This window comes from Mauremys mutica, chromosome 10 (genome assembly GCF_020497125.1).
Source record: "Mauremys mutica isolate MM-2020 ecotype Southern chromosome 10, ASM2049712v1, whole genome shotgun sequence".
NCBI classification, from domain to species: Eukaryota; Metazoa; Chordata; order Testudines; family Geoemydidae; genus Mauremys; species Mauremys mutica.
Window position 1 is genome coordinate 13,445,866 of NC_059081.1, and position 126,791 is coordinate 13,572,656.

The 126,791-nt window shown below is 45.2% G+C and overlaps 4 protein-coding genes and 1 non-coding gene across 12 annotated transcripts; 2 read left to right on the forward strand and 3 right to left on the reverse strand.

Annotated features, from left to right (window-relative positions):
* The first annotated feature begins 518 nt into the window (after window positions 1-518).
* On the forward strand, window positions 519-591 carry TRNAK-UUU. The gene has a single exon. It is a non-coding gene; the product is annotated as a tRNA-Lys (tRNA).
* Window positions 592-1,242: 651 nt separating this feature from the next.
* TMEM37 (transmembrane protein 37) lies at window positions 1,243-9,906 on the reverse strand. The gene is made up of 2 exons (XM_044978273.1): window positions 9,667-9,906; window positions 1,243-5,305 (listed from the first exon to the last, which is right to left on the reverse strand). The coding sequence occupies exons 1-2, from the start codon at window positions 9,685-9,687 to the stop codon at window positions 4,733-4,735; spliced, it is 594 nt and encodes a 197-aa protein (XP_044834208.1). The 5' UTR covers window positions 9,688-9,906; the 3' UTR covers window positions 1,243-4,732.
* A 12,554-nt stretch (window positions 9,907-22,460) lies between these two features.
* C10H2orf76 (chromosome 10 C2orf76 homolog) lies at window positions 22,461-56,028 on the forward strand. 3 transcript variants are annotated; one of them, XM_044978275.1, is made up of 6 exons: window positions 22,461-22,603; window positions 46,304-46,456; window positions 47,549-47,599; window positions 51,848-51,885; window positions 52,018-52,099; window positions 55,836-56,028. In XM_044978275.1, exons 2-6 carry the CDS (start codon window positions 46,324-46,326, stop codon window positions 55,910-55,912), a joined length of 381 nt encoding a protein of 126 aa, XP_044834210.1. In that variant the 5' UTR covers window positions 22,461-22,603; window positions 46,304-46,323; the 3' UTR covers window positions 55,913-56,028. The 3 variants fall into 3 exon arrangements, with proteins under 3 accessions (XP_044834210.1, XP_044834209.1, XP_044834211.1); XM_044978274.1 differs by lacking the exon at window positions 22,461-22,603 and adding an exon at window positions 39,263-39,352; XM_044978276.1 differs by lacking the exon at window positions 22,461-22,603 and adding an exon at window positions 40,003-40,148.
* Window positions 31,109-39,752, reverse strand: DBI (diazepam binding inhibitor, acyl-CoA binding protein). The gene is made up of 4 exons (XM_044978277.1): window positions 39,596-39,752; window positions 37,816-37,933; window positions 34,615-34,677; window positions 31,109-31,331 (listed from the first exon to the last, which is right to left on the reverse strand). Exons 1-4 carry the CDS (start codon window positions 39,602-39,604, stop codon window positions 31,258-31,260), a joined length of 264 nt encoding a protein of 87 aa, XP_044834212.1. The 5' UTR covers window positions 39,605-39,752; the 3' UTR covers window positions 31,109-31,257.
* Window positions 56,029-63,024: 6,996 nt separating the features above from the next.
* On the reverse strand, window positions 63,025-104,607 carry STEAP3 (STEAP3 metalloreductase). 6 transcript variants are annotated; one of them, XM_045032409.1, is made up of 5 exons: window positions 85,925-86,578; window positions 84,270-84,797; window positions 81,317-81,481; window positions 74,127-74,347; window positions 63,025-63,523 (listed from the first exon to the last, which is right to left on the reverse strand). In XM_045032409.1, exons 1-5 carry the CDS (start codon window positions 86,450-86,452, stop codon window positions 63,472-63,474), a joined length of 1,494 nt encoding a protein of 497 aa, XP_044888344.1. In that variant the 5' UTR covers window positions 86,453-86,578; the 3' UTR covers window positions 63,025-63,471. The 6 variants fall into 6 exon arrangements, with proteins under 6 accessions (XP_044888344.1, XP_044888349.1, XP_044888346.1 ...); XM_045032411.1 differs by lacking the exon at window positions 63,025-63,523 and adding an exon at window positions 104,536-104,607 and having other exon boundaries at window positions 68,925-74,347; window positions 85,925-86,409; XM_045032410.1 differs by lacking the exon at window positions 63,025-63,523 and adding an exon at window positions 89,867-89,913 and having other exon boundaries at window positions 68,925-74,347; window positions 85,925-86,409.
* Between the last annotated feature and the right edge of the window lie 22,184 nt (window positions 104,608-126,791).

Below are 126,791 nucleotides of genomic sequence, written 5' to 3' on the forward strand. Positions count from 1 at the left end.
CACTGTTAGGGCCCTGGGCTGGGAGACGGTGGAGACTTGTGTTGGTTTACTGTCCACTAAGCTAGGATGCTACACTGTTTGTTTGGTGCCCTGCCTTTGCCTGGGCCCCCTGAACTATTTTCTGCTCTACCCTGCCTCAGGTTTGGAGCCCTAGAGACTGCTAACTTCCCCCTTTTTTAAGACTTGTTCCGGGGGTGTGACAGCAAAGGGGCATGGCCTCCCTCAAATACTGACAGCAAGGGAGGGCCACACCCTCCTACATGCCTACAACCACATGTAAATTTTGTTGGTAGAACCAGGAGTCCTAACTCACAATCCTGGGACCTAGCCCCTAGCACCACAACCTCCAAATAAAACTTCTGGAACAGAGATCAGGTCATTCTTATATATGTCACTTAGTTGCCAGTATCCCAAACTCAAAGACCAATATAGAAATGGGAGGGGAGGCAACAACATTTGTAACGTGGTTGTCTAGTGAGGGCAAGGAGAAAGAATGAAAATACATGAAAGGACATAAAGCCTGGCTAGCTCAGTTGGTAGAACATCAGACTTTTAATCTGAGGATCCAGGGTTCAAGTCCCTGGTCAGGTGGTAAACTACTCTCCAAGATCTTTAAAAAAATCTGTCTTTCTGGAGTCCTCTTTGATGAGGAGATGGGATAGCTCAGTGGTTTGAACATTGGCCTGCCAAACCCAGGGTTGTGAGTCCAATCCTTGAGGGGGCCATTTAGGAATCTGCAGCAAAAATCTGTCTAGGGATTGGTCCTGCTCTGAGCAAGGCATTGGACTAGATGACCTCCTGAGGTCCCTTCCAAGTCCATGAATATAGAATTTTGTGGTAAAACAATATGTAATAGAAGGGAGGTGCATGCATGCATGTGTGTCTAGGTAGGGTCAAGGGTGTTGCCTCTAATCTACATGAAACACTGCAGACTGCATTTCCGCTCACAGAGAGCTGGCCTGACTGTGCAGGCTAAGGGGGACATGAGTAGTCTCCATATTAGATATTAAATGGGTGTAGGTTACAGCAGACCAGCTGGCCATATTTGAGTATAGATCAAGATGTAATGGCAATAGTTTCTCCAGCTGCCTTTCTGATCAGTTTTCTTTAGTGTGTGTGTCTTCATACACATGTGAGATTATGTATATATTTAAAGGGGTAGCGGTGGGGGGAATGAGGAATCCAGATAAAATCTATTCATAAGGTTGCATACAAACAAATTATAGTTGAACTGAATAGTCCTCTTATTTCAAAGTAGTTTATTTAACATCATCAACTCCAGGAATATTGACTTTCAACCTTTTTTTTTGGTCTTAGGCTTTAGAAAAGGTATAAACTACTGTATATACAGGCATTTATTAGATGCAACAGCCTAAGAAAAAGGAACAGTAGTATTAGCCTGTTCTACAGCATTTACTAACAAAATATACCTTATAATCACAATGTAATAAGCACAATAATTTGCTAGACAAAGCCAGCTACAGACAGAAACTGCACAATTCTTTCAGTAGAGGACTTTTTCAAAAAAGACTTTTCATTTATTCATAAAACTGTACAGGACCATCCTTAAGCACAAGCAACTGTTATGTGTCCCATGTGGACTCTAACTCATTCTCTGATTTTTCCTCTTTATATGTGACTAGTGAGGATATACAACTCATGGTCCACTTTCCCCTCCTCCTTCCAAAAGAAGCAGGACAGGAGCATCCTGGGTCTAATTCTTGCTAGTGTTAAGGGTGGCCTCAAAGTGCATACATCATTTATAGCCATTGTTTTGAAGTTACCAAGAAGGAATGTAATTTCATCAAGTGTTGTGTCTCCACAAAACCCTGGATACACTGGTCATGGATCTCATGCAAGTGCTCCATCACCGGTTCCTCCTGCTCAGAGGTACTCTGTGTTTGTATCCCAGTACCACATACTGAAACACTACTTAATGATGGCTTAAGGCACTCACTCCACAGACTGACACGGTTGATATAACCAATGTGCAACAATTTAGGGCTTGATCCTGCAAACGCTTGCTCATAAAAGTAGCCCTACTGAAATCAATGGGACTCTTCCCATGAGTTAAGTGGTTGCAGGTTCAGCTTCTAGTTACGTTAAACAAACTGCAATTCGGTGAAGCAAAAGCACCTTATTTAAACAAGAGAAAGAGCTAGGATCACAGTGCAGCATGTCATAGGCAGATCCAGGGGCATGTATCTAGTATTCCTTGTGCATCCCAAATTCCTACTGAAGGCAACAGGAGTTTTAGGTGCACAAGGAATGCAGGAATAGGCCCAATATTGCAAAAAGATAAAATTCAGTAGTTACTCTGGGTAACTTAGCTTAGTGCATTATCATATCAAAAAGACATACAAACGAGGGTGCTAGGGAACAATGGAAGTTTACCAGAACAAGACAAACATATCTAGATCTGGACTGAAAACTCACTCCCACCGTACTAATGAGGAACACAAAAAGGTTTAGGAGTTTATTCTGTGAAAGTTGATATCGCTTAAAAAGAAAATATTAGAATATTTCCTCATTAGAAAATGAGCGGTCAGTTTAAGAGCATTGTACAAGATTACAAAATATATGTAGTCAGTGCTTATAATTCTTGGCTTTACAGAACAGATTTGCACAAAGGACGACATTTATTCATGGCTCACATAAGTAGCATTCTCCCTCCAGTTCATTTATTCTACAAACTATACTGGTGTGTTTGCACTGGGTGGAAGAGTATGTTGAAGAAACTGGTGTAGTACAGGAGATTAAATGCCTTGCTCAAGAATTATTGATTCAATATAACTATGAAGAGGGAGCATGTTTAAATATTTGTCTTTATAGAAATAAAAAAAAAATCTTTCCAGAAAGACATAAAATAGATTTTATCAGATGCTGTGAAACACTTTCTAAATGTTTTAGTCCATCATCAATGGAGTGTTCTACTTTGAACAGGAAGGATATTGAAAAGAATTTGGAGCAATGCTCCAAGCACTAAATTCAGATGCTTGTATTCTGCTTCTGCCAGCCATGCAGGAACTTGACTAGACTGTCGACAGCTTGACTAATTTTACTACATCAACAACTTGCAGAGTTTTTAAAGCTGTAATGAACTTATGCATCTTTTTAATTAGAGATCTTAGGCCTGGCATTTTGGTCTCCATCACACCAGCAATTTCACTGGCTTCACTGGAGTGACTCCTGATTTACGCCAGCACTCAGTGAATGCAGAATCAGCCCCTCTGGTTACCTCATTTTTGGGGAAGTTTATTTTTTTATGTTTCCTGATTTTAAATCACAAGGGGAAATCATTCTGTCTAAATTGTCAGGTCTACAGATTTTCTTTCTCATCACAGAAGAGCCTCTACATGGCAAAGTGAATGAGTTTATTTCTCTAGCTACATGGGTGCAGTAATTCCCGTTGACTCACTGGGAATTATTGGTATTGTGTAACCAGAATAATTCTGACCGTCTATGGTAAAAGGCAGGGTGAAGGGTCACCATGGTGGAGTAAATCACATCAGCTAGCTTAACACTCTCAGACATGCTTGTCCTGGGAGCGAAGTGAAAGGAGAATGGACAAATGAATGATCAGAAATAGCAAGGCTGAACTTTAATTAACCCTATGGGCCAAAGTCGCCCCTGTGGGGATATCAGGGAGCCAGTTGGAGCTCCCTGATTCTGAGTCCGTCTGCACTGGCCTTTACTAAAGTATCCCATGAGCGCCTACACTAGAAGAGGCTGGAATAGGGTGGCTGGTGCAGGAGCAGGCACTGCTGGCTTTATGCCAGTGGCTAGTTCCCTTTTCCTCATGGAATTCTCTGCTGGTAGGGTGACCAGATGTCCCAATTTTATAGGGACAGTCCCGATTTTTGGGTCTTTTTCTTATATAGGCTCCTATTACCCCCCACCCCCGTCCTGATTTTTCACATCTGCTGTCTGCTCACCTTATCTGCTGGCCATGTATATCCACAATCCAGTCCCTCTGTGCTGCTAGGGGCTGGAGACAAAATGAGACTCTGGCCCTATATCCTAACCATAGTGGATGTACATACCCCAAACCTCTAATATATTATATATGGAAGGGATAGTTATAGGGGACACGAGTGACAGTTGGAAAACATGAGCTAATTAACATTGATTCAGACCTGTTTCACTCATGTCTTGTGAAGAGAATGATGGGGTGTGAAACCCTGATAAAGATTTTCAATATGCCACGCTAATAAATGTGACCAGACAAATAGTTTGTCCAATTTGAAATGAAGCTCCATCGGGCGGGCTGAACACGCTGGGCATGCATTCCTCCTCACGCTCTGTTCACATACTCAAGAAGAGCAACTGAAGATAGGGAGAGAAAAAGCAATACCAAACCCAAAAGCACCACACAGAGTGTTTGACCCCAGTACTTTAAAACAACTGATGTAGATTGCAATTTTCAGGTCTTCTATCCATAAAACACTTCAAATGCTTTTTTTAATTTTAAAACAAAATAGGAGTCTTTCCTTATTTTGTTATCTACTACTGCAGAAAATTTCATTTAAAACTAGAGCAGGTCTTAATTTTTCCCCTGCAGCCATCCGCAGTGAACTGTGGCTACATCCTATGAAATTCTCAGACTGTCTCAAACCTTTTCTCTTTGCAGATGACTTTAAAAACCTGATGTTCTTTCCCAATTTCATTTGACTGATTTTTCCAGTCTAACTGGCAAAGTTGATGACACAAAAGCAGAATACTCCCACCAGTTCTAGAATTTTCGTGCTCTGTTCCACGGGTATGTTATGTTGTTAATGTGAAGTCCGCTCATTCCATTAAGGAAGAAGAGGCAGGCAGCAATGAACTCACACCAAAAGGTCAGTGTGAAACCCAGGAAGGTAATGTAGTCCTTCAGGAGGATTAAAAAACTCAGGACTCCACTGGAGGACAGGAGAAATGAGAGAAGAATAAGGATTGATCCCATTGACCATTTTCGTCTGGAATTAGTGTCTTCACAGACTTGGGAGACCATCAGAAGTTCCAGGCCAAATATTGCCACAACCACAGCAAGAGACACCACACTTCTTGCAAGAATCATTCCAAAATTAATCCCTTCCACACTGGCCTGATTCAGATCAGTGACACATTTCAATATGGTGCTGTTGCCTACGGTGCAGAAGTGCCACAGTCCAAACAGCTGTCCTTTTGCAAAAAGCCAGTGGCCATCGCAAACTGAAACTGATGACAGGACAACTGCTATTGCCACGCACAAAATAATGAGGCTTCTGATGAACGTCTCAAAGAATGATTTCTTGGGTCTTCTGTGAGCAAGCAACCTCTGTGCCTTAAAAGAGATATTACAAAAGAAAACAAGTTACAAAATTCATCTGTTTTAGTTACTATTCAAGATATATTTAAGTCCTAGGAACAAAATGGAGAGGCTTTAGAAATAATGTGAATGCATGCTTAATAATAATAATAATTAATGCCCTAATCTCATGTTTGACTAAATAGATCCTGCAGTGTATATATATATATTTAAAATTAGAGAAGAAGAATGGTATTGTGGTTGAAGCAACGTATGGGACTCGTGCTGTGTGTTGACTTCCCTGCTTGACCGCAGCCTTGTGCAAGTCATTATTCTGCTTCACTTTGTCTGTCTTGTCCATTTAGGCCCCAATTCTGTGAATACTTATGCATGTGCTTAAATTTGCACATGTGAATGGTCCTGCTGACTTTAGCAGGACTCCTCACTACATACTCACTTATGGAAAGTTAAGCACATGCAGACGTGTTTTCAAGACCAGGACTTTAGATTTGGGCAGGGACTGTCTCTGACTGTGTATTTGTACAATGCCAAGAGCAATAGAGCCCTGTGGCCTTAAGACACTACTGTACTGAAAATAAAAACTTCCTTTACATTGGGAAATGTGTATTTCCCCCCACTCTCCTATCACTCAAAGATGGCCACACAGATTCTGCTCAAATTAAAAAAAAAAGTCACCCTTGGAACAGAAACCAAGCATGGAAAATTTCAGACCAAAAGATTGAAATTTCAGAAAGGCACTAGCCATGGAAAAGAGGAGGTTCCAGTGGAAATGACTACAACCTTAAAGATAACAATGCCTCCTATGCACCAGATGTAGGCTGAGATTGTCAAAGGAGCCTAAGGGGAGAATGGGGGCTGGGGTGCATTAACTCCTGCAGTCTCCATAGAAACCCAGCCTTCATGAATGTAAATACTCACTGGGCCTGATTCCTATCTCACTTACCCTGGTGAAAAACTGGTGTTACACCATCAATTTCAATGGTGTTCCTCTTGATATACAATTTGTGCTCGTGAAAAGAGACTCAGGCCTACTCGCTTCATGAAACAATTTGTAATATGCTTTTTCAGAGATTAAAAAGAGAGCTGCCATATAACTTTAGGATCATACTTTGACCTGCCTTATAACTACTGGAATCTGTAGAGTATTCTCCATTAGATCATCAGCCCAACACTGCACTCGGCGAAAGTCAATGGGAGTTTTGTCTGAATAAGGAGTGTGGGCCTGAACCCTCAAACTAGGGGGCAGCTTGTGATAGCCTTGTTCATTTTAACAGTCCCTTACAACCAGGAGTAATCCCACTGAAGTCAGTGGGACTACTAGTAAAGTAGGAGTAAAGCCAGGGAAGCAGCATCTGACCTGTGTTATTTAAATCCAGTTCTCTCAAAAATAAACCACAATTGTTAAAACAGCCCCATTTGTGTATGGTGAACAATCCTTTGTGCTCAGCCACTCCACAACTAGCCAGACAATGGGGCACAAGGTCACTAACAATCCTTATCCCTAGAGTGAGGCTAACACTGCTGATGGTGCTAGAACACAAACAGGAAACACATGATGCAGAGCAGTGTTTGGCGTATGAGCCAAAAGGAAAGTGGGGAAAAAATTGTTTGCCTAATGGAAACGGTAGGGATAGAAGTATACTGAACCTGCCAAGAGGGTTTTAAAAACAAGAGTTTTAAAAACAGTAATACATGAACACTAAAATGTTACTTATGAGACTCTAAAATCTTTAATCCTTTGAGTTGTTTTTAAAATTGTATGTGAGTGCTCAGTGTACTCAGTTTTTAGAGCCTATACGTTCACAGAATATTCTGTTCACGAGGAAACAATTTCTGATTTTGTTCCAATTATTGTACTGTACAAAGATATCCACAAGATATTGAGTCATAATGCTGGAACTTTGCACAGTCATGTATCATCCTACACAGTGCACCTATAGCCGTGTCAGTCCCAGGATACTAATCCTGTATTATCCTGGAATATAAAGGCAGAACTGACACTTCTTAGTCAGAGATCAGAGCCCGATTGTACTAGGAACAATACACACTCCTAAGAAAAAAGACAATCCCTGCCCCCAAAGATTACAGTCTTAAAGCCAGATTTTCAGGTGCTCAATATCCACAATTAGAGTCAGATTTTCAAGTGTTCAGCAGCTTCTACTGTCAGTCCCTTCCAAAAATACCATATTATATACTGCTAAACCGCATGCACATCATTGCTGACTAAGTCAGCATTAACTTACTCCAATCCCCTGTGCAAATAGCATTTGGGTGCCTGGGGCAAGTATGGCTATTTCAGTAACCTAGGGTTGCCTGTGTATCACTCAAGTGTGCTCAATAACAGCAAAGTAGCAAATTCTGACAGGGAATATTTTATAACACTACCCATGCCAATCTACTGCCTGTGAGTCAGTGAGAGCAGGTGCCTCCAAAGCCCAAATACACAGGCTGTTCTGTGCCTCCCTGCATTCTGCAGCTCTCCTCCCCCAGCACTTGCCCACTCTCCCCTTAGGTAGGTTTTCAACCATGCATTCCACGATAGCTAAAGACAAAATACACCCAGGCTGCATAAAACCTTGGACTCTGTATCTCCTACTCATGGGTCTTAAATCTCAGTAACTTTGCAGTGCAGTGACTTGCCCAAGGTCAGAGAAAGTCTGTGTCTGGACTAGAAATAGAACTCAGGTCTCCTGTTTTCCAGGCCTATGTGTTAACCCTAGCAGACCATTCTTCCTTTATATATGCTTGGAATACTTAATTTTCTGGGGTGGTGGTAAAGGTGGGCATGAGTTTGGCTTGTTACCAACTAATATTTGTCTGGTTTTATTCCCACCACATGCTACACTGATTAGGTCAATATATATTTTTAAAATACATGGAATTGTTTTAAAATAAATGAAATCTGGCTTTAATTGGATATCTCAGACTGACATATCTGGTGGTTCTGACATGGACGGGCTTAATAAGTAGAACTAAATCCCCAAATGACTAACTACTGCTAGCATCAATATGTATGTTCTCATACAACCAGCAAGCCTTCTTTCAGAGTGGTGCAGCACGGCATGTTGTAATGCACACCTGACACCATTTAGGGCTGTACAGACTGATTAGCTTGTCCAGTCAGCCTCCTTGCCACTGCAGGACTGAATCCTCCAGAATGTGTTCTACAGTTTGGTCCAGTCTTACTTTTATTATTATTTTTATAATTGGAGATTATCTCCTAGAACTGGAAGGGGCCTCGAAAGGTCATTGAGTCCAGCCCCCTGCTTTCACTAGCAGGACCAAGTACTGATTTTTGCCCCCAGATCCCTAAGTGGCCCCCTCTAGGATTTTTTCTCACAACCCTGGGTTTAGGAGGCCAATGCTCAAACCACTGAGCTATCTTCCCCCCTTGCCTCAGTTCTCAAATTTCTCAAATGAGGGGGCTTCCCTCACTTTCTTTGGGAGATTACAGTGTTCCACCGCTTAAGAGATCTCCTTGTCAGCGAGTTCTCACCAAGCCGAAACACCTCCTTTCACCATACTCCTACTTCATTTTGAAAATATCATCTTTCATATAAAGCGTCACAAGACGCTTACAGGAAGAGTCATACATATCAGGGATGGAGGACTTTGTAAACAACACACAATACTGTGGGGGTAGGGAAGGGAAATGGACCAACTTTGATTTATTAATTAGTATTAAGACTAATTGGATAGACAAGTCTCACACTATAGCCACTTGTTTATAAAATCTCTTGCTTTCTATAGAAGAGCAAACTCTTGTTGTTACAGTATGGTGCAAATCATTTTTCCAGACCTAGGCACTTCCCAGCCACATATTATACTAACAACCATGTACTAGTATGTCCTGCAGCCAGTAAAAAGTAAGGCTTAGTGTTAAATGATCATTGAGCGGATTTAAACTAAGACACGGAACAGTAAGAATACAGCTTTTGGGGACACTTTGCGGTCATTAAGAAATCTCTCCGAGGAAAGGTCAGAGTAGATTTAGAAGGCAATAGATCCCTTCCTAACCCCGGGCACTTTCCATTATTTGGGTGAGACGAATGCACTAATCCTCTGCTCTGGACAGAGCTCCTAGAGAAGCTCTCCTGTTTATTTCCAAAGGGACCTGGAAAGGTACATCTGGAGGAAGTTTTTTGGTGCACAAAGAAGACTACAGAGAGCAACAGGTAGCAAGAACTCAGCATAGCAGCAGCTGAGCTCGCAGGGTGATAAACATTTACGCCTCCAGCGGGAGAACAAAGGGGAAAAAAAACCACAGCAGGACCCCAGCGTCTCTGCATCAACACTGATTGCATCTGTCTAGTCAAAACAGCCGAGCTCTCCCCCCCGCCAGCCAGGCACTCGGGGCCCCGGTGTCCCCTCATTACCTGCACCGCTATGGCTGTCATGCTGGCTCCGGCTGCCTGCAGACCCGAGAGAAACTTTGCCTCGCCTCGCCTCGCCTCGCCTCGCCTCAGGTGCTGACAACAACAAGCTCTCTCGCTGCCCGCGCCCAGGTCAGGTCAGCGCTGGAGGGTCCCGGCCGGGGCAGCGCGGGGCAGCAGCCAGCCTGCCGGGGTCAGGGAAGCCGGGGGCTGCGGCAAGGCAGGGCTGGCTGCTGCCCTTTGAGTTTCCCCTTTGGCTGAGTCAGCAGCAGCGCAGCCCGGGGGAGGCGGCCGCAGCCACAGGGGCGGGAGGGAGGCGGAGGGTAGCGAAGCGCTCCGAGCGCAGCAACAAGCGACCGCGGGGCGCCGGGAAAGGGCGCGGGCGGCGGCAGGCAGCCGGGGGCAGAGGCGAGGGAGGCAAGCGGGGGATGGGGTGGAAGCAGAGGGAGCTGGACAGCAGCACCCGGAGTCCCTGTGGTCTCTCCCCTTTGTCCCTAGGGGATTTGGGGCCCGTGTCTGGGGTCTCCAGCCTGGGCAGGGCCAGAGGCCCTTCCTCCCTAGTCCACACCGGGGTGGGTCCTAAGGACCTCCTGGAGCTACGATTTGGGCCCCTGAGCGGCCCTGGCCAGTTCAGTGAGGAGCTCCAGAGCTGGTTAATTTTAAATGTGTGTTAATCTTAGAATCCTAGGGCCAGCTGGGACCTGGAGAGGTCACCTAGCCAGTGGTTCTCAAAGCCGGGCCGTCCGCCGCTTGTTCAGGAAAGCTCCTGGCGGGCTGGGCCGGTTTGGTTACCTGCTGCGTCCGCAGGTTCGGCCGATTGCGGCTCCCACTGGCTGCGGTTCGCCGCTGCAGGCCAATGGCTGTGGGAAGGCCGGCTCCAGGCCCCAGCACGCAAAGCGGACCAGCGGACCCTCCGCAGGCACGTCTGCAGGAGGTCCACCGGAGCCGCAGGACCGGCGACCGCCGGAGCGCCCCCCGCGGCGTGCCGCCGTGCTTGGGGCGGCAAAAGTGCTAGAGCCACCCCTGCATCCCTCGGCCTGCGCCGCTTCCCGCAGCCCCCATTGGCCTGGGTCAGCGAACCGCAGCCAGTGGGAGCCGCGATCGGCCAAACCTGTGGACGTGGCAGGTAAACAAACTGGCCTGGCCTGCCAGGGGCTTTCCCTGAACAAGCGGCGGACCAGCTTTGAGAGCCACTGGTCTAGTCCAGTCACTTGCACTCATGGCAGGACTAAGTATTATCCTAGACTATCCCTGACAGGTGTTTGTCTAACAGGCTCTTAAAAACCTCCAGTGACAGAGATTCCACCACCTCCATAGGCAATTTATTCCAGTGCTTAACTACCTGACAGGAAGTTTTTCCTAATGTCCAAACTAAACCTCCCTGGCTGCAATTTAAGCCCATTGCTTCTTGTCCTATCCTCAGAGATTAAGAAGAACAATTCTTCTCCCTCCTCCTTGTAACAACCTTTTACATACCTGAAAACTGTTGTTATGTCCCCTCTCAGGCTTCTCTTTTCCCAACTAAACAAAATTTTTTCAATCTTTTCTCATAGGTCATGTTTTCTAGACCTTTCATCATTTTTGTGGCTCTTCTCTGGACTTTCTCCAATTTGTCCACATCTTTCCTGAAATGTGGCACCCAGACCTGGACACAATACTCCAGTTGAGGCCTAATCAGCAAGGAGTAGAGCAGAAGAATTACTTCTCGTGTCCTACTTACAACACTCCTGCTGATACATCCCAGAATGATGTTTACTTTTTTTTGCAAGAGTGTTACACTGTTGACTCCTATTTAGCTTGTGGTCCACTATGACCCCCAGATCCCTTTCCACAGTACTCCTTCCTAGGCAGTATTTTCCCACTTTGTGTGTCCAACTGATTGTTCCTTCCTAAATGGAGTACTTTGCATTGGTCCTTATTGAATTTCATCCTATTTACTTCATACCATTTCTCCAGTTTGTCTAGATCATTTTGAATTTTAATCCTATCCTCCAAAGCACTTGCAACCCCTCCAAGCTTGGTATCGTCCGCGAACTTTATAAGTGTACTCTGTGCCATTATCTAAATAATTGATGAAGATATTGAATAGAACTGGATCCAGATTTGATCCCTGCTAGACCCCACACGTTATATCTTTCTAGCATGACTGTGAACCATTGATAACTACTCTCTCTACTCTCCAACCAGTTTTGCACTCACCTTATAGTAGCTCCACTTACGTTGCATTTCCCTAGTTTATTTATGAGAGAGTCCATGAGGGACAGTAACAAAATCTTTACTAAAGTCAAGATATACCATGTCTACCCCCCCCCCCCAGGCTTGTTACCCTGTCAAAGAAATCTATCAGGTTGGTTTGACATGATTTGTTCTTGACAAATCCATGTTGACTGTTACTTATTACCTTATGATCTTCTAGATGTTTGCAAATTGGTTGCTTAATTATTTGCTCCATTATCTTTCCGGGTACAGAAGTTAAACTGGCTGGTCTGTAATTCCCCAGGCTGTCCTTATTTCCCTTTATATAGTTTGGCACTATATTTGCCCTTTTCCAGTCTCCTGGAATCTCTCAGTCTTCCATGACTTTTCAAAGATAATCACTAATGGCTCAGATATCTCCTCAGTCAGTTCCTTGACAGGATTGGGGCCAAAACAAGTGGTTGTGTGGCTTGCGGTGGGTAAATCTGGCTTTTGTTAATGGTAAAAATCAAACAAAAGGACACAAAATGGGATGAAGCAAAATACAAAGCTTCTGGGAGCAGGGAAAACAATATTTCTCTGTGGTATTGCCAGCTTGTTTGATTTCTAGCACGAATTTTGCGGTGTTTGGTGTTTTTTGTAAAGCCCAGCTGCTGGAGGCGTGTGATGAGGTGAGAACTTACTTTTTAAAAAATGAAAGCGGAACTTTCCAGCCCACATGGTTGCAGAGAAAAGCTTGGAAACATGACCAGAGACAAGTGGAGGCTAACAAACCAAGAGGCAAATGGAAAGCTCCTCATATGAATATATATATTTTAAGAGCCTATGATGTTTAAGCCAATCTCATAATTTTCTGAAGCCTGACTCATGATTTTTGAACTCTTGGGGTTGGCGGTACTGTATACTCGCCTCAGAGAGTCACTGTGGGATCAATTAGATAATGTTCGTAAAGAGCTTTGAAGAAGAAAAGTGCTATAAAACGTGTGCTAGGTTTTATTAAAACCTTCATTTCTGTGCATATTATGCATCCTCTCCACTAAACAAATTTGGATTAGCTAAAATACTCATTTGTAGGAGCTCAAAGTCTCATGAAGAGATGGATGTGTAAGTGATTTACTTTTTTCCTTATGGAAAATCCTAACTTTACATCATTAAACATGTGCAAAAATAAATAACAAAGTACCCAGTTGATTGAATCTCAATAAAAGGACTCAACCCAAAAAAAAAAAAAAGCTAAAGAAATGAACAAATTCCCACCCGTCTCTTTTACCAGGCCTTGTGGCATGCTTTGGAGCCCATTTGGACTTTGTCAGCATCGAGGATGTAAGCTGCTGTTCTAGCTAAACTAGTTCAAAATCGCAGTGTAAACAACCAAAGCTGCTATACACTGCAGTTTGCATTGGTACAGTTTACTCTGGTTTCAAGCAAGGGTGAGCTGCACCTTTACTGCTTGCAGTAAATTGGCCAGTTTATGCTCGGGATTGTTTTTGTAGCTGCCCACTCATGGTTATTACTGGGGCAAATCTTCAATGTTGATAACACTGTCTCCTTTGGGAAAAAAAAGTGGGGTGACTGCAGAATTGAAGACCCTACACAGTATGAACACCCCGCCTTCCTCTGGCCCCCAAATGTTCAAAAGTAAGGGGAGAGAGCAAGTGTTCTCCTGAATTACTCTAAAAATACAATACAATCAATACCAGCTTTTCCTCCAGGGCTTTAAGCTGGCACTTTGAATGTTTCTGGGTGCGGTTAATACTTGGAGCATCAATTTGTCCCGTAGGTTAAACACATCCATTCTGCTCACTAAACCCTCATCTCCACGTGTGTGTGTGTGGGGGGGGGGGGGGAAGGGGTGCACAGAGAGGGTCTGATTCCAATCTTATTTTACATTGAGCTGCTCCTGATTTATGCTAGCAGAGCTGTGAACAAAATCTGAACCAGTGAGTAATCTCTCACATGCTCCATTAAGAATAAAATAGCCTTGGAAGAAAATATCACCTGCTGTTAGATTCCCCTCACTTCTGCAAAGGACGGTATTGTTGTCTGCAGCAGCAGCTGCTAGTGTTGTTACAGTAAGAAAGCATCACTCCACTTTCTTTTAGGCTTTTGCCTCTACTTTTCTGAGTGCTCAATGCTACTGAACTAGGAGCACACAGGGCTTGATCCTGCTTCACTGAAGTCAATGGGAATTTTGCCATTGATTTTAATGGGAGCAGGATTGAGCTCAGGTTTTGAATGTTGTGTATATACATAACAAGCCTGCATTAATTCTATGGGCTGGTATAGATATATGGGCATGTAGTAAATACTATAGTTAGTGTTGCAAAGGCACTTTTTATTATACACCCTTGTTTTAATTTTCTCAAGACTTTCTCAAAAACATGTATCACATTTTCATATGGCTCATAAGATTTCTGCCCCCAAACTCTGGAAATTTTGATAGACTCCAAGGCCAGAAGGGATCATTGTGATAATTTAGTCTGACCTAAAATTACTTCCAGTGTTGGCTTATCAGATACCCCAATGATGAGCAGCCATGGAAATGCCTATTCATAAAATAAATGAACCTCTCTCTTGGGAGCCTTTAGATGTCGCCTTGTTGTAATGAAGGGCAGTTTCATTCCTTGTCTTCCCCTATCAGTAGTTGCTGCATGTGTTTGTATTTCCAAAAGCACAGCACTGACAGACCCCCCCCCCCATCTCATCCCATTGTATTTACAACATCTCCAGCCTCTCACCTTGGATTGTGAGTGAAGACTGTAAACATTCTTATCTGTTACCAGCAAGCTTGTAGTTATTTATCTCTACCTGTGCCGTCAGCAAAAATATCTCCACTCATAAAATTTTATTCCCTTTGTCTTTTCTTACTTATTCTTTCCCATCCTGCAATGAATTACTGATCACTTTATTTTCTTCGGCACTTGGCTGAAAATACTTTTTTTTTTTTTTTAAAGGAAGTTGTGTTTTTTGTTGCATCATCAGACATCCTTACCGTACTGCCAAATTCTGATTTCAGTTATAGCAATAAATGTCTGGAGCGACTCCATGGACCTCAGTGGAAATTCTCTAGATTTAGGCCCTGGTGGCACAAGTTATTGTGCATGGGCCATAACTTGTAGGATTGGGACCTCACACGGGTGTACCGAAGATCAGAACCTGGCCCATTATCTTCTATTTTCCTACCTGTATTGAATTCTGATGAGCTCCTACTCAATGTGTAGCATTTAGGTGATTAAGACGTCTTTCCCCATTCTTCTTGTTTCCATTTCTGGGCAATATATTTATCCATAAATACTTATTTATGTTTAATCCTGTAGCAATTTTACCAGGACTTTTTAATTTATTTTCTTTACAAATACATTTTCCTGAAGACACAATTTTCTTTCATAACACTCTATTTCTAGTATTTTTCTCCTTGTTGAAAATTCTGTTACTTTAGTTTTCACATTTTTATGGTAAATTCAGACTTTTGCATTCTCTCTATCCCAGAATCTTTGCTTAAATCATCTGTAATGTATATTATCTGCATTTTGTTTCAAGACTGTAGTGAATTCTGAGACTATGCTTCCCCAGATTCTGAACTGTATGTTTTCCATTTCACTTTTGTACCATGTAGCAAATTTTGCAGGGTCAGTAAAAAAATTAATTCTTGTGGTTTTTTTCTTTGGTTGTTGGACTGCTACAATTTTGTCCTCTGAATACATTATCTGTGTCATCAAATTTTACACTTCCTATGTTCCCTGTTTTAGGCTCATCATAAAATGGGATGTAGTCAATAAATCCTGTACCAATTATGTTTATTTTTCAGGTCATATTTCTATCTTGTGGGGGTCTAGACTGGTTGTGTTGTCCTGAGCTCATTGGAGAGTAGTTACTCCTGGCTCATAATTGCAAGAAAATTGAATTGTCTCAGGGCATGTCTACACTTGAAATGCAAAAGTGGCATAGCTGCACTGCTGTAGTGCTTCAGTATAGAGACTACTGATGATGATGGGAGCGGTTCTCCTGTCAGCATAGGTAATTCACCTCCCCAAGAGGTGGTAGCTAGGTTGATGGAAGAATTCTTCCACTGACCTAGTGCTTTCTACCCCAGGGCTTAACTACACCTCTCAGGGGTGTGGATTTTTCACACTCTTGAGTGACAAAACTGGGTCAATCTAATTTTTTTAGTGTAGACCAGGCCTTAGGCTATGTCTACACTTAAGTTGCTACAGCTGCAGAGTTGCAGTGCTCTGCCGCTGTAGCACTTCAGTGTAGACATTTACTACAGCGGCAGAAGGGGTTCTCCCATCACTGTAGGTAATCTGCCTCCCCGAGAAACGGTACCTATGTCGACAGAAGAATTCTTCCGTTGACCTAGTGCTGTCTACATGGGTGGTTAGGTGTGGATTTTTCACACCCCCTGAGTGATATACTGCATACATCCGATGAAGTGGGTTTTAGCCCACGAAAGCTTATACTCAAATTTGTTAGTCTGTGAGGAGTAATTGTGGAACCTTATTCTTTTAGCTATGCTGGGAGAGGGCTGTTGCAGGGGAGAAGCAGCTACTAGGCTGATTAAGGAAGTAGGCACAGCTGGGAGCCACGCCCCAAACAGACCACAGCCGGCCCCTATAAAAAGGCTTTGAGCCAGAAGCTTTGATTTGAGGACTTCAATAACTCAGACATAGGTGAGGGGTTTGATACAGGAGTGGGTGGGTGAGATTCTGTGGCCTGCATTGTGCAGGAAGTCAGACTAGATAATCATAATGGTCCCTTCTGACCTTAAAGTCGATGAGTCTCTGTAACTCTTCAGTGCAGACGAGACCTCATTTTGTGGCCACAAGAAGGGGAATGGACTGAGAACTCCACTTGCATGTGGCTTTGCTAAGAAAACTCAGGCTCAGGCAAACTGCACAAAACTGTTTTCTGGGTAAGAAGTCCATATGACCTGGTCCTTGTGTGACTTAGCCCCAAGTGTTCAAACACTATGCACTAAGGTTCTGGTTCAGCAAGGTTTTTAAGAGCTTGTGCCTTTCTTTAAACACGAGTACAATAACTCCTCACTTAAAGTCGTCCTGGTTAACGTTGTTACGTTGCTGATCAGTTGGGGAACATGCTCGTTTAAAGTTGTGCAATGCTCCCTTCTAATGTCGTTTGGCAGCCGCCTGCTTTGTCCACTGCTTGCAGGAAGAGCAGCCCATTGCAGCTAGCTGGTGGGGCTCGGAACCAGGGTGGACCAGCAGTCCCCCATCAGCTCCCCGCTTCCCTAAATTCCCTATGCAGCAGCTACCCAGCAAGCTAGCAGTTGCAGCCATCCCTCCCCCCACTGCCATGTGCTGCTCCTGCCCTCTGCCTTAGTGCTGCTCCCCAAGACTCCTGCTTGCTGTGCCAGGGGGGAGGGAAGGAAGAGGGGGGCTAATGTCAGGGTGTCCCCCTACCCCCTGCTCCCCGCTTACTTCATCTTCCATAGAGTAGGGGGGGACACACCAGGGCTCAGGACAGAGGGAGCTTGCAGCAGATGCGGTCTCAGCAAGCTGATCTAATTAACGAGGCAGTGTACTTAAAGTGGAAATGTGCATATCTCCCTCCATTGCTGCTGCCTCGTAGAGTGAGAGAGTTAACCCTTGAGTGCTCAGCCAATTGCTAGTTCATCATTTAGCAGTAAGGGAAATATCCCACCCTCTGACTCCTCCACCTCAACCAAGCTTCACAATCATCATCACTGTGTACCAGTATTAAATTGTTTGTTTAAAACTTTGTGTGTGTGTGCGTGTGATATATAATGTCTTTTGTCTGAAAAAAATTTCCCTGAATCCTAACCCTCCCATTTACATTAATTCTTATGGGGAAATTGGATTCGCTTAACATCGTTTCGCTTAAAGTCACATTTTTCAGGAACATAACTACAACGTTAAGTGAGGAGTTACTGTAGTCCCATTGACTTCTATGGGGCTGCTTCTGAGTTTAAAGTTGGGCACATCCTTGCTCTCTTGATCAATCAAGGTCACTCTTATGCAGGTAGTCCTACTAAAGCCAGTGGTAATGTTCATGTGTGTAAAGATAAGCATGTGGATAACTATCTGCAGAATCAGGAGCTTAGGCCCACATCCTTAAAGGTAGTTAGTTAGGCGTTGCTCCGCTCAGTGGTGTAACATCTAACCCCTAGGATGGCTTGCTTCCCAGTGGAATTTTCAGTCCTGAGCTAGGAGCCCAGGCTAACTACATTGCATGGAGAGACTTAGGCGCCTATGGAAGGCATCCTCAGAAGCCAGTGTAATTGTTGCTGCTGCTGCTGCTCAGTGCAGGAGTACATCAAAACTTCTAGGGCAGTGGTACGTATACCCTGTGGGTACGCAGAGGTCTTCAAAAGGGATACATCAACTCAGCTAGATATTTGCCTAAATTTACAGTAGGCTACATAAAAAGCACTAGCGAAGTCAGTACAAACTAAAATTGCATGCAATTGTTTATACTGCTCTTTATACTTTACACAGAAATGTAAGTACAATATTTATATTACATTGATTATTTTATAATTATGGTAAAAATGAGACAGCCAGCAATTTCTCAGTAATAGTGTGCTGTGACACTTTTTTCTGTGTGTTTATGTCTGATTTTGCAAGCAAATAGTTTTTAAGTGAGGTGCATCTTGGGGTACGCAAGACAAATCAGACTCCTGAAAGGGGTTCCGGAGTCTGGAAAGATTGAGAGCGACTGCTCCAGGCTGCTAGTAGTGTGACAAGAGGAGCAAGTGCACCACAACTCAGAAGCGAGCACTGGGGGCTGTCAGGAGCTAGCCCTGGTGGGTCCCTGTGACCACTGACACGTGGCTCTAGAAAAGGCTATTTTACGAGGGCTGGCAGGAAGGGGAAAGGTTTCAAATTCCATAGTACAGAGGCTTAAATAGTTACAGTCCAGAGTGAGTGATAATGGTGTTTGTCCAATTGAGAGTCAGGTCAGGGGACCCGCCTGCTGCCCTCCCGGCAAAATGCCGCCCCACGCGCGTGCTTGGCGCACTGGGGTCTGGAGCCGACCCTGGGTCAGGGCTCTTCAGGCCTAGTGCCTGGGGTGCCCTTTCTGGTCCAGAGTCTATTCAAAGCAAATAGGAGCTTGCGGGTTGCCAAGCCAGTCTGTTATTGTCTCTCATTGGGGCCCCTCTGCACTGGCTCCTTATCCAGCTGCTGCTGCTTCTTTCCCATAAGTCCCACACAGACTTGCACACAACTCTAATGTCCAGCACTCACGGACTAGTTTCCATGCAGCTCACCCACCTCCAGCTTCTCTCCAGCTCTCCATCTTGTTATGAAGCCGCGGCTTCAGCTTCCCTGCAGCTCCTGGCTTCCATGTGGCCACTACTCCCAAAACAGAGCCCCGCCACTTCCTGGGTCACAACCTTCCCCTCATCTGGCTCAGGGAAAGGGAAATGCAGTGGGGAGAGGGTTAATGTGAATTGTACTTCTTCGCTTTTCAGATCCATCACACCAGCAAGCTGAGCAGGAAACTGGCTGAACTAATGAGCAGTGACATGCTGGGTAGACCCAAGCAGCTGATCTGGTTGATTGACCAGAGAGAGGCACTTCCCTCCACTCACGATCCTCAGCCATAAACACTCTCCTGGAGGTAGGCACCTAAGCCTGGTCAATTGCTTAGGGCATCCCTACCTTAGCAGCCAAAACTGACTGTCAGTCTTCTCCTCTTACACTCGACCCATGTTTCCCTCTGCCCAACTGCATGTATGGGAGCTTTGCTGCTCCCCCGGCAGCCTGCATGTGGTCCTCCTGCTGTTGAGTGTGACATGTCTCAAGTCTGCTCAGAGCACGTCTACAGGCTTAGGCCTCATTGGTGAGACAGGCATTCCCCTGCTGAGTTTAAAAATCCTGCTTCAGGGCCTCCAGGGTTTTGCCTTGAGCTAGGGCTTTGAGTTGCTTGTTAGCCAGACGTGGCAGTAGTGCTTTGGCTGCTTTGAAAATGCTGATGAATGAAAATTTAGGCACCCAGGGGATTTAGGTGGCTATGGCATTAGGCGACAGCTGAATGATGGCTTTGGAAACGTCAGTGACTTCTAAATGGTGTACTAGGTGCCTAAAGAAACAGATGGGCACCTAAATATCTTCAGGGATCTGGGTCTTAGTCTCTAGTTGGCTGATTTGAGAAGCCGACACTACTTTGATTGTGATTAGGGGCCTTTAGCTGGTGTATGGTGTTGACTAAGTTGGTTCAGGAAGAAACAAGATTTTTGATGGACAACCAGCTGGGTAAACATTTTATTATGAAAACTGATTTTTTTTTAAATTGTTCATTACCTGCATCTCTGTTTATGTAAAAATTAATTAACGAAGATCAAACTAAATAAAAGTAGATTCAAACCCCAGAATTAATTGTAGACATGACATATGTAAATCATGTATATTTTATGGTAGAATAGTAAATTTCGCCAGAAAAATAGGCCCAATATAATACAACACCTATGCAACCTAGCCAAGTTTACATTATTATTGAAACATTAACTTTTGTATTTCTTGACCTTTTGCAATTTAACTGCAATCTTAAAGTTGCTTTAACGTAGTTGTTTACCTTTAATTTCTTTGTTGCTCTGAAAGAGAAAACTATGGAAAAGTAGAAATCGCCTATACTTACTTAGAATTGAGCTAGTCCCAATTCTGTGTTGAAATTTACCCTTCACTAAAGTGGTTGAGAGGCGGAAGAGGTGAATATTTGGATGATACTATAATTAATCATAATTACTCCCTTTGCTGCTGTTGAAACACCTTTCTTTCTTGCTGTGTGTGTGTATCCTTCTGTAATCATTTTTTAAAATCCTATCTAGGATAATTGTGGACTTTTTAATCAGTGGAAAAATGAATTTCTTTTTATTTATCATAACTAAAGTCAGCCAATGATTTTACTCAACCTTCTCAAAGTAAAACAACAAAAACACTTTTAGGCAAAGATCAGCCATGGAAGATCTCAGCCATGAGGTTATTATTTTGGAAAGCTATGCATGTGAAAACCATGTGTGTTATAATGGGGATTGCTTAGTACCTTTAAATGGACACTGATATCTTAATTATTATTTGTTTGTATTATCATAGCACCTAGGAGCTCCAGTCATGGACCAGGACCCTGTTGTGCTAGGTGCTGTCTTGGAGAGGCCAACCTGCATTCCTGTGGCTCACAGACTAGTTAATGGACGATAGAACCTTGAAATTCTAGGTTAAGCAGTGTAGATACATACCTATACCCCCCCTATTTCAGCTTGGCAAAATTTGATTTTTTTTAAATAATTTTGACAGATAATACAGATGTTTACTTTTAAGCATTTTTTTCAATTTTAATCAATTTACATTTTCACAGCTGCGGGAAATTATCGGGGGTCAGACAATAATTGTTTAATGACAGTACACACTGAGATTCAAAAAATTAAAGCTTTATAATTGTTACAACACTAACTGTTAACATCATATGTAAAAAATTTAGCCTTAAATCAAACTGTTACATTCTGAAGCAGCGTTTTTCTTATGCTGCCTATCTGTACATTTCAGTTATTATTGGTGGAAATATTTTTTGTTGATTTGTGTGCGTATGGTGAAATTTACATTAATCAACATTTTATCGATAAAAATATAATCTTTTCAAACCTTTTATATATAGATTTTAAAGAAAGAAATAGATTTTAAGTGAGTACAAGTAATGAGGCATAAAAATAAAAAATGGTTACAAGAAAAATAAAGTATCAGAGGGGTAGCCGTGTTAGTCTGGTTCTGTAGAAGCAGCAAAGAATCCTGTGGCACCTTATAGACTAACAGATGTTTTTGCAGCATGAGCTTTCGTGGGTGAATACCCACTTCTTCGGATGCAAGACATCTGAAGAAGTGGGTATTCACCCATGAAAGCTCATGCTGCAAAAACATCTGTTAGTCTGTCTATAAGAAAAATAAAGCTAGAACACTTTCTAGTATCTACTTAAGAAACTCTTGTACCATCAGGCTTTCATGCTCCAGCAGATTACTGACCAAACTCTTTAGGTCAGGATTGCCACCCGCACCCCCCCCACCCCGTGCCCTACACCCAGAGTCCAATGGCTGTTTTCCTTTGTCTTCTAAGGTGCAATGCCAGAGACAGACAGGGAGGAAGGTGGGGTGCTTGTGCCTCTTTTTTTATAGTTTCAGTCCCAGGTGAGAACCAAGTGAGAACCAGGAGACAGAGTTTATGTGGAAGGATATTCCCTGCTGGTTTTTTTCCCACCTGTTTGAGCTTCCTTTGTTTTCCCTTCCTGTTTGATGATTCTGTTTATGGCTTAAATTCAAATTAAGGCAAGCATACAGTCCTTTATTTAGGACAGACCTGTTTGCAACATCTGCTTGGTGCAGGGCTATGGGCTTTGGAACACAGGTTAATAACATTTATACAAGGGAATCATAACTTCACATACAAGGTTGCCAAACATATTTTATCAGGACAATACTGTCCAGCCAATTCTGAGTTTTCAAATGATACCTCAGTAGGCATACTTTGTACAAAGATTATTACAGGAGTATGTAGGGTGTGAGTATTACAGGAGAATGTAGGGAGCGTATTCCACCACAGTAAACTTCTTTTTTTCTTTCATATAAGTGCTATTCACACTAACATTTTTCATACCAAAAGACCACCACCACCAAAATAACTAGAGGAAGGAAGGTTTCCATCACCAATATGCCCCCATTGCAGTAAGGAGAACGATGAGTCAAGCCATTCAAAATAAGATGCATCTACAAAGTCGGTGAGAAAGAGCTTTAGGAAAAGGGTAATGTGAAATGTAATACATGTAATCTGTTTTACATACTCTGGCCTTGGCAGTGATAAAATCATTCCAAATAGTTCAAATCAAGAATAAGATACTCACTGAGTAATAAAATGGTCAACTTTTGCACAACCTCTTATTGCATTTGATAGCATGCAAATAATGCTTTTGGGTTAGGAATAATAATATGAGAAGACAGCTCTTTACTTATCATTATCACAGGCTTGAGTTAACATTTATTGGCGTATCCAAAGTCCAAACTTCATCCTACACTCCCTGCAAACTCAGTAACCTAGGCTTCAGGACATATGACTGCCAATTGCCCTCTGCCTCACCTTCACATTGGGTCTGCTTGAGAGCATAGCTTCCCCTCCCACATACTCTGTGGTAATCAGGATGTCGCTGCCCTTCATAGATGTTACATCACAGGCTGGATTGGAAATTGGTATAGCTGGAGAGGCAATAGCAACTCCCTGAGAAACTATTGGAGGAATCCCCCTCATTTTAGTATCTCCCTGTAATCAGAAATATCTGTTCCTCCATTAGTCAAGGGTCTTATCTATATCTAGGCTCTTACATGGCTTGCATTACTGCGGTGAATGAGTCAACAGCTCCTTTAGCATTTTGAGAAGAGCAAAACACCAAATATGAAGCAAGAAGGAAACATTCTGGCCCTGGAGGGTTTGTGTAGGAACATCCTACTAGCAACAAGAAGAGAGAGAGACACACACAAACAGCTCATGAAGCTACTGAACGCTGATAAACTTCTGAACCTCGGTTGCCTTCTTTTTCAACTCTGTTCTCTGCAGAAATATTAATAAGTATAATCATAATTTTGAAAAGCAGGAGGGTTTGTAAATTGGGAAATTCCATGGACCAACAACATGTATCTAGCTAGTGTTTGTACCTGGTAATGATTTCTCAGTGCCCAAGTAATTTTAATAGATTCATAGCTGATACTTCTTTTGCTGCCTTTGTTTGTCCACTCCAGGCACAAATATTTATGTATTAATTTCTGCATAACGACATTTCTTCCTTAACACCTTTTCTACACTCTCTTACTGCATAGTCCTTACCAATGTAGGAACTCCTAAATTTCATCTCCATGTGCTCTGCTTCTTTTTAGATGCACAGCTGAACCTGGAAGGGCTGATTCAGATTAGATTCTATTCTGGTGTAATTCTCTACGTATTCACAGTTGCAAGCATACCGGCACAGAGCATTGTTGGGTCCATGATGGCCACAGCAATCAAAAAATGGACTAGTCCACCAGAAAGGAAGTACAAGGTGGAGACAGAGGACACATGGGAGTTTTTTAAAAAAAAATTGATATCTCCTGGCTGTATTTCAGCACTCAAAGCCAGGTGAATTTGACTTTAGACTTTGCCTGTCACAGCACTGAACAGATGATGTGGCGGCAGCAACAGCAGCTCCTCCAGCAGCAGGAAGAAGCGAGAGAAGGACATGGAAGAAGAGGACGACTCCCATCAACTGATCGTACAGGACAGATTTGTGGTGCAACTTCACCCCATTCAATGCTGTTTCTGGGCTTGGGAAACCAGTGTGGACTGGTGGGAAAGAATCATTCTGCAGACCTGAGAGAACCTGCAGGGGCAAGAGATTTTCAGGGTGAGGAAAGTGACCTTTTTGGAGATATGTGCTGAACTAACCCTGGAGCTACAGTGAAGGTGTGCCGGCATGCAATGCCCCATGCCCATGGACAAGCAGGTCACCATCACATATCCCTGAATGCCAATGGTCCATAGCCAACCAGTTCAGCATGGGGAGATTGACTCCTGGGGCCTTTATCATGGAAAAGGTACTGTTGCACCAGGAAGCTTGGTAATGCTCAAGAGTTTATTGATGGCTTTACCTGCAAGGACTTCCCAAACTATATTGGGGCAACTGATGGGACCGATGAGCCTATAATTTGCCTCCTCCCACCAGGGATCAGAAGTTATAAACAGAAAAGGTATTTCTCCAGGGTGCACCCAGGGCTCGTTGACCACTGTGGCAGGTTTACGGACATAAGTGCAGGGAAGTCTGGAAGGGTTCAGGATGCTAGGATCTTTTGAAACTCCACCCACTTTTCCTGAACAGAGAGAGGAGTTTGTCCCCAGGATCGCTATGGACATGGCATGCACACTGCTCCGGTTATCCTGGGAGACCTGGCTTATCCTTGGTTTCCCTGGTTAATGAAGCTATTCACAAACTCCTTGGACAGAAGGAACTGTTGAACTACCACCGCAGTAGCTGCTGAATAGTAGTGGAATGTGCATTTGGCCATTTGAAAGTGGTGCTGTTTGTGGAATAGGTTGGAAGCCACAGGAAAAAAGCCTGCCAAAGATTGTGCAAAATAAAGCATGCTGCTATAATATTTGTGAGAGTGAGGGGTAAAGCCTTAATGAGTGGGAGGCTGAGGTGCAAAGACTTCCTCGGTGATCTGAGCAGCATGCAAGGCATTCTGTAGAAAATGGTAACAGGCAGGGCACATTGCTCTTATTTTGAGTCTCATGCCTGAAACTGTGCAGCTGTACATCCAACTGTTATCCTGTGGAGCAGGGCGTGTTATCCTGTGGAGCAATTCAATGTTGTTTATGAGTATGGAGGTGTAACATTGTGGCAATCCTTATTTCACCTTCTGTCTTTGACTAGATACTTTTGTAAAACCTTATGCATGGAGGGTATGGAATAGCTTCCATTAAAGGAGAGCTTAAAATGACTGGAGCTGTTCAGTTTTATGACTATGATAGTGGTCTATAAAATCATGAGTGGTGTGGAGAAAGTAAACTGCAGGTTTAAAAAAAAAAAACAGAAGGAAACACTTCTTCATGCACCACACAGTCAAACTGTGGAACTCCTTGCTGGGGATGTTGTGAAGGCCTGAAGTATAACTAGGTTTAAAAAAAAAAAAGTAGAGTTCATGGAGGATAGGTCCATCAATGGCTTTTAGCTAAGATGGTCAAGGATGCAACCCCCTGGTGTGGGTTTCCCTTAACCCCCGAATGCCAGAAGTTGGGATTGGACAGAGGATGGACCACTTGATAACTGCCCTGTTCTATTCATTCTCTCTGAAGCATTTGACATTGGCCACTGTTGGAAGACAGGATACAGGCTAGATGGACCATTAGTCCAACCCAGTATGGCCGTTCTTATGTTTTTATTTAAAACAATGATTTTCTGTGTAAAATGCATTGTTGACACCTTTTTGAATAATGTTTTCAAGGTTTTTATTAAAGTCTATGATGTAACACAAATAATCTTTAACTGAAACCATAATGAAACAGGTTTTTTTTATTATGAAACAAAACAATCATCTAACAACTAAGAAGAAATGTTTAAAACAGTGAATCAAGATGTGATGGGATCCCTAGGGTGCAGTCTGGGACTGTGGGACCTCTGTGCCTCCTTAGTCTCTCCAGCCTCGACTGTCTCTCACAATGCTTTGCTAGTGACAAGCAGTAAACCCCTCTGGGCTCTATCGTCATTCAGTACAACCACACGTAGAGCCCCACGCCCAGCTGGATTGCATCAATGCTCCCAGAGCCACTCATGAATCACACAGAGTAAGGCACCAGCCAAATCCCCCCCAGCTTCCAGCCTTGTACCTTAGGAGTATACCATCTTGCACTGCTTTTTAGTCTCTTCTGTTGGAGTCTTCAGAGTGTCCTTGTTGCTTGCAGCATAGGTGGGGTCAGGAGAAAGGCCAAGCATGAGGCCACAGTGTTCTGTTTATACCCTTAGTCCATGTGCTTGGAGAACACAAGTCCAGGCAGGTCTGGTGGGCAGTGCTGAGTCACCAGGCAAGGTTGAGCAATTCCCCTGGTGTGGCCTTATGCATGTGAGTGCTTGAATTGTAACTCCCTTGCTGGACAATGGCTGTTGATGGTTGTTCGACACCTGCCTGGGCGCTGGTTAGCTCCCTTGTCCGTGAGGGTCTAATATCTGGGCATATTTTAGTGACAACCATAGAACACAATCTCATAACTTCATCTACACCAATGATATACACATTTAGATGGAACAATGACTTTCAGCAGATCATAACCTTTCCCATCAGACCTCGCATGGCATGCTTTATATGCAATATCACAATGATATGTAAATGAAGAATATGGGGGTTATAGGGTGTTCCCCCAAGGTATAGAATGTCACACAAGACATGAAAGTGGAGCAGTGCAGGGCACAACATGGGTGGAAGGGTGGGGAGGGCTTAAAGTCAGTGCCTTTCTCGCTTCTTGTTCATGTGCCTTCTGGTGTTGTGTTGCAAATCTTGAAGTTACTGGGGTGCAAGAGGGTTCACAAGAGCTCGGCTCCTAGATGCAGCTGTTCTCATTGCCGAGCTTGGGTCTGTAAAAAGATGGCCTCTGGGAGCATTGCTGTGAGGGCACAGCAGGGAGGAGGTGCTGTTGTCGCCAGTAGCCTGTAGTGTCCAGGGTCTGCATAACATGGCGAGTGATGGTTTATAGCACTGCATTGCCTGTTTCAGTAACAGCAATGTGCAGCAGCAGAGCATTTTGGCTTTGTATCACCTCCACATTTCCCTGTCTTTTTTTTTTTTTATACTACTTTTTGCCATGCCAACATTGGCCCTGGCAACTGCCATGCTGCCCCTGGCCACTCCCACAATCTTTCTGGAGAGCTCCTTATTTCTCTCTCAGTCCTTGTCCTCATGTACTGCCTCCATCTCCCTACTATTTGGGGTTCTTTTTGGGACTCTGAAGTGATGTCAGCCATTTCATCACGTTTTCCATTGTGCCTTGAAGGCTGTGTGGAGCATGGTGGTAGGGGGGCTGGGAATTATGTCCCTGGTCTGGCTTTGTAGTTTTAGTATATATTGGAGGCACCTTCATGCTGTCAGAAACATTAGCAGGGAGTGTGGGAGGCACCTGGGAGCAAGCTAGATGGTAATCCCCTTTACACTATCCTAACGCTGGATGACATTACACTGAGGTGGGTGACTGGGAGGCAGAGAATGGCCTTATTGAAATAGGCTAAGGGCAGACCACCAAGATAGTCCCCCCCAGCCACGCAAGAGGAGTGGAAAAGAGTTGTAAGCTATTCAATGGGGGATGGAATGAATGTGCAGCTATTCCTCATAACCGTAGAACAAAAATGGAGGAAGTTCTCTCAGATTTTGCTTTATCTCCCCTGCAGGCCTGGTGACAGTGCAGAGGAACAACAGAAAGGGTTCTGCAATGACTATCTGAAGCATTCAGTCCCTAATCCAGGGGTGGGCAAACTTTTTGGCCCAAGGGCCACATCAGGGTGGGGAACTTGCATGCAGGGCCATGAATACAGGGCTGGGGCAGGGGGTTGAGAGGGAGTGTGGTGTGCAGGAAGGGTCTCAGGGCAGGGGGTTGGGGTGCAGGAGGGGTTTGGGGTGTGACAGGGGGCTCAGGGCATGGGTGCAGGCTCTGGCCTTGCACCACTTACCTGGAGCAGCACACACCAGGGGCAGGGTAGGCCTGCCCTGGCCCCATGCCGCTCCCAGAAGTGGCCAGCACCAGGTCCTTGGGGGAGGGGAGGACAGACAGCCCAGTGCACTGCCCTCACCTGCGGGTTCCTCCCCTGAAACTCCCATTGGCCACGGTTCCCCATTCCCAGCCACAGGGAGCTAAGTGGGTGGGTGTGTGTGTAGGGTGCCTGAAGGCAAGGGTAGCACCTGGAGCCCCCTGCCCCCATCAGGGGCCACAGGGAAGTGGTGCCAGCCACTCCCATGAGCAGTGCAGGGCCCATGGCACCATGGGGGTGGTGATCCTGCAGGCCGGATACAAAGCCCTGACAGGCCAGATGGGGCCTGTAGTTTGCCCACCCTGTCTTAGTCTCTCTCTGTGTAAGCTTGTGAAAAGCCATTAAGAGTTTTGCTATCCCTAAGGTTAAGTTCTTTTCCTGTAAGCATGTACATTCCACAGCAGTTACACCTCAGCAGGGAGCTGTAGTCATTGTAGCTTTATGGGCACACAATATTGCTGTCTACCTCCTGGACATAGAACACCAACCCACCTTCTTTTCCTGTAACTGCTGCCTCCAACCAAGCTTGAATGTCACCCAAATGGTTGTTTTCATGGTTCATATCTGCTGTAGGAGGGGTAGAGGCTGCGGCTGCACCATGCTGCCAGGCACCAGTTTTAGCAGGAAAATGGGGTTGGAGTGGGGTGCATTTGCAGGCAGGACAGACGAGGGAAGGAGAAAGGAAAATGGGTAGATGAACATGTGCCCTCTGTGGTCAATAGTTGGGGCTCTAGCATGTGAGAGGCTAACTCCCCAGCTGGAGCAACCAATGTTATGGAAAAATGTACTAGGGGAAGGGCAGAAAGGGACAACATTGGCCAAGGAAGGGGCTCTGAAAAGACATTTGCTTACAATGGCACAGAGGTAGCACAGCCATGTAGCACTAGCATGTATCTATCTTTACAATTTATTATGATTAAGTTTCCTCCATAGGAACTGCCTCATCAGGCCTAGTCTGGGCTGCTACCTAGGAATTGGGCCCACTTACTGGAGGATAGGAATTGGGCCCACCTTCTAGTTGGCTGGTGTCACAGTTCTCCTCAGAAAGCTGAATCCTAGAGATCCTGGCTCTCTTTACTGGCTTCCTGGTGCTCATCCTCCAATGAGTCTTGCTGTTCATCCACTGCTAAAATGGCACACACCAGCAAAGCTGGTAAAAAATTGTCCAGTGGAACATTATACCATTGGAAAATGTCATTGTCACAATTGAAACTTTTCATAAACAAAATTTCATCAAAATGAAAAGTGCCTAAAACATTGAAATGAAGCATTTTGATAAGGAATAGAATGTTGTGTTTTCATTTTGAAAAATTATATTATGCATTACCTTTTTTTCAAACGTTCTGCAGGAAAACAAATGTTTTCAATTCAGTTCAGAACAAAAACAAGTGTCAAAATACCAGAATGTCTCATGAATTGGAAACTTAGTTTCAACTAGCACTACTCACCAGCCAATGGGCAGAAGGCTTTTATATGAATTTAAGACAAATACTAGTAACAACTGCTAGAAAACTTGTGCCTACTTTGGATGCAGCAGAGACCACACAAGCCAAAGCAGTTGCCTGAAAAGCAACATTACTCATTGCATTGAGAAAAGAATGGTCAGTCATACATGAAAATATTTCAGGAAATCAAGATGCAGATGAACATAACTGCTGATATCTTCAGATGTTTTTTGAGCAAAGATATTGATGCACAGGAATCTTCTCATGATGGAAATATGGCACACAAACTGTCAGGATATAGAAGACCAAGCTAAACAACATAGATGGAGAACAAAGACAGTGAAAGATTCAGGAAACAATCTCACTACTGCAGGAGCTTTGCCAATGCTGCTTACTACCAGAAAGTAGTCACTTTAAAGGGTTTTTTTTTTTTTTATCTGAATTCTCAGCAATCCTTATTCATGGTCATGCTGAGCTGACACACTTTAATCCATGCTGTGGCTTCATCTTTTCAAACAAGAGTAGCTACAAAACACCCACTGAAACAAGATACTTGAATGCTCCTGAAAGTGTTACTTTGAAAGCTAGCCCTATGATTTTCCCAGGTAAGATTTTTAATCGCTGGGGAGGTGTTTGAGATGCTGTCGACTGGTACTACAATGTGTTGGAAGCCAACTTTAGTTTGTTGCTGTCATTAAAGGGAAAGAATGTGTGGCTGGAACAGGCAAGAACTTAAGTATCCAGACAGAGGGACAGGCTGTTAGCCTATATTGAACATTAAAAGAAAGGGAGATGGGAGGGAATGGCATATAACCAATAGTATGATTTAGTGATTGGTACTGGGTATAGAGATCAGTTATTGACTGCAGAATGGTAGGCAAATTACCAGAAATCACCCCTGCCCTCCCTCTTCCAATACATGAGAATTTCCCCACTTGGGGAAGTTCTTTGAGATCCTCACAATGGCCTAAATCAAGCATGCTTGGGTAAAGGGCACTAGCCATAGCAGAGATCCATATTAGGAAGAATACTGAGAATTGTTTAACATTAGCATTAATAATTTTTTAATAATTGATAGTCTTAAGGTTAGCCAGTTTATCATGAACTATTGTAGCACACTTCCAAGTATTCTAGCCTATAGTAATTGCACGTTACCCATCAAGTGTCTCCTCTACACTAGAGACAGTAATTGTGACCACAACCCTCAGATAACTAAGGGTTGTGTTTAATTTTGATGAAGCCAGTGTTACTATTGCATTATGAAAGGTTATTAGAGCCCTCTAGTGGGCAGGACAGCTCTGGAAGCTGAGATAGCTAGCAGTTTTTCAGTTTTGCAATGACAAACAGGAAGTGCAAGAAACTTTTAAAGTGTTGCATCATAGCTATTCTTTTGGCAAATCTTTTTGTCAGTTATCAGGTAGAGATGAGCAAATGGTAGCCAAATCCCTGTATGAAAGTGGCCACCATAAATAAGTAACAAATTTACTTTAACGATTCACAAAGTAAAGCTACCCAATTCATTAGGTGTAATTTACAATTAGACAAGTTTAATCTGAACTGCAGAACTCAAACTACAGTACACTACCCATTCCAGTCATCCCCAGTAATCAGTTATCCCACATATTAAGAAATAAGGCATATTTCAGGTGTACAAGAGGGGAGTGGATGCAATTCTTAGATGCCATATTTGCCCTTTAGTTCTTCCACTTTTGCTATGTAAGCTTTCATTGCCTCTTCCTTGGCCATTCCTGAAATCAGAAGACATGCATCAGATGAAGACTAAAATGTTACAAGTCTATGGGGATATGACTAGAATAGCCACTTGTTACACTTAAACCACCAAGTTCTCCCCACTTCAGTTGTCTAGCAAGATCTATGTTGCACTAGAAACCATGGGCAAACCAGTTTAAAGCAGCTGGAGGATACATGGCTGCTTCCTGGAAGCTCCTTCGTGCCAATCACTGTATTAACTGAAGTGGATTGTGAAGTTACAGGGCTGGTGAGTAAGCCAACCCTGTAAGCCTCGTACTCCAGTAGAGTAGTAAGAACTCAACTGGAACAGTAAAATATGACCAAGTAGTCAGAATACTTTGAGTATGCCATACCATCATGAGATTAGTGCAGACCATAACCCATTTATGGCAAGCAATTCAGGGGGGACATTCCAATTTGCATGCTATAGCACCTTCAGTGAATGAAAGTGGGCCACTCACCTTAGAGGTATAGCTTCAATTCCTGCTAGGGATTCATTTGTTTGCCCAGCCTTTGTGCTGTAACCTTTAAACCTATGCTCAACTACTTGGCTATTTAGTAGCAGCAGCCTAAAATTAAAATATTACACTCTTGCTTGATCTAGTGCAGTGGTTTTTAACCTGTGGTCTGCAGACCTGTGTGGGCCCACACACTATGTTTAAGATTTCCAAAGGGTCCACACCTCAATTTGAAATTTAAGGGTCTGCAAATGGGGGGTGGGGTGGGGGGGGAGAAAGGTTGAAAACCACTGATCTGGTGAGACCATCTTATTCATCAGGTTAGTGCTATAGGCATAACTATGATGGGGATAACCCCAGCACAACACGAGTTGTTCCCTATGACAATTTGAGTGTCACCCATCCTGTACCCTGCCCTTTTCCCAGCAGCAGTCATTGCCTCTCACCGCTCCCCCTACAAAAGGGTCCTGGGGTTAGAAGTGGCATTGCTACTCTTTCCCACCAAGTTGGCCCCAAGCAACATCAGCTGTAATTCCTTGCATCACTGACAGGGCCCCAGGACTACTTCCAGGTGACAGGGCTTTCTCCAGCAGGGGGAGGGTTTAAATTGTAACCTGACAGAACAAAGTAGCTGCAGGACAGGCAATATTTAAAAAACACCCTAAATTTCAGTACATGTAAACTGTCCAACCAAGGATATAAATCCCACTTCTACAACACTTTTGTAGGTTATAATTTTGTATCATGTGATCTGGTGTTGCCTTCTAAGGAAGGAGCCTACATTCCTTTCAGGATTTCTCATGGAAGGTACTTTGATAAAGCATGCAGCTTTGTTCAGTTACAAGCCAGTTTACTGTATCTAAAAGACATCTTAATGCCAAGTTACAATTCCTTGTTGTGTGACTAGGTGGCATGCAGTCTTGTAAGGAAGTTATGTGGAACACTCCAGGCTGTTGGATCTAATATTAGACCTTTCAGTGTAGACCTGGTCTACACTAAGAAGGGGGGTCGAACTAGGGTACGCAAATTCAGCTACGTGAATAGCATAGGTGAATTCGAAGTACCCTAGTTCGAACTACTCACCCGTCCAGACGCCACGGGATCGAAGTCCGCGGCTTCAAGGTCGACTCCACCACCGCCGTTTGCAGTGGTGGAGTACCGAGTCGACCGAAGCGCGCGGGGAGTTCGAACTATCGTGTCTAGATTAGACGCGATAGTTCGAACTCCGAGAAGTCGAACTCTCCGCATCGACCCGCGAGGTAAGTGTAGACCTACCCTCAGATTTGTTTGCAGGGGCAGCGGTCATTCTTTCTGCAGTGACTGTTGAACAATGACTTGAGACACAAGCTTACTCTCCAAAGCAACATTTGGATATAGTGCAGGTAACAGCAATACATGTACCCCTTGCTTGTTAGGGGAGAGTGGCTCAGCAAAGCAGTTTGCATTTTAGGTACATTGCAATCTTAGTCTGGGAGACTTCACATCTGTGAAGTGATGAGGTGCGCTGAGGCCCCAAGGATAATCCCTCTTGATTGGAAGAGGAATTTAGTTAATGCAATGGAACATAGTAACTACATCAACAGTATAAACGAGGGGAAGAATGATCCAGTCGTTTGGGTGCTAGCCTAGCACTTGGTAGACCAAGATCAATTTCTTGCCCAAGGTTCCACAAGAAGTCTATTGCAGAGCAAGTCAGTCTGTGCCTCAGTTCTCCATATGCAGAGAGGGGTAACAGTACTTCCCCAACTCAGAAGGATGGGTGAGGAAAGGTTAAAGATTGAAGTGATCAGATACTATGGTGATGGCTATATAAAGATCTAAAATAGATATGTATAAATAACGTGGGGCACTTTTGTAGTTAGGTACTGATTTGAACAGTTCAATGCCACAGAAGTACATTAGAAGTGTTAAGTCTGCTGTCCTACAGTGTTAACTATCCATTAATTACATCAGAGTATTTAGGTAAGCGAGTCTGAACCTGCCAGCAGCAACTCCCAATTGTCTTGGGCATGCAGTCATAGGGCTTGGCTAGACTTGAGTTACAGCGCAATAAAGGAGCCCCAGGCACACTAGCTCACTACCCATCCACACTGGCAAGGCATGTAGAGCGCTCTGACTCCACGGCTACAGTGCTGCTGGTACTCCACCTTGGTGAGTGGACTAACATTTGCTGCACCTCCACTGGAGTGCCATGGTGCCAGTGTGAACAAGGTGTTGCATTACTGTGCTCTGATTGACCTCTGGAAACATTCCATAATCTCCTTATGTCAAGTGGCCACTCTTGTCATTGTTTTGACCTCACTGTAGGAATGTGGAAATGCTCTTTCAAAGCTCTGTTTCTGACAGCTGGCTGCTTATCTGCTCCAGGACAAAGGAATGCTGCTTGCGTTGAGTGAGAGGCATGGGGTGGGAGGGAAGAGGGAGGTCTGCTGCTGTCTGAACTTACAAGACAGCATGCGGACATGCTCTCAGCCTCCCCAAAAACCCACTCTTTCCCCCTCCACACACAACACACTCCACCCCACCGCCCGTATTTGAAAAGCACGTTGCAGCCACTTGCATGCCAGGATAGCTATCACAACACATGGCTCTTTGTGGTGTTGCACCACCACAATGTGGCCATGCCTGCATGCTTCCAACTAAGAGTGTAAGCGCTTGACAGCATTTTCCCTGCTGTGGTCTCCAAAGGTTGGTTTAACTCCCAGCGCTCTACAACTGCAAGTGTAGCCATGCCCATAGAAGACTTCTACTCATTAAGTAGCAAGTATTAGGATTTGTGACCAACCCTGCTGTTTTCATGTCATCCTTATTAAAAACTTACCTTTTAATGCATTCCAGGCATCCCACTTCGCTTTGCCTTTGAAGTCAAGAAAACCAGGGCGTTCTAGGACAGACAATATTATTAGCCACAGAAGAAACAGTCAGTGGATACAAACCACACTGTTAGGAATCTCATGTCCTTTCAGGAGATTGCTCTTGATGTGATGGTTCTGTGTCAACATGGTTTCTCATTTCAGAAATCATACTTCCTGAATTAGAGGGTAGTCTAGAAAGAGCTATTTTGTTCACATGCTGGCGAAAGCATGTTATAACTTTTAGTGTTAACAGCACTCCACATGGTCATCTCTGCTAGGCTGATCATCTATTGTGGGTGAGAACACAAGTTTACTATAACTCAATTTACAGCCGTCAGTTTACTTTGTGAACCTGACAGCACTGTCAGTTTCGTCCTCTTGTGATGCCAGTTTCCCTATTTGTGTGGGCACTTCATACAACAAGGGAAAACACGTTAGTAGGACAGCAGTTGTAAAACCAAAGTAGGCATGAGGCTCAAAGGCAGCTGTAGTGTTTAAAAAAAAAAGCCATTTAATTTGAAGGTTTGTTCAACTTAAAGTTGGTATACCTTCAATAATAAAATAGGTTGTAACCATAGGTAACCTTAAGGCTTCTTAGGAATGAGCCACACAGTACTAGAGTTTTCTGCTACATCTTGGTTAATTCTGTTAACCTAAGGGTATGAGCAGAGGTGCTGAACTGTAACTCTTAAGAGACATGAAAGATATTGTAGCCAAAGAGATGGCATAATAGACGAGAGAAAGGTAATACGCCTCTTCCCAGTCTCAAGAATAACTTCCAGCTTTTGGTCTTCTCAAACAAGTCAAAGTTCTCAGAGTTCCCAATTAAATGTAATATGGGTAAATTTAATATGCAGTCATGGGTAAGTGCTATGAGACCAGTGGCTAGATGTAAAGGCGGAGCATTAACCTTGTGCTGGCCTTACAGCAGTGGAGTGACTTATAGCACTAGTTGGTAGTTCTACCCCGTAACAAAATGGGAAACTAGGTTATTGCTCCACATGTGCCAGTAAGCTATGAACTGATGCATGATTTTTAGTGGTGTTAGGAAGCAAGTTTTAATAGCATGCCATGACACTTCAAGACCACTAATTTGACTGAGAGCAATCGTAATTTTGCATTCCAAGCTGTGCCAGAAGCCTAAGCTTAGAAAACTGCTTGGCTTTTTTCCACCTCTTCTCCTTTGCAAAGTCAGGCCTACAGTGCAGTGCAAGTTTGTCTATAAAAAAAGTGTGTGCACACTTGGCACACTGTAGATTTGTTAACTCCAGGCAGCTTGGAACCAGGCCTATGTCTGATAGACCTCACCACTAACTGCGTCAGTAGGCCAGTGCTTCAGCTGGTATTTTTCCATTTCTAGATTTAATTCACTTCAGATATTATGCAAGATCACTAAGAGACTGTCTGCATCGTTAGACTGGGAAAGGATGAAAGTCTGCATCGTAAGATAAGTGAAGCTGTGGAACAGGCTTAGCACTGTACCTCTCACCTGTGGGTGGATTGGTTTCTCCTCCAACCCCATAGCCAGCTCTGATTGAAGTTTCTTGTTTCAGTACACACCTGCTTTGATTTTTATGGCTTCTGCTGCCTTTGGTTTTCCTTAGTAGTAGTAGTACTATTTAGGCTCTATCTACGCTATTTATACGAGTGCAGTTATGTAAACTCAGATGTGTATTGTATGCTGTAGTTTACCCTGGCAAACCACATCAGTTCAAGCCTCATTTCCATAGATGCAACATCTATATCAATGCTATTCTCCTAGACTAGATAGCCTCTTAGTCACAGCTGTCCCCAAACTGAAAATTAATGCTGTTTTACTTAGCAGCTCTATAAAGGATGCAGAATTCTTAGAGTTTTCTATATTCACAAGTTGCACTGATTTAACCTCAGCCAATGCACCTTCTGTGTTTTAACTTGTATTTGTTCAAAACTGGTTTTCAGTTAATGCCTGTAGATTTAGAGGAGTATGCTAAGCAAGTACACCTCTACCTTGAGGTAACGCAACCCGATTTAACAAGAATTTGGATATAATGCAGTAAAGCAGTGCTGTGGGGCAGGGGCTGCGCACTTCAGTGGATCAAAGCAAGTTTGATATAACATGGTTTCACCTAAAACCCGGGAAGATTTTTTTGGCTCCAGAGGACAGCGTTACATCGAGGTAGAGGCGTATAGGCCAGATTTAAAAATCAAAAGCAAGTGTCATTAAATTGCACTAGTCTAAACCAAACTAGTGAAAAACCTTTAATTACAACTTGTACTTGGCCTTAAAGGATCAGAAATACGTTTGCTTGCTTTTCACCTATTAGCTACCCTACTGCTAGTGCCAGACTATGTTGCTTTTCCCTACATCAGTCCACTAGGGGCAGCTACTTTAAGTTTTGAGAATAAAGGACAATCAGTTATTTGCTTAGGAAGGGATTTACATAGCTACCAATACCCTATTCATTTTAATGAGGCATTGCTCAATCTAGTGCAATACAATTTACTGGTCAAATTCAACTCTGTGTGTAGATGTAACAGTATTGCTCCAGCATATAAAACTGGGAGGACCTGTGGTCAGTAGTTAAGAATGCCAAGTGGAAAAAGTACATGATACAGAGAATGAAATGCAGGGTAAGAACGCGCCATTATTTTTATCAGCTAAAACAACAAAGAGTCCTTGTGGCACCTTAGAGACAAAAAGCCCACGAAAGCTTATGCCTAAATAAATTTGTAGGCGTGCAAGGTGCCACAAGGACTCCTCGTTGCTTTTGCTGATACAGACTAACATGGCTACCACTCTGAAACCTGTCATTTTTATGTTGTTCAAGCAGATCTCAGCTGAATAGTAGAGGGTTGGGTCATGTAATTGCATACATTTTTATGTAAAGGTTATGCCAAAGCAGCAGTACTTCCAAACTTTCAGAAACCCACTCTTTGCCCACACCATAGAGATCTTGCCTCAAAAATGCAGCAGCATAGTTGTTTACTATCAGTGATTTGAGGGCTAGAGGTCAAAGTCATGTTGCATTGCACCACTCAGTTTCACTACTAAAGAGTGATTTATAGCAAGACTGATGTACATCTAAAGCCATTAGCAGCTAGTGTTAAGTGAGCACCTCTCTTTATTGAGAATTAGTATTTGAGCACTTTATTCCTCAAGCCTAGAACTCCTTTCCAATACATACCTGTGTTTGTATCTCCAACTGTAGCTTGTTTGAAGTGACTGTAGATATACAGCATTTCTTCATCTGTTGGTTGAGATTTCAGTTGCTTAACTTCTTCAGCAGCTTTATCAAACTCAGCCTAAATGAAAAGATCAAAAGTTTTCTATGTTGGTTTTCACTCTTGTCAGTTCAAGATTTAAACTAATATCTACTGGCAAATGCAAGGTCTGCTTAAAGATGACAAAATAGCAGGAAGAACACAAAAATTAAAATTGAAACCAAGTCTCAGGACTGGCATTTACATGAAGGTGAGACAAGAGATTAGAAACACTGCATTCTGTGTAGACAGAAATGCTAATAACTGTAACACTTACATTAAAGTCAACTGAACTATGTTACTAATCAGTTTGTGCCCTGTAGGATTAGGAGTGAAAGCCTGCTATTGTGAAAGCAGCAGCAGGATCAGAGATGTTTGCTACAAATACTGCATGGGAAAAGAAGTTGAGAAATCTGCAGTGAGGACTTGGCAGAAAGGAGGCCTCAAACACAGCCCTAAAATGTTAAACTTCCCCACCCCTTAACTCCTCCAATTAAGAACGTTCACTTTGTGCTTCTGAGATTATGTAGTCAGACAGCTGGCACCTACCATTTTTGCTGGTAATTACTGGCCATTTCCCACCCTATCCACAAGTGAATGGTCTCTTCCCTGTATAGTCTCCACTCTCATCAGTTTATTGTCTCATGTTACACAAGAGTGGCCCATAAAACACTTGTATAAACATCCCCTGTGTAAGGGAAGCACTATTTTATTTTATAAAGCTGCACCTGCACATAAACTTAAAGTAGTTAGTAGCTAGCTAAAGAGTGTCAGGACATCTTAACTCCACAACTTGTGTCCTAGCTGTTACCAAGCCATCAGACCTGTTGGATGTGTTAGGAGAAAGACTGCAGCCTCTGCAAAGTCTTTTCTGTCCCCTGACACCAGCATAATTCCACTGGCTTCAGCAGTGCTTCTTCCAGTTACACTGGTGTGACTCTTGATCATCAGGCCACTTGTTCTTCACCACGCCATTGTCACCCCATGCCCTTACGAGCCCCTTGGACCTCGGACTCTCTCAGTCTCCGCTACCACCCAGGACGCCCTTAAGCGACCCTGCGCACCCATGCAAACGCCTCTCCCTTTGCCAGGCTAACGCCACCCCCCCTACCCACCTGCAACAGCAGCACTACACCTATTAGGCGGCGGAGAAACAAGCAGGATGCAGCCGGTGTGCCCTACCCCGCCTCCGTGCTGGGCCTGCGTCCCTCCCCTTGAGCCCCCCAGGGCCGCGCTCAACCCACTTTCAGAGCGGCCGCCCTGCCCCGCCCCGCCCCGCGGCCGCCCGCAGACCCAGGGCTTAGCGCCGCCGCAGCGGCGGGGGGGGGGGGGGGCGGAGCCGCAACTCCCCCTTCGCGCGCTCCAGCCCCAGCGGGGCCTCCGAGGAGCAGATGGCGGCGGGAGCCCCGGGCGACAGGAGAAGCCGCCTGGGTTCAGGCCGGCCCCGCGGTCGCGCCCCAGGTCTCTCTCGCGGGCAGCCGGGAGCCCCCGCGAGAAGGGCGGAGAGGGGAGGGGGCGTCGCTAGCGCCGAGCCAGAGCCGCCCCCTCGGCCGGGGGGAGGGGAGGAAAATGGAGGGTCTCCCAGCGACAAGGGGCGAGACCACGCGAGTGAAGCGCCCGCCTCCCCCCGCTGAGGGGATGGGAACGGGGGGGGGGCAGGCAGCTCCCCACCCCTTAGGCCCCCTCCGCGCGGGCTCCCCGTACCTGAGACATAGCAGCGGCCGGGAGCAGCGAGCTGTTGTGCGGTTGATTCGCTGGCTCGGACCCTCCTGCCAACGTGCAGCAGCGTTTCCGCCTTCTCCCGCAGGGCCCCTACTTCAGCCATCACCAGAGCGCCCGCCGCCCAATCACAGAGCCCAGCGGGATAGGGGCGGGGACGCGGCGTCCAGTGACCAATCACGGTTCCATCGGGGCGGGAGAAACGGCGCCCCGCCCACACCAATCCCCCCCGCGCGGAAGGCGGGCTCAGGGGCGCCAGGCCGCCAATCACCAAAGGAGTATCGTGGTCAGAACGCCCGACGCCAATCCGGGAACAGCGAGGGGAGAGGCCGAGCGAGACCTGCGCCCAATCATACGGAGCTGTGGCAGGCGCGAGGAGGGGGCGGGGATAGAGTATCGTGCGGCCAATCGCGGAGCCTTGCGCGTTCAGAGAGGCCCCGCCCCTACGTCGGAAAGTGGGGAGGCAGGGGAGGGTCACGTGACAGTGTCGGATGGTGTGAGGGCGGTGAAGCCGGAAGTGCCCGGGCAGAGCGTAGCGGTAAGATATGAGGGGGGTAGCGTCTGCTTGATGGGCGGGGCGAGGGAGGCGCGAGCTTAGGGGAGCGTGGCGGTTGGCGGGCCCGGGGTGGGGGAGGGGAAGAGGGGGCAGTGGTGGTGGCTGTAGTATAACCTCCAGCCCCTAGGCGGTGCTGTGTGTCACGTGGCCAGCCGTGGGGGCGGGGCAAACGCGGTTCTCCAGGGAAGCGCGGTGGCCAGGCTGAGTCTGGAGTAGAGGCCTGAGGCGCTGGCGGCTTCCCCGCAGCCTGCTGGTGGGAGGAGCACAGGCCGTGGTGCCAGGCGTGAGGGCAGCCCCACTGGCGCCACAGGGGGGAGCAAAGGTTGCAGGCGGGGTGGCATGGTGCGTTTCAGTGCCCCCGGAAGCTCAGCTGTGCCAGGGCGGGCAGACGGCAAGACGTTGCTGCCGAACACCAGCCGGAACCTGGAGACGTCCCGATGTCGGCTTTCATTTCTGCTCCGGGGAAGGCCGGCAGAGCATAACTTTAAATCCATTGCCTTTAATGACAACAGTCACAAAGATGACGATGAAAGAGTTCTGGCAGTGCTCGATGCCTACTTTATACCTCAGAGAAATGTGGGGTATGAAAGGGTGCGTTTTTGCCAGAGAAGTCAAGAATGAGGGAAATCTGTTGAATCTTTTATAGCAGCTTTGTATGCCTTGGCAGAAAGCTCTGATCTGAAGGCTATAAAACATAAAAATATCAGCGGTAGACAGGTTATTGGTCTTACAGATAAAAGTATCTCACAGCTATAATTAAAGACCTATTTGACCTTATACACAGGCTAACTACAAAACCTTTCAGACTAAATGCACAGCATATGGAAAAAGTCATAGTCCATGAGATGTGTGTTCAGCCAAAGGTGCAAGATATAACAAATACACAAAACATGGACATTTTGCAGACGTTTGCTGCACTGGGGCAGTCAAGAGGCATTGTTTCTGGGATCTATCAAACGCGATGACAGAGCCTGCCTAGAGAGTGAAACTGAATATTCATGGAAATACCACTGAGTTTAAAATTGACTCAGGAGCAGATGTGAAAGTTATATCAGAAGGGAAGTATAATCACCTTGAAGTCCTCCCAGAGCTGAAATTGCTTGACACGATCCTGACTAGCCCTGGAGGTATTGTGAAGTGCATGGACCAGTTCACCATAGAAACAACTTACAAAGACAAAAGGTTTGCATTAGCGTGTATATGATCAAAGGACCAAACACCAACAACCTTCTCAGCTGCAGCATGGAAGCCATGATGGGCCTAATTAGAAAAGTGGCAGAACTTCTTGGAGTATTTGATATTGGAGTTTTGGAAGGAGTCTGAGTATAAATAATCTTAAGAGGCAGTGTTGAAACATATAGTGTACATACACCTCTGAGGATTCCTATCGTGTTGCTTAATAAAGAGGAAACGGAGTTAAAGAGAATAGAATAGATTGGCTTAATCAAGAAAATCTTTGAGCCAACATCATGATGTGCCCAGTGGTACCAATTATAAAGAAAAATGGAAAAATAAAAATTTTTGTGTAGGGCCTTATGAAATCTGCATTAATGAGAACATGGATGGAATCATGAAATTAAAACAATAACATGGAATCCAGGCTGTCACCTGCATTAGAACCACAGTGGCAGGCAGGCAGGGCGGGCTGCATGGCTGAGCTACTGGAGGTAAGAGACCAGGGGTGTGGGGAGGAGGTTCAGGTGGCTAGGGCCACAAGGGATTGCAGGGGTTAGGGGAGAAGGGTCAGCATCTGAGATTTAAGGGCAGCTTCTGAGAACTCAGTTCCTTGCTGTGTCAGTTCCTCTGGGACACTGGCATCACATTAGGGAGAAGCCAAAATTCCCTCAAGATGCTGTGTCAATAAAAGTATTCATTGCGTAAGTGAACATAGGTTATCAATGGAGGAGCACAACAAAACCTTCAACAAAGTTCTAAACTTAATCAGTCAAGCTGTACTACAGCTAGACAAGGAAAAGTGCTTTTTCCGCCTGCACCAAATTGAGATTTTGGTACAGACAATAAACAAAGATGAAATCAGAAAGGTGAATCCAATTTGAGAATTGAATGTACCAGATTCAGAGAGGTGAGTCCAATTTGAGAATTGAATGTACCAGAACTGAGATGCATACTGGGGATACTAAATTACCTTGGTCAATACCTCCAAGACCTTTGTACAGTGACAAAACCATTGAATGAACTGTTAAAAGTCCAACACATCTTGGCTAGGGGAGACAAATCAAGAAATTGCCTTTAAAAAGGTAAAAGAAATCATCAACAGTTCTCGTTCTCAAGTACTATGATGCAGAGCCGTAACAAGGAATTTTTGTGCCCGAGGCAAGGGCTGGTTCCATACTCTTTGGCGGCAATTTGGTGGCGGGTCCCTGAGTCCCTCTCAGAGGGAAGGACCTGCCGCCCAATTGCCGCTGAAGAATGAATGAAGTGGCGGTGGCAATTCAGCGGTAGGTCCTTCCCTCCGAGAGGGACTTGGGGACCCGCCGCCGAATTGCCGCCGAAGAAGCAGCGGCGGTAGAGCTGCCGCTGAAGCGCCACCGATCGCGGTAGAGCTGCGCCCCTCCACTTTGCGTGCCTGAGGCAAGTGCCTCACTCACCTCGCCCTTGTTACAGCACTACTATGATGTGAAACCCACAATGGTCAGTGCGGATGCAAGCTGCTATGGCCTAGGTGTTATATTGTTGCAACAACATGGATCTGAGTGGAAGCCAGTTGCATTTTGTTCTCGCTCACTCACAGAAGCGGAAAAATGATAGGAACAGATTGAAAAGGAATGCTTGGCTAACATATAGGCAGGTGAGAATTTTTACAGATATCTGTATGGATTGGATTCATTTTTAGTGATAACTGACTATAAATCACTTATAACCTTCATCAGCAGAAAAGACGTGGATCAAGCAGTACTGAGATGGCAACGTCTATTGATAGGGTTAATGAGAGTTAACCCAATTGCTAAATATGTTCCTGTGAAAAATCAGACAGACACTTTATCACAGCCAGCATCGCACTCAACTACTTGTGAGGTCAGAGATGGCATAAAGGCATATGTGGATGGCATACAGTCCAGTGTCAGAAAAGATACTATACCAGCTGCAAAGAGCAATCTTGACAGACATGCAACTTCAACAAATTCTTAGTTACATTACGGCCAACTGGCTCACGTATCTAGAGGAAGTGACAAGAGATTATTTTGCGGTACATGGACAATTAAGCAAATCAACTTGACTCATTATTAAAGGTGATTATATCGTAATTCCAAATGCAGTGAGAGGAGATATCCTAAACTTCATCCGCAAAGGCCACAAGGACTAAATAAATGCAGTGAATGGGCCAGCCAGTCAGCGTTGTTGCCGGGCATCAGCAAGGACATAAAGAATAAGTATCTGCATGTGAATGTTGCAGAATTAACAACACAAAGAATCTGTAATAGCAACACCTCTACCAGGCAGATATTGGCAGCGTTGTGACGTGGGCAGCATAGACTCGCTTTATTGCCGGGGGAGAGCTCTCCCGGCGATAAAAAAATCCCACCCCGAACAAGCGGCCATAGCTTTGCTCCCGGCGATAAAGCGCTGTCTATGCTGGCGCTTTTCAGTGCTAAAACTTTTGTCGCTCGAGGGTATTTTTTCACACCTCTGAACGACTAAAGTTTTAGCGCTGAAAGTGGCAGTGTAGACGTAGCCTTAATCTGGTATAAAAGCCTGACCTACTAGTAGCAACCCTACAACCTACGTACGGTGTACAAGGAGTACATGACAGTGACAAAGCAGGTCGGGGGGTGAGGGATGGGAGGCTGCCTGTAGCAAATTGGAGGCTGCCTGTAGTGGGCGTGCGGGGGGGAATGAAGGGCAGTTGGGGTGTGTGTGAGGGGTAGGGGGCTGCCTGTGGCAGGTATGTGGGGTGAGGGGGAAGGGGACTGTCTGTAGCGGACACTGGAGTGTGAGGCAGGGGGATGCAGTATGAGGGAATTTTTGGTGAACTGTCACTTGGAGTCCTCATCCATTCCTGGGTTCTTTGATGCGATACAACAGAAAAGGGATTCCTTGACCTTTGGTTTCCTGTACACTGCGGGGCAGGGCTTTAGTGCAAAGCTCTTTAGTTAGCCTTGGTGATCTTGTGTCTGTCTTGGATATGGAAGAACTATCTAAGCACAAGTCCAGGGATGGTTTGTTTCTTACAGAGTACAATTGACCATCAGTATGTCTGCATTGGACAGTTTTTTGGTTTTCTGGGCTGCACTTTCTGTGTTGTGCCTCCTGAGAAGTGCAGCACAGAATCTGGCCCATCTCATGATTAGCTCAGTCTAAGATATCAGCATTTCCTCATCTAGGTGCTGAATGCTAAACTCAGTGGCTTCTCTTCCTCTCCACCTTAGAATCTGCTTCCCCCAAGATGATCTTATATAGTTCTGGGGGTAGAATGCGTTCAGAACCCAGCAGGGTCCTTCTCTGTGCTAAGGGTCTTTCAACTTTCGGTCCTGTGTGGAGAAGGACCAGGAAAATGTTCACCTCTTTTTAGCATAATTAAAAAACCCTCTTTTCAGATACAAAATAATACGTTTTTGTATGTACATGTTATATAAATGAGATGCTGATGTACTGTGTTTTAACTTGATTATTGTGCTTCAGGCATAGAACTTGGGTCAAAAACTTTAAATGTGACCCGTCCCCTCACCTGCAAAAGTTTGGTAAAGTTGGGGGACAGAAGGGTCCCTTTCTAAACAAAAATGGAAGCGAAGCCCTGTGAATTACTTGAAAGAAGGATAGCTCAGGAGTTTAGTACATTAGCTTGGGACTTGGGAGATTTGTGCCTCAGTTCCCCGTTGGATAAATAGCACTTTCCTACCTCAAAGGAGTGTTGTGAGCATAAATGAATTAAAGATTGTGAGGTGCTCAGATACTATGGTAATAGGGACCATATAAGTATCTATGATTGATTGAGAAAGACTAAATAAACAATTTAAAACATTTCAGATACACAAGTCTCTTAGTTTTTGGAGGGCAACAAATACATAAGGAATCAATACGTAAGAGACAAATAGAATGAGCAAGAGAGCGTGAAAATATTGTGCAGACAGTTGGAGATAACTGCAAAGGCAGCTGAAATGTAGCTCTGTGCTAAAGACAAACTTCCTGGCACTGAAGCTGTGGCCCAGTGTCATTGTTGCAGAAAGCTAATGAACTAACGGAAATGGAGGAAGTGGAAGAGCATCTACCACTGAAAACTGGGGATCTCATCAGTGGTAGGAAACAGCTCTGCTGGCTACAGAGACAGGAAATTGACTATGAAGGTGCTGAACTAAAATCTCTGTCTGACTTAAAGGGGAAGAGGGGGAGAAATGCAAACTTAAGCCAAACCCTCCCTCCCCCCCACCTACCAGTCCATATTCTGCCTTCAGTTACAGAGGTATAAATCCAGTGGGGTTACTCTGGATTTATACTAGTGTAAATGGAGGAGAATTTTGCCCCCTAATTCCTACAAAAATGACACACCGGTACATTATCTTCATCACCATTATTTTGTTGGATTTAATTTTAATTTGTTATACAATGTAAAGATGAGCCTTAGGTGGCAGCACAGGCATTTTTCTATATGATGTGTCTGTGCAATACTGATGTATTATAAATAAGCTTTTATTTTTGTTTATGGTGTCATTCCATCCTTTGGATCATAGAGGACAGGCAGACTTTTCAGAGACTTGGATTTACAAATAAGTTAAAAGCAAAACATGTATCGCACAGCTTTAAACCATTTTTCTGCAATCTTTTTTTTCTTCTTTATATAGGGCCTGACCCTGTGGCTCGTTCATGGAGCTGCTGCTGTTCTCAGTGGCAGTTCTGTACATGGAACAACTGCAGAACTGGGCCATCTGACATATAGTGTCAAATTCTACCCTTAAATTCTGGACAATCCTGTGTCAGGGAGGAGGCTATGGCTCTGCTCTTGCTCCCATCGTAGTCATGGCAAAAGGGGTACAGAATTGGGCCTAAAGTGAGGCCACAGCATGTTTAAAATTTTGTAACTCTTTGGGAATGTCAGACTAACACACCTGCACCTCGTTCTTTTAGCTGTTATATTTGTACAAAGAGATAACTCAGTAATTACTCTCTGTAATATCTTCTAGGGTGTTTGCAGTTAATTCACATGTCATCAGAAAACTCAACCATTACTGTTCGCCTGGTTCGCTCCTTTGAGCACCGTAATTTCAGACCTGTGGTGTATCATGGAGTTAATTTGGACCAGACTGTAAAGCAATTCATGACATTTGTAAAGAATGGTAAGGCACTGTTATTCTTACACACTTATTTGGTCCCTGTACTTTGCTGTCTGTGCGTAAGCAGGTGTAGAGGAGCAAATTAATGGGAAAACTCCTGTGGCTCCATTGAAGCTGCCAGCTCCACATGTTCCCCTTTGACCTGCTGGGGATGGACGGGGCTGGGGAGCCAGGGATCCATGGGGGATTTGGCCCTTGATCCCACAGAGGATGTTCAACTACATGTAGGCATTACCTCCCTCTGCACTGCCCTGGAAATCCCCATGATCAGTCATGGCAAGACTGTGCTGTGCTGTGCATGGCTGTGCTGCAGTTGGCTTAGTGCCCCAAGCTGCATGGGCTGCATTATTGGGCAGCTACTCAAAAAGCATTAGGGACGTATGCCATCTAGCGAATCTCTGGTCACTGTTTCCACATGACTAGGGGCTACACCACTATTTGGCAGAGAAGGAAAGCAAAGCGGATCTCATGTAAATGGGGAGGAAGTGTTCTGCATAGTTATTTTCAATGATGGAAGGTACCACTATATGAGTGTCTTCTCTGGGATTTGTTTTCTTCCAGGCTGAGTTCTGTCAGCCAGAAATGCACACAGGTGCTCAGCATCTTCTGGAGTTGCTCAACATCAAGCAAGATTGAGCCCATAAAGGGGCTAATTTTCAGTAGTGTGGTTTTCTTTTGGGAGCTGGTTAGCAGACTATTTTTCCACATCCAGTTGTTTGGGTGCAATTTGCAAATGGGGACGCAGGACTTCTGCCCCTATGAAAATGTTAATAGGATACACATGACAGTATAGCTTTGGAGGATCAGACTTCAAGGGTCTGATCCTGCACACCTTTCCTGAACATTATACATGTGGGTAGTCCCACTGAAGTCAGTGGGGCTACTCACACAAGTAAAGTGTACCATAGAATTTGTAGGACCTGGGCTCAGAGTTGTACCGGTTGCTCTTCAACTTTTGATGTTAAGACAAGTTTCCTGATTTGAGATTTATTTTAAACTTCAAATTCAGAGTGCAAGCTTCATGACGTAATCATTGAAAAATATAAAAAGAAAATTGTTACAATCCTTTTCATGTAGTCTCTTTATTTTTAATAGATGTGTCTTTAAGAACAGGACTTCCACCTCCCTTTAAAAAATACAAATATGGTATGTGATTTTTCTTATTCTTTAAGAAATGTGTGTACAGTATGTTATACCAATTCTCATGTGATTTAACTGCATTACAGTTATTTCCATCTAAATATACCGGTAGTAAGTCAGGACTAGTTTCCTGAAGGGAGCTGCAACACACACACTCATAGTTTTGCAGCTGCTTTCAGGAAACAACTAGTCAAGCTAATGGTTAATTTGGCACAGCCCTACTGCGAATGTCAGACACACACCATTAGCTTTATATCATGTGTCTACAAAACCCAGCGATTACTATGAATTTCTGTATTCACTTCAGAATTAGGCAGCACATTACACATTCTGCTGCTAATTGGCAAACGCATTTTAGGATATTAATTTTTTATCATTGTTGTAAGTGCCTTTTAAACTCTGTTCCCATTCTGCAGAGCAGCTTGTGACCCACAGTACTTTGAAATCACAGTCCTCTTCGTGGTTATGCATTTCAATATCCAGCTACTAATTGTGAGGTCACAAGGGATGGCCAAGAAGGAGCTAAAGGCACCGAGTAGAAAATATTTAGATTTATGTACTTAAAGAATTTACATAATATTAAACAAGAGGAGGAGGAGGAGGAGGAAAACATGTCTAAAGTAAATAGGAAAGCTCCTAAATGTAAGCTTGGGATGAAATGAAATGGAATGAAATAGCCTGGGGTAAAATTTAAATCTGATTCTGTGCTCTAATAATTGTTGCAAGTAATGCTGCTCACATGCAAGTTTCCTTGGTGCAAGCAGGTGGAGAGTATCATACTTTGAATAGAACACGGTCTATATAGTCCAGATTTATCCCTTTTCTGGGATTTGGCTTTAATTATGCTGTTTGGTGACTAGAGCAAAAGTGGTGCAATGGATGACAGCAGGGTCATGCAGTTATACAGCATAAAGAATAACTCAAATGACAATAGAACACTTTCCCTGAGACATAAACCTCTCCCAAGATGAACTGTTCCAGGGGTTTCCTTACAGATGCCCCTCTGCCATCAATGCCATTCCCACCTCCCTCTGTCCAAGGCGGAGTTAGCAAACCACATCTACCATACCGACGAAGCCTCTCCCTGAGTGGGGCACACATGTAATTCCTGTGAATGGGGCTGGGAATTACACGCCTATATCAAGAGACTAAACTGGCATAGGGCCTGATTCTTCATTCACACTGATGGGGAATCAGGAGGTGCAAAATGGGAGCAAGTGGGAAATGTATCGGGGATTAGAGTTTAATTTGTTAATGTCTCTATCTTCAACTTGTTTCTCTGAATTTAGAGGACAGATGTGAATATTTGTATTGTTTAAGGACTTACAATTCCAGAGATTTGAAACAGCTGTCTCTGGAGTGCCATTCTTCCCTTTTGTGGCAAATGAAGGAGACCTGGGCTATCATTTTATTCTTTATGCTGTGGTATACCTGCAGGCCCACACACAACTTTTGGTCTAGTCACCACACGTGGCATCAGGGGAGATTTGCTGTGCGCATGTGCTTGTGGACATATGGCTAATTGCTATTCAGAGGACTGAACAAAATACTGTACAGTCGAGGGAACAGAACTACGCCAGGGCAGCAGTTTGATTCCTGTTACACTAGCTCAGCCTTAGCCTCTCAGCAGTAGGTGCCAGTTATGCTGAGTTTGCATGTAAGGAATCAAAACCAAGCTCCTGATCTTTCCTCTGAGCCCTGCCCGCTCTCTTTCATTTCTCTACCATGGTGGTGGGTAGCACCACCATCCTCCTCATCACAAAGGCCTTTAATCTGGGCTTCTCCTGTAACTCTGCCTTCTTTTGGTTCTCTCAGCCCATCACTTTACAAATCTTGCTGCTTCTTCTTGGCCAGCATCATAAAGGGCCAACCTTATCCCCGCTCTGACTCATCGCATCTAGATCCTGATTGCCCCTCACCTTGACTGACTTGTTACTTTGTATTACTGTAGCACCGAGGAGCCCCAGTCATGGACCCTGACCACATTTTGCTAGGTGCTGTACAAACAGAATGACAAGGCGGTGCCTGCCCCAAAGAGCTTCCAGTCTAAGTTGTGCAACTTCCACCAGTCTGGCTTGACTGTTGCTTCCTCATTTCCTCAGATTCATTAAAAATGCTGCCGTCAAACTCATCTTCTTGGTGCTTCACTTGGACTAAGGCCCCCTCCTCTTTGTCTCTCCATTGGCTCAACCTTCTCCATTGCATCATACCTAAAATTCTTGTTCTCACTGTCAGAACCCTTCACAGTTTAGTTTCTTCCTGTCTGTCCATCTTGTCATTACGTTGACTCTGCCTGTGTGGCACCTACGATGTCAGCCTTGGTCGCCCTCTTGTCTGCTCCTTTCCCTTTTTCACCTTTTCCTGTGCACATGAGGCAATATGATGGAAGTTCCACAAAGCCACCATGTTATCCTCCTTTGTATCCCTCCTTAAAACGCACCTCTACCATGTTTCCCATAGAGAACTGTCATCTGATACTGGCTGGGCAAGTAGCAAGCTGTGATTTCTGCTTCTGATTGGCTTACTACATCTACACATTGTGCAGACAGCTAGTCTGTACTAAAGCATTCCGTTAGTTTTACTTCATTCCCTCCATCCTTTTCTTTGTCTGACACGTGTCACATTTTATCTTTTAGATTGTAAACACTTTGGGGCAGGGACTGTCATTTACCACACGTTGGTACAGTTCCTAGCACAATGGAGACCCAACCTCGTGGAGTCCTCTAGGCCCTACCCAATACAAATAATACAAAGAATTGTCACCTGAGTTCATTACAGTTTAGTATCTCATGACAATATTTTATATCAACTGTCACAAAAAGCCTGTTACGAGGAACACAAGGTAAAATTTATTTATGTGCTCAAGTGAGATTAGTTTGGGGTAAAATGTCAAATGGGAGGAGGTGAGGCTTTAGCGCGGATTTGAAGAAGCTGATGTTTTATCTACATGGTGGGGTTAGAACAGCCTCTCCTTCTTAGGGCAAATGGTTAAATGCAAACATTTCCGTGGTCAGTGGTGGAGCTGTGAACAGATAAAACCAAGAGTGACTCAGAGACTGAATGGGTAAGTAAGAAGTCAGCTCAGAGACTTGGGATGTGAAGTTGTACTAGGATTTGAAAACCAGTAGGCTGCTCTTGGACTCCATTCATTGGGGTATAGAGCTGGCTGAGGTTAGTAAAGATCATTGATAGTTCGCATGTTCACTTCCTAGAGATGAAAGCTTAGTATGTTTTCAGTGTGATTATTTGGTCTTCTTGCAGTACCTCTATGTAATGGTAAGATTCCAGTAAGTGTTGTTTAATGCATGTCTTGCTTCTAAGATATATGGGTAATACTGCAACTGGCACTGTATGCTAAATCTTTAGTGACCTTTGCACTGGGAGAGCAAGGCAACTCAACTATCCTTAAATGCTATGAATAAAATGTACAAAATGGGCTGAAGTTGTGTGTATGTTCATGGATTAAAGCCTTGGATTAAACCTATAATTGAGAATGTGATCTTTATTGTACCTGAGCTCTGAATACTCAGTCACACCAATCTGAAAGTTACTCTAGTCCACATTTCCCTCCCCACTCCACCTCTAGACTTACAAGTGGGTAAATAGCATCAAGTTTTTAGCTCCTTTGCTGAAAAAGCACTTATGTCCTATTTTGAGTTTGTTCAAACGCAGATGTGTTGGAATTCTGTTTTAATATTAAAGTGCCTATGTATGTAACAATGGCATCCTTTTACTGACTCTGCTCCCTGTGTGTGCATTCTGCCATCTCTGCTTATTTTAGTGACAAAATTAAGTTGTTACTACTTTTTTCTCCTGCTAGCAGAGCAGAGCCAACACTGCCATGGGAGAGCAAGTTGGGTTCTCTTTCTTCTTGTGCAGCATCAACAGATTTGTTTATTAAATTCCAGTCATCTTCCATGCACCTGTGCAATCTCACTGAAGACAGATTGCAAGGGTATCACGGAGGGCATAGGATGAAGACAATGGGATGGAGTAAATGTCCTTGAGACTCTAATTTGCGTGACAGAACTTCTAACACAGGTGGTAATACCCACGAAGAAAAGAACCTAGCTTGATTCTCAGATTTCATGTTTGGCTTGCAGGGCTAGCTGCTAGTGGAGAGAGTTTTGTTTTTCCCTTTTTGAACAGAGAACACTTGAAAATCCTCAAGAGATGACAAACATGGAACCCTCACAGTGCCATTGTCCAGTATAATGAACCACATCTTAAGGGAAGTTTTGTATTTTCTTCCAGATACGATGAAGATTATTCACCAAGCACATGGATCTAAGGTACATTTGCTATCTGTTCCTTTCCCCCTCTTTTATGTGTGGATACAGCAAGATCTATGTATTTTAGAGAACATAATGGCAGAGCTAATAAAACCTGCATTTATCTTTATATTCCTGTTTACTTATTTCTAGACCAATGAACTTGTAGTGAGTTTGGAGGATGATGACAAACTCATATTAAAAGAAGACAGCACTTTGAAAGCAGCTGGAGTAGGTAGGAGTACCTTGATATTGACTGACAGTACTGATCATTGTGCTTGTCATTATACTGATAACTGGCTGATTATGTTTGGATAGTCTGCTGAAAAGTAAATGCTATTCCTGATGCTCTTTACACTACCTGATAATTATCCAGGGGATAATGTACATTCGCATCATTGGGCTGAGGGCAGCAGGTATGTGCACTCCAAATGCTCAGAATGCAAATTGTGATTTTTAGAACGTATGCTTAGAATTCTGCTGAGGGTAATTTTAAATGATTGACAGATAAGATTAAGCAGACATAGTACTAATAACCTATCAGTAACATTTAAGCTGATGTTTTGGTTAGAAGTTTAAGTAGTGGAACTAGTGTGGAATAATGAAATGAGATTAGGTTTGTTTAATGTGCAACACAATATTCAAATTGCTCAGGGCAGCACAAATAATATTGTTTAGAAAGTGAGCTGAACATGGCTCGTGCTTAAAATCAACTAGAGTCCTTGCTTTCTGACAGAAAAATGCATATGGCGCATGTCCTGTGCTAATAGTATAAAGAAATGCCTATGTATGACAAATTTGATAGTCACTGGATGTCATTTTGGCTCCATGCAAAAATGATTATGTGGCAGCAGAGCAGCTGAGACTTTGAGGCCCAATTCGCAGGCTTTGAGACCGCACTGATTAGTTTAGAATGTTACTTATTTAAATCTGGTGCACAACAATCTTACGCTCTGGGTGAAACATCACAGAGGAAGTTAGAAATGGAAGAACCCATTCAGCATTAGGCCACCTAGCCTCTCCCCAGCCAGTGCAGGATTTCCCCCTACAGAGTACTCTTTAGCACTTTGTCTGATCTAGTTTAAAATCCTTCAATCAGTGGTGCTTCCTCCACTTCCTTTAGGAGACTATTATAAATCTTACCATTGGAAAAGATAAATGGAACATCAGAAAATACTCTTTTGATTTCATTCCTTTACTCCTGGTTAATCTCATTGGGCCACCGTGATCAATTCCCCTATCTCCTTGGTATTTACACCTGATACTTTTAGTTTCTCTCCCTTTCCTCTTTGCATGCCCCCCCCCCCTTATTCTATACTGTAATCTCTGTGAGGAGAGGACAGTCTCATACTATTTGTATCTATTGTGCCTAGCTCAATGGGCCTCTGATATGAGGCTTTATAGAGGACTGGGCATTACTGTAATATTAATAATAAAAGTCATTCTTTAGCCTTCCCTGCTACCCAAATCCTTTTAATTCAGATGAAAAGCAGCTCTTCAGGAAGGAGGGTTGTTGGCCATCTGAAGACTTCAAAGTCTTGTGGTTTAGTTAGTATATGCCTCATCAGCATGAGTTTTCCCTACCTAAGACTTGAGGTAGCATGGCCTAGAGCAGTGGTTCCCAAACTTGTTCAGCTGCTTGTGCAGGGAAAGCCCCTGGAGGGCCGGGCCGGTTTGTTTACCTGCCGTGTCCACAGGTTTGGCTGATCACGGCTCTCAGTTGCTGCAGTTCGCTGCTCCAGGCCAATGGGAGCTGCTGGAAGCGGTGGCCAGTATGTACCTCGGCCTGCGCCACTTCCAGCAGCCCCCATTGGCCTGGAGCAGCGAACTGCGGTGACTGGGAACCACGATCGGCTGAACCTGTGGACATGGCAGGTAAACAAACCGGCCCGACCTGCCAGGGGCTTTCCCTGAACAAGCAGCAGAACAAGTTTGGGAACCACTGGCCTAGAGGTTTAGGCAAGGGGCTGGGAAACAGTGGCAGATATTTGTTTAGAGCTGCCCTCCTCCAGTGCCGTCCTTCTTCAAGACAGTATTGATGAATTATTGTACATTCCTACCTTTGAAACAGGTACCATAGTCCTAGTGGTGGTATAACTTGATGCAATCTCAGTAAATTATCAGCACACCAGAGTAATCTTGTTCTGAAAACAAACTGCGATAAACTAGACTGTTTTTATTTCTCTGTATGTAGGGGAGGAGGGAGTGGTTTAAGGACGGAAGAAAAGTAACTAAAACACTACCTCCATAATTATTCAGGTTAACTATATACCTACAACAAGTTCTAACTGCGTCAATGCCTAACTGCTGTATGAGGTAGAATGACGTTCTTGCTGTGTAATGAGGAATATCCTCTTACACTTGCCAAGTTTTGAGGTTTTAGAAGAGCCATTTTTGTGTTCTGATATACTAAAGTTTACCTCAGTGTGAAAAGCTCTCTTCCACTGACTTACAGAAGCAGAATAGTGTAGTAAGACCTTCGGCCACTCCTGATTTTTATCCATTCAGAGTAGATTTGCATTTCTGGTAAGTAATTAAAATGTAGCAAAAGCTCTTCAGGGTAGGGACTGTTTCTGTTCTGTGTTTGTACAGTGTTTGGCAGAATGGGGTCCAGGACTAGAACTCCTAGGCGCTATGATAATATAAAAAATAAACAAAAAAAGTGATGCACAGTCTCATGTGACATTAGTTCTGCCTTCATTGAAATCAATTGCAAATCTCTCATTAATATGTTTAGATTTTAAATATGTAGGCAGCACAGCATGTGCTAGAAGCAAACTCTAGAATTTCCCTTTTAAAAAAGCCAGGAGCCCAGTCCTGCAAGGTACTGAGCACCCTCCTCAACGCCAAAGGATTGATTTTAGCATTTGGCAGAATTGGGCTGGAAAGATGTAAATTATGAGGGTATTAGATAAGCATCTTTAGGAAATCCTCTGTGGTGGTGATTATTATTACAGCTATTATCTAGTCAGCAAAGTTAATGCGTGCCTATTTCTAGAGCAAGGATGTATGTTAATAAAGTGTTCAGCATTCATTGCAAACAATCTTGTCAGTTTCCTAGTCAAGATTCTAAAACCTCTCCTGCTCCTTTTGTATAAGACAGGCAGACTTCATTACATTCAGGTTTAATTTAAAAAGCAAATGCAGAACTTATTGGCTCAGGACCTTAAAGAATTCCATGTTTAATAATTGTGAAGGTTTGCCATCAGATTTGTCTCCACTCTGAATTAGTAATGTTGCTGACTTATTGTTTTAGAAGAGGAAGTCCTTGACCTGCTGGGTTGAAAGAATTGTGACTGCTCTGAACCTTTGTGGGTCCTTTAGCTCTGCCATATCCCCTGTGAATAATTAGAGGTATTTGAAAGTATTGCTGGAGAAGCCAATTTGTGTCGTTCACTTTGCATATTGTTGAAGCCTTATGAATTAATCATTAGCAGGGCAAAAAATTAACTTCTTCAGACACATATTTTGATGGGCCATGAGGGAGATTGTAAAGTGATCTGTAAAATATTCTACTAATCCTCTAAGTATTAAATTATTATACCTGCAGGCTAATTTCAGAAAAAAAAGAGTTTTTTTTCTCCCTCCTTAACTGAATAATGGACTGGAAAAAAAACAAGCTTCGTTGTTTTCTAGGATTCTTAGAAAGAATAAATGTGCAATCTCGTAGATTGCTGAATGCCATCCAAATTGTTTTGTAGCCTTTGGTGAAATTAGTCTTGAAGGTTTTTGCAGATGTTTGTTTATATTTAAATGCCAATGTTCTAGTTCTTTTTAACCAGACTAAAACACATGGTATTTGGGTCTAATGTAAAAACAAACAAGGTGGTGACTAGTGATTGCCTTTAACCAAAAAGGCACTGAATGCATTCTGAGGTTCTAATTAATGTTAATAGACTGCTATGTGGTTAATACAATAAGCATATGCTTTTATTGGGTATGCTGAATATTTATTTTTTTATCCCTTTCAGCAAATGAAACTGAATTAGCGTTCTTCTGTGAAGAAGATTACAGAAACTACAAAGCTAATCCTGTTTCGGCTTGGTGACGATCCCAAGAGACCTGGGTTTTTTTGTTTTCCCATACCCGTTTAAAACTCTTTTTTTCTGTTTAATGAGATTTTTTTTTAAAATCAATAAATCCTAGAGGATTGCCTCACAAATACTGAAATTTCTTTATTATAGAAACTCATTTCTCTCAGGAGGCTGAGATTCGGGGGAAAAAATCAATGACATAAATTTGCTTTCCTTTCATACTCTCTCCCCCCGCCTACAATGTAAGCAGTATAAATGAACTCGGACCTGTAACATTCTGGTGGTGTGATTCTACAGTGGTGGATTAAGTAAGTATAAAAGATGTTAGCTATGTATGGAAATTGTACAAGGCAGATGTAAAATCCCATCATAATAGTATCCTCTTTTTATAGAAAAAGGAAACTTTTTATGACCAACTGACTGGATATTTTAAAGAGTTTAGGGATGGAATCCCTAGGTTACAAATAATAGAATTATTTCACTCATTTTATGTTCAGTCTGTCTTTTGTTTGAATGGTGCAGGCTGATTCAGGTTTCATATTCTTCACTTGTGAATGCTTTCCTTTATACTCTATATTCCAGCCCCGTTTAAGTGTGATGAAACAGACAAATGACTGTTTGGAAGCTTTTGTGTTCAAGGACCAGCCTGTTTTTAGCATCATTTCACAGAGATGCCTTGGTGTAAGGCATAGCAACTTGACTTCTTGTGTGACATCAATATGCATAAGCAGACATCAGGCATTTCTCCAAATGGTGTGAAAGCCAGTGAATGCTCCTGGGTTCAGTTCAGTATTAAAATAAAACCAGAATGATTGCATTTCTTGTGAGGGGAGGCACAGTCTGTGGGTAGCTGTTTCCATGACAGGGAGTGATTCTTTCCCACTTTCTTGGAGATGAATATTCCCATAGTGTCACTGTCTATTAGTACCTGGAACTTCCATACTCTTCTGCTAGATTCACCAAATTAAGAACAAATAGAATAGTCATCCTAGAATGATTAGATAAACTTGCTCTCCAGGAAGACTTAATACTGCTGTTCCATTAAATTGCCGTGCTAAGCCAGTAGCCCTTCATGGGCTGTGTTGTACAATAGCACGATAAGACCTTTTGTTATGCTCTCGAACACTGCTTGTATACTGTGACTCTTTCTGAAATACTGTTCGACTTGTGTTACTTTCACCAGCTCTTTAAAGAACTTCAGTCTTCAAAAAAAGGCACAGAAAATTACCAAGACTTATTATGCAAACAGAATGTTGGAACAGAATACAGGGAGGATTGGTAATGGAATATGAGGCCTTTCATCGCTGGAAGCTGGTTTGGTTCTGGAGCAGTTGAGTGGTGAACAAAAGTTGTTAGCATCCATTACTTCCAGTAGCCACTGTGAAATGGGTTACAGGTCTCTGTTCAATTCCTTACGGAATGGTCAGCCCATCACAAGAAAAGGCCACCACAGTTGGTACCCTGGTTTGTGGTCTTAGCAGAGGCCCTGACTAAATGGGTACGGAGATTGAACTAACATCTGATCAAAGATGATTTCCCCATGGCAATGTGGGCTAGTTTGTACTGATTTTGCTTGTGCTCTTAGTCATTGTGGGGATAATGATGACTTTACTTTCCAGGGCTATCAACCTGTCATCTCTCACCAGCTCTAAATTAAACTATAAAACAAACAGAACTGTAGTCTTTATCTTGAGTTGCTTTGATTTTAAATCAGCCTGAGGTTTACTGTCTGATGGATGGTGGAATGAATGGACCCTCCTGCAGAAGAAACAGATCCAGGACTTTGTATGGGTCACAATAGTTGGGAAGGGATAGCTGCAATGGGAGAGGGCAGAGCCAGGGTATTTCTCACGGAGGGAAAAATGGCATCAGGGAGTGGAGGCTTAGTTAGATGTTGGCATGGGAAGATGGCTGCAGTGGGAGCAAAGAGGAAGTTTGAATGAGAAGGAATTGCCAGCATGAGCAATGGTGCCTGGCTGAATAAATTCTCAGTTATAGCTAGTCAGCTGGATACAAAAACAGTCTTCAACTGTCCTAATTTTTACAATTAAAACTGTACTTTGTTCGCTTAAAATACCTTTTGCAAATCTTGCTTGTGCAGGCATCTGAATTTTCCAGAGACAATTCTGTTACCTCCTGACAGTGATGCTGCTTTTCTATTTGTTAAGAAAAAATGGCTGGCATGGATATTTATAATGGGTATGTTAAATGCTCCCAATTGTTATTGGCTTAGACCCTTCCTAGATCTTCAAGGAGGACTCTAAGTCTATGTTGTACAGTGTCAGCGTTAATTAGGGGAACTCTTTACCCTCTGAGAGTTATTTTGTTCTAGAAGAGATTTGCAAGTATTGAACGTAGAAGGACGAATGTTCCTTGTTTGGTTTTGTGGGCATTCAGCACACTACCTTACAATTAGTTCATTTGAAAAAATATTTGCAGGTAGCCTTTAGCATATAGCACTTGTCACTGGTCTAGAACAGCTGTGGATTCTTGTCCTACTGGGCAAGGAGTAGGGAAACTGACTTCAGGCCTTGAGGAAGAGGGATCCTTAAAGGGTGGGAATGTGATTACAGGACATGCTGTACTTGTCCATGCTTGGTCACATCAATAAGAAAATACAGGGCTCTCTTTGAAGTTAGTGGCAGCAGGATTGCTATAAACACTTAGGCTATGTCTACACAGGCAGAGTTTTTTCTCAGAGAGTTTGGTCGCTGATAAAAAAGCGCTTAAAGAAAATTGCTGTTGTGTTCACATTGTCTTCCACTGGTGGCATAGCGCATTCACACTTGTGGCACTTGCATCGGCAATGAGAGCAGTACACTGTGGGTACCCCACAGTGCAGCTCTCCCGCTTCTGCTGCTAGGTCTTGTGGGAAGGCACAGGGGATCATGGCGCTTCATGGGTCCGGGCTCAATGCCCTGTGATGCACTGTTTTCCGTCTCAGCATTCCATGTGCTTCTGTTGTCAGTTTGCGGCATTTTTCAATGCTCCTTGTGTGACGTTGCACCCCATAATGCTTTATAGAAATATGCTTATGAGTGTAAATATGATGTAACTGGAATATGCTTCCTACAAAAGGTCTCTTGTAAGGTATCATTACAAAGCTTATGTTCTTTTGCATGTATTCATCCTATTTGTATGCATGTATCATTTTTATATCTGAAGTTATGAGCGTTGACTCTATGCTTGTATTTAAAGTGTTTGCTGTAGAAAGCACCTAAGGCAGATGTGGTCAACATAGTGTGAAGGGGTTATTCAAGTAATTGGAAGTATTTGGTTAACAATAGACCTTGATCGACACCAATCCACATTGGAGCTTTCCTTGGAATTCTGCAGAAAACTGAGTCATGCATGGATATGTGACTTGCCCATGTGACTTCAAAACTCCATTTTGTAGTTGGATTCTACACAGGGGGAAAAGGGGGTGTCCACCCCCGAGAGAGAAACTGTATAAGCCTCTGGAAAAAACTCTCCATGTTGTCTTCAGCTGGCTCTAGAGATAGCCTCTCTACCCCCAAAGGATACCTGAAAGAAACTGGAACAAAGGACAGTAACTACAGGGGGTGTGAGTGATTGCTGGACCCAGACTAGAAGGAGGCTAATCTGTAAAAGAAGCTTACTGGAATATCTCTGAGGGTGAGATTTCATCTGTAATCACTTTCTTACTGTATTAGGCTTAGATTTGCATGTTTTATTTTATTTTGCATGGTAATTCACTTTGTTCTGTTATTACTTGGAACCACTTAAATCCTACTTTAATAAAATCACTTTTTACTTATTAATTAACCTAGAGTATGTATTAATACCTGGGGGGGCAATCAGCTGTGCATATCTCTCTATCAGTGTTATAGAGGGCGAACAATTTATGAGTTTATCCTGTATAAGCTTTATACAGGGTAAAATGGATTTGTTTGGGGTTTGGACCCCACTGGGAGTTGGGTACCTGAGTGTTGGAGACAGGAACACTTCTTAAGCTGTTTTCAGTTAAGCCTGCAGATTTTGGAGGACGTGGTTCAGACCTGGGTCTGTGTTTGTAGCAGGCAAGTGTGTCTGGCACAACCAGGCAGGGCACTGAAGTCCCAAGCTGCCAGGGAAAATGGGCTTAGAGGTAGTCTCAGCACATCAGTTGGCAGTGTCTGTGATTCAACCCGTCACACCTTGTTTTCTGCTTGCCCTGCCACATCTATCTGCAGGAATGGATCCCGCGCTGATCTCCACTGCTCTGCTAGCTCTTACTAGCACATCGCGAATAGCGGTGGAGTTATTCTTGAAGTTACAAAGGCAATAGCAGTCACAGTTGCCTGACGCAGTGTTCGACATGGAAAGCAGCAACATTAGATTGCTTTTGGCATTCATGGAACAGCTGATCACAGTGGAACATCGCTTTTAGGCTCTGGAAATTACCACAGAGTGGAGGGGTTGCATCGTTATGCAGGTCTGGGTTGACGAGCAGTGGCTGCAGAACTTTTGGATGCAGAAAGCCACCTTCCTGGAATTGTGTGCTGAGCTCGCCCCAGCATGTGACACAAGGACTCCTGAATGAGAGCTGTCCTCTCAGTGGAGAAGTGCATGGCGATTGCAGTGTGGAAGCTGGCGACTGTTGGTCGTGAACCAGTTAGGAGTGTGGAAGTCGACTGTTGGGGCTGTGTTAACGGAAGGGTGCAAGGCCATTAATCACATCCTGCTGCGAAAGACCATGACTCTTGGCAATATTCGTGAAATTGTGGATGGGTTTGCAGAAATGGGTTTCCCTAACTGCGGAGGGGCGACAAGGGGTTCTCGCAACAAATCCTTTGGCCTCACCGTGTGGCCACCAACTCTCACTGGTGGCTGCACTGACACTTTTTTCCTAAAATACTTAATTAACTTTAGGAAAAATAATTAAATATGCACAGATTCACATCCAGATCTTTTGTGATGTATATTTGTAGGGTTTTTTGGGAGACTCAATAATAAAAATAATGCTACCTCCTCCATCCAGGGCTTAGTGGGTCCTGGGGCTTGCTGTGAAAAGTGATATATGTATATTTGTTAATATCACAGCACACTTAATAGCTACCTGTCAGGCTGTGATACGTGATATTAACAAACATACACTATCACTTTTCACAGATAGCTTGTAAATCTGCTGTGAAAAGTGATACTTGCATATTTGTTAATATCACTTTTCTCAGCAAGCTTCAGGAACCCATTAAGCCCTGGATGCAGGGGTAGAAGGGGGAGTCAGCAGGGGCCAGTGGTGATGGTGGGATGGATGCATTGCCGGGGAGGTAGCGGTGACCCGGGGCAATGAGGGTGGGCAATGAGCCCCGCAGTTGTGTGGCCAGAGCCAGTGCCTGGTATCTGCTGCCATGCGGTCAGGGCTGGGGCTCAGTATCCGTGGCCAGAACCCAGAGCTGGGGTTGGGAACTGCCTGGCTGGAACTAGGGATTGGAGCCCACTGCCACATAGCTGGAGCTGTGGGTCCGCACCCAGGGCTAGTGCCTGCCACTGCATGGCCAGAGCTGGGTGCTGATGCCCAAGAGTGCATGGCTGGAGCCAGGAGTCAGAACCAGCCACTACGTGGCTGGAGCCAGTGCTCATTGCTGCATGGCCAGAGCCAGGGGTCAGCACCTGGGGCCAGCTCCTGCCACCATGTCCGTGTGGCCGGAGCCTGGGAACAGAGCTGTGGGTTGGCGCCTGCTGCCATGTAGCTGGGGCAGGGGATCAGCACCAGGGGCTTGGGCCGTGTGGCTGGAGCCCGGGGCCAGTGCATGTCACTGCACAGCCAGAACTGGGGGCAAGAGGCCGACTGAAGCTCCGCGGCCAGAGCTGGGGGTCAGCAGCTGCTGCCCTGCAGCCAGAGCCAGGGATTGGCGCCCTAAGCCCCATGTTCGGAGCCCGTTGCCCTGCAACCGGGACTGGGGCGTCAGCGCCTGCCACTGTACAGCTGGAGCCCGGGATTGGAGCCGGGAGCCAGCGCCTGCTGCCACGCAGCTGCAGCCAGGGGCTGGAGGCTGAAGCCCTGCAGCTGGAGGCCAGGGCCATTTGGCCAGAGCCAGGGTGTGTGGTCAGTATCCGCTGCCCTGTGGTCGGAGCCCGGGGCCACATGGCCAGGTTCCTGAAGTCCCGCTGCTGGAGCCTGCCGCCCAAACCCCCTCTCCCAATGTGGGTCAAAAACTCACCTTATGCTTGCAGCCTTGCGCCCCCACCTCTCTCCAGAGGCAGTGCAGGCGGTGCATCCAGGAGCAACAAGGAGGACGGGGGAGGGGCTAATGCTTTGCCACCCCCCCAGCCCTCACCACCCAGGAGGTTGCATGAAAATCCCCTGGTGGCTGCATGCTGTCATGGTGGCTGCATTTCAGAAACATTGCAATAGATGGCATGCATATTCCAATTCTGGCACCAGACCACCTTGAAACGGAGTACATCAGTCGGAAGGAGTATTTCTCCATGGTTTTACAGGCACTTGTGGATCACCCTGGGCATTTCACTGACATCAACATGGTCCAGAAAGGTGCATGACACCCGTATCTTTAGGAACATTGGCCTGTACAGAAAGCTGCAAGCAGGGACTTTCTTTCCAGACCAGAAGATCACCATGGGGGAAGTCGAAATGCCCAGTGATCCTGGGAGACCTGGTGTACCTCTTAATGCTATGGCTCATGAAGCTGTACATGGGAAACCTAGATAGCAGTAAGGTGCGGTTCAACAACAGGCTGAGTTAGGTGCAGAATGACTGTTGAATGTGCATTTGGCCGATTAAAGGTGCGCTGGCGATGCCTATATGGCGGGTTAGACCTTAATGAGCCGCATGTTGCACACTGCATAATATTTGTGAAGGGAAGGGTGAAAAATTTACTCAGGATGAACTGCCAAGGGCTATTAGAGGGGTGCAATGTGGGGCAATAAGAATAAGGGATGCCTTGAGGCAACACTTCGAAGATGAAAACCAGTAATATTTGTTGCTATGATTGGGACTACAATGGTTAATTAAATTTGATATGCTAGGAAGCAGTTGTGATTGTTAAGGCCTAGGATTCAATGTAAGGAACTGATAAAAGTGCCTGTTGATTTGCAGGTGCCATCTGCTATCATAGAAACAAAGAGTGCTTATAATTGAAAGAACTTTTCTTTTATTGCCAAATAAACCACAATCCAACACCATACACACACACACACAGAGACACACACAGCTTCTTGGTGGGGGAGAAGGTACTGGGGTGTGTGTGACTTTCAGAGCTGAGCATAAGTCCAGCTTTCGTTTGAAACACTGTCTACAGGGGGTGGAGTTTAGAGGAGAGTGCAAAGTGTCAGAAAGCAGAAAGGAATGTGCCAGGAGAATTCTGAATGTGCTGAAGGGGAGGGCGAGCACGCATCTGCTCAGTCTGGACCATTACAGGAGACTGGAGCAGGTCAGTTTGATGCTCCAAAACTTTTATCAGCCTCTCCATGGCGTCCCTATTGTACGCATCATTTTCTTTTCTTTCCTGCTTGCTGCTTTCCCTCCACTTCTTGCGTTCAGTCTTTTCTGCCTCTGACTGCAGCAGCACCTCCCGGAACATATCTTCCTTACTCCATCTCAGGCATTTTCTTATCTGGCGCAGATACTCTCCTGCTGTTGGAGGGGGTTCTCAAGGTCATGTCTAGAGAGGCATAATTAACAATAAACAGAAACACTATTGTCAACTATAGACAGAGCATTGAAACACTGCTCGTAACATACCTATCTTTCTCGGTGACCCTAAGCAAGCACACATGCAGGAGAACACCCCAAGAATGGTGAGTGAACCCAGAAAAGCAATGTGAAAGGGTCGCGGGGTACTTATGGGGGTCAACACTCTAAACGCTCCTACCGTTTTCCACAGGGGGGGTCACTATGGAAAAAATCTCACTCCTGAGGAAGGAAGCAAAGGTGCATCTGCTACATGCTTGCAACTTCTGCCCCGGTCCCTTCGTTGCTTGCCTGTGTGCAGCTTTGGTCCCTGCCCAAGTAATTGAAGAGTGGCGCAGGAAAGTGTCTCTCAATGGGGGAAGGAACAAAGCAGCTCTGCCAAGGAACCTCTGGCAGAGAATCGCTGAGTACCTCCAGAAAAGTTTCTCTCTGGAGGAGTCTCGTGAAATCTTGGAGTGCATCAACTCCCTGTTCCGTCGTACTGCCTAGCTGCGTGTGGAAATGCCTAGCACACAAACACAGCCAGCCTTGTACATTTCTCTGCCCTCAACCCGCTTCAGAACTTCACAAAGCAAAACCACTTATCAGGGGTCTCCTCTCCAGGCTTGCCAGAGAGCGACTGCCGAGACTGGTGATCCACTGCTGGAGTGGAGAACAGCTTCTGACTGGATGCACCACCTGCCGGCCCTGCCGTGGACTCCACATCTTCAGCCTCCTCCTCTTCATCAATGACTTCCTCCTCTGGGTTAGGACCACTTTCCACTGGCTCCAGACCCGACGAAGTATCCATGGTGCTCTTGGTGGTGGAGGCTGGGTTGCCACCTAGGGTAGTGTCCAACTCCTTATAAAAACGGCAGGTCTGGGGCACAGCACTGGAGCGATGGTTTGCCTCCCTTGCCTTGTGATACGCGTTCCTCAGCTCCTTCACCTTTGCGCTGCACTGCAGTGTGTCCCGATCATAGCCCTTTTTACGCAAGCTGCACGCAATCTGGCCGTAGATATCGAAATTCCTACAGCTGGCGCACTGCTGGGACTGGACAGCCTCCTCTCCCCACTCATCAGATCCAGTAGCTCCGCAGTAGTCAAAATGGGAGATCGTTTGCTGCGTGGAGCCTTATTGGAAAAACCTGGGAGGTGGGCGCAAGCCTGCCCATGTTTAAAGGCCCCTCCCTCAGCCCAGTGGGAGGGACCACTGGACCCGGGTTCCAATGAGTACTTGGGACAACTAATGAAAAAAGGGGTAGGAGTGTGGAGCCGCGATGGTCACCAGGGAGGATGTGATGTGAGCTCCGCACGCTGAGCAAACAGGAAGGGGAATTTCAAAATTCCTAGGGCTTTAAAGGGGGAGGGGCAGAAGGTTGTTCACCGGGCAGCAGAGTTGAAACTGCTGACCAGAGTGATCAGCATGGGCATTGTGGGACACCTTCCGGAGGCCAAATACAGCGCTAAAATCAGGCATGGTGTCTACACTGGCACTACGGCGATAAAGCCTTGGTGCAAAAAAGCCTCATGATTCTTGTCAACGTGGGTTTTTTTACAGCGCTGCAACTGAGGCATGTCGGCGCAAAAAGTGGCTTTGCAGTGCATAGACCTCTGCTGCCTTTTGGTGAAAAAACTTGGCAGTGTAGACCAGCCCTTAAATTACATACAAATGCAAAAGTTGTGTGTCTGTCTACACTGGCTTTATGGCTTATAACAACAATCTATAACCCACTAAAAGCCACCCCCCCCCAGTTGTTGCCCCCCCAATTCCTCCCTAGGACTGGAGGTGTTAATAGGCCACTTCACCTTGAATGGTCTTTTACAATATGTGTTAACTACTTACGCTAAACAGTCTGTTCCACCTCCTATTTAGCTGTGACACTCGGGATCTACCCTAGAGCTTACAGCGGCACAGCTGTCCAATGCAGCTGCGCCACTGTAAGATCTCTAGTGTAGCTGCTCTGCGCCGACGATGGGAGAAAGCTCTCGCGTCGGCATAATTAATCTACCCCCAACGTGTGGCAGTGGGGTGTGTTTTATTCACACCCCTGCGTGACATAAGTTATACGACATAAGTGGTAGTGTAGACATAGCCTACGTTTCCCAGACCTGAAGAAGAGCTTGGTGTGGCTTCAAAGGATGTGTCCAAAAAGCTATTACCTTGCCCCTCTTTATATATTGTCTGGCAGTGTTTCAGGAAGGGCTCTGCTTTTCTTTGAGACCAGATCTTTTCCCCATTATTTCTTTTTGCTGGACTTCTGCACATAGACCTGCCAAATATGGATGAGCCTAGTAGAGAGGAGCAGGAGAGGTGAGACTTCTTTTTGCAGCTCTTTGTGGCACTGGACTGGTTGTTTCCTACCTTAGACAAGGTAACTTGTCAAGCCTTCCCTTTTCTGGCTCAATCCATTCAGTCCTTCCCTGTGCTTTTCTTCTCTTCCCTTCTTGCCCTCCCCCTCCCCCCCGCTGCCCACATCTTCACTGCAGCAGGTTTTCATGGATGCAGCATTTGCTGTACAGCTGGGACAGCAAAGGCTCACTCTAGTGGTGCACAACTCTTTTTTGCACCCATTAAGGGATGTGTGCCCTTCCCGAAACAGAAGTTATGTCCCAGCCGTGACCTGAATGAGGAGAGTGTCAAAGGATCCTTCTAAAACAGGTTCTCAGAAAATCGTGCATAACAAAACCCTGTCCACTTCTTGGTTTAAACACAGAGTTGGGTGCAATGAGTGGGGAGAACTATAACCAAGCCCAAGAGCTACTCGCGTGATGTATCTTTGTCTGAAGAGAAAGCCAGCAGGTGTCAGCACAGCCTGTTCTTCAGTATTCCAACACCTGCGTGAGCAAGGAAATAGTTAGCACTTGTGAAGAACAGTTCTCTGTGAACTAGTTTAACTTGCAGAGCCTGTGCTAGCTCTCTCGGGCCAAGTGCTGACGCTTTCCTTGCACACAGTGTTGCATTTTAAATTGAAGTCAAAACACTGGTGTCAAATCGTAAATTCCTTCTGTTAGATTAAGAGCATTCTTTGCATAGCCAGTTCCAGCGTGTCTAAACCTTTGCACAGCCTGGATGTTAATCTCCCCATTTGGAAAATACCAGTTTTAGTTTGCTGAGGCGTATTTATCTAGCTTTAAAATAAGCTGGTCTTAACTTCAAGGTGAAGCACCCAGAGCAAACACAAACATATATGCAAAATCCATCACTAAATCTTCAGCAATACAGCATAAGCCAGAACACACACATCATCTTAATGCCCTCCACCCTACCCTCCTGTTAGTCCCCCCTGTGCAGCGAAAAAAGGGGAATCTTGCGTTGTGGCTTCCAGGCCATCACATCTGAGCTTTGATCAACTCAGGTGGGATGTCAATTCCAGTGCACAGAGGTGACAGGCTGCAGTGTTGTGAATTGATTCACTCAACTATGATGGCTGAAGTTCACATAGATTATGCCCAGATAATGGGCGACAAGTGGTGTGTAAGGGGGTGTAATGGACTTCCTTACATGAGTCTCCCATCTATCTACATGCATTAACTTACCAGGGCAAGGCTGGCTACAGAGGAGATGAAAGAAAGTAAAGTTGAAGTGTGGGTGCGGACTGGCCTGTCTGATGTTTTTTCCTTAAATCTTCCAGTCTTGTTTCCCTTGCTTTACTCCTCTCTTCTGGCCTCATACTGTGGAAGTTACTCCAGGGATTTTCAACCTTTTTTGTGCATAAGCAAAAAATTGTCCTAGGCCCCCAGAGTATCAGTACAATAATCCACAAGCCATTTAGTTCCCATTAGTGATGCATAATAAATTGACAAATTTCATTTATATCAATCACCCCTAATGCACAAATGAGGTAGTAAGGGAATGTAGTGGGTGGGTTGCTGGTGGTGCCAATGGGGAGGTGAGGAGGATGGGGGAGTGTTCTCTAGTCCCCCAGCAGGAGACTTGCTTCAAGAGTGTTGTGGGCCTGGCCCTGTTGGCGTGTGAAACACAGCTCTCCCAAGAGCTGGGAAGGAAGGAGAAGACTGAGGAGCAGATGTGAGATTGGGTTAGGGATAGAGCAGAGAGGGACAGCAGGAAAAGTGAAACTGTTCATACTGTCCTACACCCTCTGCTGCACCCTAGAACCCACATGATTTTGCTTCACCCCACCAGCAATCCAGGGGGTGCAGCCCAGCAGGCATCCCCTCATGATCCATTGGTGGGTTGAATCTTATGGCAAGTCCTGATTTACAGAAACCAATTCCTTTACAATGTAGGGGCCAAATTCAGAGGTAGTGGGGGTAGGAGTGTAAATTGGATGCAAATCTACGTTGGCTGTGGCTACACTGAAGAGACCAGAAGAAGGTGCAAAGTATATCAACTTAGACTCACCTCACCCTAGGCCTCACGTTCTGCCAGTGTGGCATGTAGTGCTGCACAGCTGAAAGTTTCCCTATAATCTGGCTTATGCTGAGTTCTGGCTTATGCATCACACTTGGGTCTCATTCTGCCAACGTTGTTATCTGCACCTATGGGGTCTATAGAGATGAGGGTGCAAGTGGGCTGGGAAAACATGCCCAAAGCATCTATATTTTTCCTGTTCTATAGTCCACATGTGATGCTTAAGAGGCCAGATCAGGAAGCTACTTTGCTTCAATGGCCTTAACTTTAAAATGTCAAGTATTGGGCTATTCCCACATTGGTGTGCAGTCAAGCCTCAGGCTCAACGACCATCTAGCTGGCATGAACTAAATCAGATCAATGGTCTTTAGTCAGTGACTTCACATGTATAGAGGAAGGCCCCCCTATAAATCATTACTGTTAGCTGAGCCTCTCGTTTTCTTTTCCCATTTTATCAGGAGGAATCTGGCTTAGCAGAAAGCAAATTTGGCTCTCTTCTAGCATCTGCTTTCCTAGTGCTGCCTCTAGAGTACTGACTGAGACATCTATTTAAGAGCAAATACTTGATAGTAGATGACTCTTTAATCCAGGAGAAAGAGGCATAACAGCTGATTTTGGCTGGAAGTTGAAGCTAGATAAACTCAAATCAGAGGCAAAGACAAATATTTTTAACAGGGAGGATAACTAACCAGTGGAACAGCTGGATGTGGTAGATCCTCCATCACTTGCTGTCCTTAAATCAAGAGTGGACGTCTGTCTAAGAGAGATGCTGCTCTAGGTCAATTCCAAGTCATTGGGTTTGTTGCAGGAATCATCAAATTACATGGCCAATACTACACAGGCCAACTTAGATTGTCATAATGATCCTTGCCAGTCCTACCTCTATGAAAAGTGATTCATTTGCTCCATGCACAAGAACAGCAAATAAGGTTATACTGTACTCACATATTGTACATCACATGTTTAATTTAAATTATCTGGCTCTGAGTTTCACATAAGTTCTTGGCAGTGGCAAACTAGTCTGTATAGGAGTTCTTAAAAACTGTCACTCACTAAACAATACATTGAACCAAGCCTCCCTAGTGTAACAAATCCATTGTTTCAAAGCTAAGGCACAATCTACCGATTCCACTAACTTAATGCATGAAATTTTGAGATACAGAATACACAAACAGTGACAAAACATTCAGATGTAACAGCTAGTGGGACCTGTGCTAGTCTTCTAGGTGACTTGGAGAGATTTTATGAAATACACCTTATAGCAGTTTTCAAGCAATCGCATCCCCCTTAAGATTTAACCATAGTTTGATAAATCACTTTGTAAGTAAATCCCTGAAGAGCGGGAGACCAAACACATTGCTAAAAGCCCTGTATAATAAGGAAAGTGTCAGAGAGCTGTACCTGCAGAGGCTAAACTTTAGCACAGGAATTTAAATTAACTCATTAAAATCAATTTACAAATTAGCTCATTAAAATACAACACTGTGAATCTAGAAGTGGTGGATCTGTTATCCCACTTCCTTGAGGTAGTGACTAAAGCAGTGGCTCTCAAACTTTTTTACTGGTGACCCCTTTCACATAGCAAGCCTCTGAGTGCGACCCCCTTATAAATCAAAAACACTTTTTAATATATTTAACACCTCTATAAATGCTGGAGCAAAGCCGGGTTTGGGGCGGAGGTTGACAGCTTGCAACCCCCCTGTAATAACCTCACGACCCCGAGGGGTCCCGACCCCCAGTTTGAGAACCCCTGGACTAAAGGAACTGAGGTCAAAGAGGCAGTGTTAAAGATTGCATCTTTCCACTCATTAAACTCATCCATTGTCCCCTTCTTTTTTAGCTCTATATTAGGGCAACTTTTTGCTTACTGAATTAAGCTCTGCTATTCCTGAGCTGCTACCACTTGTACAATATCCAAGGTCAGCATCCACAGAGGCCTATGTAATTAAATATCTATTACAGCTGTAACTAATGCAAATATGTGGAATATTCCCTCCTACACTCATATGACATAGAACTGACAAGTCTATCAGAGCATTGATCCTTCTAGGTAGTATCTTCTCCCATCACAATAGCAAATACCAGCTGCTTACGTTGGTGTGTTTTGTTTCTCACATTTAAATCCTGGACAATCACGTCACTTTATTGATAGCTTTATTTAATGGAAAGATACTTTAGATTAACATTGTATTGTCTATAGAAAAAGAGACAGCACACAAGAATGAGTGAGTAATGATGCCATTATACAGGCACATTCATTCTATCTTTATAGAGCTATAATTGTAAGACTAAGAGGCCAATGATGAAAGAGGATTAAAACTGGCCCTGTTCTCACAGCTTTGCAATAGGTTCTTATACCCTAAAGGCACAAAGTAAGCAAAACAGAAAATAAAAATACAAACAGCTTGTCATTTCAGCTATAAATCTTGCAACAAAATATACAAACACCAAGTACAAAATAATAACAGTAACAAGGAAATGTTTAAGCTAACATTCCTCCATCCCCTAGCTACATCAAATAATGCAGTGGGGAAAGAAGTTAAAAAAGCAAAGAGCATTTCCAAAGTTTTCTTTACACTTTTTAAAAATTATTATTTCTACAAAATAAATTATTCAAAATTTTAGTATCAAGGATTTAGAATACAGACCCCAAAGGGTAGAGCCATTCTGAAAGTTGCACGAGTGAGGACTTACGTTCAGTAGGTAGAGAAATTGGTCCCGGGGTAGTCAACTTTATTTTTTGTCAAGGTCCAGATTTCTTGGTCAAGGTATAGGCAAGATCCAGACTCCAAAGAAAATAATAAGAAACTCAACAATAACGATAATAAGTAAATACAAATATTTTGGGGTTCAATCAAAAGTGATTGGTGGTCCAGCTTTGGCCCACCTATTGACTACCCCTGATCTACAGGTTTCAGAGTAGCAGCCGTGTTAGTCTGTATCCGCAAAAAGAACAGGAGTACTTGTGGCACCTTAAAGACTAACAAATTTATTTTAGCATGAGCTTTCGTGAGCTACAGCTCACTTCAGGTTCAGCCCTACCACTTCTTGCTCTGCGAGTGGTCCTGTTGATGTCAAACCCTGTGTCTCAGTGCAAAAGTTATCTTGGTATTAAAAAAAAAGTTTTTTTGTTTTTTTTTAAACACACACTGAAGACAAAGCCTAAGGCTCATGCAACTTTCTCTCCATCTCCTCTTTTTTGCTAACATTGTAGCAGTCTACCAGGTTGCCTGCTGCAGAGGAGTGAGAGGAAGCACAGATGTGAGAATAAGCGTCAGAATCAGGATTCTTTACCTTAGCCAGAAAATGTGAAAACTAGTGATTTTATGTTGGCTTTGCCTGATGATGAAATACAGCAGGAGGCTGGAATGAGTAAGTGGACTGAATTCAAATTCACTTCCAGGAGTTAAATTGAAGTGGATGGAATTACACCAGAGGTGATTTTGACTCAGACCTCTCACAGAAGCTGTAATTTGCCATTCAGTTGCACATATTACTGTCAAATCTATCTGCTTTGTGAGTAACGTTAGCAGATAATGATCTGAGCATGGAGGGGTTCTCGATAATTCTCCCTGCCCTGAAAGGCACAACAGGGACACACACTAACTCCCTTCTTATTGAAGGAATTATCATTTGATTGTGAAATCCAGCACACTGACTCTTGTCTTGATTTCCTTGTATTCATTAGGAAGACATGGTGTTTTGAGATTCCAGGGTGACTCTTACACAACAGCAGAAATACCTGAATATCATCGGGGGACTATTAGTAGCAGCTTGTAAGTCTTACTCTCTCCAACAGTTTAAGGCTGAACAGCAAGTTCTGATCAGCAGCAACTTTTAAAAATTCTCTGGTGATTCAGGTATTGACACCTGTCTTCAAGGCACTGTCCAACAGCAACTTGTGTACTTTACTCTGTTGTAGGAAACAAGGTTATTACAACCAGATCCTAACATCTTACTTTGTTGTAATTCTTCTATTTCCTCTTGATTCTCCTTTTTAAAGGATCTGTTGTAAAGCATGGCAGTCGTCGTAGACAGACAAGTTGTAATCTCTATGGGGCAAAGATTGTGGATTTGTAAGTGTTGTAAAGCATCTACGACATTGGTTTGTTTTCAATCAAGAATGGTGTATTAATTTAGACTGTGGACAGTCTGAACAATCGTTGTGATAAAGAAAAACGAATATAGGGTCTGATTCTCCACTGCCTTGCACAGAGTGTGGGCATCATTCACTCCTGTGCCAAGTAAGTGAGAAGTTCTGCCAAATGATGCTAGTATTTTTATTTCGCGGGTGCATAGTCATCCAGCCAAGCGATGGCATCTTCAGTGGTGTGATGCAGTTCTTCTAGGACACCGTTGACCCTAGTCAGCAGGCATTCCTCGACAACGTGCGGCATTGTCTGTGTTGTGCTGCAGTTGCACAAAGGGCTGTCACAAAGGCCCCAGTGATACTGGTTGGCTGCACAGAGACGTTGCCTGGTCCGGAACCTGTTCAACAGGGACCATTGGCGACAGGGCAGGTCAAAACCAGGCGGGCAAATTGTGGGGTTGGCAACGAGGGACTGGTTGGGGATTATAACAGATATCCATTCCTCTCGCCAGAATGTTTCCGCCCTAACATCCTGATGTGGCAGATGAGACCATAATGGGTGACGTGATGGCAAACATGCAGCTGGTGGTTTAAAAAGGTCATTGTGCAGCGGCAGGCTTAAGTTGGCGTGTACTTTCTCTAGTAACCTGCCAGTGGCAACCTCTCGTCTGATAGGAGGAGGAGCAATATTGCTCAGAACTGGAAGCCATGGGAGTGGAGTCAGATGCAGGGTGCCAGAGATGATACACATGGCGGCATGTAACAGCGTATGATGCTAATGTATGATACTCACTTTGTAGCTGAGTAAATGACTCTTGAAGGTGCAAGGCACTGGGGAATCAGGCCCATAATATGTAGCTATGTTGGTGTCCATTCTATGACTGAGACTTGGTCGGAGACAGATGAGTTTTAGCCTTTGTGAGAATGTTCACAGCTGTAAAGTCCCATTTTTTGGAGGTTCTGGATCTGTCACAGAGAGGGCAGATGTGTCATTGCTGGTGGTGAAACAAATACACCTGATAGTTGTTGTTGTAGATGTAGTTGGACACGTTGATTTGAGTTTAATAAGAGTAGTTTCAAACAGCGTCGCCCCATTATTAAATGCTAATTCAGCTGGCAGCTGTCATTTCCCCAGAGCCCAGAGTCAATATCATGAAGCTGCGAGTCCTTTTGGAGCTTATCTTTACACTCCTTCCATTAGGGGATGCACTAAACTTTGGTTTCACATCGCTGAGAACGTGTGATCGCAATGACCACTGCGGATTACGCTAAGGTGTAAATGCACTTCAGGCACGGCGCTGTCTTCAAAATCTATTATAACTTTTGGAAATAAATCAACTCTTCCAACTGTACAAATATGCACATGCATCGCCCACATCTACAAGATCAAAAAATGCACTGTTCACATTTGAGAAAGTAGTGAATACTGAGATGTGCCATCCAATTTGTTGTGTCCAGGGGTCAAGTTTGGAAGCACATCCCACAGGTCTCCAAGTCACTGGATGTTTCTGCTATAGTGGCAGGAGTTAAGTTGTTTATGTTGAGATTTATACTGTCCTCACCCAGCTTCCCATGTGGAACAACCCCAGGGACTGCTCACACTGCTCAGAACCATTGTTTTGGTTTAGCAGCAGATTCATATGGTCCATCAGGTCACATGCAGAAGGATTTCTTCATAATCATATGGGATACAAACTGTCCCTCCTGCTATTTAAAAAAGAAAGCAGCTGGGGCCCCAACAGAGAAATGTCAGTACAGAGTACCACCAGCTACTATCTCAATCGACCAATATGACCTATAGAATTCCATTTGTTTTCTACATATATTTACAGCTGCTCTCTCAAATGTCATGATGATTTTTTAAGGCAACAATCATGCTAGCAAATCAGCAATATATTTTAAATATTACTGTATAAACTAATTTAACAGTAACTGATTTTCTAAAGTCACCAACTATGAATATCAACCCACAAGGCAATTATACCAAACATACACAATTATGAAAAACCTCAAGAAATCTTCATAGTGCTTTGAAATTCTCCATCATAAGAGAGGCTTTGCTACACATTACTGGAACTTTCTCCGCTTGAATATTCACCAGTTGCACTGGGCAGTGTGAATTTCACATACCTTCCCTTTTCCCAGCCGTTCCGAATGCGCCGCAGTCTTTGGTGGATACAGGGCAAATGAAAGAATATTTTCGCTAAGATCACAGTACATGGCACCAGTAGTGTGAGTGTGTAACTTGGCGGCAGATAGAATTTGTATTGGTTTTCATCAAAGGCCCTTGTCCATCCAAAGGTGAGGGTGTGTAGGGTGCTGACTACCAGGGCAATAAATCCAAGGGTGGACTACAAGGAAAAGAAACACGCCATTTACTGAGGTGCCACACTTCTCACAGTAGTAATACTTAGTGTAAATAAAGCCCTGAACATTTACATGGCACTTTGCTAAAGTAAGACATCTCCTGTCTGCAGGGCATAATAGCTAAGGATTCGAAATCCGTTCCCACTGAAGTCAATGGGGGATTTGCCATTGGCATCGCTGTGAGCAGGACCGGGGCTCTAGACAGGACAAGCATCTTCGACGCACAGTATAACGATTAACAAACTCTCACCACCTCTGAATACGTGCTATCCTCAAGTTAGTGGTGGGGAAACTGGCGTACAGAGGGTGAGTGAATAATTGAAACAGAAACAAGCTGGTGTAAATGACAGCCTGCAGTGGTTTCCCTGTCTCCACTCTGGGTTTGTGCAGGTCCCACAGATAGCTGCAACTGGGGCAAATCCCAAGTGTATGCTGTGGTGGAAGCACATATTAAATGGCTTGTTTTTAAGAGGCCTGCACAGCCAGCATCTTGACTTAGGCACTTAACATTAGCCCCCCAAAATCCTGATCAATGCTTCTTGTTAGTCATAGCCAAGAAACACTGCCTTCCAGAAGCCAAGCTGGTGATTGGCAGGGGTGGGCGGGAGGAGGGCAGCAGGAATGATAGGGTGGAGTAAAGATCAAATCATCCTATTTGGGAAACAAAAATCAGCTGGGAAATTGCTGCTTCTAAAATGTTTCCTCCTGGTTTGTGAATGTTAGTCGACAGTTATACCAGATTTCTCAAAAGTAACCTGGTTAATAATGACAAACAGACCAACTGTACCTGTCCCTCAGTGTAATTAACTGGGCATTTAAAAGGATTTGGAGGTGGAGAAGAAAGACGCTCTATGGAGTCTACTTCCCTATAAGTGGTATATAGCTAGCTACTTAAATGACCCACATCATTCTGAGCACCTTAGAGTCATTACTGGATTTCATCCTTACAACACCCTTATGATTTAGGCAAATATCCCCACATTACAGATGGGGAACTTATCCATGGTTCTACAGAAAGTCTGTGGCAGAGTTAGGACTCAAACATGGGTTTGCTGAATGCCATTGCAGCACTGTACCCCTAGAGCATCCCTTCACACCAAACCCATCCTTCCTTCCTACTCAAAGTCTCATCAAATTCCTAAGCCTAAGCAATAACAAGCCCCCTGCAACTAGATGAGGAGAGGTTCATCTTATTTGGAAAATTAAGAATGATAACTAGCTGGAATGTGCCCTGATTGCAGTTGTAAGAGACAGTGCTCCTAACAGCAGCAATCGAGTCATCATGGCTCATACATCATTTATTTGCTGTTAGCTCTCACCGGCAGCCAAAAATCCCTGGGTGAAAAGTGGCAGGAAGTACCAGCTTATGACTAATCTTTCAGAGAAAAGATTTAAAATGGGGAGGGAAAAAAATGTACAAAGTGAAGCAATAACATTCTGCATTAGGCAGGGTGTTCTTTTGGAGAGTTAATCCACAAGGGTTTTCACATAACTTGTGGCACTTGAAAGTTAATTTTTTTTTCCTCTTCAGTTTCTTTTTAAACAACTGCTGGTAGAAGTGAAGCAAAAGCAAACGTTAGGACAAAAGGAGACAAAGCATCACAGTGGATCAGTTAGTATTAAATGAAAAAAAGCCTACCTTTAAATGACCTGAAACAAAACACTAATAGGCAAGGAATTCCTAGATAAGGATGTAACTCAGTCCAGAAGCATAGGAGAAGTTCCTTAGATGCAACAGCGGGCTAATTCATTAGTTATACAAATGAGCATCTATATAATAATATGTTTGAGCCTGATCCAACTTCCACAGCAATCAATGGGCATCTTTGACGGTAATGGGAGTTGTATTGGGCCCTCTGTCCTCCTGCAATGTGTGTGTGTTGTGTGCTACTGCCCTCCACTGGCTAAAGTGTCAGTATGTGGGATCAGCACTGCCAAGTGGCTAAAACATGCACATAAGCTGAGACACCAAGTCATTCTAGGGTACATCTACACAGCAACAAAAGACCTGCGGCAGTGAGTCTTAGAGCCTAAGTCAACTGACTGGGGCTTGCAGGGCTCTTGCTGCAGGGCTAAATAGAGCAGTGTGGACATTTAGGCTCAGGCTGGAGCCTGGGCTCTGAAACCCGGCAAGCAGAGAGTGTCTCGGAGCCTGGGCCCCAGCCTGAGCCCTAATGTCTACACGGCTATTTTTAGCCCCACAGTGCAAGACTTGTGAGGATGAGTCATTTGACTCCAGCTCTGAGATTTGCTGCCATGTTCGTTTTGCTGTGCAGACATATCCCTAGTAGGGTGACCAGATAGCAAGCGTGAAAAATTGGGACGGGGATGGGGGATAACTGGCGACTATATAAGAAAAAGCCCCAAATATCAGCACTGTCCCTATAAAATTGGGACATCTGGTCACCCTAATCCCTAGAGGGTGCTAAATGAATGGACAAGGTTGAAAGTCTCACAGGTTACTGGCCTAATAGGATGAAGAAGCTGTCAAGCATCCTGAAAACACTTGTACTAGTTTGCCAGTGTTTCTAGCCCTGATAATATATAGGATCTTTAAGTCATGTACTTCTTGCTCTCTTTCTCAGTTCAGTTTCTAGCTAAGAAACTATTTGATTAGCAATATGGCTTTTTATGCTGTTACCATATGGGTTTATTGCCCATGTAGGATTCCATTAAAACAACATATGTTGAAGTACTCTAAAAAGTGCTATGTAAAAATAGTACCTCCTTAATCAATCTGCTTCCCACATGTCTTCTGTTGTAGATAGGTTCTTATACCACCCTCATATCCATAGTACCTGGAGCCTTCCAGTAATGAGGCATCAATGACCATGGCTAACATCTGTCCCATGTGGCTTGTTTAGACTTGTCTGTACGCTGCAGTGTTCAGATTGATCTTTTGCTTCCTGATAAGTCTACTACTTTTACTCCCGTTAGCACTGTAGATTCAATAGAGCAATGGGAGAGTGAGCTGGATTCCATTCTGGCTCTCTCATCATCAACAAAACGGTTAAAGAACTTCTGATAGCAGAGTCTTGATTTCTGGTGATGCATGAGCCAGAAAGAAGCCAGGTCAGACTGATGTTCAGATTCCAGGAGGGGTCTGCAAGGCTAGAAGTTAATAGGCAAAGACTCCCCCCCCCACCTCCACATACACCCCTTTTTCAATCTGGGAGTCATTCCATGATGACAAAAATGGAAGCTCTGTGTGCCATTTGAGTCACGGTTTTTAAACTGAAACACCCTGGAGAAAACAAAACATAAGGGAAGATGAAAAATGTCTCCATTTAAGTCAAGTTACACACATGTACCATTGTTAAAATAAAATGCAACGTCTATATCATGCATAGTTCCCATTAATCTTAAATATTGAGATATGCAGGGACTACTGTAAAACTGAACATTTAAAATGTAAATCCTCTGGGTTTGTGCAGCAGCACAAGCGTGGTGTTGCTACTTTAAGGTTGCACATGCAAGCAAGCTTTTGGCCAGTTAAGCACCAAAAGCATATTTTAACAGAGTAGAGAGATCAAACACTACAAATATATGGTGCTTACACTACTGAATGAGGCCTGAAATGATCCAGATGAGAACTGGATAAAAATAATGCCTGGATTTGTATTTTTAAAAATTGCTGATGGATAGAACTCTCAAAAGACCCTCAGCCAATTTTATTTGCCTCAAAGCAGGCAAATAAAGAGCACTGAACTTGGAATTTCATTTTAAACACATCGCTGATGAGGCCAAGGTGGGAGCAAAGCTTTGATACTGATAGATGCTCAATTTGCACCTTTTCAAATCTTTCAGTCTTTTCAAACATTTTGTACAGCATTTTGAATATGAAGAACTATGTAAATCTCAAGTTTATTATAACTCCTAAACACTTAGTTTAGGAGTATAGTGACTGCATCTAGAGACAGTGAACAAGAATATATTATATTCCACCATGCATTCATTTAGCAGGAAAAAATAAACATCTGCACATGCACTTTCACTGCTAGTGTGCAAGGATAATAAGCATCTATTACTGTTGTGTTAGTTTCTCCAGCTATCAGGATATGCATTGCCAATTTGCTTAAACACTAATAATCCAAAAAATCCGTATTGAAAATCTAGAAATTAGCATTCCAAAAAAGTTTAAACTTGCTTCTCTAACAAGATATGTCCACAGGCAGGAAGTCTCAATACCTTCATTGCCTTTTCTGCATTCCAATCAGCTGGGTAGCTTGTGTTGCAAAGTCGTATTGTTATCCTGCACTTACAGAAATAGGTGTAAGTGTAGGGTTACCATATTTGAACTTTCAAAAAAGAGGACACTCCATGGGGGGGTAGCCCTATCCCCTAGCCACTCCCTCCCACTTCCCGCTCCCTGACTGCCCCCCACAAAACCCCCAACTCATCCAACCCCCCCTGCATGTTGTCCCCTGATTGCCCCCTCTGGGACCCTGCCCCTAAGCGCCCTCTGGGCCCCCACCCCCATCTAAGCCTCCCTTCTCCTTGTCCCTGACTGCACCCTCCTGAGTGAGTGAGCCGAGATTTCCATACACTAAGCCAGCCAATCATAATGCAGGGGAGCCAGGAGCTATTTTGGAATAGGGAGTCATTTATTTGTTTGATACCAATGCTAACACATTGTTAGAATGAATTGAGAATGGTTGCCAAAGGGCCTGTACTATGCTCTTATTAAATGGACTAGTAAGGAACAGCTGTGCTGGCTTCCAGGACCGTGTGTGCATGGTATGTCTACACTGTGATAACAAACGTGAGGCACCAAGTCTCAGAGCCTGGGTCAGCTGACGGGCTCAGGCTGCAGGGCTAAAAATAGCAGTGTAGACGTTATGAGTCAGGCTGGAGCCTGGCCTTTGAGTAGGGTGACCAAGCGTCCAGTTTTCGACTGGAACACCTGGTCGAAAAGGGATCCTGACAGTGCTGACTGGGTCTTTGACTGTCTGGTTGGCAGCACCGCGCAGCAGGGCTGGCAGGCTCCTGCTAGCCTCCGCGCTGCGCAGCTGGGAAGCAGCTGGCATGTCCCCCCTCTGGCTCTTACACGTAGGGGCACCCAGAGGGCTCCTCCCGCTGCCCCCGCCCCAAGCGCCATCTCCACAGCTCCCATTGGCCGGGATCCGTGGCCAATGGGAGCTGCAGGGGCAGCTTGTACAATCAGGATAATGCTTGCCTGCCTCACGACAGTGCAGCTCAATTAGTCAGTGTTTGTTAAAGCGCTATGTGAGGGCCAAGCATTAGGAATGGAAATGCTACGTTATTCTTTTATGTGCTTCCAGTGCATTCATCTCCATGGGCTCAAGGTGCCATTACACAGATTACATAAGAACATCAGAACGGCCATACTGGATCAGACCAAAGGTCCATCTAGCCCAGTATCTTTTCTTCCGACAGTGGGCAATGCCAGGTGCCCCAGAGGGAATGAACAGAACAGGTAATCAGCAAGTGATCCATCCCTTGTCACCCATTCCCAGCTTCTGGCAAACAGAGGCTAGGGACACCATCCCTCTCCATCTTGGCTAATAGCCATTGATGGACCTATCCTCCATGAATTTATCTCGTTCTTTTTTGAACCATTATAGTCTTGGCCTTCACAACATCCTCTGGCAAGGAGTTCCACAGGTTGACTGTGCGTTGTGTGAAAAAATATTTCCTCTTGTTTGTTTTAAATGTACCATCAACAATTCTCCAAGCGCAGGACTGAAATCTCAACTCCTCCCTCTATTTTTAAAATGTTGACATTGCAGTTAACTCCTCCGTGTCGGCAGGACTCAAGTTTGCTGTTTATTAGGCATTTGGCAGGAGCACTTAACATTAGGGAATCCTGACTTATATCTAAGCCCCTTTACTTTCATAAAGCCCTATGTGTATTTGTCACTATAGTTATTAGGATGGATAATATTAGGCAGAAGTTCCTTAGTTAAGACTTCAGTTAACATTGCAGGCTTGCCAGCCTATGCCCCCAGCACACTACCTCTGCTGAATGCCTTTAACAAGCCGTCTTTTAGAAGCCCTAACAATCACGGATCTCTGCTTGCAGCAATCATAATCGCTTGCATTTCTATAGTGCCTTTCATCCTGACGTGTCCCAATGCTCTTTGCAAGCTCTACACCGCACGATCACCACATTATGCATGACTGAAACGCAGCCATCTCTGTGGGGGAACAAGCCAACCGGAGGGAACGTTTTCACCCTGGCAGGGAGAGGGACTAAAATGAGCTAAAAGGCATTTTGCATTTCTAACTACTATGAGAGCTTTTTAACAGTGCAGGGCAGCATCATGCAAGGGTGCAGGCTGGGAAGGGAAGGGGAATCCAACTGAACAGGCAGGAGGAATTTTAGGCACGCAAAGCCTTTGCTGGAATGTTGCCAGGAAAGCAGAGTTAATCCCTCTAAAGTGGCAAAGGAAAAACCAAAGGGAGAAAGTTTCAGACAAGACATTAAATGAGTAGCAGAGTCGCTCATGCGCACAAAGCCTGCCGTTAATCAGCATGCAGCTCACTAACAGATGGTACGGGATTGCACAGGGACAAGAAGAAACCCGACGCCTTTCAAAATAAAGGCTAGATCCTCCAGCCCTCTCTGTGAGAGAGCAAAGCCCCAAATAGAGCAGAGTGGAAATGTATCTCCAGGCTGGGCGGCAGGATGGCCATGCAAGCAAGACTCCACGTCATCCCCTATGGGCCACAGAAAGCACTCACTGGGCAGGAGTGCGGTGGGACTGGGCAGGAATCCACTGGCCCAAAACGTCATGTGGTGGGTGGAGCAGCAGACTCTGCCCCAGTTCTTCTCTCCACAGCCTGCAGTAGCAGCTGCCCGCAGTGGAGATTTCATTTCCCAGCCCCCCATGCTCAGTTCCTGCAGACAAGGAAACAGGCTGCGGGCTCTGTTGGAGGATTTGGCTCTAATCCTGCCTTTAACCTCTGGAATAGGCAAATATTGACTTTACCTGAATGAAACTGAATTCCCTCCAGTTGAGAGAGTTTGCGATGGAGGGAAGTGAAGTTATGGCAAGTAATGACAGCAGGCCTAGGGCCATTATTCCAAAAGAGACGTAAATCTCCATTCTCCAGACCTCCTCCTCTATCCAGGCATCAGTCTTCTTCTCCATGACCTAGTACAACAATGAAGATTAAGCAGCTTTTTCTACAGGAAGTGGTTAGTGCCAGAGATCATTAGTTGACTGACTAATTCATTGATTCTTATTTAATTAGACTAATACTGACTGTGACGATGCCCCCCATAAGGCTTTATGGAATATGCTTATGATTGTATATGTGACATAACTGGAATATGTTTTAGGCTACATATGCCATGTAACATGTCTATGTAAAGGTTATGATCTACTGAATCTGTTCATCCTATTTGTATGCATGTATCATTTTTGTATTCGAAGTTATGAATATTGACTGGGTACTGGCTTGATTTTAACTAGCCTAGCAGAGCATTTGGTCAGCTTCTTGAGAAAAGTGCAAATTAAGTGCCCAATCAAAAACCACTTAAGCCAACAGTGAACTTGAAGATGCCAATCCACATCTGACCCTTCCCAGGAATGTGGCTTGGCTGGTAAAAACTGAGTCATGCATGGACATGTGGCTTGCCCATGTGACTCCAAAACTCCATTTTGGAGCTGGACTTTGCATAGGAGTGAGGAGGGGGTCTCCACCCACAAGAGAAAGTATATTTAAACCCCTGGGAGACCCCTCCATTTTGTCTTCAGCTGGCTCTAGAGATAGCCTCTCCACCCCCAAGGATACCTGAAAGAAACTGGAACAAAGGATAGTAACTACCGGGGGTGTGAGTGATTGCTGGACCCAGATTAGCAGGAGACTAGTCTGTAAAAGGAAGCTTACTGGAAGTGGTGAGGTTTTATTTGTATTCAGTTTCTTAGACTTGTGTGTTCTATTTTATTTTACTTGGTAATTCACTTTGTTCTGTCTGCTATTACTTGGAACCACTCAAATCCTACTTTCTGTATTTAATAAAATCACTTTTTACTTATTAATTAACCCAGAGTATGTATTAATACCTCGGGGGGAGGGGGCAAACAGCTGTGCATATCTCTCTATCAGTGTTTAGAGGGCGAACAATTTATGACTTTACCCTGTATAAGCTTTATACAGGGTAAAAGGGATTTATTTGGGTTTAGACCCCATTGGGAGTTGGGCGTCTGAGTGTTAAAGACAGGAACACTTCTGTTTAGCTGCTTTCAGGTAAACCTGCAGCTTTGGGGCAAGTAATTCAGACCCTGGGTCTTTGTTGGAGCGGACGGGAGTGTCTGGCTCAGCAAGACAGGGTGCTGGAGTCTTAAGCTGGCAAGGAAAGCAGGGGCAGAAGCAGTCTTGGCACATCAGTTGGCAGGTCCCAGGGGGGTTTCTGTGATCCAACTCATCACAATTACACTGAGCTGGCTAGCGTAACTGCACCGCTGCCTTCTCGTGGATGGAATCAGAATTGCTTAACAGCATAGACCTCTCTACTGCAAGCGGAGAATCTCCTTTAGCTTTGTGTTTTTGAAGCAGTAGGGGTAGATATCTAACCTCGTGGTCATTTAGCCTCATAACAGGCGCAGAACAAGCAGGGGAAGCTCCCTCACCCTGTCCTACCAACATGCCTCTTCTGGAGGAACTTTATTTGGGAGGAATGGGAAAAGTTAGCCTTCATGATCCACTAAACCCAATTTACGGCCTGATGTTAAGAGGTGTCAAGTCTCCACAACTCCCATTACCCTCCAGAGGACTTTCAGGTACTGAGCACCTTCAGGATCAAGCCCTGAAGTTGCATTTAGAACTGCAATTAACATGAAAAGTCAGTTTAAAGCCAAGAGCAAAAGAACAGATCTTTGAATACTTGAATACAAAGTGGCCTCCTAATGGTATTCATTTTAAGTGCACTTATGAGGAAAACTGTTCAAGCTAATTGAAGCCAAGATGAGATTTATACTGTATGGCAGAGGTCAACATTTAGAACAATCCATTTATCTCATTAAATGGTCTTAATTCACTTAGCAAGGACACTGCTAGAAAATAGGAGGTGTAAGGGAAGTGAACACATAAATCCTGTCTGGCATTTATTTGTGACTGGCACAGATGAAAAGCACAGGTGAGAGTGAGAGCACCTCACCTCCCAAAAAAGCAAAGATCATGGCACAGCCAGAGGCACCTCCCAAATAAAACAGTTTCTAATGAGTGGAGCTAGTTTACTCTAGCATGAGTTTGCCCACTGGAATTAGTGCAATAACTTCTCCAAGGAGAATCAGAGTAACACTAGCAGGATTTCCCTCCTCCCCTACACTTTACTTGAAAATTTACTAAAAAAGAAACAGTGGAAAACCCCACAAAGGTTTTGGGAACTCAAAATTACATAGAACGGCACAAATAGTGTGTCCAGAATTAAAAGCCTGCAATCCTGCAAGGAACACGCAGTGGGAGAGAGAGCAAAATTCAAAACCTGGGGGAATCCCCCGCTCTAGTCCACTGGGTTAGGATTTCTGCCCCCACTCTGCCCCCAATACTTCCCCAACCTTACACAGGGCTCAGCAATCCCTGAAGACAGGAGGCAGATTGGGCAGACTTTATTCCTCTCAGGAGCAATGGGAAACTCGACTCTCTAACTTGACACAAGAGACTGGGAATGGCACTTATCATGGCTGATCAGAGTTCCAAGTACAGCTCTCAGCCGGGCAGCAGAGCCTCAGCCAACCTGACCTGTTCTTCCACAGTGACCCAGTGTCCCCTTTGGGAATGGGGCGTATGCACAGCTAATACCTCACATGAGACTGGGCTCACTCTGTGGGAAACATCGAAAGCTAAACATATGGCTCAAATACTAGATCTGCTCCACAAGGTTTGGGCAGATGTATAAGATTATGCCATGCACTGATTGGGCGATGAAGGTATTACCTGCTTGACGGCTGCGTTAATTAACTGATACCGATGGGATCGGCGCATGGGCAAGCAGAGGCTGTACACGGCGTGCAAGGCTGCGCAAAAGAAACTCAGAAGGCCAATCTGCTTTCTGTGCTGCAGCCACTGGTCTAGCCAGTCAGGAAAGCGTCTGTACTTTGTGCCATAGTGCAGCTGGAAGGAGGCGGCCAGGACCCCGGGTAGATAAACGAGAGAGAGCATGACGTAGGCTACGCAGGGCAGCGTGCTATTGACCACCTCCACTGGGATCTTGTAGAACTTGTTTTTCTGTTCCCAGATGTAAGGGTGTAAGACTTGTCTGATGAAGTTGTAGGTGTAGAAACAGAGAAAGAGACCCAGGGCCAAAAAGACAGGGATTTTCCAAGCTGGGAGGAGGCGCAGGGGAATGTTCTCCATCTCGCAGGCTGAAGACAAGGAGCCCATGTCCACAGGGGTGAACCCCATGACCTGAGCAATTTCAGCGACTGTACGCTTGGCTTCTTGATTATCACAGCAAATCAAGACCTGCAATGAACCAAAAGATACATTAACGGGCAAACAGAGACGTGAAGCGAAGGAAACAGACACTTGGGAAGGAATCTGGATTAACAAGGGCCTAGATTCCTAACAGCAATGGAGCCATTTCATATTGTATTTTTAATGGATGCCAAGGGTGCAGGAAGCCCAGGAGAGGCATTCATTTATATGTCTGTTTAAGTCCAAGTAAATACATACATAAATAATGTGTTGCACTTCTATGGACCGTTCTCTCCTAAAATCGCAAAGCGCTTTACAAAGCTAATTAAACCTCGCCCCAGCACTGTGAGCCAAGAAAGCACTTTTATCCTCCTCTGATAGAGAAGGCACCAAGGAGATAAGGAAGTTAGGAAACTTCGAGTACTTTTGGCCATCTTCCTTCTTATTAAATTGGCTGACAGAACCATTTTGGCCTAGACTGGAAAAAAAAATTACATCTCACGCAATGCTACTCAGCCACATGGTGCTTTTAGCAGCTGCTCACTACCTTACAAAATTAACAGTTCCACACAGCTTACTTCTGTGAAGAGAAACAAAATGAATTTGTCCCAGGCCACAGACAGTTTCCACACTAGTGCTAGGATTAAATCTTAGCAATTGCTGGTTGCTGTCATAGAATCTCAGGGTTGGAAGGGACCTCAGGAGGTCATCTAGTCCAACCCCCTGCTCCAAGCAGGACCAATCCCCAGATTTTTACCCCAGTTCCCCCAAATGGCCCCCTCAAGGATTGAACTCACAACCCTGGGTTTAGCAGGCCAATGCTCAAACCACTGAGCTATCCCTCCCCCTATAATTAGAGATATACTAATCTCCTAGAACTGGAAGGGACCTTGAAAGGTCATTGAGTCCAGCCCCCTGCCTTCACTAGCAGGACCAATTTTTGCCCCAGATCCCTAAGTGGCCTCCTCAAGGATTGAACGCACAACCCTGGGTTTAGTAGGCCAATGCTCAAACCACTGAGCTGTCTCCGCCCCATCCTGTGTTCCATCCACTAGATCTCACTTCCCTCAGTAATGCACTTAACACACACAGTCAAATCCCAAATTCTGAAGTCTAGGTGAGTTTTGCCTGAGTAAGATCTGTAGGATTTGGCCCTTAATAAAAGAAAACAATACCTGCTTATTCCCGTCTCTGGGACCTGACTGTAAGGTCCATGCGGATATCACATTAAATCCTTTGACGACAGTGCAGGCTGGGAAAAGAGAAGCCAAGTACTCGGCATTTGATTCTTTGTGATGGTTAATTTCAGTGTTGTTGCTGACATCCACCAGTATTTTGCCAGCCAGCACATCCGTCAGGTCAGAGAGTGTGGAGTAATGTTCCCTGAAAACTGCCACAAAAATAACATCTGTCTTCTTTGCAGCATCTGCCTGGCCAGTTACTTCAGCTGCTGAAGGAAAGAGGCCCGCGCAGCGCTTTGGATTGCGGCTTCCGACCACCACTTGGAAACCTGAGTACACCAGACGTGTAGCCAATGAGCGTGCAAAGTCTCCACTTCCCAGGATCCCTACGGTTCGGCCAGCAGCCGGGGCGAGATCTGGATTGCTCTCCATATTCCGGCGACCTAGGAGTGGTTTTGCCATGTCTCCTCTTGGCATCCCTTTAGGCAAAAGCACAAAGGACAAGTTCACTGGAAACAGCATTTTCAAAACCTTATCTCCCTGTCTCAGTCTACGTACGATAGAAACAAACCCGCAGTAGTGTGGCGAATGCTACATGCCACACACACAGCCACTGCAAACAGGGTCTGTGAGGAAACCCACCATAGACTCAGGGAGGGAGGAATCCCCTGAACCTGCAAACCGGCTATATAATGCTGCGCCCCTGCAGGGCTCGTTGACAGCAGGGATCGAACCCAGAACCTCTGGATGTAAAAGCAGAACTACTATTGCGTGAGCCCAGAGACCCTCCTCTACTTAGCAAAGCTGTAGCAGGCTCATCCATCCATCTATACGCGGACCAGCTGCTGCTAGTGGAGGATAGAGCGCCAGACCAAGTAGGTATGAGTTAAAGGAGCAAAATAGCTATATGACTCCATTGTGGCGGCCTCTAGACAGTCAAAGATCCACCGACCACTCCCCAACGCTGTCCTCTGCCTGCCTCTACCCTTGCCCCAAACCTACTCTCCGGACTATAAAACCACAGCAGCCTTGACCCCTGTGTTGCGTGTGGGCCTTCCACACCATAACAGGGTGGTCTGGACCTTTTCCGGAGCAAGGGGGCTTGGGGCCAGCCAGACCTGGTCCAAGGCATGGCCCCTTTAAGAACCTGGTGTTTAAGGGAGTAGTAGACAAGCTGGTGACTGGGGGGCCAGGTGTAATCAGTGAGCTACTTCCTGCACAGGATAAAAACCCAGCTGTTCGCTGACTGGGGGAGAGAAAGGGCAGGTGGTTTGGAGTGTGCCTGGCTATGCAGCCTGGGCTGGAGGGCTGTGACATTCTTTAGCCAGAGGGAAGCTGGGGGTGTGAGCCTGGGAATCTAGACAGGAGGAGAAAACAGAGAGAGTCAGAAGGACTGGCAGAGCTCCCTGGCTCAGAGATATCTGGAGGGGGAGCCAGGATTGAGGGTGAAGCTGGACAAGGAGGCTGCAGTTCCTAAAGGCGGAATAAACTGAACCCCAGCAAGGGCAGCTTGACTTTACATAGTGGGCTGTGATCATGTAACTGCGGTGCAAGGAGGGGACTGAGGGTGGGTGCCTTGAGGGGCTGTGCTCTGGGTGGGCCTCCTACCCCACAGAGGGCGGGGCACTCAGCATTTCCCTTACAGGCAGCAGGGAACGCGATGTTACGATCGACATAAGGAAGACAGCAGACTTGTTGCATATAGGTGGACACCAGGCTGGTGGTATCCTCCTAATCCACATTTGGGTACTTTGGAAGAGCATCAAGCAACTCAGCCTGGTTATTCAGATTTAGACCTGGACTCTAAACGGGGCATCTTGGGTCACAATGAAAGTGTCTGGGCAGAGGCACGTGATGCAGCTTATGCAGCACTTGCCTGTTCCAATTTCAGTCAAGTGTTTTTAGCTCCAGACCTCGAATAAGCAATACAAATGTACCCCCCCCCACACACACATTTAAAAAATCCCCACCTAGGAAGGGCTTTACACCACCTAGGTCTCATTATTTGGCACATCTACAGCACCTTCTGTCCAAGCAACCCGCTAAGCTTGACAAACGCTAATGATTGTCGCCTCCCAGCATTCACTGGGTTTTATCACCAATGGGGAGGCTAAATGACTTGCCCGAGGCTACCCAGTACGACAGCAGCGCCACAAGTAGAACCCAAGTCAGTGCCAAGTCTGCTGCCTCAGTCCCCAAACCATCCCCTTTTCCTAATAAAATGTATGTACAAAATGTTACTCTACAACAAAGACACACTTCTCTGGCTCTTAGGCAAATGAATGGAAATTAACATTCAGGGTGACAGAATGGTTGTTACCTAGGGACTCATTTCATCATAGGTCTAAAGCACCTCAAAAGCATTCCGAGAGCTCCCAAAGGGATTGTGAACTGTGCTGGAAGATAATCTTTTTGTAGTGTGACATTTCTGTCCTGCAACTGCCATTCAAAACAAACAGGGACATTTGCAATGTTCTGGGATAAACAGCATCTCTGTCTCCCGCTACTTGGGTTCAAAAGGAAGAGAAAAATAAAAGCATCACAGAATTAAACAGCGTTTGAAAATAAGACAGAACAGAATATTTTAAAAACAAAGATATTTCAGTCTTATATTGTAAGCTGTTTGGGGCCAGGATCATCTTTTTGTTCGGTTTGTACAGCACCTTACACAATGGGGTCCTGGCCCACGTCCATGACTGGGGATGCTAGGCGCTATGGTTGGGATCCCTGAAGGTATTTAGGCACTTAAACCTGATGCTTAGGCACCTTAGCCTCAGATTTAGGTGCCCAGCTCCCAGTTTTGGCTCCACTGTGATCCACAAAACTTTCACTGATCCCTGTAGATGCCTAAACTCACTTGGCGCCTAAGTTTTTCCAGAGTAAACATTCCCTAGGTGTCTAGATTTCTGCCTATGGGCATGCACACCGCTGCCTCCAGCTAGGCATCCAGACACCTCTCTCCTGCCGAAGCCCTAGATCAACTGGTAGATCACGATCGACTGGTCAATCATGGAGCCTCTGCCAGTCAATCGCAGTCTCCATCTGCCAAAACTCCAGCAGCGCAGCAGGGCTAAGGCAGGCCCCCTGTCTGTCCTGGCCTCGTGTTGCTCCCAGAAGCGGCCAGCAGCATGTTCCTGCAGCCCCTACGGGGGGGGTAGGGGGTCTCTGTGCGCTGCTCCTGCCTGCAAGTACCGCCCCTGCAGTTCCTATTGGCCGGGAACGGGGAACTGCAGTCAATGGAAGCTGTGGGGGCAGTACCTGCAAGGAGGGGCAGCATGTGGAGCCATGTGCCCCCTCCCCTCCAGGGACTGCAGGGATGTGCTGCTGGCCGCTTCTGGGAGCGGCGCGAGGCTGGGGCAGGCAGGGAGCCTGCCTTAGCCCCGCTGACTGAGGTAAGCGCTGCCCAATGGGAGCCCACACCCCTTACCCCCTCCTGCACCCTAACCCCCTGCCGCAGCCCTGAGCCCACTCCCAAAGCCAGCACCCCATACCCTCTCCTGCATCCCAAACTCCCTCCTGCACCCAACCCCCTGCCGCAGCCCTGAGCCCACTCCCAAAGCCAGCACCCCATACCCTCTCCTGCATCCCAAACTCCCTCCTTCACCCCAACCCCCAGCCCCAGCCTGGTGAAAGTGAGTGAGGGTCGGGGAGAGCGAGCGACCAGGGTGGGGAGGTGGGAGGGAGTGAGCAGGATGGGCCTTGGGGGAAGGGGTGGAGCCTTGGGGAAGGGGTGGGGTAGACCCTGGGTTGCACTTAAATTCAAAAAGTGATCTTGTGCTTAAAAAGGCTGGAGACCACTGCCCTACAGCAATTCACGAGCTATGATAAGACAGCTGCTCGGCCACCTAAGTCAGGTGCAGGGCCCTATCAGGTCCCATTCCACATAGGGAGGAGGAACCCACCTTAAACTCATAGCCCACTAGCTAGAGCACTCACCTGGAATGGTCAGCATCTTCCATTGGTGAGGTTAGGCAGCTCTGCACCAAATGCACAGGCTTCTGTGGATCACATTCTAAGGCACTTCTCTCCTCCCATCCATAGTCTAGGAGCCTAGGTGCCTCGCTCGGCTTTGTGGATTGCAGTGTTGTTCCTTCTATTTTGTACATGTCTACAAGTTTAGCTGCCGTGACACTCAGCACTGCAACATCTAAGTCCCTTCATGGATCCCACCCTACCTCAATAGCACATCTAACAACAGTTTGTGTTTAAATACTGGTGGGACAGGAGGAAATCTCTCTTAGATCTCCTGGTAAGCAGATTTCTCTGAGAGGTTCTAAATCTCAGACAAACTACATGACCGGGAACAGATTCCTTGAATAGCAATTGGGATTTCTGTAACTTCCATCTCTCCCCTGAACACACACCCTTCATTCCTCTGTATATCTCCACCCATGCTCTCCTTCCATCATCCCTTCTGCATGTTCTCCTGGGCTTTCCATGACTCCTGTGCTTCCCAGTATCCTGCATCTCCTTCCATGCCCTCTCTTCTATTGCCCCATCAACCCCGGTACAATCCACCTCTGCTCAATGACTCCCTTTTGTCCCCAATACACCACTAGCCATGTCTGCTCTATTCTCCTGCACCCCCCTTCATTCCTCTTCTGGTCCACTGCACCTGTGTCCAATCTCCCCTCTCTCCATACTCCGCTTGGCCCTTGGGATCCCCTGCATACTCCTCCGTGTCCTACCAGCATCCTGCCCCCACTTCCTCTAGCATCCTGCCTGCCCACAGCCCCGTTCTATGCCCCTGTCCCCCTCTCCAAACACCACTCCCAGAATCCTACGCTAGGGTAATACCCGGTATCACTTACTCTTCTCCACCACCACCACCACCCCGAGCAATCCATGCCCCTCACCTTGGCCTGCAAGTCAGCAGCAAGTCCGTTTCTGTTTCAAAAACCTTTATTATACTGACAGCGTCAATGCTGCTTTTTATACAGGCATGAACGGCTTGCACCTTTTTTAAACCACTCCACTAACTCTGCCCTCCAAATGGGACCCCAAGGTCAGCACAAGCAAAACAAACAGGCGGTTTCTAGGCTAGCCTCACCATGCAGATATCCAGAGCCAGAGAAAGCCAAGATCCGCTTGAAAAAGGGAAATAGATACATGTTGAGAACACTAACTTTAAAACTCCTTTGTCAATTGTCACCACACTAGCCAGAAAACAATGCTACCTTGGGGTGAGATATGACGTGTGAAATTTCAGGAAGGTCAGTTTCTTATTGAGGAAGTTACGGGGGGGGAGGGGAGGGATTAAAAATCAGGCTTGTTGTGGCAACCTAAACTGTGAAGCTGTTCCTACTCTTTTGTTACCAAAAGCCAACTCAACTCCTCCTCTAGCTAGGCTATTAATAGCTCTTTAGATCGTTCAATATGAATAACTTCTGAAAATCTGATCTGTTTGTCCCTTTCTGCTGTGTACTTATTGCATTTCAGTTTTTATTTGTACCAGTGATAACAGAGACTGGGGGCCCCACTGGGCTAGGCATTTCACAAACACATAGTAGGTGACACTCCCTGATGCAAAGAGCTTACCGTCCAAATGGATCAGACAGCAAAGAGTGAGAGAAACTAAGTAATGTTATCCCCATTTGATAGGCGAAAGCACAGAGATAAAATGACTTGGCCAAGGTCATGCAGGGAATCTGTGGTAGAGTCAGGAAAGGAATCCAGGTCTCTCAAGTCCAAATCGAGTTTGTTAACCAAAAGACCAGGCCTTTTTCCACTCATGCTGGATAATGAAAATAGGTTAGTCAGTTTCATTTTTGTCTGTAGATTTTAATTAGTATACCTGAAGTTCCTATACACTGGCAGTGTGATGCAATGTTTAGATTACAATCCCCTGCAGTGTTTCTATGTTGGCTATAAACAGGATCTACTTGTTTTTTGTTTGTTTTTTTTGTGGGGGGGAGGAGAGGGGAAATCAACACACCCTTGTCTTGGTGCAGGTGCTTGTAAAAATAAAGTGAAAGATCTTAGTTTTAAAACATGTCGCTTTAATAGTAAGTTCAGTGTCATTCTACATGACAATGAGCCAAATTGTGTCACTAAAGAATGTTGCAGGGATCTCAGTAAGTTCTATTTCAACACAATGATACAATATGGCCTAAGAAAATCAACTTTACTTTTTGAAGTCCTGTCTCTTATTATTGCTTTTACATAATTATCTTCAATTCAGCCTCTTGTTTCAAGGGTGACCTGTAATGTCTTGGCTAAAATGCCTGTATTTGTCTCTTCCACCCAGTCTACTGAAGGAGATACGGGGAGGGCATTTTCAACTGGACATTTAAAAGTACACAGAGCCCCAACCACAGGTGCCCCTTACCCATGGACTGATTCACATATGCATAGCTACAGAGCCTCATCCGTGCTGAGTCAGACTCTATTTCTAGGGATCATTTTAGATAAAATGCTTCATTACGCAGATCTGCTAATAAGCACATTGCTTGAAGCAGAACAACAAAAGTAAAAAGCAATCACTATAGAAGTGCACCAAGATGGTCCCTCTCAGCTATCAGATCATTTGCACTACATCAATTCCTAGAAGCCCTGGTCAGGATCATAGGTCCATTATTAGGGTGACCATATTTTCCCAGAGGGAAAATGGGACACCACACGGGGCCAGCTTGAGCCCCCTCTCTCCCGTCCATTCGGGGCTGGCCCAAGTGCTATGTGCTGAACAAACTCGAAGGAAGACATGATCTCTTCCAATCTAATGCCCCAATCCTGTGATCAGATAGTTGTGGACAGACCCCTGGACCCTCATGGACTTGACTGCAGAATTGGGACCTTTTTTGCCCCTACTAATTCAGATTGCAAAACATCAACTTCCAGTGTTAGCTTCCCGGGTATTTACTAGTGAGTTCATACATAAAGAAGTCAGATCTGGAAAGAAGCATTTGGATCCTAACGTTTACACTCATGAAATTAGCTTTCACTGTTTTCATTACCAGACGAAAATATTAACTCCTCACCTGCAGCTGTTTTGTTACAAGTGAAAAGAAGCCATGTCGTTTCTTTCCCATACCTAAAGAGGTCCTCAGGCGAACACAGCAGGTGCCATGTACCTGTTGAAACTGGAATAGATTTAGCTAAGAAAAGGGCCTTTTATACAAAGTTAACTGCATTTGGCTGGCTGGTCAGATCAGTTAGTGGGGCAGCGATTTGGCTGTAGTGTGGCCAAACCTAAGAAACAGCTGTGATAGCCTCCACCTTGGCCTGTAGGGTATTGTGGAGAGGGTCACCTCTTCCACACCACCGGATGGTTGTCATAGACAGCAAAAGTCCACTTCCCTGACCAGCCCTTGTACTGGACAGGTAAACGCACTGTAGGTAATGTTACAGGTTTTGACATGAAGGGTCGAATTGTCACTTTGGTTTTCTGGTTGATGAATTTGGGGTCCACGAAGGTTCGGTGGATAGCTGACACATGTGCTGCAGTGTCTCTCCATGCGATGATCTCCTTTTCGTCAACTCTCAAAGTTTCCCTATGTTCTAAGGGTATTTGAGATACATCTATGTCCGGCTTTCCTTGGTGTGAAGGTGCAAGGAGTTGCACTCGGTTTAGGTTCTTTGGGCATTTGGCTTTGATATGCCCCAATTCATTGCATTGAAAACATCGCCCAGTTGATGGGTCACCAGTTTGTGTTGGTCTACTGGAGACTGGTGAGGTAGAAGGAAAGGTAGAGTCTGACTGTCCGTGGGTTGTAGGTGTGGGTTTGATTGGTCCGCGACGGTAGGGTTTAGTGTCGGTGTGTACCCTGTTGGATTCGCTCCCCTTGGCAGTAGCTTTCGTGTTGTCTACCGATGCCATCCATCTGGCTCTCCTGCCTCAGTGAGAGTTTTTGCATGACAGGCCTTTTATACAAAGCTGCTTGATCCTGAACTCTGCTGTACATTCCAGGAGTCCTTTCACTTCCATTCAGGTAGCAGGGCAATAACATGACTGGTATGCAAGAAGCTCAAAACATGAAGAAGCAACCAAGAGGGGGGAAGCAATACTTGTAATGGAAAGAAGTAACTTAGCCCTTTTTCCCCTCACCACAAAACATCACCTCCCTGCCTTGCGCTGTTTGGCAACTGAAGTTAGGAAATGTCACAATTGCCTGTGCAACTTTCACGGCACCCCTTGTGCGTGTGCATTATGATACAGTCTTTGATTATAAGATCACATACCATTTTTTCCCACAGGACCCCTGCCTCATTCAGTCCAGCGTCTCAAAGAAAAGTTGCCAGATTTTTTTTTAACAGGGGCAAAACACATTTTCCCCTAGCTTTGTTCTTGGAAATGGCTGAACTGTTTCAGCTACATTTTTCCAGAGTTATTCACCCCTAAGTAGACACCTGGCATAGGAAATTTCAGCCCAAGGAGTTCAAGTTTGGCAATGTTTTTTAAGAAACTGAAAACAGGGTCTCATAATGGGAATTGACAGACAACCTGACTAAGCAGCCCTACTAGCCCTGCCTGTAATAAAGGTGTGTGACTAAGCAAAACTGGAATAATGGAGAACAAATAGACAGGAGTTTATGATTTTAGAGGGCATTTTTTTATTTTTTAAACAGGGTTACCAACAGGCTGTACCACACATTCTGAATCTCTGCTCTGCCAAATTCTGCTCAGGAAACTGATTCCCCTGATAGCCTGCACAGGCATGGGAAAGTCAAAGGTCTCACTTTTATTCCTTTATGACAAAGGAGATGTTTACACAGTTTCCTTTGCTGCGCCACTGTAATGAAAGTGCTGGATTTGCCGCGGGCAGCCGGCGTCCTGATATAATAACGAAATGCCTCCCCAGGATCTCTTTTGTAATAAAAGTTTCATAAAGTTGGAATCTGAGGATTTGGGGCACAAGCGTCCGGAGTTTAATCTGCTGGTTAATGCAGCAGAATGAGTTTTGGTAAGGAGGTAAACGATGATTGGGGTGCAGTAGAGTCTACAAACTGAAGAATGGTGGATCTAATGTTAATGCCTGTAATACTCTAACTCATCTGGCTGATGTAATGGCTAATAAGAAGGCTATTTTCATGACTATTCTCATCTCACAGTTCTTAAGAGGCTCAGATGGATATTTTGCAAGAGCCTTGAGTACTGTACTTAAGTCCCTGTGGCTGCTATCATATTCTTCTGTGGTCTTGGTTTCTTTGCTGCTCCTATCAAGTTAATTACTATCTAATGGTGACTCACCCCTTTCTGAGATTTTCCTCTGCAAAAAGCAGGAATAGCAGCTAAATGGAGGCATGGTGTACCAGGCTGACTACCTGAATGGAAGAAGCCTCTCAGAGGGATCTAAAAATACCCTGCAGTCTGTAGATAATGGGTGTGATGCAAGGATGCACTCCTTCCTGAGACAACAGAGAGCAAATCTTTTCCACTTTCATGCATGCAGATTGTGTTTGGAGTCAAGTTGCATGCAAGCCCGGAGTCCTGTCATTATTATCTGTGGAGAGTACAGAGACAGCAAAACTTGTCTTCAGCAATCCCTCAAGTCAAGATCAAAGCTGGGTTGCTTAATGGGGGGTGGGGTGTTTCTAGTGAAGACGCAGAAAAACTGCACTCAGTGAGTTCTTGGTGGTGTGGCTATTTCTTGGTGGTCTCTTAAGACCGGAAGTTGCCATAACCGGGTATGCCAGCCCTTTGAGACTTGTGGGAAATGCTCCTAGACCAGCACTACCCCACCTGCTGGGTTTTGTCTCTTAAACTTACCCGTGGGTAGGCGACATGGAAAGAAAGGCAGTGGTTTCGGGGGGAGGCTGTTTGGTGGTTGAGGGAAGAAAACTGTGCTGCTGCCTCTGCTTTTAGGAGGGAGACCATTGTTCCATGAGCAGGATCTCCCACCCCATCTGCTCTCACTGGTGAGGGACAAGGCTAGCCCAGGGCAGTCCCCAGCTGGCCCCTCTCCAGGATCCCAGGGAGCAGGCTTGCTGGGGAAAGTAGTTCCGGGCTGGGGGATGGCACCCTGGGAAATAAGCCAGGGGAAGGGGAGGAATAAGCCTGGTCTTCTCCCTCAGTGGAGGAGGCAGGTTGACGTGCTGGTTCTCCTCTGAAACCTATGGGCATGTGACTCCCACCTTTTCTTTGATTTGAAACAGCTACGGGGCAGACCCATGAAAGAGGGTCAGAACCAAGTTCTAAGAGACTGTAGTTAGGTTGAATTACCCTGCTTGTCTAACTGATACAAGGACCCTGGCAGGGGAAGGGTAGTTTCCTCCTCTTTTGCTTATGTTTGACCTGACACTGTCTCTTATACAGGTTTGGCCCTGTTTTCAGGTTCCTTTATGATGCTCCGAAAGGGCACAGCCGGATCCCTTCGTTTGGGAGGAGCAGCTGTTTCTTCTGCTCAGGCACAAGAATCAATCTGATGCTGGCTGGTTTGGGACGGCAAACCAGTGTTTCCCGAGCCATCTTGGGGCTCTGAGAATCACTTGATTATTCCCTTTCTCAAGCTTGTGGAGGATGTGAGACATCAACAGGAAAGAAGGCAGGATCCTTCTTGGCCAGTCTACAGTGAAAACACCTGCTGAGTAAGCCACCCACCCAGAGAGGTCTCCATGGTCAGACTGGCAGAAGAATGGTAGCTGAGAGAATCTGGAGCTGTTCCGTTATGCAAAAGGTGTTCAGGAATATTGCCTCTTTGCTCAATTGTAACCCAGGGTCTACCCCACCCCTTCCCCTTGCTCAGTTACATCAGAACCTTCGCTGGGACACTTAAACCAGACTGCCAACCGCCCAGCCCTCACTCAGGAGCTGGGATCCTGACTATGTGCACTTATGACTACAGGATTGCCTGTTTCTTTATCTCTATCCCTCTCCCACCCCTGCTTAAGTGCACGATACAACTGCGTGACACTTAAACACTACATCTATAAGGATGTGGGGAGAGGAGGATTATTGACTCAGGGAACCATTCAGGGGAATCTAACTGGACTGAAGCAATGGAAAGTGGAGGATGGGATTGAAAAAAAAACAACAGAAGGATGAAGGAGAGAGGTTACTCAGATTACATTACCTTAAACAAAACCCTTATATTACCGCTCACTCTGTCTGCTTGTGTACTCCATCCATTCCCCGTGTCTTTCTCTATATAGATTGTATGCACATCTGTGCAAGGATCTTATCTTCGTATCTGTCCAAGAAACACCTCGCACGCTTTTAGTGTCACATCTGCCTTGCCATACTGCTATAGACATTTACCAGCCCAGACACATAACCTCCTTGTTCACCCATTCCAACAATGATTTAAAAACCCCAAGCTCTAATATTTTACTCACCTGTCAAAAATGTCCTGCCATCGGTGAGTTTGGCAAGGCTGTGCTACCCATAAATAAATTATGACTGTAGCTGTTGCCGCTGTGGGGCGTTGCTGCAACGGCTGTGGTACAGCAGGGCTTTCTGCGTGTCTGGTAGCATGCTCTGTGTACTGCAAGATTGGAGTTCCTATAGCACATGCGTCCAAGCACCAGACTCTAGTCTTTGGTGCCCCATTAACATACTCAATGCATTTTGAGTAAGTAACAGCACCAGGACTGCCTGTACCTAAAAGGTGCAAATACTCTAGGCACAACAATGTCAACAGTCATAACGAAAGATCAGCCCAGACTCTAGGGGATGTCCGTTGTGAAATAACTGCCCCATGGGATTCCCCAGGCCTAGTGCTAATTATACTCCCTCCAGTCCATCCATTGCCTAGACAGGGTCAAGCCCTAGCCTACAGAGCCCACTAGAATTGACCTCTGGCTTTGCCCGTGGTCTCCTGGTATCCACATGTGCATTTACCCCACTCCTGCTTGCACAATGCTGTCCTATATCCTCCTTCTCCTGGTGGGCTTCTGCCAGCAGCAGGCTGATGCTTTGACTGGCTCTTAACTTTTTAGTCCCAGCTCTCAGGCTGCCCACTGCCCAGCCTTCCTTCTGCAGCCAGCTCCTTCCGGTTCTGGCATGCGGCTCCTGCTCTCACAGAGCCCCTGATTCTCTGCAGAGTCCACTCCTCCTCAGAAAGCTACTACGTTTACCTGCTCTCTAGTGTTGATGGAGCTGTCTACTGCTAGCAGTTGGACTGTGCCATATAGCGCCCTCTCCTGGCTACATTTCAACGCAGCACATTCAAGGTGGTGGTTACGACCCAGCAATTTCGTTACAACAGCTTTCCATTTTAGGCTCTGTACTTTGATTCTTTTCAGCCGTGAGACATAGGTACAAACAGCAGAGCCCAAGCCACCAGGCGTATGCAAAAAGGAAGTCTTGCTACTCTTTGTACACTCTGTGAAGGCTGTACACATGCCAAACTCCACCAGACAGAAGCAGCACCATGCCCAGTGGCCAGTAAAATACCATCAGCGCTGAACAGACAGTGCTTTAGTCTGAGCGGTTTCCTCAAAGTTCACCTGGTGAAGAGCTTCACTTGCCATTCAGATGGGACTTAAATCAGGGGAAGAAACAACCCAGAAAAACTGGTACTCCCTAGCTTTCTACTGGTGGCATCCATCTAGCTGACTAATGATAGATCTTGAGTATATATATTGCTTTTTGAGCCAGGAGATGCCAAAGCTCCTTACTGATATGCAGCCAACTCTGAGGCAGAGAGCAGTTACCAGCTAGAGCCAAGCAATACAGAGGCACGGGGCGGGGGGGGGACATTTTGGCCAAGGATCTTATATGGCAACCCCCTGTTGTTATGAAAAGTGCTATGGACTGAGGCTGTTTAATGCCTACACAAAAGACACAGGGCCTTGATGTTAAGGTCTCATCCCAAACACTTCAGCACAGCACTCTATTTACCGAGCCCAGAAGGGGGAAGACTGAGTCAGCCTGGCTGGCATGGGGACTGTGATTCAAGGGAGTCCAGGTGTTTCAAATGTAAAGCTCTGGCCATTAAGCAAAGCAGCCTCTGTGACAGCAGCACATCCATATGTACGAGCTTATTAGAGCTCCTCTAGCCTGCTTTTTAGTGGCCGCCTTTGTATTGTCCAAACAGCCAACTTAAAGCTTTTCCAAAGTTACAGTCAAGGGCGAGCGAGGGGAAAGTGTAGCGAGAAAGACATCCCACAAGGAAAAAGGGTGTGTGGGGTAGGCGGGTTGAACAGCATGAACCTAGGGAAGAGAGATAAGGGATATCAGAAGCAGCCAGAGTCTCCTTTCTGCTAGCAAAAAGAGGATTGGATGGTGCAGGGGAAGGCCAAAGGAGTGAACAGTTCAAAGGCAGATCTGTTGGAAGACACAGTTAGAATTCAGTCTAACTTTGCTGAGTTGGGGGGCAGGAGGCGTGTCTGGGAAGGAGGAAAACTTGGTTTAAAAGCAGCAAATAATACTGAGGTTTTACGTTCTTTGGGGCAGGGATGAACCTGAGATAAAAGAGCTCTAGAGCCACTGTGCTACCTATCTGACTACCGATGTGCGCAACTACAGGCCTCGTCACTGCCTCGTCATTAAATGGGCAATGGATTTTTCAGTGTATAATCCAGCTCCTTGTCCTCTACAACACAGCACTTGCCTACTACTCTACTCTCATCTCTTTAATCAGCTGACTGACCTACAAGACTCCTGCTTCCATCACCACCTCTGCTACAGCAGGGAGCGGGCAAACCAATTACCAAGACAGAGAGATCTTTAGAGTTTTAACTTTAAAGCCCTTGCTGGAGTGAGTCCAAACACTTTACTGATCACTTGGCTCCCTCTATACCATCTTGTCCTTAGGTCAGAGGGCAGGGCACTGCTGGCGCCTACGGTTTGCAGAGACTGACAGAACATGGACCATACTTTTGTAGGCTCTGTGATCCCATTTTTGGTGAGGCAAAAGGAGGGTCATAAACCTCTTTTAAACTGTATTTTGTATTTCAGGGCCCTTGGCAAGACACATTAATTGGTGCTTTATTGCTTTTAGGTTCTATCCATGTGGTATTATTTTCTTGAATCTTTAATATATATTTTATAGTTAAGTCTATTGGAGTGCTCCCTCTGGGAGATAAATGTCCTGAAATAAAAGTTAATTCATTCTAAATAATAAGTGATGCTTACTGATATGTGATGGTACTTTATATTATAAATAATTGGTGCCCAGATACTTCGGTGATGGACACATTAGAAATGCCTTGTGCCCCAGTACACCTGAATAACTTTACATATGCAAGTACTTCCAGTGACTTCAGTGGAAATGCTCAGGTGGATAAAGGTGAACACGTATAAAAGGTTTGCACGATCAAGGCTTCAGGTAGAGATTTTGAAAATCTGTTAGGAGAAGCTGGGGGACTAAAGGTGAATTGTGCTTTCTGTATTATTTTCTAAGACCTGGGTTAAAATGTTCAGAAGCTCCCAGGTGACTTGGTGCTTTTGAAAATGTTGCCCTTGTCTACACTAGGCTACGCTGCTAATGCCCGTTCAGCAAGAGAAGAGCCCTAGTCAGTGTAAGGAGGGAGGAGAAACCACACCATGAAGAACAGTAGCGTTTCAGTTTGAAAATCAATTAGCATCTGCCTCCATTACAAGTTTGGTTTGGTGAGTGTCATAATCAAGGATGATAAACTGATTCCTAAAAAAGCTGGTGCTTATTTATTCTGGGAAGGTCATATTTCATCACCATAGCAACAAGTATCTTTTCCATTTCTCCAGCAAGTTGGTTTCATTAGTAACCTTGGCCAAATGGGTTTGAGAGAAGAAAATTTTCACTCCTTTTACTAGAATCTGAGGGTGTTTCTATGGGTTTTTTTATGTAATGTTGCAAAGCCCAGTTCCTTATGAGGTGTGTGTGTATATGCTGGGTTTTTTTTAAAAAGCTTTTCAAATGGCACCTTTTCCTGTGATTTCCTGCATAAGTATCTTTAAGTCATCACTTGCAACTTTTTCCTTTACAATTACACAGCAAATCAAACATGTATATTTAATATCAGATCTGGCTTTACTGTACCTGGTTTTTATGTCAACTGTAGTTTGTTAAAAGAGATGAGGAAACTAAGGCCTAGGGTGGTATTTAAATCTTATTTTAAAAATCCTAAATCGACAGGAATTTTTATACTATAAGCTACTTTCTTCCTCCTCCCAGCATGTTTAGGTTTTATTTCTCTCCATTGGACGGCACTTTGCAATGCACAAATCTCATTTGGAAGATACTGATTTAAATGCCCATTGGTGCATTGAGATATGCTTGTGCCACACCCAGCTTGCAGGAGCAGGTCTCTAGGTGCTACTACTGCAATATAAATAATACATGCTTTCATGAACTTCCTGCTCTTTAACCAACAACTCGCCACACCTGGGCTCGGATCCTGCAAACTCTTATCTATGTGCTCAGGTCTACATGGAGTGGTCAGTTCTCTGGATGGTCCCACTAAAGTAATTTGAAGCGCACACTTGTCCTGCATGTTTGGCTTTCTGAATCACAGTTGGTTCTGTGATTCCTGCCTCCACCCAAGTTAGTGTTCTGTTGTTACTCTACAAGGACAGCCCCGTGTTAACAATACATTTATGTATACATACACAGATGTAAATAGAAAAAAATCTTAAAGCCTATGTACCTGATCCTGCAACTAGTTTGGCCTGTGCAGAGTCCCACTTAAGTCCATGTGGGCCTGCCTGCATGGAGCCAACTGCAGGATCAAGGCCTGTATTATATATGGTGCCCTTTCCCTCCCTTCCTTTCCTTGGAATATTTTTCTTTCAGCACATCTAACCTCCAAACAAAGGTTGCTCTCCTTGAGGATCCTGAGCAGTGGTTCTCAACCTATTTACCATTGTGGGTCGCATACAATACTAACGGTATGGCATGGGTGGCGGGAGAACCCCCACTTTGGGGAGGCTAGCCTGCAGGCCCCACCCCTTCTGCCTGAGGCTCCACCCTCCTGCACGTCAGAGCCCCAAAACCTGCCCCCCCATAACAGAAGGAGCCCTGAGGCCCCCCATGACCAGAGGAGCCCTGGCTCGCCCCCTCCAGCCCCAGCGCCAGGCCGAGCACCACTCCGTGCTGCTCCTAGTGCCAGGCTGTGCCGCTCTCCCCGCCTGAGCGCCAAACCGAGCCGCTCTCCCCTGCCTGACCACCATGCCGAGCTACTCCTCTCATCCGAGCCAGTGGCCCCATGCCCAGCGGAGCTGCCTCACTCCCCTGCCGCTTGCTTGCAGCGCCCCTCCTCACTCCCCTGCCCCCGAGGAGAAGTGACGCGGCAAGCAGCGGGGAGCTGGGGTGGGGAGGTGGAGTGCAGGTAGGCAGGCAGTGGGTGGGGGCCGGGGGCCTCGGGAAGGGGCGGGGCCACCGCAGCCCAGGTGTCCCACGGGAGTGGCTGCGCCAGGACGGCTTTGCCTTCCCTGGCCTGTTATACCTGCCGCCCATGCATGGGTGATGCGTATAAGAGGCTGGGGAAGGCTGTGCCTCCTCAAACAGCCCAGCATGGCCCCGGCCACACCCTGCCCTGAGGTCCCCTCCTGCTGCTAGTTGGCCCCAGCCCAGGCAGGCTGCTCCTGTTCTGGGAAGGGAAGCCTGCTGGGGCTAGGGCAGCTGGGACTTGGGGTGGCTGGGGCTGCCCAGCGCTGGGGGGGCCCCTAGCATTGGGACCACATCGCCTAGCGCTGGGGGAGAGGGGCACGAAGGGAGGGCCGCGTGCTGCCCATCCGTCACTCAGGGGCTGGGGGGGATGTGTGCCACCTGCCCGTCTGGCACTCCGGAGCTGGTGTGGGGGCTGTGTGCCGCCTGCCAGGTGCTCTGCAATTGGATGTGCTCGGGTGACCTGGGGCTGTGGGGGGGCTGGCAGCTGCAGGGGCAGGGCCTCTGGCCTTGGAGGGGAAGGGTGGGCCAGGCTGGGGGTTAGCCTCCCCAAGCCCATGGCTCACCCACCACCATGCTGTATGGCCCTGAGGATGTGACATGGGCTGCAGCTCTGTGCTGTGCTGACTGGCTGAGAATGACTGATCCTGAGGAACCCTACTGGGTCCCCCATTTCTCCCTTCCTTCTCTTTCAGTGTTCTGCGAACAAGGTGTTAACCATCTGACAGGTATGACAAGCAGCCTACTCAAAGGCCAGTGCCAATCCACTCAGTGGGTGTTCTGGAAGGAAAGTGGTAGGCAAACTTCCTCCTTTTCCTGGATCACAAGCATGGCACTCAGAAACCTCTTGAGTTTCTACTGGCCTGGGCAAGGAACAAAGGTCATTCCAGAATCAGACCACAACTCCCATGCCAATTCTTTAATTTATACCCTGATATATTGTTCTTTGTTTCTAACTAATCTGAGACTGCACATAAACTAAACTCCCCTGTGGCCTTCAAGCATTCTTCCTTTTACAGAGCAGCTATGGTGATAATATAATTATTGCCATTATCTCTCTGTTCAAATGGAATTTCTATTCCTCCCTCTGCTACCGATGTGACCTTGGACAAGTCATCTCACTTCTGTGGCTTGTTTCCTCATCCATTATATGAAGATTGTAAAATTTGCGAAGCACTTTGGGGGCCCTGCATCAAAGTATATATAGTATAAGGGTAAATTATTGTTAAAGGGACACAGTCAATTTAAAATGTACAGATCTGTCTAGTGGTTTTTTTAAACTGACTGTTGACACATCTAAGATGGCTATAGCTGGGCTGGAGAAAAGCTATTTTATCTGGTTTCAGTCTGTTTTCTGAGTTCATTTGACAGCACTTAATGTAGAGTTAGTTTCTCTTTTCCCCGGTGTAGACTGTCAATCTCCGCCGCCCCCATTTGTCTGGGCGTTTCACCCAGCAACAGCGAAGAATTTAAAAAAAAAAAATGGAAAATGTAACTGTAAAACCACAGACTCTGGCAGGAGGATTCAGGGCAGATACTTCCCGAAAGCACTTTTAACTCTTTTCTAAATCAACTTCGTTTGAGGGGCAGCTGTGATCTGAAATAAAAACCAAATACTTCCATCGCGAAAACCACGGACACCAGATGACGTCCCAAACACCCGTGGATTAACGCACAAATAACTAAGCAATTAAAGTTCAATACCATCTCCCTGATTTGAAACAAGTTACTTAAGAACACACCGACTAGACTCACAGAAGGAAAAATCAGACTCAAGATGTGTTGCTTGTGGCTCTTGCCCGGGGCTGTGCATGACCCAGACGCCCAGTCCCACCCCACTTGTTTTAAGAAAGCCAGGCCCCGGGGGCAGTAACAACAGGCCATCCGAGCGCCTAGGGCACAACGCCCACGGGCGGAGCGCTAACCCGCCAGGACGAATCGGAGTTGGCCACGTGCGATCCACTCACACTGTGGACGCAGGGTCTGGCCCCTCCACACGTGTCCGGGGGCTTCTGAGCAGCCAGGAGGGGCTGCAGCGGGGGCTCCGGCGGACCCCGGGGCTGAGACCCTCCCCTCACCCCAAAGCAGGGTGGGAGGAGCGCGCAGCCCGGCCATAGCTCCCCCCCACCATGCGGTCAGGTGATCGGATGGGGGGGCCGGGATCACCAGCCTTGCTCTCCCGGGAGCCCTGCACGGAGCCGCGCGCTCCAGCCCCCCGCTCCCAGCCCGGGCAGCAGCAAAACTCCGGCTGCCCCCGCCCCGTCCCCATGTACCGCCGCGGGCGGGCGGGCCGGCAAGGGGCGGGGAGCGGGCCCCACCCGCCCGGAGCCGGAGCGGGCCCCGGGGCCGTGCACTCACCTCCGCCGGGCCGGGCCGGGCAGCGAGCGGGCAGCGCGGGGCGCCTACTTTGGGTAGTTGCGACTAACGCCCCGTGATGCGCGGCGCGGAGCTCCTCCCCCCGGGCGCCATGTGCCAGCCGCCGCGCCCGCCCCGGGCTCCTGCCCCTCGCGGCGGGCACGGGGCCAGGGGACTAGCCGGGCTGCGGGCCGGCCCAGCTCGGAGCGGTGACTGTCTCCGCCGGTTTCATCTCCGGGGCCAGCTCGGGGCTGCTCTGCTGCGCGCCGCAGACCAGAGCCCGCCGGCTGCGAAAGGAGCTTCTCGTGGTTTGCTCTGGCTGTGGCAGTTGCCTGGGTCCTCATTGTGCCAGGCGCTGTACAAGCCGCACCAAGAGGTGGCCCAGGCTTCTTTCCTTCAGGTGGCCCAGATCAGGTGTGCAGCAGGGAAGCCCAGGCTGCCTTGAACTTGCTGCAATATTGAACACAAAGCACCTCTCAAACACACAGTCTCTTCATTAATGCTGGGATTTTGGGCTCATACTGGTAGGATTCAAGTATCAGAGGGGTAGCCCCGTTAGTTTGGAGCTGTAAAAAGCGAGAGTCCTGTGGCACCTTATAGACTAACAGACATATTGGAGCATGAGCTTTCGTGGGTGAATTCCCACTTCATCAGATGCAATCCTACTGGTAGGATTGTGATTTTAGAGCAGGGGTAGGCAACCTGTGGCACGCGAGCTGATTTTCAGTGGTACTCACACTGCCTGGGTCCTGGCCACCGGTCCAGGGGGCTCTGCGTTTTAATTTAATTTTAACTGAAGCTTCTTAAACATTTTAAAAACCTTATTTACTTTACATACAACAATAGTTTAGTTATATATTATAGACTTACAGAAAGAGACCTTCTAAAAACGTTAAAATGTATGACTGGCACGCGAAACCTTAAATTAGAGTGAATAAATGAAGACTCGACACACCACTTCGGAAAGGTTGCCGACCCGTTTTAGAGGCACAAAGGCTGGGAAAGGCTTTTAACAGCCATTGTATTTCCCCCCTGCATTACAGGCTTTGCTTGATAACAAAGCTATTGTTCAAGAGCAATGGGCGCTAACCAGAGTGTGTGTATTACCCTATGTGGTTTTTAAACCTGGTGTTTCTTTCCTGAGATCCAAGACTGGGCATCTGGAGCTCAAACTTTTCAGGACTGCCCAAACTCCTCTTCTCCCTCACAGCTGCAAGGAATGTGACTTGGGAAAGTTTGGGGGCCTCCCCATTCAGTCTCCAGCCTGCAGGTTTCACAGCAATGACTGGCTAGCATGTTTCCCCTGAACTCTGGATTTGGGGCATAAACTGTTCAAAGCTGGTCACAGCCCTGTTGATCTCAAACCTTATCTAAATGTGGGCTTCCAATGTCTCCCGGAGCCTCCCTTCAGGTAAGTAGGGCTGTACTCTGCTGTGTACAGGTGTAATGCCTAACCCTAGTAGCAGATCCGTGGCCATGCAGAATTTCACAGAGTGACCAGTTAGAATTTAATGTGAGCAGCAGGGATGGGAGTTGGAACTTCCTACTCCACAAGCATAAGCCTTTGCTACTTACTAAAGGAGAATTGCTGTTAGCAGTGTGAGACCTATGTGACGTGAGCAGTTTGAGCCCATTCAGTGGGGGATAGTAGCACTCATGTTCATTACAATATAATGCATGTGGAATGGGGGGAATGATTTTTATTTTTGAAAAAAGAGGATTGAAGCCCTGCATTCTTTACTAGAGTTTCTCTATTAATAATTCAGACTAAATGATAACAGATGATTTGTCCCTGACCTAAGTTAGACTTTACCATGTTCCTTAATGTTTCCTTGATTTCTACACAGTGGGGATGTTCTCAAGTCCAGAATGGCTATCTGAGCACATAAGCAAAAAGCCCAGACTTCCTGTCTGTCTGTGCATGACCGTCGCTTTTTTTATTTTACAAGAGGCAAAAAATAAGAATTCAAAGGGGCCACAATAGATTTCAAAGAACAAATACCCACAGGTGTAAAAACAAGTAACAAGAGATTCTTTACATGTGTGAGAAGCAGGAAGCCTGTGAAAGAATTGGTGGGTATTCTTGATCCCTTGGGCTTAAAGGGAGTAATTAAGGCAATTAAGGATGAGTAATTAAGGACATTGCTGAGAAGCTCAGTGATTTCTTTGCATTAGCTTTCACCGCTGAGGATGATGGGGAGATTCCTACCGTGGACCTGCTCTCGTCTGGTAACAAAGATGCAGTGCTGTCAGAGACTGAGGTGTCAGGAAAAGAGGTGCTGGAGCAAACTGATAATTTAAAGCAGTAAGTCACCAGCCTCACGTGGTCTATCCAGCAGTCCTTAGGAGCTTACGTATGAAGTGGCTGAGCTGCAAATAAAAATATTCAGTCTGTCATTAAAAGCAGCTGCTCTTCTAGTGGATTGGAGAGCAGCCAATGATGTCTCTATATTTAAAATTGGTTCTAGGGGTCATCTGGGGAATTATAGACCAACAAGCCTTACAGCGGTACCTGGCAAATTGGTTGGAAAGATAATTAAAAATGGAACAACAAAACATCCGGAAGATTATGATGTGATAGGATCTAACCAGTCTGGATTCTGCAAAGGAAAATGGTGTCCAACTAATCTATTGAATACTTTGAATGTGTCAATAACGTAGTGGATAAAGGAGAACTGGTTGCTATAATTTATGTAGATTTCCAAAAGGCATTGGACAAGGTCCTGCAGAAGAGGCTACTGAAGAAGCTAAGTAGTCAGGAGGTGAGAGAGAAAGTATTGCTATGGATCAAAAATTGAGAAGAGATGGACTCAGGTTTGGTCCAGTTTGGCAAGTGCTTTGTTTTTGCTGGTTCTCTTTCAGTTTGATTATTTACTGAGAATGATGCTCGAGTCCAATAGTGGAGTGACTAGTCCCCTTTCTACTTGTAATATGACTGATGCAGAAAACCACCAAATATTGAGCCACGTGCTACGCTCTGACTGAAAACCTGGAGGGTGAGAAAGAAAATGCTCCCTCCGCTCAGGCACAGCACTTGCAAAGTTAAAGTGATCTCTGGGGGAGGAGATTGGACCAGCCTGGAGGGCACGAGGGTTCCAATCTCTATGGGAAACTCAGAGGCTGACAGCACTGAGCTGGAGTGGAAGGGCATGCACAGTGTGTGCATAGGAGTCACTGTTCTCATTTCACCCATTTGCTGCCAGTCCCACTTTGCTCCCCTCTGCAGCAAGGGCAGAGCTGAGGGGAGTATGGAGCTCAGTGAGGCAGAGAGAGGAAAGCCGTGCTTCTCGCCAGTGTCTGGCCCTTTTTACAGGTCTGCAAGCGGGAGGATGGGAAGAGAGCACAGAGGGCCTTGCTGTGCTGTTCTGCACAGGCAGAGACCTGGCAGGCATTCAGGGAGCACCAGGAATACACCAGTCTCAAGCCACTCCCAGCAGTCTAACCGCCCCTCCCCTCCCCCACAGCGAAGCAGAGCACTCTGCACCCTTTCAAAGGGTGGCACCCGACCCAGGCCATGCCCTCCTTCTGGGTCTGGAGGCATCGACATGGCCCATAATGTGGCATTTGTTCTGATTCTACTGTGTTATGCTCCTAGCCACCCAGTCACTTCGGGGAAAGGGAAATAGGTTGTTTCCAAAGACCAGATTACATGATACGGAGTCTATTAAAGTGCTCCCTGGATGTTAAATATTGAAGGTCGGATTATTGTCCTGTCAGTGTACTGGGTCGGACAGATCCTGTACCGTTACAGGCGAGAGGCTGAAGCAGGCCTTCGTTTTCTGTTAGCAAGTGCATTTTACAGTGCCAAGTGTTTTGTTTTGATGGGAGGGTGTGGTTTAGTGAGCCTCTGTACATGCTATCTATGGCCATGCACTTACTGGCTCTTAAAAGCCCTGCAAGCAGCTGTGGGTGGAGATAATAGGTTCTACCCCTAGATGGGGAGAGAATTGGTGTATTAAAACAACCACATGTCGCTAACAACTCACAGCTCAGTTCCATTATCCCAAAAGCTGGCACTGAAGGGAACCTTCATGGTTCAGACAGAAACTCAGTGTCTCACCCTCAGTGGTTGCAAAATAGTCTAATGAGAAATGAGTCTGTTATAGCGTAGTCAGACTGCTAGCAGATTAGGAGGCCAAATAGCACCAGCAGAGAAGAGATCTATTTGAAAACCAGTGGCAGTGTATGACCCATAGAATAAGGAAGGGGGGAGAGGATTTTCCCCCAATTTTTGTTCCTTTCTGTCTCCAAGGCTCACTCCGCTGCTCCCCCAGCGGAGCTGGGGAGGAGTCTCTCTCCTTCAGTAGGATCGAAGCAGTAGGTGCAGAGGAAGAACAGCACAGTGGGGCTGCTCAGAAGCACGTTACCCAAGGCCCCTACAGCTGAGTGACATTGTCTAGCTCTGTGCAGTCAGCCTGCTTTGCATTATTATTTTCATGCAGATGTCAAAGGTCGCCGTATAAGAGTGCTGTTCTTGGTAGCACTGGCCTAAATAAAGCTTGCCCATGGAACAGGCCACAAAAGATGTTTTGGGTAAATCTACACAGCAAAAAACCCTGCAGCAGCAAGTCTCAGAGCCTGGGTCAACTGACTCAAGCTTGTGGACTAAAGATCGTAGTGTAGATGTTTGGGCTTGGGCTGGTGTGTGGGCTCTGAGACCCTCCTCCCACACTGGGTTTCAGAGGCGAGGCACCAACCCGAGCCCAAATGTCTACACTGCTATTTTTAGCCCCACAGTATGAGCCTGAGTCAGCTGACCCGGGCTCTGAGACTTGCTGCCATGGGTCCTTTTTTGCCGTACCCTACAACACGTGCATTTGGCCAAAGAACTCCTCACTGGTTGAAACAGGAGAATCACTCTATTCTCAGAGAACTGACTTGCAAGATGGCTTAAAGGGGTTTGCATTATTAAATTATCTGAGCATTTTAAAGTATCTTCCTGGAGCCAGTGGAAGAATGTTCATGCTGATTTCAGCTTTTTAGAAGTGACCTAACAATGCTCACTAGCAGGAGAATCAAGGCCATTGTGCCTCCCGCCATCTATGGCTCCTTGTTATTCCTCCTTCCACCGCAACTTCAAAAGTAACATCAAAATGCAGTTAAGCTCTGGAGAGTCACTGTGGAAAAGATGTCCCCGTCTTTCTGAACAGCTCTGCTCTGGGTGTATTTGTATGTATGCTCATTTTGATGATTAAACCGTTTGCCTAGCAGGGCCAGTGCGGTACCAAGAGAATAAGCTGGATTCTTTCCTTCTTGTGCAGCAGCAACAGAATGGCTGGCTAAGTTCCCAAGAAAGGGTCAATCAGCCAGACCTGGGCAAATGTTTTGATAGCAATGGAGTCACACAGGTGTCTCTGAGGGCTTAGTTTGACAGGTGAGATCTTCATTATTGGGGAGCCTATGCTAGAAGGAAAGAACCCAGCTTGACTTTCAGGTCTCGAGATGCATTTAGTTGGCAAATGTCCATTTGTAACCGGATATAGAAAATCATTGAGACACAATACATGTGGAATCTGCACTTTCAGAGCCAGGCTGCATTTCTAAGGCCTAACTTGTATCTGGTATGTAAATGAGTTGACTGCCCCCCAGGCGCCCTCTTGTGGCCAGGGAATGCCTGCCCTTTATTCTCCCTCGTCCAGGCCCTTTTTCAGAGACTCCATGCATTGCTCTTCCAATCTCCACCATTATTGGGGGTTCTGGGTTCATCCAGACAAATTACTCAAAAGCAAAACTCAAAGTCCCCCACCCTGAGGCAGGACTCTTACCTCAGAGCCTGGGGGATTTAAAGGGTTCTGCCAGAGGGTTCTTCCCAGAGTCAGCCATCTCACACAACTGCTTCAGCTCTCTTCTAAGGAACCAGCTGCTTGAAGTTCCCTCCCCACACCAGGTGTGGGGTTAGTTGGTTTAGCAAGCCTGCCCCAGGCTTCTCATCTCCTGCAGGCATCTTTATCATCAGGCTTTGTCTACACAGGCAACTGAATGACAAAACTTTTGTTGTTCAGAGGTGTGAAAAACACACACACACACACACACACGAAAGACAAAAGTTGCGCCAGTGTGAACAGCTACTGCTGCTCTTGGGGGATGGAAGCTCTCTCCTGCCAACAAACAGCAGCTACACTGTGCGCCTTTTAGCGGCACGGCTGTCGCGGCACAGCCGTGTGGCTAAAAGCTGCGTAGTGTAGACAAAGCCAAAGCCTCATTCCTTTTGCTGTCTCACAGGAACCAGAGAAGTAGTCGAGTTGAAAGAGAATTTACTGTTTGCCGGTGACAGCAGCATTCACTCCCAGAACTGTGCATTGGTGCATGGATTCAGTAATAATAGTTTAGAAAGAGGCGGAAAAGCTAGAAGTGAGTGACTGTGATTCCGACAAAGAGTAGGATCTAAAGTGTGAGTTAATTATTGCCAGAGAGGAGAGATGGGACATAAATCTAACTCCAGCCAGGAAAGAAAGAGCATGTGCAGAACGCGTGAACATGAGGTTAGAAAGTCTAACGTGGAAAGAAGTGCAATGCCTCAGCCTGGCTCAGAGGCTGGGAAGTGGCAGCTTAGTACGCTGGCAAGAAATAGAGCACGAATGGCAGAGGAAGCACCTTCCAAACGAACTCTAAAGAAGATTGTGGGAATATTTGGAAACCCTGGAGAATATACCCTGACCCTGATGACATCAGGGACCTGACTGCAGAGGGAAGGCAACCCAGATGGACATGGTGAGCCTGACCAAATCTGAAAGAAAACTAAACCAGGAACAAGCTAGAGGAGAGAAACCCTGAGATTCAGCTGAACTCTGCACGCCACATCTCCTATGGTATGACCTGCCTGCTTCCATTTCCCCATCTGTAAAATGGGGATAATACTTCCGCACCTACCTCACACGGGAACTAGGAGGATTAATTATGTTTGCACAGTGCTTAGTACAGATTAAATGTCTCCACTCTCACAAATCACAGCTCCCCCCCCCACCACAAGCTGAAGAGGCAGTTACTTGTACTCAGCTGCAAGTCTCCCGGTGTCAGTCCACTAGGCTGAACCCGGTGTGTTCTCAGTATGTGGGCCTTGGCTCTGGAGCTTGTTCCCTTCAGGGTCTGCCAGAACTCAAGCTTGGCATCCTTCAGGATTCAGTACAAGACTCCTCTTGTCAGGCTGGCTTCTGAGCTGATGGGCTCCGTGTTGGATAGTGGTGGCTTTTCTGTCGTCGGATGATTTATTGTCAGTGGGTGGGGACGAGAGGCAGGGAGACGTCTCAGGTGCTTTTCATTTTGAGACGCATGCCTCATTTTGGGTCTGCTCCAACCCCACTGAAATCAATGGGCTTTCGCTTCGGCCCATAACTTTGGATGTAGTCGTGAAAGGATAAGGCCTTTTCCTGTAGCCATCCATATTGTAAGGTCTAAGGCCTTTGTCTGCAGCCAGATTAGAAGGCAGCAGCCATTAGCTGAGAAGCAGGAAGTCACATCCTCACATTCCATCTAAATTACATTAAAACAATGTAATATTGGGCTGGTAAGAAGGAGACTCTGTCCTAATAGCACCCACTAGCACCAGATAAAGAAACAGATCTTAAGATGGTTAAAGAAACTTAGTTTAATAGCATCCTGTCTGGCAAGACATCACTTATCAATAGTTGTGGTTATGAAATCCTCATTTCTTTATTGTTTTGTCATTATGGTCCCCACTTCGATTCTTCCTGTCTGTTACGTAATTAATTTACCCCTAGCAGAATTAATTAAGGTGGCAGGGTAGGATTGGTTAGAGAATTTTGTTACACTATGTCCGATTGGCTAGTAAAATTTTAGTATAATGATTGGTTAAGTTATAGCTAAGCAGGGCTCAAGTCTCACTATATAAACTGGGATCCAAAAGGAAGTTCTTTGGGAAACCAACTTCAGGACACAGCCCCAAGAACAGAGCTGCCAGACCTCAACACTCTGCCAATGACACCGTGCAGAAACTGGAGTCTCCCAGATGGACCTGATCCTGACTGGCCATCAAGGAAAGTTCATCTGCCTCATTGGGAGTGGTGAGCCTTGTATGTGTAGCGGGTGCATTCTGGTTTTTGCTGATTGTTAATAAATAGAGATTACATAGGATATTACTGTCTAATATCCTCTCTTTCACTGGTAAAAGACACTGTACACCCACAAAAGATTAAGCTCTGAGTCCACAGGGAAAGGGTGTTTGCCCAGAGCCCATGGAGTAGAGCCCAGAGCCCACAGAGAGGTAAAGTTAGATGCCTTTTGCCTTGAGACCTAGGAACTGGGTAAAGGTGGGTGCCCTAGAGTGTGTGAGCAACAGAGAATTTTGTAAAAACAATGAGTCCATGTGGCACTTTAGAGACTAACAAGTTTATTTGGGCATAAGCTTTTGTGGGCTAAAACCCACTTCATCAGATGCATGGAGTGAAAAATACAGTAAGCAGTATATATTGTGGCAAATTGCCAGCACTACTATGATGGGTCTTGCACTTTCTCTTTTTTTTTGTGGGGGGGGTTGCCTCTAAACTGGCATATTAACTGCCCCATTAGTGTCTTAGAGGAGGGGAGTGGAGAGGGAGGGCCAGGCCCACCCTCTACTCCAGGTCCCAGCCCAGGGGCCCTAGGGATAGCAGTAAACCACTTGAACTAGCAGTTCCTTCCCCTGGGCTACTTCCCTCTCTTACCCTTCAGCTTGTGGGGGCTTCCTGCCCTCCCTCTGCACAAGCCAGATGCCCCTTACCTAGGGTCTTGGTCTTCTTAGCCCACCACTGCACTTCTCCAAACTTTCCTCTGCTTCCCTCCAAACTGCTCTCTGCTCCAACACCAATCCACTCTGCTTCAACTCCTCCCCTTGTCTGATTGATGCAGGTTTTTTTTTAATCAGGTGACTGGCTTCATGTGCTTTAATTAATCTATAGCAAACTTTCTTCCCTCTACAGGGAATAAGGCTCCCTTCTAACCCTCTCCTGCTGCTCTCTGGCCATGCTGTATCACAAGATATTACAGCACATGAAATGATGGGATTCTTGAATGCAGTCCCCTGCTTTAAGGGAGGCAGCATGACGTATTGGCTGAAGCACAAACCGGGGTTAAGTGATCCAGGTTCTTTTCCTAGCTTTGCCACAGAGTTACAGTCTGTGCCTCAGCTTCTTTTCGGTATGGTGGGGATTATATTACTTCCCTACCACACAGGGCTGTTAGGTGGGCAAAGTGCTCTGAGATCCACCAATGGATCACACTCCATATAGTTTCAGGCAAGGGTTGTGGGTGTCTGACACCATCTCTGACAATGTCTTCCAGGAAACTGACTCTAAAAGGGGTATAATGTCAACCTATCAGAAATTGGGCCTCTCAGACTAATTGGCTGCCTTCTTCAGCTAATTTCTTGCTAGCCATGATTACTCTGAGCTCCTCTTCAAGGAAACTAAACATGATTCCATAATGTGATGCAGTTGCAAAAAAGGCTAATCCCATTTTCAGGTGTTTTAACAGGAGTGTTGTATATAAGATGTGGGAGGTAATTGTTCTGCTCTGCTCAGCACCGGTGAGGCCTCAGCTGGAGAACTGCATCCATTCTGGGCACCACACTTTAGGAGAGATGTGAACAAACTGGGGAGAGCCTAGAGGAGAGCAACAAAAATGATAAAAGGTTTAGAAAATAAGATTTATGAGGAAGAGTTAAAAAACTGGGCATGGTTAGGAGAGTGAAGGAGAACCTGATAACAGTCTTCAAATATGTTAAGGGTTGTTAGAAAAAGGAACTGGTGATCAATTATTCTTCATCTCCAATGCAGGTAGGACAAGAAGTGATGGGCTTCATCTGCAGCAAGGGAGATTTAGGTTAAATATTAGGAAAAACGTTCATACTATACATCTAGTTAAGCGCTGGAATAGACTTCCAAAGGAGACGGTGGAATCTTCATCACTGGAGGTTTTTAAAAGCTGCTCAGACAAACACCTGTCAGGGAGGCTCTAGGTTTACCAGCTTCTTCCTCAGGGCAGGAGGCTGGATCAGATGACTTCTCAAGGGCCCTTCCTGCCCTCCCTTTCTATGAGACTATGAAGTTTGATAGTGACTGCTTTGTGTAGTGCTGTTAGGACTCAGTGCTGTTATGTTGAGCACCACCTAGTGGCTAAAGTGGAAATAATGGGTTTCTTTTAGGAGCACTTAAGCAATTGTATGTTTCATGCTGCTGGTGACCCAAAGATGGCTTATCCCAACGCAAAGCCACTCTAATATGTAAGAGTTACAGTTGCTCAAGTACAACAGCTTCCTGCCCAAACATTAAAAAACTAGAACTCCACAGAAACATTATGTCAAAGACACTACACAGCGACCAGGTAGCACCTTTTAGCTTACGGAAAGTGAAATCTTCCTGTGGCCCTATTCGAAACTGATTAGATGTTACATCCATTATATGCATAAATGGGGCAGGGACATTGGCCTAGCATATTTTGGCCATTATATGTGTAATCAGAGCTGATCAGGATAAGCAAACTGTGAAAATAACAATACTTTCCAGCCAGGCCTATAACTGTTATCAGTGTTGGATTAGATTGGAAAGCCTTCTGGGGATAATTGTATCACCCTCGCTTTGGCTGAGTGAGAGTGAGGGGCTGATGGGCCTGGCCACTGCTAGCATCTAAAAGCCCCGGCCTTTTGCTCCAGGCTTGTGCTTTTCAAGCTGAATGTCCAGGGTGACAGTCCTTGCTCCCCAGGCTGGGAAATGTGTGATTTTAACAGTTAATAACTGTTGTATTAATCCAATGGAATAAATGGGCCAAAGGTGTTACCATAACCCCATCACTTTCCAACATGAAACAGTGTCAGCCAAGGTTTGAGGCTTGGTATACGGAGACCTCAGTGCTTTAGTATCATGGCAAACACACCATTAACAATCCTCTTAACCTTGTATTAAAGATACTAAAAAGAAAAAAAAAACAGTTACAGCATTTGAAATGTAAAGTATTAAGTAAGGCTTTCATGTTAACATCATCCCTTGTTCCCTTTCCCTTTAGCTGGGGAGAGTTTTAGAAGGAAATACCCCTTGTCTGATCGACTCTTAGAGGTTATTAAAGATGGTATGACTGGCCTTTCAGGGAAAAGAGAGGACATTAGCTGAGATGAGCTGGACTCTGGAGCTGTAGTTGTTGCTGCTGTTGCTAGAATCCCATTGAAGCCTCTATTTAAAATTGAATTGATAGTTGTGGGTTAAACCACAGCGTCCCTAATGAGTGAGTCTGGCTCCTGTGTTGCCACAGTTTTAAGATCAACAGGGTGAAAGTTACCTTCAGTGATTCTCTTAGATTGGGAGGTTCTAGGAACATATGAAGAACGAGGACAGTGACCACAAACAAAGTTAAAAGTAAGAAATCTTGTTTGTATTATAAGTTATACTCACATGTACATATATAAAATTGGAGTGAGTCCATGCAGCAACCAATGCCATATTCATACTCACATACCCCAAGTTATCACCGAGTCTGGTGGATCTCTCAACAAGTGGCTGTCGATAGAGGGCTGATTTCTGGTGGAGTTTTCCCTTGGGGCCGTCTCACCCATTCCATACCAGGGAACCGTTTTTGTCCTATGTTACGACCACCTTATGCATGTGGATGAGGGTTCCAAACCCCTGTTCCTTATCTATACTTCCACACCCCATACATTTTGGGGTGCCCTGCTTTTCATAGGTTGTCCATTCTCATTAGCATCTCATTAGTATCTATGTAAACATGTTCCCATGGTAACCTGCGGTGAGAGCACAACTGTCCATGATGTTACAATCAGATGTATTGTAGTCTAGACAGGTACACTGAGGCATATTTTCCTGAACATCACCTGTTGCCACAATAATCTTGTAACTTTGCTAGCACAGGCTATTTCCTGGGTCACCTACTTATGCCAAACCTTCATAAACCTGAGGCCTGGCCTGGCGAAGCTGAAATCTTACAGGCCTCAGCCTGTAGGCCTTGCATTACCACCTTACTCTACTCATATACCTAACAGACATTCATCTCTCCTAAATACTTATCAGTCTTAGGCTCTTTATTACATCTTCTGTGTTTGCACAGCCCCATGCTCACCTATGATGCTCAGTAAAAAATACTCTGGTGTTTTAATGTTAAGCTGGTGGTTTTATTTGAGGCTCGTTACCCTTTGATAAATATTTTTCTTGGTTGTTTTATGGCAGAAGGCAAAAACTGCAAATGTGTGTTTGTAGTTACAGGGAATTTCTGGAGTGCCTTGGAAACAGAAAGTCTCCCTGTGCCAGGGACTGCTTCGGAGCGGTGGCACTTTGCCCAGAGCACAATGTTAATTCAGCTCCATTTTCACAGATAAAAAAAGCCTGTATTAATTAAAGGAGAGAACGGGAATCACTTTGATTTCCAGCACAGCCAAAACTCCTAATTATAACAGCTCCCGCAAGTTCCACTGTAACTAAGCAGCTATCAACATTTCCATTGTAAACCCGTTTTTTGTTGGAATGTATAAATGAGCAATAAACTGTGTGGTAGACAAGGGTCCAGATTCTGAACTCACTTTGCAAATTAGGGGTGATGCCACTGAAACAGCTTCATCACCTCTCACATGGATTTCTTGTTAGAAATCCACAGGGTCCTAAGGGCAGCAGACTGCAGACAGTGTCTGTTCTCCAATTATAGGCTGACCGCCCTGATCTACAGAATCTTGTGTGTGGATGGGGCTCCCTAGCTACTGCATAGATGGGAGGGGGGGGTGAGATATGCACATCTTGGAACTGGTGGCTCTTCTGTCTCACTCATAAGAACATAAGAACATAAGAAAGGCCGTACCGGGTCAGACCAAAGGTCCATCTAGCCCAGTATCTGTCTACCGACAGTGGCCAATGCCAGGTGCCCCAGAGGGAGTGAACCTAACAGGCAATGATCAAGTGATCTCTCTCCTGCCATCCATCTCCATCCTCTGACGAACAGAGGCTAGGGACACCATTCTTACCCATTCTGGCTAATAGCCATTTATGGACTTAGCCACCATGAATTTATCCAGTCCCCTTTTAAACATTGTTATAGTCCTAGCCTTCACAACCTCCTCAGGTAAGGAGTTCCACAAGTTGACTGTGCGCTGCGTGAAGAAGAACTTCCTTTTATTTGTTTTAAACCTGCTGCCTATTAATTTCATTTGGTGACCCCTAGTTCTTGTATTATGGGAATAAGTAAATAACTTTTCCTTATCCACTTTCTCAACATCACTCATGATTTTATATACCTCTATCATGTCCCCCCTTAGTCTCCTCTTTCCAGTTCCCCTCCACCTGTGAAAATGCAAAGGAACAATGGCCCTTGAATCAGATGTGTAGCTGCAGTCAAAAAAAGCTAACGGACTGTTGGGAACCATTAGGAAAGGGATAAACAGTGAGACAGAAAATATCATAATGCTATGATATACATTCATAGTACGCGCACATCTTGAATACTGTGTGCAGTTCTGGTTACCCCATCTCAGAAAAGATATATTAGAATTGGAAAAGGTACAGAGGAGGGCAACAAAAATGATTAAGGGAACTTAGAGGGAGAAGCACAGGTTGCAGGAAGGAAGAGTTTGGAGGAGGACTGGAAAGTCACTCTGTGTGCACGTGGCTGGAATGCTAGCTGCAGCTGCAACATTTCTGTAAATAGTTTTCTTCATAAAGATCCAGTTTAGTTTTAGAAATGTGGGGTCCTTCCATGTTATTACCTAGCACATGGTACTTGAAACACTGAGCTAGGGTGATCAGATAACAAGTGTCTATCATACACAGAGCTCTAGTTTATGAATATAAAGAGGATGAATAACAAAGACTCCATCTTTTTATAAACAGTTTAAGATCATATAGTAGCTTACAAGCCCTTGGCAATTGTGTCACAGCACAGTAAATCAGAGACAGGGACTCATTTGGGACACTTTGCAAAACAGAGGGAAGTTTACTTTCCTTTAATTCCATGATGACAGATCAAGTGAGAAGGCTTCTAGATTTGTAGCTATATTTGAGTTTTGGGGTTTATTTAAGCAACTCTCATTGCATTTGGGTAGCCATAACTGCTATAAGCTAATTATATGCATTCATCTAATAGAAAATAGATTCCACCTCTGAACATCCTTAGTCTTATTATTTACATGTACATGATGCAAATTATATCCAGATAAAGTTGAGTCATCACCATTGCACATCTGTAAAGTGCCACAGAGCCTTTGGTAACATTGGGATGCTGGAACGACACTTTTGTCTCTTCCAGAAGATGGTCTTTTTAAGTAATACATCTTCCAATTTTTTTTTAAAGTAAAGGGAGAAATAAAAAATTGGTCTCCGCTCTGAATATGCAATGCAGAGAAGCAAAGGAAGTTAAGATCACAGACAATTGAATTTAATTGAAAAAGAAGATTAAATAAAATGAGACTTGAATATGAAGAGCTAATTTGAATTAAAGAAACAAGCCACTTGCCTGAAGAAAGAAATCAGAGGATGAAAATGATTTTATTTTGCATCTGGGTATTAGTGTTGTGTAGATCACTATGGTGGTGAAATATCCCCCCCCACACACGAAAGTGTTCTTTTTACATTTGAAATTGTTTGGAACAGTGTTACAAACTGCAGGGAGTAGGGATCTGCTTTGATTTGTTAGTATTAGGGGATTTATCTTTGTGAACTTTGACTTCCCTTATCAATTGTCTACAGTCCTAACTTGTGATTTATATTCACTACTATCAACTTCCCCTTTTTTCCATTTGTTAGATATATATTTAATTTTACAGCTGCCTTCACTTCCCCTTTAAACCAGGTTGTTTATTTTTTTAATGAATGCAGTCTTTTTGTCAGTTGGGGTATTTTAGCTTTGGGACATCTAGTAAGGTGATATGAATGATAATTGGGAATCATTTCAGATTTTTCTGATTAAATTTTTCTTCCCAGCTGATTTGGCTCATAACTGTTTTCATCTTTGTGAAACTGGCCCTATTAAAGCATCAAGTGTGTGTGTGTGTGTGTGTGTGTGTGTGTGTGTATAATGGATATGCTACTTGCACATTATAAATGTGATCACGTCACAACCACCTGTACCTAAGCTAACATAAACTTTTAGTTCTGTCATCAGCTCCTCTTTATCTGTTAGGACTAGGTCTGATATAGAATTCCTGCATGATGGCTGCAACACTTTGAGTTAGGAAATTTTCATCTATAATGTTTAGAAATTCCAAGGATGTTGTAGTACTGGCACCATGAGACCGCCAGCATATGTCACTCAAATTGAAATTCCCCATGATCACACAGGGTATTTTTTCCTTACACATTTTAGCCAGGTGAACTGCATTAAAAAATAAAACAATGTAAAATTTTAGAGTCTGCAAGTCCACTCAGTCTTTCTTCTTGTTCAGCCAATCACTCAGACAAACAAGTTTGTTTACATTTGCAGGAGATAACGGTGGCTGCTTCTTGTTTACAATGTCCCGTGAAAGTGATAACAGGCGTTCTCATGGCACTGTTATAGTCAGTGTTGCAAGATATTTACGTGCCAGATGTGCTAAATATTCAGATGTCCCTTCATGCTTCAACCACCATTCCAGGACACGTGTCCATGCTGATGATAGGTTCTTCTCGATAACAATCCAAAGCAGTGTGGACTGACACATGTTCATTTTCATTATCTGAGTCAGATGCCACCAGCAGAAGATTGATTTTTCTATTTTGGTGGTAGTTTCCTCATTGGAGTGTTGCTCTTTTAAGACTTCTGAAAGCATGATCCACAACTCGTCCCTCTCGGAATTTGGAAGGCACTTCAGATTCTTAAATCTTGGGTCGAGTGCTGTAGCTACGTTTAGAAATCTCACATTGGTACCTTCTTTGTATTTTGCCAAATCTGCAGTGAAAGTGTTCCTAAAATGAATATGTACTGGGTCATCATCCGAGACTGCTATAACATGAAATACAGGGCAGAATGTGGGTAAAACAGAGCAGGGGACATTCAATTCTCCCCCTAAGGAGTTTAGTCACAAATATAATTAACATATTTTTTTTAACGAGTGTCATCAGAATGGAAGCATGTCCTCTGGAATCGTGGCCGAAGCATGAAGGGGCATATGAATGTTTAGCATATCTGGCATGTAAATATCTTGCAATGCCAGCTACAAAAGTGCCATGCAAATGCCTGTTCTCACTTTCAGGTGAGATTGTAAATAAGAAGCAGGCAGGAGTATCTCCTGTAAATGTAAACAAACTTGTTTGTCTTAGCAATTGGCTGAACAAGAAGTAGGACTGAGTGAACTTGTAGGCTCTGACATTTTACAGTGTTTTGTTTTTGAGGGCAGTTATGTAACAAAAAAAATCTACATTTGTAAATTGCACTTTCACAGGAGATTGCACTTCAGTATTTGTATGAGGTGCATTGAAAAATACTATTTCTTTTGTTTATCATTTTTGCAGTGCAAATATTTGTAATAAAAATAATATACATTTTGGTTTAAATTACAACACAGAAGACAATATATATGAAAATATAGGAAAACATCTAAAATATTTAATACATTTCAATTGGTATTCTATTGTTTAACAGTGATTTAAAACTTCAATTAATCAAAATTGATTAATTTAATTTTTGAGTTAATCACGTGAGTTAACTGTGATTAATCAGCAGCCCTAATTTTGTGTGTAACAGCCAAGTGCCTGACTCTTTCTGTAAGCCTCTCAGCCCATCCTGTGTGTTCCACCTGTTACACCGTAGCTGCCATTAGATTGTTAGCTCTTGAGAGCAGGGCATGTTTGTGCGTTCTGCAAGGCACCTAGCACTCGGTGGGCAGTGATGAGACCTAATTCTATCTCAACCCAATATTAACCTGTCAGTGCTGAATCTGATTCTTTGTTTCCTGAGCCCAAACTGGTCATGAAAATGTCTGGGGGCGAATCAGGAAGGAGGTGATAAAATATTTGAATCAATGTGCCCTGAGCAGAAAAATTGCCTATGTAAGTTAAAGACATGTGCAGTAATGAAGGGGAAAACAGAAAAGAAAGGGAAAGAGAGAGACCCTATATTTCAGAATGGATTTTGACCAAGTCGGGAACATGCAGTAGGGCTCTGATCCAGCAAAGCACTGAAACACATTTGTAACATTAAACATGTAAACGGTTCTACTGACTCTGATAGGACGATGCACGTGCTTAAAGTTATGCATGTGCTTAAGTGCTTTGCATCATGGCCTGAGAACAATTTCACTGGAATTTCTTTATAATTGCCATTTCCACTTTGGGCTCAGTAAATAATTAAAGTATCAGAGGGGTAGCCGTGTTAGTCTGGATCTGTAAAAGCAGTGAAGAGTCTTGTGGCACCTTATAGATTTTCATATTCACCCACGAAAGCTCATGCTCCAAAATGTCTGTTAGTCTATAAGGTGCCACAAGACTCTTCGCTGCTTTTAAATAATCAAAGTGACTAATGAGTATTCATCAGTGACAACTTAATACTTGGCAGTTATTATTATTAATATTTAGTGAGGAAGGATTGTCCAGTGGTTAAGGTGGTAGTCTGAGACTTGGGAGACCTGGATTTCAAGTCCCTGCTCTGCTACAGACTTCCTCTGTGACCTTGGGCATGTCACTTAGTCTCTATGTCTCAGTTCCCCACTTGTAAAATGGGAATAGCACTGCCCTACCTCACAGGGGTGTTGTGAGGATAAATACATTCAAGATTGTGAGGTGCTCAGATACTGTAGTGACGGGGGAGCATATAAGTATACTAGGTGGATGCTTTTACTGATTTTTATTAGTGAATTCCTCCCCCCGTCAAATACTTATAAAAATAATAATGTAAGAACATGTCAGTTCATGATAACTTATCTTGCAGTTGCTTAAAATGGGGCAGAAGGACCATAAACTTAGCAGACTATATGAATGTTAAATAAGAGCCTTTAGATACCATTTTAGATTTGATATCTATGAGATTCCTTGCTATTAGCAGTTGGTATTTTTCAATTTAAATGCACCCTATCATATCACATTTGGCCTGGAATTTAGATCTGGTAACATCTGAAAAAATTGAAAACAAACAGGAATAGTTCCATGATTTTAAAATGTCAATGTAAACAATTTTGAAAACAAATTATCGTGTCCCTGCAGTGTTTGCAATCTATATACTGCATTTGTATTTTTAGCTAGTGCCTGCAATACTGAAAATGAAATTTATGAGAAACTGGTTCTAAACCGAGAGTGGAATGGAATAGTTCGTTTTCATTGTGAAAGATGAGAGAAATGCAATAAGGAATCAAAAAGCATAAGTAAGTAGAAAGCAAAATTGTTTTTTAAATCCGTTTTAATTGAAGGTGTTGTTTGTAATATAGGGAAATGATTTTTAAAGAGATTCTCATTTACATTTTTCTTTAAGATAGTGAGGTACCTAAGTACAGCATGAAAAAGCCTATTCATTTTAGTTGGTGGTGCTAAACTCTTCTGTGGTACGTGCTATGACCTGTGCCCCTTTTGAGAAACTTGTACTAAGTTATGTTCATATTGAATATATACAGCTGATTTGTTAGAACCAGGAATGTTTTGTAATCTCTGACTTTGTCCTGTTTTTGCAGTGACTGTTGCATAAATGCTGGCATCTATAGAGGCATGCGAAAAGGTGGTGTCCCCGGGAGAAATGTACTAAGCAAATCTCGTCTTTTGACATGATGAGAACACAGCACACATAATAAAGGCTGGGTTGGTTTTCTGAACTTACATCATACCTGGCTGTTGTCTACACAGGGCCGGTGCAACCATTTAGGTGACCTAGGCAGTCGCCTAGGGTGCTGGAATTTGGGGGGCGCCATTTTCTTCAGCAGCGACCGCAGCGGCTGGATCTTCGGCTGCCCCGGTCGCCGCTGGCATTTAGGCGGAGGGAGCTGGGGCAGGGGAGCACGGGGAGGGCCGCCTGCAGCAAGTGAGGGGGAGGCACGCATGGGAATCCCTGCCCCAGCTCACCCCTGCCCCGCCTCCTCCCCGAGCACACCGTGGCCGCTTCACTTTTCCCGCCTCCCAGGCTTGCGGCGCCTAAGCTTGCACCGGCCCTGTGTCTACACTAGGCAAAGTGCATGTGATGTTCCTGGTATTCCGGGCTAAAGCAAGTAGTTCTCTATTGTAGGGTGTGCAGCCAAGCATGCGGAGTATGGAGAGAAAACCGTGAAAAGATCATTTCCAAGTCCTGGCACTTAACAACGTTTAACTCCTTGGGCCCGTGTGTCTTAGGGAAACAACACACAAGCCACTGACACTGACTCCTCATACTGCAGGAGTGTATTGAGGCTTGGTGAATGTTTGAGATCCTTGCATGAAAGGTGCTATGAAAACTTGGTTATTGACAGAGCTGGTTAAGAAAAAAAAATCCTGATTTTTTTCCCCAACCCCCCAGCTAGAATTTTGAAATGTTGTCAAAGTTTTTTTTAAAAAAAAAATAAACCATCCAGGTCTAATCGTTAGTACTGGTGTCACTACTGGGCTGGAATCTGTTTTAGTACAAATGGAGGGCAAAAAATGAGTGCATCATCTTCATGACATTAGCTACCGGAGAGCTAATGTGTGCAAAGTGAGTAACTGTCTGATCCTGGGGTAGCCTTTCCCCTTCCTCATCCATTCCTCTCCTTTCTTTATCCTCTTCCTATTCCCTGACTCCTACTAATTTGTGCCGTTTCCCCTCACCCCTCCTCTAGCCAGGACTGGATTTACACACAGACAAACTAAGCACTTGCCTAGGGCCCAAATGCATTGAGCAGGGGAGGGTGCTGGGACCCACCAAACAGCCAGACAGTTCTCACTGTGGCCTGGCTAGCTGTACTGTGCATCTGCCAGGACTGGCTGCTCAGCCTGCTGCCTGGGGCTCTGTTCACCATGACAGAAGAGCAGCTGGGCCAAATCTGAGTGGTGCTGCACCCAAATGCGCCAGGTCACAATGCCACTTATCCAGATCGAACCGGGGTGCCCATCTGTCGTGGTGAGCAGCATCTCAAGCAGCAGCAGGCTCAGCATCCGGTCCTGGCAGACCCACAGAATGGCCAGCCCGGGGGGCAGGGCGTGTGCTCTCTGGCTGATTGTGAGAAAAAAAGATCTTGGCGTCATCGTGGATAGTTCTCTGAAGATGTCCACGCAGTGTGCAGAGGCGGTCAAAAAAGCAAACAGGATGTTAGGAATCATTAAAAAGGGGATAGAAAATAGGACTGAGAATATATTATTGCTCTTATATAAATCCATGGTACGTCCACATCTCGAATACTGTGTACAGATGTGGTCGCCTCACCTCAAAAAAGATATTCTAGCACTGGAAAAGGTTCAGAAAAGGGCAACTAAAATGATTAGGGGTTTAGAGAGGGTCCCATATGAGGAAAGATTAAAGAGGCTAGGACTCTTCAGTTTGGAAAAGAGAAGACTAAGGGGGGATATGATAGAGGTATATAAAATCATGAGTGATGTTGAGAAAGTGGATAAGGAAAAGTTATTTACTTATTCCCATAATACAAGAACTAGGGGTCACCAAATGAAATTAATAGGAAGCAGGTTTAAAACAAATAAAAGGAAGTTCTTCTTCACGCAGCACATAGTCAACTTGTGGAACTCCTTACTTGAGGAGGTTGTGAAGGCTAGGACTATAACAGTGTTTAAAAGGGGACTGGATAAATTCATGGTGGCTAAGTCCATAAATGGCTATTAGCCAGGATGGGTAAGAATGGTGTCCCTAGCCTCTGTTTGTCAGAGGATGGAGATGGATGGCAGGAGAAAGATCACTTGATCATTGCCTGTTAGGTTCACTCCCTCTGGGGCACCTGGCATTGGCCACTGTCGGTAGACAGATACTGGGCTAGATACTTTGGTCTGACCCGGTACGGCCTTTCTTATGTTCTTAAGATAGGGGCCCAGAAGTGTATGTTTATGTAGGGCCCAGTGATGGGTTACTCTGGCCCTGCCTCTATCTGCAATTTAAAATAAAATCCATCAACCCCACTGTGTAACTAATGACATGGTTCCAATCCTCACTGTGTTCACTGCCGTGGGGATATTTCCATCCCTACCCCTCTGCCTGCCAGTGGCGTAGGGCTTCTCTTCACTGCCTGAGGTAGAACTTGAGTGGTGCCCTAATGCCGTGTCTTCACTGCATGCTAAGCACAAGCTAAGTAATTATGGAGTAAGCTAAGCCGTGGTAGCCTAGCCTGGCCCCTTACTGTGCTGTCACGCCCTGTGTTCACACTGGTGCTGTATGGGGCCATGACAAGCAATGCAGCTAACTGGGCACGTAGACTCATAGTGCTACCAGGTGCTTTGCCACTCTGTGCTCTCTGTTGTAGGGCAACCTGTCTGCTCACCACAGGCAAAGCTGGTCTTAACCAAGCACTGACTCTTGGGATCCAGTTACCCAGTGCCAGCTGGGACATGCCCTCTCTGGGGTCTGTCTCTATCCCTGAGCTGCATGCATATGAGGAAAGCAGCTGCCCTCTCTGGGATAACCCTATGTTCCTTCCCCAGAGACAGATTACTCTCTCTGCCCCACTTCGGTGTGTGCTGCGAGTCAGGGTCCCTTGAGTGAGATGTTCCCAATCTCTATAGCCACTCTCTGTAAAGGATCTTCTACTATAGGCAGCAGCCTTATGGATGCTGCATACATAGCTGGGGCTTTTCCCATCCTTAGGTAGGAATCGCATTATGCAGTATTCCTTACTTCCTCAATTTCCCCACTTTCAGCTGGGACTTAGCCACAGCCCCTCTGTGGAGGTTTTGGGCCTCCCCAAATTGCTCTTGATCGCCCCAGAGGCCCCTTCTGTATTGCCCTATTCAGATCCAGTGGGGAGATCCTTGCTGAAGCACACCTACCCTGCATGTCTATTCTGCCCCTGCTACCCTCCCCGCACAGTCCCACTTGCCAGAAGCTGGGATTGGGTAACAGAGCATGGACCACTTGATGATAACCTGACTGTTCATTCCCTTTGGGGTACCTGCCACTGTCCACTGTCGGTAGACAGGATACTGGGCTTGATGGACCTTTGGTCTGACCCAGTATGGCCGTTCTTATGTAAGGTGTGTCCCAAATGGCGTTGCATGAATGCTCTTCACCTGGGCAAACCTCACCTCAGATGAACTATTGGTGCAAAGGAATCCAGGCTGAATGGAAAATCTCCATCAATGAGCACAAGAGCACGTTTCTGGAGCTCCGCAGCAATCCACCCTGTGTCACAGGATTATAATCTGACCCAGTACTGCATGTGTCAATTTGTCATGAGCAAAATTCTGCTGCAATTTCCTTAACAAGGATTCAGT

What these genes read in the sequence shown, in the direction of transcription:
- STEAP3 (XM_045032408.1), bottom strand. Translation starts at nt 86,452, where the DNA reads ATGCTGTTTCCAGTGAACTTGTCCTTTGTGCTTTTGCCTAAAGGGATG. An exon ending in TTAACGCAGCCGTCAAGCAG is followed by an intron (nt 81,482 to 84,269) that starts GTAATACCTTCA and finishes TTGTTGTACTAG; the next exon opens with GTCATGGAGAAGAAGACTGA. An exon ending in GGGAATTCAGTTTCATTCAG is followed by an intron (nt 74,348 to 81,316) that starts GTAAAGTCAATA and finishes TTTTCCTTGTAG; the next exon opens with TCCACCCTTGGATTTATTGC.
- C10H2orf76 (XM_044978274.1), top strand. Translation starts at nt 39,283, where the DNA reads ATGGCGGCGGGAGCCCCGGGCGACAGGAGAAGCCGCCTGGGTTCAGGC. An exon ending in CTTTAAAAAATACAAATATG is followed by an intron (nt 47,600 to 51,847) that starts GTATGTGATTTT and finishes ATTTTCTTCCAG; the next exon opens with ATACGATGAAGATTATTCAC. An exon ending in TTTGAAAGCAGCTGGAGTAG is followed by an intron (nt 52,100 to 55,835) that starts GTAGGAGTACCT and finishes TATCCCTTTCAG; the next exon opens with CAAATGAAACTGAATTAGCG.
- TMEM37 (XM_044978273.1), bottom strand. Translation starts at nt 9,687, where the DNA reads ATGACAGCCATAGCGGTGCAG. An exon ending in TGACAGCCATAGCGGTGCAG is followed by an intron (nt 5,306 to 9,666) that starts GTAATGAGGGGA and finishes ATCTCTTTTAAG; the next exon opens with GCACAGAGGTTGCTTGCTCA.
- DBI (XM_044978277.1), bottom strand. An exon ending in AGTTGGAGATACAAACACAG is followed by an intron (nt 34,678 to 37,815) that starts GTATGTATTGGA and finishes TGTCTGTCCTAG; the next exon opens with AACGCCCTGGTTTTCTTGAC. An exon ending in TGCCTGGAATGCATTAAAAG is followed by an intron (nt 31,332 to 34,614) that starts GTAAGTTTTTAA and finishes TTCTGATTTCAG; the next exon opens with GAATGGCCAAGGAAGAGGCA.